Raw genomic sequence first — 144,179 nt, 5'->3', positions numbered from 1 at the left:
CAATTACAAAATAAACATAAATTAACTGTTCCCTCTTTTAGTTTTCATTTTTAATATTTCGAAACAATATATTTCAAACAGTCGAAATTATCGATTTTAATTTGCTGGTGATAAATGAAAACTCAAATGAGAACCGCCACTCTCAATTTATCACTATGGTCGGAGAGTTTTGTGTTATCGAGTTGATATTTATACCTATTCATTCGCACTTGCTCACTACCCACATTGAAGACACGGAAGACAATGAAAAAGGTAGACTACTTGGAACTACAAACTGAGCAAGCAAAACTTCAAGTGACGGCCATAAATTTCATTTTCATCTAATAATATTCGATTGAAATGGGTGAGCGGTGAGGCAAAAATGTCCTCTAGACCCGGTCTGAGTCGTAAATTTATTGTTGTGTCTTATAAAAATCGGCTGATTTTATGAAACTCAACACCAATAAAATCGTCCAAAATGTCCCAAATCTCATAATGACAAATGCGATATTACCGACGACGTGTGTACGTTTTTAAACGCTTCTGAATTCGCCATCGTCCTAAGCCAGACAATGAATCAGTTTATGAATGATACATTTTTTTTATTTATTTAAAATTTTGTTTAACTCAGAAACCATTGCATTTCATTTCATTTATTTTTCTCTCGTGATTTTTCATATTTCTTTACAAAAATCACTAATTTAAAGATGAAATTATATTTTTCATGTAGAAAACAGTTGTAACATATTTATAAGGCTAAAAATATCAATTACTCAATTACACACAATATATCTGATTGTTTTCTGGGTTAAAATGTAACTGGTCTTTTTGCCGCACCCATTTTGAGATATTCGTTTTCGAAGTTGGTGCACTCCGAGCCAGATTGTGAGGGTATGTAAAAATGCATTTTGTAACTGACGATTGTAGCTTTCGAACAGTATATAACATTCCGAGTGAAAATATTATCTTCCGCAATATTTTATGCACAAAACCAAAAGTGGCCATTTTCGACCACGGTCTTCCATTCTATTTCACTGGGGAATCCAGATGTATTTTATTTATTGTAAAACTAAATAGTAATAATATCTGAAGTAAACGATCAAGTGTAGAATTAGTTACAATCGATGTCTTCTTCAAATGGTTGAAGGAAAATGTCACAATTCATTAGATAACATGAAAAGTATCGAATAACCAATCAAAAACTAGTGTCTGGAACAAACTCGCTGTAACTCTTGACTTTATTGAAAGGTGGTTTGCTGGATGTGTGTAAAGGGCTGGGGTCCACTAGGAGATTGATAGTACCTTTAATCTTTCTCCGGACAGTACCAGCCTAGATGCCGTGTGGAGTCCAGAGGAAAAAAAATTACCCAAGAATGGATCCACTGGGTTCTTGCCTCGATGTCGTAAAAGGCGACAATTGCTGGAGTGTCTTTTTCCTTTCAGTTATCAGATATTTTCAACTTTTCACATCTGATTACTCTATTTTACATAATTAATAACTTATATCAACTTCCGGCTAGCTTCTCAGGAAAGTTACATTTGGTATTTTTTCTTCTTCATGTTACTGTCGTTCACGATTATAAATTGAGTGAAAAAAATCAACTATTGCGAAGATTCGCTAATATTACAATTTTAATAACAGAGATAACATAAAGACTTGTATATTTGATAACGGGTGGCAACTAAAATTTTGGAATTTCTTTCTCAAGCTGTCAAAAAAAAGGTAAACATACTTGTAGAATATCTGATTTATTGAAATTAAAGATACATTGTTCATTGTTGAAAAAAAAAATTAGTGAACTTTTGAAAACAGTCCGTAATCGGATGTTCGGCGAAGCTTCCATTTCATGTCGGAACAGGAGCGTTGTACGGCCTTCATGTCAACTTTGCGAATGCATCTCTTGATTCTACCAATCAACTGTTAGCAATTCGTGGCTCTCCAGTTATTTTTGTACACCAAGGAGCTCAAAACCCCGAAGAAATATTCGATTAGGCGACACTGAGGTAGATTTATCGGGTTGTGGTTTTTGGGTACAAATGGGATCGAATAGGTATTCAGGAACGATTGTGTTTTTTTTGGCGCAATGCGATGACGCTTTATCCGGCCAAAACACGTATTGTCTATCAGCATGATGTTTTTAAAAAAACGGGATCAAAACTTTCTACATTCGTTCTGGTACACATATTGATTGATTGCAAACCCAGATGGCTTGAACCATGGCTTAGAAATGCCTTTCTCGGAAATGACAATATACAGCATAACTTTAATCAACAAGCGGCGTTGGGAATTCAGCGTTGAAATCTGTGCGTCAGTACATCCCGGGGCTCGTGTCTTCTTTTGAGTCTTTTCAATGTTTTGCAGATGTACTTCTTTATTCCGAGTCTTTTCAATGTTTTGCAGATGTACTGGTGAGAACAGTTGAACTTTTTTGCGGCATCCCTTTGACTCTGTGAATCCTTGTTGTTGAAGGCACGAGAAAGAGAACGAAGTACTTTTGCGTCCATAATTTTTACTGGTCTTCCACTACCTTCCTTACGAGCAGTTGTTGGGGATCTTAGGATATGGTAAACAGTCGAAGCCGCAACATTTTCGCTTTTCAAATGTTGTACCGTATACTTTTTGCCGAGATTTCTGTGCAGTTCGTAGAACTGTACAATGCGCTCGTGAAATACTTCTTGTTTCGACGGCATTTTGAGCAAAACTGAACAAGCAAGAACAAAACAGAAAAAACCAACAGAAAGAGGAGAAAGAGAGCTAACACATACACACTCTTAGTTCTTTCTGAGCTCGTTTGTTGTTGAGCATACAAGCCTCGAAAAAATTCCAAAATTTTAGTTGCCACCCGTTAAGCTAATATTATCTCGTTAGCCGGCTGCCCAATTCAACAATTTAACAATTGTTCGCGGTAAATAATAAAGTGGAAATAATAAACAATCCAGACGCGCGTTTAATCTTTATCTATAATTTATAGAATTTGTCACTACAATGAATCAACTATTTTGTTTCCTTCAGTTTCCACGAATAAGAACTGTGGATCAAGGCTTCCTGGAATTTCAATATCGGATATTGTTGAAACGTTCACTCGGGAAGTCTGTGAGTTTAGTGGTGTATCCGAGCATTTTGAAACCGGATCAGACTAGGTCGCACGCGTATACTACCATTACTGGAATTTATACTAACAAATATCCTTCTCCCGTGACTTTTGTGGAGTACGCTGTAGTTTATACGGCCTCCAGTAACAACAAGTGTTGGTCTAACATCCTGACCAAAGAATTCTGGGATTACAAGAAGATGTACATTAAAGGATGATTTGCCAGTTCCAGGTCGGATCATTTAGAAATTCCCTGTACAATTTCAGTTAATCCCGAGCGTAGTAGCAACTAGGGGTGGTCGCTCAAGCTCAAGATGGTTTGCTGGATGTGTGTATGTCGGAGAGATTGTGTGTGTTTGTATTTGAGTGAGTAAATGAGTGTGTGTCTGATGGTAAGTCTATGTATGTGCATGTATTAGTATGTTAATAGCAAGTTACTGCAGGTGTATATTTCAACAATCTGTAACACCAAACTTCATTACTAAAAATTAACAAGAAAAAAACAATTATTATCCATAAAAATTTGTCGCATATTCTAGTAGATGCATTATTCGAGGATTAAATCCGTATTAAAATGCCCTAATTAACCCTAACATACCTACTTATTACTATGGGAATGTAACTGCCATAGAAGAGTTACCAGTTCATAGTAAGATTCAGCCCTTTCTAACTAACCAAACGAGTTATCTATGAAACCCAAAAATTGTAAATGATTCCAATTGCTTTCTTTTACTGGAGTATGATCGCTTCAATCAAACATAGATTGAATCAAACCAGACGTTCAATTTTTACTATATCAACAAACAAATGTTGAATTTACTTATACCTTGTTTTGAATGAATACATTTCGACGTACTTTCTGGATTTCCTTTTATATTCTATAATATTTTACTGATTAAAATTATCCAATTATTGGATATACAGAACAGAAAACGCTCTACTCGGGATTGAAAGTCCTCGTTTCTTTCTGTGCAATATATGCACAGAAAATCTAGTTTATTAGAAATACAGCAAAATAAAAAAATCCGAGTAGTTGCCTTCCACATTCAAACACAAAAATTGTCAGTTTCAAACCAAAACATGAAAGATTGGAATTGAAATTGGGCTGGTTCAAGCCAATGTTTTGAAACAATCCAATTTCGATGTTAGTCTACTAGTTATTCATTCAGTATCCGATTGTTTCACACAATCATCGGTAGAGTCCAACTAAAAAGTCCAGTTTCAATAAATTCACACTCAATAATTCTATCTAACTTTAAATCTTAGTTCAATAATTATATAAACAATAAAAAAAACTTTTTGGTGTAAGATTACTTATGAAGATGATATTCGTAATCATACTTCATTGTATCGAAATTCGTTTTCTCTTTACATTTATCATTCTTATTAAATTTCATTTGAACTTTTATACTTTTTCATTTTGTTGTAATTTTCTCCTATCCATTCCTTCTTTCATTGCATTAAGCTGTTATTATTAATTCTTATGGGCCAAATATGTTGGTACGAAATTTTCGACAAACCGTAAGCCGGAGAACGGCATTGCACAATCGTTTTCAAAAACGCAATTTCACACTCTTAATGATAACTCATAGGAACAGTTCGCTTTCACATCTCATCCAAGTCAGTCCATAAAACAAAACCGCTTACATCGGAACGAAAGAAACCAAGTACAGTATTGTGTAGTGAACGATAGAACGACCTTGAAAATGAATGAATCAAACGAACAAAAGCTACCGCCGGTACGAAAGAATACAATTATTGTTGACTTCAAGCAGTGCAAAATTCGACCTTCGATACGAGAACTTGAAGGTTTGCTTAAGGAGCAAATGCATCTTGACATTAAACGTGTGCATTTACTTCAAAGAAGAAGCGAGCAGCAACAAGGGCCCGGCAATTGTATTCGCGTCTTTTGCAGTGTCCGGATGCATGTTGGGGAGTTTAGTATTTCCTTTATAATACTTACTTCCAGGTATAAAAGAGATAAATGAAGAAAACGAACCGTTGATTCTGTGGAACTTTCGGAGCACAGGAAGAAACAACTAACCAGATTGAGGATTCAAAAACAAGTGGCGGTCCAGCCGTCTGTTTAATTATACTTCAGATAAACAGTGTTCCTAGTTTTCTAACTTTCTAACCTTTTTCGATCGTATATACGCAAAAGGGCGTATATTACAGCTCTTCCCCTTATCATTAAACTTGATTTCCTATCAAATCCTATATTATTTACTTCTGATACAATTCAAATTCGACAATCAGGTTATCCTGACTAAACTTAAATAAAACATATTCGATATTCTTATATCAGAACCGAAGATAATCAAATTATTTGTATATGAAATCCATGTCCACCTTTGCGGATCGTTTTCTTCTTGAGCGTCTAGGTTCCATTTCCGACAATTCCATCGGATCCAATATCGAAGGAAATTTTCTCTTTCTGCTTTTCCTTTTTAACTCATGCTCTGCAAAACCTTTGAAATCTCCTTCTTCATCGTTGCTCTTATTTAGTCCAACACGGTCCTCCCCGTTGGGTAGCATGTATTTAGATAATACATTTGGCCTTCTATGTAATACTTCAATAGCCCTCAGCTGAGCGCGGTGTGCCATAGTTGGCACGCTTCCAATCGTAACCTGAAATGTATTTTTAGAGAAACGTCTTAGAAAAGTTGCTTTCAACCAACGCATATGGTAATGAGGATTATGGTTTTTGTACCACACCTCATCACCTTCGATCAGGTTATCCAAAGGATCGGTAGTCTCCTTTCCCCTAAGAGGGGGAGTATCAATAGATGACTTTTCATCAGTAGGTGCTTTTGGTGTGGCCAATTGCCTTTTAAAATGGCATTTTGGATTAAGTAAATCTATAAGTGTTTTAGGTTTATACGATAAAACTTTTTCTGATGGAAATTTCTCATCATTCGTCAAGCAACTATTTCTATATGTAAACAAAAATAAATTAATTTGGTCCTCTAGACTCACTTCTTTTAATTCCGGCTCCATTAGGAACTTTTTTAAAACCTCTTTCGCAGTTCTAACAAATCTTTCTGCCTGTCCATTGCTCGAAGGATGGTATGGCGGACTTTTAAACACTTTAATACCTTGTCTTTCTAAAAAGTTTATGAAATTGTGAGAACTAAAAGGAGGACCCCCATCTGATACTATCACGTCTGGTAACCCAAATCTGGCAAATAGGGCTACCAGCTTTTTCAGAACTTTTCCTGTGTCAGTGCCGTTCCTCATATAATCTATTTCCAGCCATTTAGAAAAACTATCTACCATAAGTAAAAACGTCCGATGCTCAAAATGAAAAAAATCAATATGAATCCTGCTAAATGGTCTAGTGGTAGGAATCCATTTGGATTCCGTTTTCGGGTTTGGTGTTATTGCCATACTATTACATTCATGGCAAGTTCTAACGAAACGTTCTATATCTGCATTTATGCCATACCAGTAAACAGAGCGCCTCGCCAAATGTTTCATCTTTACCATACCGGCGTGGTTGGCATGTAGAAGTTTTAAAACTACGCTGAGCATTTTTTGTGGAATAACGACTCTGTTCTGGTATAATAAACAGTCATCAACGATTTCTAAATCATGTTGATTTGAATAAACATTAATAAGCTGCTTATCTATTCTTTTTGGCCAGCCAGTCCTCATATATGTAATTATTTTCTGTAGAAATTCATCATTTTTCGTCATTTGACTAATTTTGTTGTAATCAATAGGTAACTCTTTTGTGAAATTAATGCTTCTTACACACTCAATATCATACCCCTCTGGAATTCCTTGTTCCAACGGAAATCTAGAGCAGAAATCTGCATTTCCCATTTTGGCAGATGGTCTGTATTGTATATCGAAATTATATATAGAAAGTTCTAAAATATATCGTTGTAGCCTAGTAACAAGAAGAGAGTTTTTACCCTCTTTTCCAAAAATGCCAACTAAAGGTTTATGATCAGTGTATACTTGAAACTTCTGCCCATATAAATATTTATGAAATTTTTTTATTGTAGAGACCAGGGCTAGAGCCTCTAAATGCAGAATTGGATATTTTTTTTGAGCTGAATTAAGAGAAAATGAAGTAAAACATATTGGTTTTTCAACTCCCTCTATAATATGTGCAATAACGCCGCCTAGACCATATCCTGAAGCATCGGACACAATGACTATCGGTTTTTTTGGATCATAAAATTCTAAGAAATTCGTATCAACTAAGGAATTTTTACTTTCCTGAAATGCTTTATCGCAGTTCGCGTCCCATTCAAATTTAGTTCCGTTTTTCAGTAGATTGTATAGGTAATAAAGCTTTGAAGATAAGTTTGGGATAAATTTGTTGTAATAGTTTAAAAGTCCTAGAAAGGATTTCAATTCAGAGATGTTTTTCGGTACCTTTGCTTCAGTTATTGTAGAAATTTTACTTGGACATGGCAACAACCCATTTTCAGTTAAAATATGACCCAAATATGGCAACGTTGTAACAAAGAATTTGCATTTTTCCCAGTTAACTTTTATATTTGCTGTCGACAATCTGTCCAAAACCAGCTCTAGTTTATTTTTGCAATCTTGCAGGTCTTTACCTGAGATTAGAACATCATCCAAATAGCAGAACACATGTTCTATTCCTTGTAAAATGCTATCCATAACCTGCTGAAAAATGGATGCGCTGGATGAGGCCCCTTGTGGTAGCCTATTATAAGTATATAATCCTTTGATTGTATTTATGACCATAAATTTTCTAGATTTTTCTGATAAGGACAATTGAGTATAGGCTCCCTCTAGGTCTAAGGCGCAAAATACTCTGCACCCCGCCAAACCAGCGAACAGATCTTGAGCTACCGGTAAAGGGTAAGCATTAGATACCAACAGTTTATTGATAGATACTTTACAGTCTATCACTAATCTAATGTCATTATTCTTTTTCATAACAATAACGATCGGAGATGCCCATTCACTTGTTGTGATCGGTGTAATGACTTTTTCTTTCTCTAATTTTGTTAAATAATCTACTACTTTATCCCTCAATCGGTATGGGACACTATAAGCTTTCTTGAAAATCGGTTGTTTGCTCTTTAGCACCAGATCCGCTTCATATCCTACAATCGGTGACGAAAAATCTTTAATGAACACTTTAGAATATTTTTGCTTTAAATCCCTTATCAAATTCATATCATGAAACCCGTTTATATTATTGACTTGAGAAATAGTAAAATAATTTCTCCAATTATTAAAAAATATATCCAAACTGTCTCGTCCAAGTAGCGGAATAAAATTATTGTTACAGTCCAAAATTATCAAGGACACGTTTGCCTTTTTATCATTTATTTTGGCTGTAACCTTTACCTCTCCTAAGATTTTAAGTTTATCCCCATTCACAACTAATAATTGTTTATCTGATTTTTTCAATGGAATAGTGAAATTTGTTTCAAATTGGTGTTTCCCCATTACAGTAACTGAAGAGCCGCAATCAACTTCCATTTGGATAGCCTTATCTTCTAGGATCACATTTAATAGACATGGGTTATTAATTTTATTTATGGACGACACCAACATACAAAACATATCACCTTTATCATCATCGCTTTCGACGTCATCTGCTTTCATCCTGTTAAACATCTCGCTTAAGTTCCGATCCGTGCTTGTTCCAGGCTTGTCCGAGTCCACGAACTTTACTGTATCTCGGTGTAAATTCTTTAGTCTAAAGCACTTCTTTCTTATATGGCCCTTCTTACCGCAAAAATCACAAATAAATTGAGAGTAATCTTTTCTAAATTTATCCTGTTGGCCTTGCCATTCGGCTGGCTTTGATTCATATTTATTTCCAATGTAATTGTGATTGTATCGACTATAAGGCTTGAAACCAAGTCTACTCCTAACAGAACCCTTGGATGGACCTGCTTGATTGGCCCTAGCTGCATCCAAAGTATCTGCTAGTTTCCTAAATGCTGCCCCATAATGAGGTTTCACTGTGTTAATTAGATCAAAACTCTCAGTTTTTTTTCAATCCCTAAGGATTTGGCGTTACACTTGGCCATTTCCCACGTCATAATAATTTTCTCCGTGGCCTCAGCACTCAATTCTTCGTCTTCATTGAGAATTTTCTCTTGAAGACTGGTATCCCTTATTCCCGAAATAATACGATCTCGGATCGCTTGATCCTTAAATGTACCAAAAGAGCAAAATTCAGCCTGTAACTTAACAGACAGAACATAATCTTCGAGTGATTCGTCCGGTTGCTGGACTCGATTAGAAAATTTTAATCGTTGAACCAAACTAGATGGTTTCTTGTCAAATCTACTCTTAAGTTTCTTAACCATATCATCATACGATACGTCATTTAAATTTCCAACCGGATATTGCAGCTTCAGTTCTGCGTAAACGAGTGGACCCGCTAGGGTTATAAAATGAGCTTTTTTTAAATTTACATCTATATTGTTCGCTAAGAAACAAAACTCAAGCCTGTCAATCCAATCTCCAAAAGAAGCACCCTTTCGGTAAGGCTCTATTGAAGACGCCATAGATAATTGTGCCATATTTCTAATATATTTGAGACGAAAGGTAAAACAATTCCCAATAATTAGTACCCAATTATTTAATTGAATATAATAAATTGATAAGATAAAAAAAAATCAATTGAACGACTCACCCGACTATCAGATTCTTACTGCTTTTAGTTTATAGCATTTACTACAGCAGCCGTGGAGATTCCGCACCGTCTTTGCTATTTAATGCCCTCTGCATCAACTGGCTCTCTTTTCAATAGGTGACGTCAAACTCGCTGTTTCCACCTTCTAATTAAAATTGCTTCCTTGAAATTCTGTATCGCCTTATTCAAGCCTTTGCCTTCTAAAACCTTCGATGGTAAATTTCAGCCGCTTCCGACACAATTCCTATTTACGAAGTGTCTCACGATACTACTGCAAATCACCTGAATGTGTGAAATACAAATTATAATTAAAACTTTTGTTACTACATAAATGAAGAAAAAAAATCAGAAAACAATGGAACTATTTGTTCCCAGACAATACCAAAAAAAAATTCTTTATTATATCTTAATTCAAAGAGAACTGACGCTCTCGCACAAAATGGCGTATTTCACCACACTTGTTAGCATCAAACCGCAATTTTTCCAATTTTATCACCTTTCGGATATGGATACACGTTCCGCAATTTACTGGGAACGATGCTCAACCAAGAATGTACTTACGATCAACATCCGTCAAATATTTTCCTTTTATCCTCGTCGCCACTTTAGTATTTCCTTTATAATACTTACTTCCAGGTATAAAAGAGATAAATGAAGAAAACGAACCGTTGATTCTGTGGAACTTTCGGAGCACAGGAAGAAACAACTAACCAGATTGAGGATTCAAAAACAAGTGGCGGTCCAGCCGTCTGTTTAATTATACTTCAGATAAACAGTGTTCCTAGTTTTCTAACTTTCTAACCTTTTTCGATCGTATATACGCAAAAGGGCGTATATTACAGGGAGGATGTGAGCGATGCGGACAGGTCGATTCAAGTGGAGAAATTAGGTCGAAAGGTACTGGTATGGCAAGCAATATGTTCCTGTGGTTTGAAGTCAACCATTTTTTACACTACCGGAACTATAAATGCAGAAATCTATCGATCTGAGGGTCTCCAGAAAAGATTGCTGCCTTTATATAAGAAACATAGTACACTTCCACTGTTTTGGCCGGATTTAGCGTCGGCTCACTATGCCAAAACCACTCTCAATTGATTTGCGGAAAAGGGTATAAATTTCGTTGAGAAAAATATCAATCCACCAAAATTCTCTCAGCTTCGACCCACCGAACGATACTGGGCAATTGTGAAGAGGGTCTTCAAGAAGACTGTTAAGATAGCTGGGAACATGCAGGAGTTCGAAAAAAATGGGCTCAAGCGTCCAAAAAATGCGATGAAACATTTGTCCGGAACTTGATGAAGAGCGTTCGATCAAAAGTTCGAATATTCGTGAAGGAATAACATAATTTCATCCGGTTTTCATTATGCTCAAATTTAACCTCGTACAATAAAGGATCAATTTTTAGTTAGAATAAAATATCGTTTTTTATCATAACTTGAAAGAAAAATTTGTGGATAGCTTATTTTCGATACACTCTTTACTAGCCATGCAATGATTCTGTACGCTATAAATCGGCTGCGAAGTCGGATGATACAGAAAGGCCAAATTTCACAAAAGGAATGTAATGCCAAGACTTTGCTTTTTAAGTTGATTGTAATTTCAATGCCTGTGGCCTTTATTATCGTTCTCACTTCCACTACCACTTTCTCACTTCACTTGATTTCATCTATTACCAGTATTATGCACAGTGTAGTGATCACTGTAGTGAAAAAAATACTATTTTCCTACAAAATGTTAGTGACATGATGTTACGATGAAGTGACTTCCGTGAAAATGACCTACACTCACTTCATTTGATTTCCACCGAAACGTGATACCTATAATAAGGGCCACAGTTTCCACTAACTAATGATCCAATGAATTACATTATTTAAATAATGACAATTAGACGTTTACAAACCATAAAATAATACAAAGAATTTATTTTCGATTTTGGAAAAATACAATAAATTTTTCAAACCACAAAGCATAAATTATAAACATCATCAATTTAAATTAAATTGCAACTTGATTCCTGTCGACAAAAAAAAGTGGAACGACTAACGCATTCCAACCACTTCACATCACACAACACTGCTCATCATTCTTTTCACCTTCACCTCGCCCGGCTGCTGGTGATTTGCCTGTCGATAGACTCAAGCCCAGCCGGGCTCCACCTTCATCGTGAAAGTACTTATCCTTGTGTCCCGAATAGTTGAAACTCTTCATTTTCACCCGTTCGGCCTGTGCAACCTCTTCGCCTTCCTGGTTCAGTAGAACGGTGCTCATGCTGTCCCCGGTAGTCCACGATTGACCCTTCATGATCAGAGTGCCGGCTGAATTCGCTTTCTGCCCGGCCGATGCCGACATGATGGTGAGGGTAGCGTTGCCCTCGATCTTGGCCGATTTCGGAAATTTGTAAATTACTTCGGATGAATCTGCCTTGCGTTTGATCTGCCAACCTTCCAGCTGGTAGGCCTGCTTGGATTTGTTGTGAACTTTGACAAATTTTCCTTCCGGGTCGCACTCGGTTAGCTCGAGATCACCTTTCGCTGTTGAGGTGACCGAGTAGTCCAAGGAATCGTCCAGCACATTTCTCCGTCGTTTCAACGAAGGGGTACGAAACAATCGCGAGGAGGTGCTAAGGGCTGCCGCGGTGGCAGTGGTACTCGTTACGTTCGGTGTGATGTTCAGGCGAGTTTCCTCCGACGAGAGCAGTTTATCGTAGGCAGCAATTTCCATATCCAGCGAAATCTTGATGTCCATAAGATCCTGATATTCTTTCAAATGGATAGACATCTCATCGCGAAGACGATTAATTTCCCTTTCCATTTTTTGTCGTTCGTCTTCGTGTTGAGCACGTTCGGAAGTGAGACGATTTTCCAGGCTTTGAATGCGGGCATCGTACAGTTCGGAGATTTCATCACGGTTCATTCGTAGTTGGGAATCGTATTGGTCGCGAAGCTCCTGAAGTGTCTGCTGTAATTTCGTTTCGTACTGCTCCATGAGAAAGCCGTCAATTTCGCTGAGTTCGCTTTGTCTTCGCAGCTTACTTTCGCCTAGCTCTTGAAGGTGAACTTGCTCTTTGAACGTTAACTCCTCTCGTAAGCTTTGAACGTTATTTTCCAAATCAACGCGTAGCAATGTTTCATGTTCTAAATCTTTTCTCATATTTTCAAAAGATTTCCTAAATTTCGCGGCTTCCATCTCACTTTCTCTCAACTCTTCTTGAAGTTTTTTCCGTTCCGAACAGGCACTGTTGTAATTTGACGTTAGTTCAATTACCCGAGCTTCACTGATTCGGGCATCCTTTTCCACGTCGGCAAGTTCCTTAATTTTTTTGTTCAGTTTCATCCTTAGCTGGTCGGCTTCCTCCCAGTACCGTTTGGCATCAATTTCCACCTTTGCCTTATCGCGGGCCGTTTCATCCAGCAGCTTTCTCGCATCGGCCAGTTCGCCCTCGTAGATCGACTTGAGATTCGCAATCTCCCGATTGGCAGCATCCTGGTTGGCGGTTGTTTCCAGCGAAAGCCGTGAGTTTTCTTGTTCCAAAAAGCGAACACGTTCTATGTAGCACACCAGACGATCGTTCAGGTTCATCAGGCTGTGCTTTTCCTGCAACCGACTGCGCCGGGAGGGACTGAGTGCCGTTTCGGAAATTTCAGTCATACTGGACACAGTCGAGGCCGACGAAGAAACCGACTGAGCACCGGATGTGGATGTCGCCTTGGCGGCGGATTTCTTCGATCGTTGAGACATTCTCACTCGAGTAGATTAGCGCTTGTCAACCGGATTGATCGGAACCGGCGAATGATCACGTGTGAACCTATTGTTCCACACCGCGATGCGTCGCTGGAAGGAAGCCATTGTTATTTCGAGTGTGCTAGGATAGAAACTTCTCACGTACTCACCAGTAAAACTTTACAAAAGTATTTCTTTTTGTAATTTAAAAAATTTCCAACACAAATAATTTGAGATTTCCGTAGACTGACACAGTTTTTCTACGTTTTGTTCAACAGTAATTACTAGTTAACAAGAATAAGGCGCGCTTTCATCTTTCGCCAGCTGCGGCTATTGTGAGAATCAATAGATTTTATTAGTGTGAGTGAACGCTTTCGAGGTGAGAAGATCAATTCGGTCGAAAATGATTTCGCTATAAAATATATTCAATCAATATTTCTTATATTGATTTGATTTAATATCGATATAAAAATCAATACAAATATTGCCGAGAGTTGGTTATTTTTTCGGATGCACCACATACTTGTAAACTCGTAAGACAATGATTGCAATAGCCGTAAGGAAGATAGGGGACACAAACATGCAAGCATTAACTACTTCACAATCCGAATATTTTTCATATCGGAATGCAATAAACCTAATGTAATAAAAACTAATAGTTCATCCACTCATTAAGAGTAAAATTTTGTTAAAATTTGATCAAAATTAGCAAAATCACTCGGAGTCCCTCGGTCGACAATAAGTAATTATTTGAAATTCTTCCAGGATCGAAGTACAACTTGTGCCTTTCCATCAGCTGTGTAGATGAAATGGTCAAAACATCGTATCCAAAGAGGAACAATATCCTTAAAACTAAGGTCAATCAATTTTTCCTGTTTACAGGACTGATTGGTTGATGACCTATCAAATTCCATTAGGCCATAGCGATTATGGAAGCACTTAAAGTGATGATCAGAAGACTTTGGAATGAACCGATTCTCATAGATTTGGATTCAAATAAATGATCTTATGAGCCTATTGATTGTCGTTGAATTTCAACCGGGCCCGAACATGGCGTGAGGTGGTGAGAGTGAAATATATTTACTATAAAAGATCATGTGTTTATCTACCAAAAGTCAAATTTTGCATCCGCTTCCCAATCATTTAATTTGCATCGTTTACTTTCTTCTTTGTCTTTGAAATATTCTGTTTCATTATAGATTTCGCGAGATTTCGATTAGGCGTAAAGACGCTAAAGTGGATCAAAGTGAAAATTTTTCATTGTGTTGCTCTGAAAAATGGCTGAATGTTTTCGAATTTAAGAACTTAACAAGGCGCAAATGGTACAATCGTCTTTTTTTCTTTCGACTGCATTCAAATAAGGAGTGTATCGAATATAAGCTATCCACATACATTTGTGTTGTACGCATATATTTGAGATGGTTTTTTATGTTCAAATCACAGTATGCTGTGCGTTTGGCTGTCAGTTTTCGTTTGTTTACTTCGATAGTCCCACGACAAAAGGGCCTAACTGTAAATGAGAGCCTCTCTTTGTTTACTTTCTCTTTTGATTATTACGGAGCCATTATTGCAAATTCTCTAAAGTTTCCATTATAAATCGAAAGCTTGTAGTTGTACCTTGAATGTTTTGCGAAGAGTAAAACGTCAAATATGAAATCAGTTCGGTAAATCATGAAAGAAAAAGTAAACAAAGAGAAAGTGTCATTTGCAGTTAGGCCCTTTTGTCGTGGGACGGTCGACTTGTTTGTGCGGTAGAAATTCTACGTTTTCAAAATGTCGCGTATTGAATAGGAAGTGAAAATTAAGGTTCTGGACACATGGCTAAGTGAGAAGGGTATTACTATGCGAAAATTGGCGAAACGGTTTGGAATTCATCATGCCAGTGTTAAAGCCATCAATAATAAGTTTGGGGAACACTATTCTTTGGATGAGCTACCACTAAGAGGCAGACAACCCGGTTCTTCCAACCCGAAACTGGACTAGAAAGTGGTATCTCTAATCACAAAGAACAAATCAATGTCAATACGTGATTTGGCCAAAAAAGGAGGAACGAGTGTCGGAATGATCCAGCGTATCGAGAGGTGAAATCACCTGAAGGCCTAAAAGAAGCAGAAAATCTCGAAACAAAGTGTAGAACAGAAGAAACGAGCAGCAACAAGGGCCGGGAAATTGTATTCGTGTCTTTTACAGTGTCCCGATGCATGTGTTTTGATGGACGATGAGACCTATGTAAAAGAGGACTCAAAAACCCTTTCAGGTCCACAATATTTTACTGTCGTCGTTGGGAAGGATGTGAGGGATGCAGACAGGTCGATTCAAGTGGAGAAATTCGGTCGAAAGATACTGGTATGACCAGCAATATGTTCCTGTGGTTTGAAGTCAACCATTTTTTACACTACCGGAACTATAAATGCAGAAATCTATCGATCTGAGTGTCTCCAGAAGAGATTGCTGCTTTTATATTAGAAGCATAGTACATCTCCACTGTTTTGGCGGATTTAGCGTCGGCTCACTATGTCAAAACCATTTTCAATTGGCTTGCGGAAAAGGGTATAAATTTCGTTGAGAAAAATATCAATCCACCAAATTGCACTCACCTTCGACCAATCGAACGTTACTGGGCAATCGTGAAGAGGGTCTTCAAGAAGACTGGTAAGGCAGCTGGGAACATACAGGAGTTCCAAAAATTTGGGCTCAAGCGTCCAAAAAATGTGATGCAACACTTGTCCGAAACTTGATGAAGAGCGCTTGATGAAAAGTTCGAAAATTCGTGAAGAAATAATTTAAATTTCATCCGGTTTTCATTATGCTCAAGTTTAACCTCGCACAATAAAGGATCCATTTTAAGTTTGAATAAAATATCGTTTTTTATTATAATTTAAAAGAAAAATTTATGGATAGCTTATTTTCGGTACACTCCTTAGGGTAACAGAGGTATTTGCCCTATTCCCACTTTGGCGTGAACCATTTAAACAAAAGGAGAACTTTTATTCTAAAACAGTTCAACCTAAGATATGTGAATTGATTTCAATTGAGAATGGCTTACGATGCACATTTAATATATCCGGCAAAGTTCTTGCTGTAATTGTTTGTACCACTGAAGCGAACAAAGTAGTTTATTTTGTACAACAAATGTCTTGATGACTTGCCAAATGGGGTATTTCGATGCGAATTCCATTTTGAGTAAAAATCATCAACTTTGAATTTTTTTTTTCCGGAAAAAAATTTCTATACTGGCGTTAATTGCAGAATAGTTTTGATGTATGCCCCGTCAAAGTATTTAAATCTTTAGTCTCACTTCACTGCCCAAACCGTTCGATAAAATTATTTTAGTGTCCAGCTTTAACTATTGTAAACAATAGTACTTCTGTTCAATTAGGCTGATTTTTTTGTGCGTTTCGGATGCAGGGTAGTTTAATTGGCAAAATGATCCGTCTCTGCGGTAGAATTTTTGCAGTTTTCATTTCATAGTTGTATTGTCATTTGTTCAATCTGCTAGATAGATCCGTTAGATACTGATCAAATTTAAATATAGCTCGAGGCGGCTCTACGTTTTAACAAGACTAAAACAAATCGTTATTGTAAACAGTTTTTTGTGCGTGTGAAAATTTACAAATGAATCGTGTGATTTAGACTGAAAATCTAATAATTTTATTTTATTTTTTCAATAGTGGTGCGTCATCTAGTGTTGTTTACAGCAACGCGAATAGCAGAAAGAAGATACTGATGAGGTCGTTTCTTAGAGATATTGCATATTTTTCTTATCCTTACTAAAATCGGGCTAGACTACACTCATTCGATTATTCGGGGAACGTTTAATCAATGGAACTATTTTTTATACGGGGTAAACGCTAAGTTTAAGATGAGCGCGTAAAGTTTATGGATGTCATGAATACGAAAACAACTGACATGTTCCTTAACACTTCCGAATATCAATTAGTTGATGAATTGTATGAATTATGGAAGCATTTCGCAAAAACAAAGCCTTACTTGATCTCGATTACTGTGAATTTCACACAGCGAAAAGTGCACAAATCTAATCAAACTGTTCTAGAATTGCACTAAACTGAGTATATTTACCTTCGATTTGCGAGCAAGAAATCCTAATAGTTCTTTAGAAAACTTTAAGAGCCATTAGAACGGCTGATTTTGTGTGATGCTCTCCACCGTTGCCCTCTTTTCGTTGTTTTTCCACCAATGCAAACAACTGGCAGCTGTGACGTGATCGCTCTTGTCGGGAGCGAAACTAGCTTTGCAAACGACACACAATACATCGGATTGCAGTGGCGATAGAATCCAAATTGATCCAATTTGGTTTTTTCACTAATGGGCGGTCCTAACGGCTATAAAAATAGCCGCATATAGAATTTTAATTTCGATTATTTCATTTTGGATTTGCATTTCATTGAAAGAAACTATCAGGATGCTGTACGAGATTCATTCCTGCCTTTCAGAAGGACGAAATTGAGGAACTCACTACGATATTAAGCACTGTTCGCAACATTTTTTTCGAACGATTTGTTGTACAGCAGCAGATATTTTGTTCTCTTCCTCAGAACGCGTTCTGATTGGCTGGTGTTAATATGGGTCAAATGAGACAGGTTTTTCAATAGTATACTATTGAAATACTTCAATGCTGTTGCTATACACGTTTAAGTTGAGAAATTTCGATTCTATTGGTAGTTAGATTATATAAATCCTTTCACAGATCACTGAGCTATGAGCTTTAAAAATACGAGAAAGGCAAACGCGCTTTATAAATTATTCCCTGTGATACTCGTTTATACCAAACATTTCAGAAAAGTTTAATTTTGAATTATTTGAGATTATGTCACACAGCTGAAAATTTTATCATAAAATTGTGATCATATTTCCGATGGCATGTAGCAAAAATTATGTTGATTCGTTAAATACAACAAGAGATATTCGCGATAAAAAACTTATCACTCTCTCAGAGGGTAAATTTTGAAAAGGCACGCCCATAGTAAAGTAAGTCGTATTCACGATAAAAAAATGAATACAATGAACTAAATGTATGAATTGATAGCGAACCTCCCGGCAGCCGGCTGTCCGGAGTTTTACGAGTTTTGGAACAAAATTTCGTTTTTTAGTAGGAAACACATATATTCATACAAAACGCGGTAGAATTGCAATGTATTGTAAGTATTCAGCTACCCAAAGCAATAACCACTTGATAACAGCAACACACGGGCGGTCTCTTTCCTATATTTCTCCGGAATAAATAGATCACATTATCTACCGAGATCAATCCTGATCATTGCCTCACCTCACTAACACACGCATGTGGTAATGCAGAGAATTCATCGTTCACTAGTAGCAACAAGTGTTGAACTAACATTCCTTCTCTTCCCACAGTGACCTGCATTGCTCAGTCCATGTTCTAAGTCAGTTTAGGTTGCACGCTGAGCATGATCTACGACTTTATAAGCATTATGTATTTGAGAGGTCCAAGTGTACATCCATAATTAGGATGAGGGCGTTTCTTGCTCATAAAATATAATTTTCATTGTCGTCGCTGAAACATAATCTAATTTAGTTTTCCCGGAAAAAAATCAATAGAAATTATTTTTTGATAAACTACAACAGATTTCTACCGATTCCATCATATTTTGGCGCCTCTTGTATTTGGCCACCCGGAGCGGTCGTCTCACTCGTCTCACTCTCACTACTGCTCTGAGGTAACTGTACCAATATTCGCCCCAGTTAATACATGCATCCCATCACTTGGAACAATTAGTTGAAGTGGTCGATGATTATATGCTGGAATGAAAATTAGTTCTTTAAACTCGAATATTTGCGTAGTTACAACACAATTATTTCTCGCCTTAACACAAATTCTTCTGCGATGTTCTTTCTTAGGTTGGAAGCGATAGTATTTTCACGGATTACATCGAATGCTGTTGATTGATTGTGGACCGAGCAATGAATAAAACAGTGCGATACATAGACTAATACAGGGACTGACTTGTCTTAGAGCAAATCAGTATGCCAATGGCTTCCTATTGATCATTTTAGCGTTCAGCTAAATTACATTCATTCCAAATCGGATGCACCGGCACTCGGCAGTTATATTTTGACTGGCGTACGTTGCAATCCAAACAAGTGTGCAATGTGTGAATCGATTAATTAACCTTGAAACAATTTCATTGGCTAATTGGCTATCATTCGTGAACAGTCACCATTCAACAATTAAGACATACAAATAATCACTGAATTGTTCAAACATAATTCAAGCGCATTTGAACCCTCTCCTCTACCTAATCAGCGTGTGTTTTGATGAGCCAAACTAGAATCATTCCAAGTTAATCGGACTTTGTAACTCGGATAAAACGCTTCGTTCCACTATCGATCAAAAAAGAAACTGTATTCAGGTACTGTATTGAGAAAGAACAATTCATTGAATACTGACAACAAAATGAGAATCGTGAAATTGATTGCCATCTTGCTGGTTGCGTTGGTCGTCACCGCCTATGCTGAAGAAACCAAAACATTTCCTGGGTAGGTGAAATACAAGGCTCTTATTGAATCGTAATATTGATAGAGATTCAATTTTCAATTATCAGCGCAGAGATTATTGTTCCGGCTCTAATAGGTCAAGTTCTACCGATCATTATTGGTGGAATTATCGGCGGCGGTGGAGGACCCAAGCCCCCTGCACTGCCGCCCGTTTCGGTATCTCATACTACATCGCTGGCTACTTCTGTTGCCAATCGACCGATTGCTGTAAGGTAAGCTGCCTAATTTTAGTTCATTACATCAAAGCTACGTTTAGGGGCATTGTTGTTTGTTAAAAGTATCTTAGCATCAAACAAAATAAATTGCAATAATCTTAACTCTCAAGTTTCAACAGTCACAGTGGTTCGCTTTCAACCAACTTGAATACGAATGCAGGATCGCACGCAACGGCCGGAACGGGTTCTATGGTAGCAGCGTCGAGTGCCACCGGAACGAGTCCTCTACAGAGCCTCTCCAAACGTTGGCAAAAGCTGTTCAACAATCTGGGATAGTTCTAAGGTTTAGAATATTTCATGATTAACCAAAGATTAACGTGATTAACAACATCGAGCTCATATGTGAATTATACAAAGTGATAGATAAAATTTAGTAAAATGAAGTGTAGTGAAATGTTTTCTACTGATGAGGAATAGGAATAGGATTCTCCGAAAATCATTTCAAACTTCGTACGGATCTAGCATGCCCCCAACTGTACTATCAACTAACAGAATCAATTCAAGGAATTGTATGATTCAATTGCTTTCATCAATGGAAAGTCCTATTTTTCCTGTAAATCTAGACATCCTCCCTGTCTCATCACTTCCGTTCGGACTTGTAAGTGATCAATGATTCTTAAAGACTGTACTCGAAAAAATTGCAACAGGAAAAGTTAATTTTATGTCAGATATTTTTAATATTCTCAGTGAATAAATAAACACATATTATCTATGTCTTTGCATAGGTGATTTATTCAACCTCCCAACGGGTGCCTGCACCTTAAACTGAACACTACTCAATAAATTCTTTGCAACTCATGCGCCTTCTTTCCTACTTATTTTAATTCACTTTGTCTTCGTTTTTGAATCATAATTTTAACCGGCCAAAATTTTTTTATTGGCGAAGCTCAGATGTGTTGGCGGTTGAAGAAATCATTCGCCTTCTTTCCGTTCCCGAGGAAGCATTTCTTCACTTTTCTTCCACTGCCAGCTTGTCGCAGAGTTGTCTTTGTTTCCTTGGGCGAACACTTTGGTTGATTCCCAATATTTTCGCTATCCACGATCGCACTGTATACTTTTGTCGAAGCACTTCTTGCAATGAAGCCATTTCGATAACTACTTGACAGATGTACACAATTTTCACCCAAACAATATAAAGTTATATACAAAAGAAAGCGTGACATTTCATTCGAGTACAGTCTTTGTTCTTATCGCTAGATTGAACGATTTACTTCCTGACGTGTTAATCGAATTGTGATGCGTTGTATTATCACTGAAACATTGTTATATTTTCGAAGGAATGTGGGTTTGAAAAATGCATTGCTTGAATTCTCTTATCAAGGTTATCTAATTTACGTTAACAAAATAACGTTTGACCTTTTCCGGATGGTGATAAAAATGCTAAGACTGATAATTGCCTCCGATGAATTTCCCATGGAAGGTAATTATTTAAGCTTACTTGCAAAAAAGTTCTACGCCCTTGCAAACGGCCTTCCGACAATAAACCGGAACATTCGCCATGGTGGACGAAAACATGCATGTAGGCTTGATTTTGAGTTCTTTCTTCGTTTGATTTATTAATTACTTCTCAGTTTTTGCGACAAAATTGTTGGATTAGATCTTACGCTTCAGATTGGCCCAGAATATCCTGATGGGACACAGCTGGGAGACTTTGGGCGGGTTCGCCGATTTGAGTACCACATCGATATTCAGCCGCTTCATCTCCTCCAACGATCGCTTCGAATTGTGGGCCGACACCAGATCCTACCAATACACCGCGTCTTCGCCCTTATTGTATTTCTTGATGAACAACGCAACTTCCAACAGGCATTTAGTACTATAGATTTCCTTGTTAACGGCCAGTTCGGAGCGTAACAAGAGCGGCTTTGACTTCCCCTTCTAGCTGATTGTTAGCCACAATAGCACTTTCTTGGGGAACTTGGTGTGTAAAATGAACTTCACCTCGAAGTTCACTTTCTTCGTGGGGGGAGTAAAATACGAAATGCCCTGCCAGTCGTAGCCATCCAGGGTTGGATAAATCTCTTCGTCCATCAGTATCGCCACGTCGCGATTCGGTGGATAAATCGATTTGATCATCTTATTCAATCGCCATTGCCTGCAGCTCCGAAACCAGTGGACGCGACCTCTACTTCCTGACATGTATGTTCATGTTCGCCAGATACTTTGTCACTGTTTTTTGCACCCAGCTCCCGGCCAAGCACACGCAGCGATGTAGCCACTTTTTCTTCGGTCTTCCTCTTCGACTGAGCTTCTTGTCGCTGAAGATCGTCGGCCGTGCTCTGATTGTTGTCTAATAGTACCAATAATAGTTGTAGATGCCGGAACGGGTGTATCTAGCGTCCACAAAGTCCGATGTCCGTTTTCGACGCAGCGGGGTGCCGTTCTTTGAACGCGTACACCTCTGAACGGAGTTGCTCTACTGTTTTTGTGGTTAGAGTTCGACGGATAGAGCTGTCAAATTTTGTCTGCTGACTCATAGGTTACTATGATTGTTGCTATATGGGTAGTTTCGTCAGTGTAGGTGAAGGTAAACCCATGAAAAATCGGAAATTGTTGTCCATTTTTTCAAATGCAAGCGTTAGTTTTTGCGGTACTTGATTCCGATCGAATAGTTTAACTGACCTACACAGAATGTATAGGTTTTAGCAGGTCAAGTAATATTCTCTGCTATTCGTTTATTGAATTGAGATGTTAGATTCTTACAGTGAGCACTGGAACAAGGTTTTCACTTACAAATAACCTTCTTTTGGTATTAAACTTTCGTGAAAACATTAAAAAGAACTGATTAATCGGTTGAGCATAATCAAATATCAGTATTGAATAATGAGATACACACAAACTACCATTCACGAACTAAAGCTAAACGGGTGAATGGGCTCGTTAATTAAATCAGTTCGCAAGGAAAGAAAAAGCTTACGTTATTTGGAATTTACATTGCAGAAAAAAAAGTTCACGTCAGTTCGTAAAAAAAATTTGTGTAATAAATATTATCATATGAATATTTTCGGAACGGATGTGAAGAGTAGGTACATGATATTTTACTTCGTTCCAAAATCCAAGAGGGCGATTTCCGATTAATCACAATTTTTTGAAACCCATTTCAATTCGAGTATTTTCGGAACGAATTTTATGCATCTATAATAGAACGATGTTGGAGGTGATTTTGAAATCCAAGATGGTGATTTTCGGTTCATTGAAAATATCTACAATATTTATGTTCAATTTCGAAATGGTTTAATGAAGATTTCGACAAGTCGATCAGATTCTGAAACATTACTTTTGGCATTTTATTCATGGAACGATTCACGCCAAAAAAGCGGACTGAGATTGTAGCGATGTAGGGGGAAGTATTAGCGTTCCTGCTGTCTAAAATATAACCCCTCCCCCTCTCTCCCACTTACTTTTTTAAGCATTTTAGACTTTTTTAAACAAACGAATTTTCACTATCACTATCTTTTTGTAGGGTTTTGTCCTTTCATTCGTAGGATCTTTGATAAATTCGTTTTTTGTTAACAGCCACTCTATGGACATTATCTATATTTGTTTTGAAACATTATTTCATAGATTTTTAACGATTATCAAAACAAAATGTAGTTGTGAATTTACATCAATTTTCATGCACATATTACAGTTCTTCATTTTACAATGTACTTTGAAAGCAAAACTAAGCGTTACAATTTAATTTTACATCGATCATGGTTTTAAATCAGATTTTCGATTAAAGCAAAGTCTTGGCATTACATTCCTTTTGTGGAATTTGGCCTTTCTGTTTCAACAGACTTCGCAGCCAATTCTTAGTGTACGGAATCATTGCATGGCTAGTACTATGGATCCTACTGACACTAAGAACCCTTCCAGGTCGGGGCTCGAACATACGACAACTGGCTTGTAAGACCAGCGTCCTAGGCATTGAACCGCCAACCCGGTATTTTCGATTAAACTACTATATATTTCATAGTACTATTTATTTACAAGTCGTATAAATTTCCTTATTTCCTTCTGTGTGTGTAAAGCTTATGTAGTTACCAACATTCTTAGATTTTGATACGACCTCATATACAGATTTCGGTATCTACTCGTCAAAATCTTTTCGGAGATGCTCATAGTGTGTGTTTTCGTATTGGGAGTGAAACTCAGTTCGGACCGTTTTCCAAAGATGGCTCTGGCTGTTATAAATATTGAACAGTAACAGCTGATGTCGATAGTTTCAAATGGTTAGACTTCTGTCACTAATATTCAGTTCATATTGCTTCCAGCTTTGTTTAAAAAAACCTTGTTTCTTACTGTGTTAATTATGAGTAATTTGCGGAAAGTTTTAGTTTTTTGTTTTATTTGGAAGCAAAGTGCAGCTGAAGCCCATAAAATGCTTGTAGATGTTTATGGTGATAATGCTGCAACTAATAAATCATGTAGGGAATGGTTTCGACGTTTCAAGAATGGAGATTTCAGCGTTGAAGAAAGGCCTCGCTCTAGATATCCATTCATGATTCAAATACAAGGTTGGGAGACATTGAAAGGCGATTTTCCACTTGCGAGCAGCTGATTCAAATGTAACAAAGAAAGGATATTTTACATCGAATTTTCACTGTGGATGAAAAATGGATATTGTATGATAACCCCAAGAAGAAAAAATACTACGCTATGTCCGGTCAAACAAAACTATTGTGAAGGTTTTCCAAAATATATCGATTAACCAGAAGTCGCGATCTTGGATGTTGAAACATTTTGCGAAGAATTTTCACTTCTGTTTAAAATTTTACATTTCGATAGTTATATTTTATCGAGTAGTTAGATTTAGTTTGAACTACGGCTCAATTCAAAGTTTGATTGTTATTTGGGTTTATTTTGCTCTAACTGAGCTAACGTGTCGGAAGTGGTCTGCACGATTTCAAAGTGGCAATTTTGATTCGAAAGACGAAGAAGGCCAACAAAGTTTGCAGATAAAGAATTATAGGAATTGCTCGAACAAGACTCGTAGTGTCAGTAGAATCGTGGCCACCAAGATCATGCGATTTGACGCCTTTAGACTATTTTTTGTGGGGCTACGTCAAGTCTAAAGTCTACAGAAATAAGCCAGTAACTATTCCAGCTTTGGAAGACAACATTTCCGAAGAAATTCGGGCTATTCCGGCCGAAATGCTCGAAAAAGTTGCCCAAAATTGGACTTTCCGAATGGACCACCTAAGACGCAGCCGCGGTCAACATTTAAATGAAATTATCTTCAAAAAGTAAATGTCATGTACCAATCTAACGTTTAAAATAAAGAACCGATGAGATTTTGCAAATTTTATGCGTTTTATTGTTTAAAAAAGTTCTCAAGCTCTTAAAAAATCACCCTTTATAAACGAATTGAACGAACTATAAACTATAGAATATTAAACAGTAAGTATTACTTTTTTCGGACTTGATGAACAGAGCATACATTTGGGTATCCAAAACTGATCTCAAATGCGTCAAACGTCACAGGGAAATTGTGACATTCGCACTCCGGTAGCATCCAATCAACATAAAACGACTCGCTTGTGGGATTTTACTTCAGTATAAAACAGCCACCGTGATCTTCTCTCCGTTTCATTCTGATAGCGAAGACGATCGGAGTGCGATCGTTTTCTAGTTTATGTTCGTTCCCTCCGAGAGAGAGAAAGAAAGAGTGCTTCTGCGTCCGTGAACTTGACCGCACCAGAGTAAACATCAAAAAGTCAGTCAGCAGTTTGTTTTTGTGTTCGTTCGATCTTAGCAGCTTGTGATAGAGTGTTTCGGTGGTAAATAAGTATAATTGTTCAGTTAATTAAAATGATGGTCTTTAGTGAACCGATATTCAGAAAGTTTTGTATCATCAGATGATCTGAAGTGAGCTTCTCCGAAATGACACAAAACCGAAAAGCATGCACCTACCAGTGGAACAAGTTTCTTCACAAAAGACTGCGGAAAAACCCCCAACTGATTATTGGAATGATATGTTAATTAGGCAAAAAAATGACAGTCAAAGGTTTTGATACGAACTCAGGATGAAATAAACTGATTTGGAAAATTTGATTATCTGTAATGAGGATGAATATTTAGTTTGATGAAAACTGTTCATTGGATCATCTAAAAGAAGTTACGGTCTCACCTGATGCAATAACGAGCAGTGCCAGTAGTCGTGATGAGCCCAAGAAATACCGGTTTTGAGTTATGGTTATTTGATGCGTCGTTCGGAATACCGGAATGGCTATTGTTCGCACTGGAAACGTGATGTGGCATGGGAAACATTGAGATTTGTTATTCTTGTGGAAAGACTTGTTGAATGTGATTTTGTTTTGAAGGTTAATTGATGTCATGAGATTTACGTAGTGATAATTTGATCTGGGCGTTAATTGTAATGTAATGCATCGCATTCTTAGAAGAGTTCTGTGAAACACTGAGATTCAGAATAGACGTGTCTTTGTCAAATATTTCATCGCCATATATTCCATATATTCAGTGTTGGCTTGATCTGAAACGATATACAGTGATCACTACAACGATGTGGCCTCAAAATGTGCTGAAACGTTGGATTCTGTGACTCAAAGGTCTTGGATATTTTTCGTACTCACACCGGTTTAGATGAAGCAGTGTATTATTGTTTGATTTATTAATTTGCACAATTATGGAACGTTTCTGTAACTGGTAACCTAATGTGTTCAGTTGATGAGCTTCGGTAAATTCTGGTTTTATCTCTTTTTTGATTCACTCAATTTTTCGGCTCGATCTGTATGAGTACATGTTGTGATGGAAGTCGATGACTTAAAAGTTTACATCCTTTTCTACTTTCTAATCATGTGTAACAGTAAAAGTTCGCAGGTTTTTCGAACTGTTGATGTAATGTAATACGGCTGTAAGGACATTATTCAGAGATTATTTAAAATCAGTTACTAATAGTTTTCATTTGCGGAGATTGAACAGAATCTCAGATACGATTCCACCTGTAGTATAGCGTAAATTCATGCAAAATTCTTTTTCAGAGATGTCATCTAAAAAAACAGATTTAAAAAAACCTCTAAAATCCAAAGTACAGATTTTTGAAAGATCTCATTTGCGAGACACAACCTTTCCAAATCTGATGACTGTAATGGACAATTGTACTTTCGAATCAGTGAATATAGTAAAAGCTGCCCTTCTGGATTACTAGGCCGCTAGGTTGGATGCATTAAATACTATCGTTCAGGAAAGTTCTGTTCTACAAAAACAAGACCAGAGCTGAACTCATTCCAAATGATTCATCATATAATTGACAAAGCATTTCGCGAATCGTTCTAGTTCGAGTGATGTAGAAGCAATTAGTAACTGAGTCGCGAAACAAGCCAGAACTTTTCTACTTAACCAAGAGAACTGTGTTATCAAATCTAATTCATCGGCGTGATATTTTTGTTTCATTTTGAGGAAGCTAAGATGAAGATATAAGCTACGCTACCCGTGCCCATCTGTAAACATATTTCAGCCGGCAACCCGATTAAATAGCGCGAAGCACGTGCATGATACTTTGCTCGGGCCGGTTGAAGTTCATACTGTATCACTACCTGTTGCCAATCTCATATCGCAAAATTTCGCGTTGACTATGACTCATTCGTCTCCAATATATTCCCCATTCTTTGTTGAGGCAGATGATTTGAGAGTTTTGCATGGTTGCAAAATTCAATTTTTGATCGGATTACCGGAGACCCCTAGTATTATATGATTTTTGATTCAGCTAGATGGGATCGGAAAATGTCTGTGTGTATGTGAGTACCTTTTTAATCTCCCCGTTCAATTTTCTCGGAGATGGCAGAACCGATTTCACTTAGGCTTGCTTGAAAGCTTTGGTTGGCTCGTTGATCAAATTCAAGGATCAAATGGCTGTCACTTCCGGTTGCGGTGATAGTGGCGTAATCAACCGCACCTTTTGTCATTAGAATATCCTACTCTTCACTATACGGGCTGGGCTCATTCATTTTTTGTGAGATTGATTTAATTTAACAACCAATCGATTCGCAAACATTTACCTTACCTATGTATGTTAACGTGGTTTCAGTAATTCAATAGCATACCATTAAAAAAGAGCTTGAATCGATCTATGTTTTTACGAACCAATCACAGTATGCAGTAATGATGTCATCTTTTTGATTTCTCTCGCACAGCCGATGGTTTCGATCGTTGCTTCACACATCGCATTTCATTTAACTTCTCTAATCTAAAACTGGTCCTTTAAGTAACTTAAAAGCATATATAATAACTTCAAGTTAGTGAATGCTTTTTAGAAATTTTAGACTATAAGAATTTCTGGAAAGGTTAGAATCAATTATTATGAAGGAATCTATCAAATCGTAAACTTTCTGATTCGGAACAATCTATGCGCATTGACTAGATAAGTGTATCCACCAACATACATTTTTTTTAAAAACTGTTTCCGGTGCTTCCAGAATCGGAAACCGAAAACCAGGATAGCTGGAATCGATTTGTTTGGCCGTCAACTGATAATGACTATTGATTGGAGTTGTTTTGAGACCTGCTTAGAGTTTTTTTACATTTTTAAGTGATGGGGTAAAATTTTTAATACACTGTAGCTAATAATTCCGGAACCGGAAGTCGAATCCAGATGAAATTCAGAAGTTTTATATAGAACCATGAGACCATTCATTTGAATCTAAGTTTGCAAAAATCGGCCACGTCATATTTGAGAAACGTGAAGAAATAATTGAAATTGAAATACTTATACTGAAGACTGTCCTAGAAAGTATGGACGCACTTTGATTTCGCTGTAAATAATTCACAAGTGTTAGATATTCAAATTTTTTTCGATATATTGATAATATTGGACAACAACAACAGAATATGACTCTCAACATTTGCTACTTAGCCATTGTAGACTAGCTGGCGCACTTTCTTGCGAACGTTCCTCATTAAATTCCTTACAGACTTTTTGGCGACAAGTTTTGACACTTTTTTCCAATCTTTTTCGAACTGTTGAATGGTTTCGGCTGCCGAGACATGTTTTCTAAGATGTGCCTTCGGTAATGCCCAAAATTCCTTAATTGGTCGAAGTTGTGGGCAATTTGGTGGATTCATGTATTTTGGGACGAAAGTGACATTTTTGGTAGTATATCATTCTACCGTTGATTTCGAGTAGTGGCATGAGGCAAGATCTGGCCAGAAGACAACAGGAACCTTGTGGCTTCGAATCATGGGTAGAAGTCGTTTTTGTAAACATTCCTTGATGTATATTTCGCTGTTTATTGAAGCAGTGGTGATGAAGGGTTTCGAAATCTTACCGCAGCTACAAATTGCTTGCCAGACCATAGCTTTCTTTCCAAATTTTTCGACTTCAATCGATGTCTCGGACTAGTTTAACACTTGCCCTTCTCGCACCGTATAATATATTGGTTCCGGCAAGGATTTGTAATCGAGTTTCACGTAGGTTTCGTCATCCATGATTATGCAGTTCAAATTTCCAGCAAGAATCGTATTGTGCAGCTTTCGAACCCTCGGCCTGATCGATGCTTCTTGTTGCTGACTACGTTTTGGTTGTTTCTTCTTCTTAAAGGTTTGAAGATTCAAACGTTCTTTAGCACGAAGAACATTTGACTTCGAAGTGCCCACTTTTTTGGCCACATCCCGAACTGAAACCTCCTTCTCTTGCTCGAACGCCTTCAGTATACGTTTATCCAACTGAGGGTTAGCAGGACCTGTTTTTGACCCGTTTTCGGTTTATCCTCAAAGGTGTTATCCTCACCGAACTCCCTGATTGCATTTCGCACGGCTTTTTCACTTACTCCTTCCATTTTTGCTATCTTTCTCAGTGACAGTCCGCGTTCTATGTACCATTTGTACACAATTTTTCTACGTTGTTCTGCTGAAAGTCCACGCATTTCGAAACAAACTAATGAAAACGAATAAACAACTGCACAAGTGGTTAGAGAAGAGTAAAAACAACAGGACGCAGCCATAAACGTTGACAGATTCTGAACCATTGCGAAATGGCAGCGGTTTTTGGTTGCGTCCATACTTTCTGGAACAGTCTTTAATGACCCTGTACTGCCCTTCTACGCATAATTGTCCAATATATATAGCAAACTCTATACAATATGGGGCAATTATGCGTAGAGCGGCAGTGTAATTTCGGAACCGGAAGTCGGATAAAAATGAAATTCAGGATTTCTTATGGGAAGACTTTTTATTTGAATCTAATTATATTGAAATCGATTAAGTTATCTCCGAGAAAGGTTAGTACCCATATTTTCATTGTTTTACACATTGTATCCCACAATTCCGGAGCCGAGAGTCAGATCTGAAAAAAATTCAGGAATTTTGTTATGAGATCGTAGGATTTTTTTTTCGAATCTAAGTTTGTGAAAACCGGTTCAGACATCTCCGACAAAAGTGAGTGCAAACAAACGTTACATACACACATATATACAGACAGAAATTTTGCGTACTCGACGAACTGAATCGAATGGCATATGACACTCGGCCTTCCGGGCCTCGGTACAAAAGTCGGTTTTCACAGTCATTGCATATCCATTTTATATAAAAAAAGGGGAAAATAATGATTGGAAACGATGAACGATGAAAATGAAAAGTAGAAATTGCTAAATATTTAAACTATGTATTTATGAGTAAGGATGAAGGTGATGAAGGATTTAAGGATGAAGGTGAGATTCTTAATTTTCTTTCACTACCAGACATAAAACCTTCTCTTTATTTATGTCAAAAAGTTACGTGAATCCAAATGTCACAAAACCGCACTTTAATTTCTTTTAATCCGTGCATTGAAAATAGTTTACCTTTACAACACCTTTCAACCGTTTTCCCCAGGAGCAATTACAGAAACTAGCAACAAAAATGCTGGCATTATCAGAGTCGACTTTTTTCAGAAGTTTTCGGTGCCGGAACTACAGGATAAACAGGATTTCTGGAGTTTGTTAGATTAAGTCCGAACAAACTTTCCTATTTCTATTCAATGAACAGTTGTTTTTGCGAATTCCATTTGTAATATTTTTGCGGTTATGTGTAATATGAGAAAGGCATCATTACTCCACCAGGTGGATTAAAACACGTTTTTAATATAAATGCATATATTTTTTTTTTTTTATAAACAATTAATTTATTAAGGCACACTGCTTAAGCTCTAAGATGCCAAGGGCTTTTTCTAATTTTAATTAACAAATAACTTAAAACTAGGATAGTATATTAAGATAATGTAATGACTTTGGCAGATCCCGCCTTCAGCTAGCAATCGGCACCGGCCGGCGTACTGAATGTAACACGTTGGTAAGTATCTTGGTATTAGCCGCTTCTTTCTGTCCGTGTGGGTTCGCGGGGGACACCCCCAGGCTACGAATACCAGGCGGGTGGCCCATATTCATCTCATAGACTACAGCGGCCGTTCGTGGGCAATGATGATGATGTTACGGAGGAAAATGAAAAAAAAAAATATACAGAGAAGTAAATATTACGGAGAACAGAGTAAAAAGGGGATATGGGAACAAAATGACTAAGAACGACAAAGATCTAATTAGTTGACATCGAGATGGAGAAAAAACGTGGGAGGGGGAAGCAGAAAATTTAGTGACAGCAGAAAGATCTTGTTAGTTCCAATGAAGATGGTGGACAGACGAGGGATGGGGAGATTCGGGCGGATGTTAGTGTCGAACCTGTGGGTGAAGTTTCTTCTTCGCATCAGTCGAGGAACAGGGGTAACTAACGCAGATTACACTTGTATATTAATGTGTTTAAGGAATTTATATATGAGTAACATATATGATATATCCCGACTCGCCAACACATCTCGAACCGGAACATCAGGTGGTCTACCTCGGGCCCTGAGGGAGTCCTTTAAAACAGACCTGGCGTCACAATACCCCACACATGACCATACGACATGCTCGATGTCCTGATAACCGTTGCCACAGGTGCAGAGACCGCTCTCCATGACCCCAATACGCCGAAGATGTGCGTTGAATGTGTAGTGATTAGACATGAGCCGAGACATAACACGAATGAAATCGCGACTCACGTTCATCCTCCTGAACCAAGGTTTCGTCGATACCCTAGGGATAATGGAATGTAGCCATCGTCCCAGTTCGTCATTACTCCATGAAGTTTGCCAACTTTCAAGTGCTCTTCGACGAGAAATACTGAAAAATTCATTGAAGCAGATTGGTCTTTCATAAATATCACTTTCTAATGCGCCCACTTTAGCCAATGAGTCTGCCTTTTCATTTCCCGGAATGGAACAATGTGAAGGGACCCAGACTAACGATATTGAATAAGACCGTTCAGATAAAGTTCGCAAGTGTTCCCGTATTTTCCCCAGGAAATATGGGGGATACTTCCCTGGCTTCATTGCCCGGAGAGCTTCTATTGAGCTTAGACTGTCCGTGACAATGAAGTAATGGTCTTTGGGCAACGTTTCAATGATCTCGAGGGTGTACTGAATAGCAGCTAATTCTGCGACGTAAACTGAAGCCGGATCACTTAGTTTGTACGAAGCGGTGATGTTCTGATTGAAGATGCCGAAGCCTGTGGACTCGTTGATGTTTGATCCGTCAGTGTAAAACATCTTTTCACAGTTGACTGTTCTAAATTTATTATAAAAAATATTTGGGGCCACTTGAGGGCGCACGTGATCCGGAATTCCACGAATCTCTTCTCTCATGGATGTGTCGAAAAACACAGTAGAATCAGAAGTATCCAACAAATGAGCACGGTTGGAAACAAACGAAGAAGGATTAATATTCTGAGCCATGTAATCAAAATACAAGGACATAAAACGGGTCTGAGAATTGAGCTCGACAAGCCTTTCGAAGTTTTCAATCACCATCGGATTTAAGATATCGCATCGGATTAGCAATCGATATGAGAGATCCCAGAATCGATTTTTCAACGGTAAGACGCCCGCAAGCACTTCGAGACTCATCGTATGAGTCGACTGCATGCAACCTAAGGCAATACGCAAACAACGATACTGAACTCTTTCCAGTTTAATGAAATGGGTGTTCGCGGCGGATCGGAAGCAGAAGCATCCATATTCCATTACGGACAATATCGTTGTTTGGTACAGCCTGATCAGGTCTCCTGGGTGGGCACCCCACCATGATCCGGTTATTGTACGAAGAAAGTTAATTCTCTGTTGGCATTTTTGTTTCAGATACCTAATATGACATCCCCAGGTGCCTTTGGAGTCGAACCAGACCCCGAGATATTTGAATGTGAAGACCTGAGCTATGGTTTCACCCCTTAGTTGAAGCTGTAGTTGTGCTGGTTCTCGCTTCCTTGAAAATACAACCAGCTCAGTTTTCTCCGTAGAGAAGTCGATACCAAGTTGAAGAGCCCACGTGGACAAGTTGTGGAGTGTATCTTGTAATGGTCCTTGTAGATCGGCAGTTTTGGATCCTATAATGGACACAACGCTGTCGTCGGCAAGTTGTCTTAGCGTGCAAGATGTGTTGATATATTCATCGATATCTTTTACGTGAAAATTGTATAAAAGGGGGCTTAAGCATGAGCCTTGAGGAAGACCCATGTAGCTAAATCTTATTGTCGACAAATAACCATGTGCGAAATACATGTGTTTCTCGGACAATAGATTATATAAAAAGGTGTTCAAAACCGGCGAAAGACCATGCTGGTGCAGCTTCTTAGATAGGATATTTATAGAAACTGAATCAAAAGCCCCCTTGATGTCTAGAAATACTGATGCCATTTGTTCTTTACGAGCAAATGCCATTTGAATTTCTGTTGAGAGCAACGCAAGACAATCGTTCGTTCCTTTACCCCTGCGGAAACCAAATTGTGTATCTGAAAGAAAGCCATTAGTTTCGACCCAATTGTCTAGACGGAAGAGAATCATTTTTTCGAACAACTTCCGGATACAGGAAAGCATAGCAATCGGCCGATACGAATTGTGATCGGAGGCTGGTTTCCCAGGTTTTTGAATGGCGATAACTCTCACTTGTCTCCAGTCGTGTGGGACAATATTACCCTCGAGGAACTTGTTGAATAAATTCAGCAAGCGTCTTTTGGCGGTGTCAGGCAGATTCTTCAACAAGTTGAATTTGATTCTGTCTAACCCCGGGGCCTTATTGTTACATGACAAGAGCGCAAGTGAGAACTCTACCATCGAAAACGGTGTTTCGTTTGTATTTGATGTCGCGGCGCGAGAGATCTTCTGTTCCGGAACAGAGTCTGGACATACTTTTTTAGCGAAATCGAATATCCAACGGTTGGAATATTCGTCGCTTTCGTTCGTGGTGTTTTGGTTTCGCATTCGTCGGGCTGTGTTCCAAAGAGTGCTCATCGATGTTTCTTTTGTTAATCCGTCAACAAACCGTCACCAGTAACCTAGTTTCTTTGCTTTAACTAAGTTCTTCATTTGCTTATCTAGCGCTGCGTAATTTCTATAATTATCAGGTATTCCATATTTTCTGAACTTTTTGAATGCTAAAGATCTTTCCGCGTTCAGTGATGAGCACTCTTTGTCCCACCACGGATTGGGAGGAAGGATGTTAGTTTTCGCGCCGGGTACACGTTTCGTCTGAGCTTGAATCGCGGAGTCGAGAATCAAGCCAGCCAAAAGCGTGTACTCTTCCTCCGGAGGAAGTTCTTGTGTTGTTTCCAGTTTCTCAGACATCGCATTTGCGTAATATTTCCAATCAATATTTCGTGTGAGGTCATACGAAACATTGATTGTCTCCGATGGTCTTAATCCGTTGGCGATTGAAATTACGATAGGCAGATGATCGCTACCGTGAGGATCGGGGATTACCTTCCACTTGCAATCCAACCGTAGCGATGTCGAGCAAAGGGATAAATCCAGCGCACTTGGTCTTGCTGGTGGTGCAGGAATCCGTGTCATTTCTCCCGTATTCAATATTGTCATATTGAAGTTGTCGCAAATATCATGGATCATAGCTGATCTGTTATCGTCATGAAGACAACCCCATCCCGTACCGTGTGAGTTAAAGTCTCCTAAAACCAACGTTGGTGCGGGAAGGAGTTCTATGATATCACTGAGCCGCTGATGCCCAACCGAGGCTCTAGGGGGAATGTAGATGGAAGCAATACAAAGGTCCTTACCTTTGATTGTAACATGACATGCGACAACTTCAATACCTGGTATCGAGAGGAGGTTAATTCGATAAAAGGAATAGCACTTTTTGATTCCCAAAAGTACTCCTCCATAGGGGGTTTCTCGATCCAAACGAATAATATTAAAATTGTGGAAGTTGAGAGATATTTCAGAAGTTAACCAAGTTTTGCACAATGCAAATGCATCGCAATTCGTGGTATATAATAGATGTTTGAAGGAATCAATTTTTGGGATGATACTTCTGCAATTCCATTGTAAAACAGTGATCAAATCCTTGACCTCATTGGATAAATTAGCCATCGAAGGATACAATCGCTGAAAGAAGGGGCCATTTTACAGTCAACTGTTTCAAAAACGTCTCAGCTACGGGTACAAAGGTCATCAAAATACCTTTCGAGGGGTCAGAGATATAAAAAGTTTTAAAAATCCAGTCCACTATATCAGAGAATTTAATAAATCCAGCATTTGGTTGATTCTTTGACTGGTCTTTAGGGGCAATTGAGTTTTTGTTTGTCTTAGGAAGTGTTGGAAACTCCTTATCAGATCTCAGTTTTTCTAGATCAGGAGCTATTCTTTGCTTCGGTGTTTTACTAACACTACCATTAGCTGTTACTTTTGGAGGCCCCTCAAGGGCCACCTTCGAACCCTTACTAGGTAGCTTATGAGAGGAAATATTTCTCCTTTTCCTGTTGCTACGAGGGATGGCCGAAGATGTGCCTTCGAGAGGGTCGTCTGAATCGCACTCGTCTGTTGACAAGCAAGCATAGGGATTTGCAGATGGGCTTGGTGGTGTAGCACTCTTTAGCATTTCTGCAAATGTGCGCTTGGAGCGTTCCCTCAAAGAGTGCTTTAGCTTATCTCCACGCAATTTGTAGGTGGGACATGCTGAGAGATCATGCGGACCCTCACTGCAGTAGAGACATTTTTCAATGTCTTTTCCGCAAGAGCCATCCGCATGACGCTCTCCACACTTCGAACAACGGGGCCGATTCGCACAATGGGAGGCTGTGTGTCCTAATTGCTGGCAATTAGTACAGTTTATAACCCGCGGCACGAAGAGACGTACGGGTAGACGAACCCTGTCCAGAAGGACATAATTTGGCAAAGCCGAACCAGCGAAGGTCACACGATACGAGTTCGATTGAGGATAAGATTTTGACCCATCCTCGGCGATCGATACTGAATGCAAGCGTTTGCATTCCAGTATCTTCAGATTCTTGAGTAAGGGGTTTTTGAAACCGCCAACCCCGTGCTCAAGAATATCTGCGCAAGTCAAACCTGCATCTGTGACCACGCCGTCTATTTCGACTTCGCGGGCTGGTACATATACGCGATAATCCCGCGTAAAGAGCTCATTTCGAACGATCTCATTAGCCTGCTTTAAGCTGGTCAACGAGACCCTGAGTTTGTCGGAGCGCATTTTTACTATTTGTGTGATAGTCGGGTAATATGACGTCAGGTTCTTATTTAATGTCAATAAATTCAATGCTTTATCTTTAGATTTGGCCCGGAAGTACACCACATATGGACCGGTCGATAGCGAGGGTTCATCGGAATATTCCTTAATCCGGGGGGTTTCATTACTGTCAACAACAGACGGATTAGGATCTGTCTTCATTTCTTCGTCTGGAGGGGGAGGACTCATTGTGCTTACTGTAGCACGAGGTTAAATTTAGGCAAGTGGTAAATTATAAGAGGGATTCAACAATAAACTGTAATAAGTAATAAGAATAAAGAAAAAGGCAATACTTAGCTTGTTGTACAAATGCAAGGAACGGTCGCCAACACCTGCTCTTGGTCGATTGCCACTTCAATTGATGCCAAAAAACCTCTACGAGGAAAAGCACAAAGCACCAGCTAACGGTTCGGTGCGAAGGTGCAAAAAACCTCACCGAGGAAAAGGCACAAATAAACTGTTTATAGTTTGTATGGACTAACGGTATCACTTCACTTCAATGTTCGATCACAATCGACACAGGCAACAACGGCCGCTTGTTTATAATCCGTGCACTTGGCCTTGATCGGCGGAACAATAACCGGCTAACGGTACCGTTTCGATCGACCGCTCACAATAAGGCACTGTTCTATTATATAACGCGAAAAAAAACCTCTCAGAGGAAAAAGCACTATTGTCTATCACGCAATATCGTCCGACCACTTTATCACACACACAACTGGTTTTCAATGCTTTCGCAGTAAATCCAAATCACGTCTGTTCGCTCGGAAGGTTGAAACGGCAATGATAAATGCATATAGTAGGTATAGAATTCACTCACACTTTAGTCATACATCAATAGATTCAGTTCAACAAACTGAGCAAATGTCCGTCTGTATGTGTGTTGTCAACAAAGAGGTCGAAATCTCAGAGATGACTAAACCGATTTTGATCAAACTAGTCGCAAATGAAATGTCCCCCCGTCAACCTGAACGCTATTGAATGGTTGTTTACTTTTTGAGTTATACGAAATTCTATGCAAAAATTTTCAGTTTTTTGACAATATCTGTCACAATTTACCGTAAAAACAGAATATGTGTTCAGACTCAGATTCCGCATGTTAAAAGCTATCCAACAAGCCATAGATTGTTGAAATCCGTCTATTTTTAACGGTGATATCGATTTTATTGTAAGCGATTTTTCACCTATTTCCAATAGTAGGAGTTCTACGCGCTTGATGATAAAACGATGCTTTGGAACAAAGTGAAGCACGATTTTCAATACTGTTTTATGCAATTGTTTCTTAGCATCTAAAAGACTATACACAGCACCCTTTTTCATGACGTTTCGATTTCAGCACGGTTCGTTTTTGGCAACACAATCCTTCGAACATGACAGATATATTCGAAAGAAGGCAGTATTTTCAAGTTCAAAAGAATTTCATATTTATATTGATTTACACTGCTTGCAACAATGGTTGCTTGAAGAACACAACTTCTTACACCCTTATACCATTCGAGGAAGCAAATTTGTGTGTGATAAATAATTTCATTGGTTTTTCTTGGAGATGGCCTAACTGATTTCTACAAATTTAGATTCATATGAACAGTCCTATGCTCCCATATACGATTTCTGAATCTTATTTGGATCCGACTTCTGGTTCCGGACCTACAGCATGATATGTGTAATGAAATTAAAATTATGTTACTCATTCTACTAGTAGATGGCTGAACCGATTTCGTCCATCTAATATTCAAATAAAAGGTATTAAGGTTATATAAAAGCTTGTTTTTTAATCATTTTCGACTTCCGGTTCTGGAGATACTGGGTGATTAGTGCAAAAATTTTACATAAATTTATCGGGTTTATCGGGTTCATAGATTTTGAGAGTCGATGACCAAAAAAAAATTATTTCAGTTCACCGGTATTCGGTTTTTGATCCCAAAAGGTACCCAACAATTTTATGCTAGGTGGATTAAGTACGTTTAATAGAGTACAATAAGCGTAATTTTTGTTCCTGGCAATTTTCGATGCTGTGTAGTAATCAATTTCTAGTATACAAGGGATGCACTTTGTCCAAAGATTGTGATTTTCTCGCAATATCTAATTGTAGTAATTTTGAGTATTGGAGAACGCATAATTAGAAACAAGATACTGATAAAGATTATAAACTGAGAACTGCAATCGTCCACAGACAGAACGTGACGTCTAATATATTCAAGTTACCTTCCAATAGCAGTAGTCACAATTTATGTACTAATTAATGATAACCAAACAATTTTTTAACCGGTTGAAAGGTTACTGTTTTGATTCATTCGCCAGCGTTTCAAAGCGACAGCCGAAGAGAAGCAGTTTCGTGACTTTATGAGTTGGTTAGATTTTTCGAGCGCTCTTGGAATGACATCATGCCCGGTTGTTCCTTGTTTGGTCTACGCTCAGCTCTAGCTCGGGCAAAACAGATTTTAGTCGTGTCGCGGATTTCGGTCGCGTAAAAGCAACTGTCGGTGGAGCGATTTATATTTCACTTTTGCTACGTGTTGTGTGATTCACCGGGAAACCACAGTGAAACGGATTAATCTACAAAAAAAAATCATAAAAACAATCTCGTTTGAAGAACAGTAATGGATCGACACTTTCAAAGGTGTGTTGTTAATGCTTTAAATTATTTTACTAATCTAAATACTGTTAACCGGATTGAATGAGTTTTCTATGTTTTCAATAAAATTGCCGGTTACGATTCTGATGCGTAGAATATGAGAAGCAGTGTAGTACTTGAGCCAAGGTCATTCATTGACTGTTCGGTAGTTTTTCATTGAAGGGCATTTGACTGAGGACTGCTTAAATTTTTCGCTTTCGAATTGAAGACTGCACTTCTGTTCGAAAGTGCCCCATCGAAGTAATCTACAGCATGGATGTTTTCCAATAAACATGTGACAACAAACCATAACAACTACTCGAAAAGGCTGAACCAAAGTAATTATTTGAACGACCAGAGCGTGGTGCACAGTGGGTGGTTGTACCACCACATTTAAATTCAGTGTACTAGTCAATAACGGGTTAATTGGTTCGAAGCAGTTCTCGGATAATGCCTATCAAACTATTGCTTAGCTTGTGTATGGTTCATTTTTGATTAAAACCAGTGGTTTATTAGCGCTTGAAATATTATTTTCTCTGTTGTCTCAAATTTTCTAAAATTAGTGTCACTGAAATGAATACTTTGAACAGATGACATCGGAAGGAGATTGAGAAGCTTGAAAACATCCGATCGAGAAGCTTAAATTCATACGATAAAATATTTCATATCTTTGTTATCAACTTGAATTTTAGTCTTCGTTGGATAAATTACTGCAATCATATATCTCAGGATGATTCGCTTTTTTCAGAAATGATATCGAATCTATTCGAAATGCCCACCGGTGTTTCCCAGGGAAGTCGCTTGGGACAGCTAATATTTGTTTTATGCATCAACGATTTTTGCGTCTCGACTCTGCAGCACTTTCAGAAAATAGAATTTTGAAGAATGGTTGTTTGCTGTAATACAACTTGTACTTGCAATAGAATCCCAATGTTTTTTTTGCAAAAAAATGTTTATCTTTGCTATTGAATATTATTGACTGCTCTGAACTTCTAGCCAGTATTAGTGTATATGTTCCACATCCGGGTCGGCGGTTCAATGCATCGGGCACATACATGCCAGTTGTCAGTATACTCGAGCCCCGACCTGAAAGGATTTTTAGTGTCAATAGGATTGTAGCACCAGCCATGAAATCGTTCTGAACGCTATGAATCGGCTGCGAAGTCTCTTGAAACAGAAGGTCGAATTCCACTAAAGGAATGGAATACCAAGGCATTTTTTTTGAAGTTTTATTTAAGAGATGAATACTTTTTCAAATCTAAGAAAAGTCTTCTATACTTTTCGTGATAGTTTTTTTCCAATTTATTAGTAAATCCAATATTTAACTATAAATTGATAAGTACTCTATTGAAGACTATCAAGTAACAGCTGAACCAATTAGCAAGTTTTTACTGAATTTAAAGTTCTTGATGCAGTATAGTTAATTTAATGATAGAGTATATTCCAGTGACGACTTACAAGAAATATTTCGGAGAACTGCGCTATAAAAATGACAAAAAACGTTGAATAAAATTGGTTCAATGTATTGATTCCTTTGGAAGCTAATGCAGCGATACGAAAAAAGATCAGAAGTGAACCTTTGGAAAGAGCGATTATTCGGAAATAGAAACTGGATTGTAGAAAACTAAAAGTAAGTGGATGGGTAATGTCAGAGATATAACTGGATGACGTGCACTCTTAGAAAAAATGAAATTTACGTTTGACGTAAATTCAAGTATACCGTAATTTCTTCGGTGATGACACAATATTACATTAATAGACATATATTTTGCGTCTGCATCGATGTGAGTTTCAGCTAAAATAACTGTGAAGTTGGTGATATGACTTATCTTTAAATGCTTTGTATTGTGAATGTAAGTAAATCGCGACGCTCCTTTTATGTGCATCTATAAAGATGTAACATTTTTTAAGTGTGTGAATACGAACAAAACTAACACGTTACTTCACACTTCTAAATATCTAAAATCGTTCTCATAAACTGATAGATCGTGTGAATCGTGCAAGGTATAATTGTTTTACTTCCAGAATTGTAACGGCGCACCAAAACTAAAGTAGGAGGAATTCACATCACACTTGTTCTAACACATAAATTAATGAGACAGGGGTAAAGAAAATTTAAAAAATTTGTTCACCTGCTGAAGTACACAAATTAAAATAATTTTAATGGAAGAAAATATCAAAAAGCTCTTTAATAATTAATATACTGATACTTAAAAGCCAACTACGCGGACTTGAATGAATGAAACCTGGTAACGAGAGAATGCAATGTCGCCCATTGCACCAAATTCGGCGTTCGAGCGTGAGAAAGGCAAGCAAAAAACATGAGATTTTTTCCTTTGATCAACAAGTATCATTTTAGGAAAACTATAATTATGAGTTATTTGTGCTTATTTCACAATACTAGTAATTTTATCATAGATTGCTGATCATATTTTCAATAGCATGGAGCAAAAATTATGTTGTTGGGTTAGGTACAACTCGAGATATTACGATTAAGCTCTACCCATTTTTCTACAGGATAAATTTTAAAAAGGCACGCTATAGTGAAGTATTTTATTTATATCGTTTATTTATACCCGGCTTTATGAAGTGAAGTAAGTCGTATTCACGACAAAAAACTATTTTAGATGACCATGTTTCTTTCTGGAGAAACGGCCCTTGCTTTTCGAATATGCTTCGATATTTATTCTTCAAAAAATCGGTCAATGTCTAGCTATGGGAGTAACGGGGGCCCTTTTAGATTTTCGGATGTATTTTCTTGTCAATCGTTCTTAATGGACAAACAGTAAAAGAGAGTATGTTGCGAATTAGTTAAGGAGTGTATCGAAAATAAGCTATCCACATACATTTGTGTTGTACGCATGTATTTGTGATGGTTTTTTATGCTCAGATCACAGCATGCTGTGCGTTTGGCTGTCAGCTTTCGTTTGTTTACTTGTTTGTGCGGTTGAACGTCTGCGTTTTCAAAATGTCGCGTATTGAAAAGGAAGTGAAAATTAAGGTTCTGGACACACGGCTAAATGAGAAGGGTATTACTATGCGTAAATTGGCGAAGCGGTTTGGAATTCATCATGCCAGTGTTAAAACCATCATTAATAAGTTTGGGGAACACTATTCTTTGGATGAGCTACCAGGAAGAGGCATAAAACCCGGTTCTTCCAACCCGAAACTGGACCAGAAAGTGGTATCCCTAATCATGAAGAACAAATCAATGTCAATACGTGATTTGGCCAAAAAAACAGAAACGAGTGTCGGAATGATCCAGCGTATCAAGAGGCGAAATTACCTGAAGACCTACAAGAATCAGAAAATCTCGAAACAAAGTGTAGAACAGAAGAAGCGAGCAGCAACAAGGGCCCGGAAATTGTATTCGCGTCTTTTTCAGTGTCCGGATGCATGCGTTTTGATGGAAGATGAGATTTATGTAAAGGAGGACTCAAAAACCCTTTCAGGTCCACAATACTTTACTGTCGTTATTGGGGAGGGTGTGAGCGATGCGGACAGGTCGATTCAAGTGGAGAAATGCGGTCGAAAGGTACTGGTATGGCAAGCAATATGTTCCTGTTGTTTGAAGTCGACAATTTTTTACACTACCGGAACTATGAATGCAAAAATCAATCGATCTGAGTGTCTCCAGAAGAGATTGCTGCCTTTATATAAGATACATAGCACATCTCCACTGTTTTGGCCGGATTTAGCGTCGGCGCACTATGCCAAAACCACTCTCAATTGGTTTGCGGAAAAGGATATAAATTTCGTTGAGAAAAATATCAATCCACTAAAATGCTCTCAGCTTCGACCCATCGAACGTTACTGGGCAATCGTGAAGAGGATCTTCAAAAAGATTGGTAAGGCAGCTGGGAACATGCAGGAGTTCAAAAAAATTTTTGGTTCAAGCGTCCAAAAAATGCGATGAAATACTTGTCCGGAACTTGATGAAGAGCGTTTTTTTTAAAGAAAAATTTTGCGTTTATTTGAAAGAAAAATTTGTGGATAGCTTTTTTTCAGTACACTCCTTATGCCATATATATTTCTTCAGATTTTTATATGAATATATATTTCTTCAGATTCTATGACAATCCTTTAAAATATTTTTGAATGCAAAATCCAGAAAAAACATTGAATCTTGGTTTTAATAACTACTTTAAAATAAAAATATTCGAAAAAATGAGAGATGCTTAATTGATATGATAGTATTTTTTTTATTTCTCTAATTAAATGAAACCAGTCGCTTTATTTTCCTCTATAGGTAGCCCAACTGCTTCCTTTTAACGTATCGGAGAAAGTCAGATAAATTGACTCTCTCCCCATTTCTAGAATTGATTAAATCATTAAACCGAAACACATTTGAAAGCTTTAGCTGCAGCGAATCAACGAGATAAATGGTTGAGGAGCTGAAAAAATCTATTTTAATACACCTAGTGGGATGATGATGGCTTTCTCATATTACTCATGCTTTTTTAAATATCACTAAGGAGGACATAAAATAGAATAATCTTTTCAATTTGTAAACAGAGTTAAGTCAAATTTAGAAGAAAAAAATTCGTTTTTGGCATCTTCGCTCTAAACGACGGTTTGGAAGTTTCAGCCCTCATCACCTTTTAAGTATGGAACCGAAAGTCGGATCCGGAAAAAAATCACGGGTAGTTGTAAATAATATGACTATAGACGAATTTCGCACTTGCACTTTTTTGAAACTTGCTGTACATGAAAACTTTGTCACATAAAACCACTTTGCACTGATCTAAACTATTTTTTGAAAAGAACCAAACTTTTTTTTCCCTTAATAATAATAGAATATTTGTTGAAATGGCTATTTTTTTAGTTCAATTCATCAATTTAAGGTTCTGTCATTTCTTAGCTAAGGCACACTTTATTTCCATTCAACTATTTTTTTAGTTGAATTAGATAAATAAAACGTTGTTTTCAACCAATATAAATGGTTGAATTGGCTTCTGCAATTTGCAGCTATATGGCGGATTGTCACAAAAAAAAACGTTATCACCGTAATGACTACTAACCACTAGAGGGCACACTACTACCGAAAAAAATTTCGCGGTTGTCTTTTCTATATTGGCAGGTGTAAATACTATGTTGTATTGGAGGGATAAAAATACATAAACGAAACATAAGCTTCTTTTTTAATTTTTTTTTTATAAATCGCTGTTTTCTTTATTCGACTTCGCGAAATCGACTCACTCACTGAAAACTTTTAGCACTCGGAAATCAAAAACCGGACGGCGTAGCCCGAAAGGTTGGAAGATACAAAAAACATCATTTGACATATACAATTAGAGTGCAACATTCGAAACTCACTTCACTGCTCCGCGTAAAAACATTATTACGCACAATCGCTTCAAATGCGCACAAGTTCTGAATAAATACACTTTCCACTAAGAGTTTACTTCATTTTTCCATATCGGTTTAGAAATTTATATATGGATATATCGTACCACATGCGAAAAACATCTAAACAATTTGCAAGCAGTTTCAACAATACTGTCCTTTTCAGCTTTTTAATGGATTGATTTGCTTTGATACCTCTAGTGAGTTTTTGGTTACTAAACTTGTTAATAAAAACCAATTTCATTTTTGTTTCCTTTGTGCTGTCCTTCAGTAATGATGGTGATAGATAAATAGAAACAAATTTTCTGATTTTGATAACAAAATTAATTATCAATGAGTATTTTGTGTTGGATTGAAATATTGCTGGTTTGTGTCCAGGACATTCGCCAACTAAACTAATTCTCTAAAATTAAGAGTTTTTTCAGCAAAGTAAATTCTCAATTTTAATTAATTTTATAGTTATTTTGGAAATTTTGTTGTTGAAATCAACTAATTCAAAAACGGTAATACGAATTTAGCGCAGAGCTAATTTCGGTCGTTCCGTGTAACTTTTCTCGAAGATGGCTGAACCGATTTTCACTAACTAACTTATATTGTAGTGTATCAATGTAGTAGTATTATGCAGCAGAAATCTTCAAAACTCTTTTCTAAGCTTTTTTAAGTTGTAGCATTTCGGGGAATTTCTGCTGAAATGTATAGGAGAAAATAAATAATATGAGGAAGGCATCATGGCACCACTAGGTGGAGTAAAACTGTTTTTTTCAGAGTAATTTCATCGGAAACTAAACCAGCGAAGTCATAATTATCTCAAAATTGAATGAAATGCAGTTAGTGAGAAGATATTGTTTAATATAGCAACTAAGTATATTTTTATTAATCAAGAATTCCATTGAAAAAAGTTTATGTAATTTAACAAATATTGTATTATTACTTCTTCATTTTCTTGTTTAGTTCTGAGGAAAGAAATAATCACCACAACAATATGTATTGAATTTTACACAAGTATTTATTTATTTTTATATAAAACATTTGTCTTAAAGCTATCTTCATGCATGCTATTTTTTATTGTTTCTATAAAAGGTAAACATTTTTGGGCTTCTACTTCACGTTAGTATACAGTTCTTCGAGTACTTCGGACATTTTGTTGTACTGCTCAGTGGATATGTAGCAAAAATATAATTTCGTAATATTTTTATCAGTTTGTTCAACTGCCCAGTTATATAATTCTGGAGGGGTTGTTATGGCATTTCCATAGTCGCGAGCAAGACTGCCATTCATTTAAGAGTGCAACCAATAACATCACAGGAATCTTTTCCATTGGATGTAGCAAAAAATTCCTTTCTGCACTTAATTCATACTTTGACTGGAATCTACACAGGCTTGCAAAATTTTATTTATTTTTGTGTTGTGCTGCTTGCACCATTGGACATAAAATAAATTTAAGAAAAGTTTGTCAGATAAAAGTTGGTTTTTACAGTGATTGCATAACCTTTCTATATGAGAAAGGCAAAAAATTGAATTACAAAGTATGAAATCATAACAACTGGTATAAAGTTTTTCGTTTTTTTTTCGTCCAAATTTACAGGTAACCATGTTAAAGTTTCTACTTATATCTGCCCTGGTGGCCGGAGCTAGTGCTGGTACAGTTCGATTGTTCGTGTCTTACTTGCAGGCAAACGTCTAATGAATGCTTCTATTGTTCCAGGATACGCCAGCAGCCAATACGCCGGTGCCGGTACGTCATCTGGTCTCTACAATCAGATCAGTCCTAACTTTGGCAGCTATGCCTATGCTGACAAGTACCCCTATACCAATACAGGTTACAACGGGGGTTTCGCGTCGAACTACGTCGGATCGGGCGGAGCGGGTGCCGCAGCCGGGGGAGCTGCATTTACGCCCGGATTTGCACCCTACCAGCCGGTGCCGGCTTACCCAAACGCATTCGACTTCAACGGCTTCTTTCAGCAATTGCAGTCTAACTTTGCCAAGTAAAGCTTTTGCCTTTCCGAATATCTGCCACCATTTTTCTTTTGTTTTCGTTGTGGTTTAGCTTTGCCAGAGGGCGCTTGCTTGGTTTCCTTATACTATGAATAATTCTGCCTGATTTCTGTGAATAATAACACCTTTTGTGTGATTTTCTTTACTTCGCATTACGGTGGATTGAAATTCGAAACCTGTTTCGTTAACAGCTTACCGGACCCGGATAAAGGTGATGTCACGTACTCGTAATGAGAACGCGTCGTCTTCTGCAAACGAATTTGAAGATTGCATTTTCAATGTGGGCTCATCCGCGAAACAGAAGCCATTCGGTGCAGGGTTATCAAAGACTTAGTGATTGACGCTAGTCATAACATGGATCGGGCGCTGAAGTCGAGCATTATTTTTTCTTGTGCTATATATATATTTTGCTGATTGTTAATTAAATCAATCGAGAGTTCGTTCGTTCTAACCTAACTATACTAACCAGACAATAACGATCAGTTCAGCTACCCAGGCTTTCGCAACGGCTGGAGCCACGGCAGCGGCCTCGGCATCACAGTATGGACGGTACCATCCTCATCAACCGAATCCTCATTATCAGCAGCGACTACAGCAGAGCCCAGGATATTCCTACTCAGCCAATTATAACAATCATTATCAAAACTACAACGGTCACAATAGCAACTATGATCCGATGAAGTAATTTAACGAAGCCAAAACCAACAACAACAAAAAATGCATGTCATTAGTTGCATCGAATACTTTTTGGCTGATAGATGAATAGTCTGTTATTGTTTCTTCTAATATTGTAGTATTAAAAGTGATGTATTGATTTCACCATCCGGTCCAATTCCGACCGGATGATGGCTACTCATTTTTAAAATCTCTTTAACATTTAGAGGCAATAATAGCTAGGCAATAGTATCAAAAACCGAGCAATCTTTGTCATCCCGTTTTCATTAACGTTATTATTACTACTTAATTCCATGGAAGTGCCATATTTTCACGTTTACTGCTACTCATCAAGACATTAAATCTTCCGGAAATTCCATCACACAATGAAACATTCATGACATCCGCATCGAAAGTCAGCAAATGAATAAACCACATCCATTACCGGATCCATTGAAAATGTGTTCGATAACTGCAACCTCGTCATTCATTATCATCATCTCCATCTCCACTATCTTATTAGAACTAAGTTAGCTCCAGCGAAATCCGCTAGACTGAACCTTCGGGGCTAACGACAAATCGTTTTGTTTTTTTTTTTTGTTATTTGTTTCACGCTGAATTAACCTTCTACGATGTGGATCCGATGTGTGATTTATCGTCGCCGCCGGGATCATCAGTTTGTATCAGCAACAGATAGCGCATCAGAATGCTCTGTTCAACAATATCCGCCAGCAGCAGGCCGCATTCGCGTCACAGGCCGCTAGCGCCGGAGCTGGAGCTGGAACCGGAAGCGGCTACGGCAGTGCTGGTTTTGCGGGTGCATCCGCTTCCTACGGTCCATCGGGATTCCACCAGACGGCGCAAATCTATCCGGAAAATCCGGTGAGTAAACTCGTGCAGTTTGCTGGTGCTTCATTTAACGACTAAATATCTTCTTGTTTTAGAATTCGCCTAATATAAATACTCGCTTTGGAGGTGACACACCGCAGGACGGAAACGGTAAGTTGAAGTGGCAATATAAACTTTGCTATACGTTAGGCTGAACAGAATCATCATGTTTGAAAAGTTATGCTACTGAATCAGTGCAATCTAGCAATTTTCCGTATTTAAAGACTGTCCCAGAAAGTACAAGTGTTAGATATTCAAATTATATTCGATATACTGATAATATTAGACTACAACAACAGAATATGACTCTCAACATTTGCTACTTAACCATTGTAGACTAGCTGGTGCACCTTCTTGCTAAAGTTCCTCATTAATATCCGTCCAGACTTTTTGGTGACAAGTTTTGACACTTTTTTCCAACCTTTTTCGAACTGTTGAATGGTTTCGGCTGCCGAGACATGTTTCCTAAGATGTGCCTTCGTTAATGCCCAAAATTCCTCAAATGGTCGAAGTTGTGGGCAATTTTGTGGATTCATGTCTTTTGGGATGAAAGTGCCATTTTTGGTAGTATACCATTCTACTGTTGATTTTGAGTAGTGGCAAGAAGCAAGATCTTGCCAGAAGATAACAGGATCCTTGTGACTTCGAATCATGGGTAGAAGTCGTTTTTGTAAACATTCCTTGATGTATATTTTTCTGTTCATTGAAACAGTGGTGATGAAGGGTTTCGAAATCTTACCGCAGCTACAAATTGCTTGCCAGACCATAGCTTTCTTACCAAATTTTTCGACTTCAATCTATGTCTCGGACTGGTTTAACACTTGCCCTTCTCGCACCGTATAATATTGTGGTCCCGGCAAGGATTTGTAATTTCACGTAGGTTTCGTCGTCCATGATTATGCAGTTCAAATTTCCAGCAAGAATCGTATTGTGCAGCTTGGTTGTTTCTGCTTCTTATAGGTTCGAAAATTCAAACGTTCTTTAGCACGAAGAACATTTGACTTCGAAGTGCCCACTTTTTTGCCACATCCCGAACTGAAACCTCCTTTTTTTGCTCGAACGCCTTCAGTATACGTTTATCCAACTGAGGGTTAGCAGGACCTTTTTTCGACCCATTTTCGGTTTATCCTCAAAGGTTTTATCCTCACCGAACTTCCTGATTGCATTTCGCACGGCATTTTTAACTTACTCCTACATTTTTGCTATCTTTCTCAGTGACAGTCCGCGTTCTGTGCACCATTTTTACACAATTTTTCGACATTGTTCTGCTGAAAGTCCACGCATTTTGAAACAAACTAATGAAAACGAATAAACAGCTGCACAAGTGGTTGGAGAAGAGTGTAAAGGAATCGAAGAAAATTATTCTTCAAAATAATTTTCTTCGATTCCTAAAAACAATAACCGAAATCGGTTTGTTTGACCGTCTGCTGATAAAAAACTGTGACTTGGAGAAGGTTTAAGGTCGATTTAGAAAACTTTTTACGGTTTTTCGTCCTTTTCAGTGATGGTATACAATTTTTGACACACTTTACCCTATTCAGGAATTACGTATGGGGCCACGGGACCTTTCATTTGAACCTAAGTTTATGAAAATCGGTCGCGCCATCTATGAGAAATGCATGATACACTCTTAGAAAAAATGAAATTTACGCTTGAGGTAAATTCAAGCCTACATTAATTTCTTCGGTGATGACACAATATTACATTTATTAACATGTAAAAATAAATTTTGCGTCTGCATCCATGTAAGATTCAGCTAAATGCACTGTGAAGTCAATGATATTACTTTTCTTTACATGCTTTGAATTGTGAATGTTAGTGACTCTCCTTTCATGTGCATCTATACTTGTGTAGATACTTCAAAAACTTAGTATCTTCAAACTTTTGTAAACAATGAGAAAAACTCATTACGCTTGCTTGCCTTTTTCGCACTGGGACAACGGATTTGAAGCAGTCTAAGGTGAAGCGAGTACCTTTAAACAAAAATTCAGAATCCCGAAACAAAATTTATGATATAAATTCTAGATCTGGATTTTGAAACAAAATGTTAGATCTGAACCAGAGTTCTGAAACTGACTCACACCTCCGAATACCGATAATCGTTCATATTAGTTGATTGATTGTGTGAATTGTACAACTTTTAGAAATTTTAAGGAAGCATTTATACTGAAGTATGACTGGAACTGTATTCGGAACATGGGACTAACTCCGAATTCAGTTTCTAAATTCAGGCTTAAAATTCAGATCAAGAATTCAGCTCATTAATTTAGTTTTGAAATGCTGGAACTGAACTCATTTTCACCATTCGGGATCCAAATTTAATTCTAGAATTGAATTCAGGAACTTGAGTTCTGGAACAAGATATTGGAACTGGATTCAGTACTTCAAGTCAGATTCGGAATGCAAGTTCCGTATTCAATTCTAGAATTAAATTTGGATCCCGAATGGTGAAAATGAGTTCAGTTCCAGCATTTCAAAACTAAATTAATGAGCTGAATTCTTGATCTGAATTTTAAGCCTGAATTTAGAAACTGAATTCGGAGTTAGTCCCATGTTCCGAATACAGTTCCAGTCATACTTCAGTTCAAATGCTTCCTTAAAAATTCTAAAAGTGAAGCAGTAAAAGTTGTACAATTCACACAATCAATCAACTAATATGAACGATTATCGGTATTCGGAGGTGTGAAAGAAGCATGTTTGTTTTGTTCGTATTCACTTCCTCCAGTAATGTCTCTGACATTACCAACACGCCTTTTTTTTCTTGGTAGTTAGGAATGAAAGACTGTGCACAGCAGTTTTTTTTCATGACATTTTGTCTCGTTTCGATTTAAGCACGGATCGTTTTTTGGCAACATAATATGACATATGTATTAAAAAGATGGTAGTATTTTCGAATTCAAAACTGCTATTTATATTGATTTAAGCTGCTTACAGCAATAATTGCTGGAAGAACATCACTTCTTACACCCACCATTCGAATCAATTTGTCGAGATCAACAAAAGTGTGTGTGACAAATAATTTCACTCGATTTTTTTGGAGATGTCTCAACCGATTTCTACAAACTTATGTCGTTTTCGCTTGATGCCAAACCTAACTCAGTTTCCACCCTAACTGCTGTCAAATCGTTTGGTTGAAGCTATTTTCAACGTGGTTCAACTGAAAATCAAGTCAGTTTCAAACCTAGGTTTTATATCAGGTTTTCGCAAACTCACGTTACTAAGTGCGAACCAAACACAGTTTCGTGAAAAGTGTTTGTTTGATGAAACTACACTGGGTTAGTTTCAGAATCGTCAAACAAAAACGACATTAGCATCATATGAAAAGTCCTGTGCCAAGGTTCCTGAAATTCATTTGGATCCAACTTCTGGTTTTGGAGCTATGGAATGATATGTGTAACGAAATAAAAATAATATCACTCATTTTCTCGGGAATGGCAGAACACATCTAAGATCCAAATGAAAGGTATGAGGATCCTACGCAAACTTCTTTTTCTTTTGTAATCAGATCCAACTTCTGGTTCTGGAAAAACACGGTGATTAGTGTAAAAATGTCAATACCACAAATATTAATCGGGTTGGCAGATTTTGATAGTCATGACCAAATGAACTTTTTCTCAGTTTTACCGGTATTCGGTTTAAAATCCCGGAAGTTATCCAAAAAGTTTATTGGAAACGCACTACGCTGGTTTTCAAAAAATTCTAATCATATGATTACAATCCCTTAGGTGAATTTAACTAACTTCGGCTACACCGGAATCCGTATTCTGGTTTCGAAAATATCGAGAATAAAGGAACTCAATCGTTTCCCCAAAAAAAGGCCAGAATGATTCAGTAAACAAAAATTCAAGTTAAAAGCCTAATGGTTCCATACAAAATTTTGAATTTCATCCGATTCTGTAATTACAGGCATAGAAGATAGCGATACCATAAAATCTTCAAGGTTGGGCTCAAAATTATTCCCATTTAAATTATGTTCAGTATCTAACGGGGAAAGCAGATAGGTAAATTGATATGTGAATGCAATTATGCAATGAAAGCCGCGAAAATGTTACCGCAGAGACGGGACTTGAACCCGTCGTTTATCCATTAAACTACCCTGCATATGAAAAAAAAAAACATGAAGAGAAATTCCAGTTGACTAGACGAAACCAAGCATGCTTCGCTGTACTTGGTCACTACGACAATCGCTTTACAGTCCTATACCTACGGAAACAAATTGAACAGCAACATATGCATCGATCATGAGTCTATTTTTTCCTACCACTTTGCCCCCGACACTGATTCAAGATTTTGTTCTTGTCTATTTCGCTACCTATAGGGGTCCACACCAGCCTTATACATCTAACGTTAGATACTGATCATATTTAAAACTAGCTCAAGACAAGACTAAAACACAAATCGTATTGTACTTTATTCGTCATATTATTTCTGCGTAAATGATGACCAAGAACTATTAAGGTTGTGAACCATTTCGCGGTTTAATTTTTAACTTTTGATTAAAATCTGACACTCGAGCGATTAATTTGATGTTGTCAAAAATAACCCTGCTTGAGAGCATGGTTATTTTTGACAGATCGATAGTTATTTTCCGACACTGAAAGTTTTTGCTATGAAAATTTTGAAATGGGCCGCAGTTTTAGTTAAATTTAACTACTCGACACAAAATAACCACAAAGTGTCAGATTTTATCCAAAAAGTAAAATTACCCGTGAAATTTTTCACAGCCTAAGTGGATAATCGAAATCACTTCTCATGGAATGCTCAATCGATTGGCACACGTTTAGATTCAAATGGATAATTTATTGGTTTTATTCAATTTCTGTTTTCGATCCGACTTGCAGTTCTGAAATTACCGGGTATTTAGTGATAGAAATCTCAAATGGTTACTTAATGTGTCGGTCATTAAAATAATGTCATGAAACCTAAAAACACCGAACCCGAGAATAAATTTTCCGTCGAACTCGAACCCGACCCGAGCCAGAAAATAAATTGGCTTCTGCAAACAAAAGTTTTTTTTTTGACTTAGCCGCAATTTTGTGGAGAGAGTTAATAAAAGCTATGCATTTTTCAGGATTCGTCGGTGTTTCCAGTTTCTCGTCTTCATCCAACATCAATGGACAAACGCATCGCGAAGCGGCAACTACGGTGAACGACAATGGAAAAGTGACCTCGTATCACGTACGCTCCTAAGTGGATGACAGATAGGAGAAAATCTTTCACTCGAAGGAAGAAATACACTAATGATACATGATCTGAAGCGTGTTACAATAGCAGATGTTGCGCTGATTACGTTGAGTGAAATAATAGCAATTAAGGAAAGTTAGTGCTAGCAGTGAAGGAAAGTCCGTACTTACAGATCGAGTAAATTACATCATCACAAAAGAATATGTGGAATCGGGTATAATTTAAACAATAATCGAAATTTTTATGACTCAATAAAATATTTATATCACTGAATATTCGTTTGAAGATTACTCAATTTTCCCAAATGTGCAGCTTTCAACTTTCAGATGGTCGAGTGTGTATTTCGGTTGAACACAGAAGTCAGTTGAATCGAGTTCCTATGTTCTATTTTATTTACAGATAACATCGTGTTCTGAAGTTACTGGTCTATAGGGTGATTCTGCCTCATTTTAATGATTACATTAAATTTATTTAAAAATCGTAAAGAAGCTCTCTTCCGATGTTGTCCCTTAAAATTATTCCAACAAATGGAACGAACACAGTACGTACATTGTACGTTCGAGTGTGCACATACATTGTGTACGTACACCGGCCACATGCTAGGTACGGATGAACCAGTGTTAGAGGAAAGAGAACAAAGCAAATATAAAAAAAAAATCGGTAGTAATCAGACTTCGAGAAGGATCAGTTTAAAAGGAGCGATACCATACTGAGAATGTCAATGTTGACGTTTAATTACATTTATTTGGCAAAGAAAGAATTCCGACGTTAGTATTTCGGATTAGTTTATTATAACCCGCATGTAAAAGTACCATTTGATCAACGTAATTAACTATTCCATATATAATCCAAACCATATTGTGGTATTTGTTTACGCGAGTAGTTAAGAACCGGTGCTGTGTTCTAAGTTTTTCGGATTTTGTACCAGAGCGTACCAAAGATAGATACTTGTGGCACAACATTCCATCAATCGTTCATCCCGAAACCTGCAGAGAAATTATATTCAACGATTTAGAAGATCGGAGTTTCGGTTTTGTACACCAAAATCATTATAGTCTTTTCAGAAAAGTCACTCGGACAACCTGCCCCTACGGCCAACTAGCCCGGTCTCCTCTACTGGAATTTACTCGAAACATGAATTAAGCCTTCGAACCTTACCCGAGGTTCTTAATTCTTAATTTATTTGATTCTAAAATTATATTTTTCTCATTCTCACTTGAAAATTCATTAGCAGATATTGTCTATATACTTGCATGTCGATTTATTTTTGGACATTGTGATAATCTGGAATCACTGTTCATCAGTAGGTGTACATCGAGGCCGTACACATTGTACCACCGAACATGTGCACGCGTTCGTATACAAATGTATGCGTTTCGGTTTGAACATAACTTGAGAGTTCGGTAAGAGAACAGAACTTCCGCGAGCATGGTGTTCAGTGTTTATTTGGAAAAAAAAAATTCAATACAAATAATAAAAGAAATTTACAATCAAATGTACATTCTCATTTTGAATTTCAGCACCGAAAAATATTTCATCTACATTACTTAAACTTCTGTCCCAGTATCACAATATATTAAAATTTCACACGATCCAATATATTTATATCATAATATATTTTAATTTTACAACTGATTCGTCGAAAAGTTATAGGATTGTAAAATTCTATGTCGATTCAAACTAAGATCACAATGATAAGTTATTTTCGATGCTCGAATATGTCAGTCTGTTTATCTAACTATGTAGGCTATGTTGCCCACATGAACACTGGTTATACGAAATCGATGGCATTAACCAGATGCGTACCCAGAAATTTTTTTCGGGAAGTGTTTCAGAACATGTCGATCAATTTCGATACGTATGGAAATATGTATATAATTACTTGAAACATTTTAGTCTATGAAGTTGTTGAAAAACATTCATTGTATAATTTCCATAATTATTTAAAGCATCTATAATACTTTTTTCAGTTTTGGAGTTTGAACCTCTAAAACAGCCCCCTGAATACGCACCTGGCGTTAGCACAATGCTAGGTTTTTCGTGAGAGACGTACTTGGCTCGTTGATGATTGGTGGGCAGAGTCAAGTACTGGGGATAGCCGTAATAGAGATAGTCGGGTATTTGTCATATTCGTTTGCAATAATAGGAAAATTAATAATTGACTCCAGATGAAATGACATGCTTTCACAGGATAACATTATTGCTTGTCTGGGATGAATGATAATTTCGCACGGCTTAGTAATCTCGATTCTGGCCCGGCTTTTAGCGACTCGATCATTCGAGTACAAGATTCTTTTTGGGAGAAAATAGTAGCATTAGCATTGTAAGAAAAACAAGGCTATTTAGGTTGTGAACCATTTCGCGGTTAATTTTACCCGTTGGTTAAAATCTGACACTTGAGTGGTTATTTTGTGTCGAGTAGTTAAATTTAACTAAAACTGCGGCCCATTTCAAAGTTTGACGGATAGAAAATTATTTGGTTTTATTTTGCACTGGAAATTATTTTGACTATAAAATTGACATTAGAAATTTCTTTGCAAGTTTTTTTTTTCAGTGTCAGAAAATAACCATCGATCTGTCAAAAATAACCATACTATCGAGCAGGGTTTTTTTGACAACATCAAAATAACCCCTCGAGTGTCAGATTTCAACTAAAAGTTAAAATTAACCACGAAATGGGTAACAGCCTTAGTACAAATATTTGTAGATTACTAGACAATCTATCTATCTACAGTGTAAAATTATTTTTCATGCAAACGCTTTACTAGGTGAGCGATTATGGGTTGAAGGGGTTCAAATTGTTTAAAGCTTTTAAACGACAACATAATTTGCAACCTGTCTTTCTATAGTAAGCGAAAGCAATGTGCGTTCATTCAATTACCTTCAATTGTGATTTTATTTGGAAGAGATTCGCCATATTAACAAATATTTTGTTGAAAACGTAATTTTTATTGTTTTGCAAATGTGAGCTTTTCCGTGTTTTTATATTGTCCGGACCATATGCGGTTCATGGACACAGCGAACGAGATACGAAAGCGAAGTGATGTTCATATGATTAACACTATTCAAATGATTGAATTACAAGGAAACCATTTTATATGTTAATCATAATTTAATGACATGTTAAAGGAAGAGTCAACATAGGTATCATATATCTTGATATTTGTTTTTTCATCTGTTAATGAACGGTATTTGGAAATTCCACACTCTGAAATTTAAGTATACCTCGATTTTAATTTTTATTTTTGCAAATAGATTCTTTTGTAATTTGTACAAAAAAATTTACTAGGAAATTTGTTGAAATTTGGCTAAAGGCATGCCCTTCATGGCGGGTGCCTTGGGTCACAACTAGAGCGATTCCAGAAATGCTTAGCAGATCATCAGACTAGACAACATGTAGAATCAAAGAGGTGTGCCAGTTGACTAGCTACTGTTTACAACCAACGTACGTACCGGCGAATTGCTTACCTAAATTCTACCTGTGTCACATATAAATAGCTATCCATCGTAGAACAGATATCAGTTTATAACAAATCTCTTTCGAAACAGTTACAATACTACAATATGGTTTTCCCAAAGTGTTGTAAACCTTTTCCTGGTTTTGTGTGTTCCGGAAAATTTTTCCAATTAACAGAAACCATAATTTGAAAATTAAAAGCTCAAAAGTGCAAGGTTAAACTGAATACCACGTTAAGTATTTGTGATCGCTGCCGTAGGTGGGCTTAAAAGAAAAGTCATACGTCGAAAACAGAAGGGCAGTCAACAACGGAACCACAACCATCCACATCGCAATACGATTTAATGGAAGTACCTTCAGCAGCTTCAATCAATTCAGCATTTTCTGAAGCATCAGTCGTGGTGGAGTATTCAAGAGCACACAACATTGAACTCTTCAACAAGGGCATCGCAGAAATCAACGTGTCTCCGATATCAACGAAGAAAACCCTGAATGTTAATTATCCTCGAGAAAAATATTTGGATATTTCAAGAGGTACAAAAAAGCCAATATTCGGGTTCCTGGCGGATGAACAAGATCCAGAATTACTCAAAACGAAAGCAGCAGAGTTGGATGAAGAGATATTAGAATGATAGAGCAGTTTGCTAAGCACTAGGAATGAAAAAGTGCGTTTGTTGTTAGTCTTGCCGAGCTCGTGGTCAAAGGAGAAAATAGCCACCCAATTCAAGGCGAACAGATACAATGTGTCGAAGGCAAGAGAATCAACGGACGAAAAAAAAGCCAAGAAACAAACGGGACGCAGCAGGAACGAAACGATAGAAAACGAGGTGCTTCAATATTTCAACAGCGATGACGTCAGCAAAGTAATGCCGGGATCAAGAGATTGCGTCACAGTCAAAATGAATGGTAAGTGTGAACGCAAACAAAAACGATTGCTTTATTCGTCGTTGAAAGAAATTTATTTTAGTTATAAGGAGGAATTTCCAGATCGAAATATTGTATTTAGTACATTTGCAACATTAAGACCAAAACATTGCAAGTTGCTTGGAAGTTCTGGTTCACATAACATATGTTTTTGCACAATCCATGAGAATGTTTCATCAATGATTCATGCTGTTGAAAAATATTTCAAGTATGATGATAAGAATTATAAAAACGATCCTGCTACCTCCGTGAATGCAAAAGTTGTCCAGCGACACAAGATCTGGAGAGAAGCGCTTTAGACAATTTTGAGGAACGTGATTTGACTGAGATAAGATTTCAACAATGGGTTTCTACTGACTGACAGATGTGATCTAGAGAAATTTGTCAAACCAGTAGAAGAATTTGCTGCATATTTTTGCGAAAAATTAGAAAAACTTGTGACTCATGATTTTATTAAAAATCATCAATCTGGTTTTCTTAAAAAGGCAAAATCTAATTTAAAGACAGGAGAAATTGTAATTATTTGTGATTTTTCAGAAAATTTTTCATTTGTGTTTCAGGATGCTGTTCAAAGCCACTATTGGAGCAATGATCAAGCAACTATTCATCGGTTTGAAATTTATTACAGAGAATCAGAAGAGCTTAAACATTTATATTTTATTGTGATTTCAGAAGTGCTTAAACATGATTCCATCGCGGTTCAAGTGTTTATTTCACACTTAATGTAATTTTTGAAAGGCAAAATTCAAATTAAAAAAGTAATATTTATGTCTGACGGAGCTGCCTCGCAGTACAAAAACGGAAAAAAATTTGCAAGTCTCTGTAAATTTAAATCAATGTATAACATTGATGCTGAGTAGCATTTTTTTGCAACTTCTCATGGTAAAGTACCATGTGATGCACTCGGGGGTAATTTAAAGCGAATGGCACGACGTGAAAGCTTGGCTAAACTACATGAACACCCAATCACAACTGCAAAACAATTATATGAATGGGCAGAGCCGAGACGTCGAGATGTATTCACGACCATGTCTTCTTGGTACGTGGCACAAGAAGAATATGAACGGGGTGTGACCGAGTGGAGTAGTGTTTATAAGGATACCAAAATGATTGCAGGCACACAGAAATACCATTCTTTCGTTCCGATTTCAGAAACCACAATCGTCACAAGACTGTATTCGAATGACGATGCACGTAGTACTCATACAATTTTCAAACACTTATAACCTTAAATATAATTAAGAATTATTCATGTACATGTAATAATTGTAGATATAGCAAGAAAATAAACAGTTGATGGAAATATAAGTAATGGTGTTATAATTAAATTTCCAAGTACCTCAAGAACAGCTACTTTTAGAAGAAAGGATATCATGAACAAATTTATTGCCTTTATCCAATTTTCTACTGTTTAAATGATTATCTTTCAACGAGAACTTGAAATTTCGAATATATCTGTAAATTGTTTTAGCTGTAACTTCTTCAAAAGGCACGGATGGGATAGCCATTAATCTGTAGGTTTTAATAACAGCTTTAAAATAAAAATTGTCAAATAAATTAAAACCCTGATTTTTTTAATTTAACTTTTTCGGATTATTTTATTATTATAGAGAAAAAATCAGAAAATTTTATTAGTGTATATTTTTTAGAGTGCCTAATCGATTCCCTACAACGCCATTTTTGTACAATTAACGGTTTCCGAGTTACAACGATTTGAAAAAGGCAATTTGTGTGAAATGCAAAAATACATACGCCCTTTTAAAAAATCAGTCGTAAGTCGGATTGACCTCTCCATCGGCTCAAACCTTATGGTTTGCCATACTGAAGTCATGTGAAAAGTTTCATTCAAATCGGAGAAGGTCGATTCTGATTTTGTCACTTTTTTCGTCTACTCATTCCTGAAATGGTTCACTATTATCAACCATCATAGTTGAACTTATAATTGTTTCAATTGAAAAAAAACTCTGAATAATACTGTTCCTTTAAAAAACAATTGTAATGTACTAGTACTAGTAGTGTACTTCTAGTTTTACTAGAAGTAATATCGTAAATAATGATGTATGTATAATGATGCATGATATGCAGATTAAAAAGGAAAACAATTGTTTGAAGCGAAATTGGTTTGTACACTTGGCCCAATACATTCAGTGAAAGTTTTTTTTACTGAATTTCTTGTTTTTTTTAGAAACGGCCCATTTCAGGGCCGTTGCTAATGTTTTCTCTTTTTTTCTCTGATCAAGTGCTCCTAGCTGCCAACTGTACTGTGGTCCATGGCAGCCGATTGTGCATTCTAAGATCTTTATTAATATAACATTTTTTTTCCAAAATTGAATTGTAGTGAAATCTATAAAATCATATTCTCTGATAATCAATTTCATTATTCTCTGCAAAAGCGAAGAAAAAAACTTACATTGGCCACTACACGGTGAAAACCAAGTGAAATGAATGTAGGTACTTATTACGGAAGTTGTTTCAGAGACAAAAGTAATTACTTAAAGCATGCTTCATTTAGAATTGGAACAAACTTTTGCTCATATTGTGGCGCTCCTGGTGGACGGATTTGGAAGCTCTTGGCGCCCACGTGTCGGGAATTTTGTCAGCTTCACGTATGATTTTTGACATTCCGAAAATCGACTGTACTTTGTAAACAATCAACATGGAAGCCGAAAGAAGGAAAAAAAATTGTGCACAGTTATTTGGAAAATCCATTGTGGTCTGCATCTAAGCTAGCTAAACAGCTGAAATTGCCCAGAAATACCGTATGGCGCGTTATCAAACGGTATAAGAAAACATTGACGACGATTCGGAAGCCTCAAGCCGATCGTCGGAGTCGAACTGACGACCGGAAATTGCGTGGTAAGATTTTGAAGACGATTAAGAGGAATCCTCATCTGTCGGACCGTGATTTGGCCAGAAAATTCGGTGCTGCCCACTCCGGGAAGGAATCAAGTCGTATCGAGCTAGCAAACAGCCAAATCGGACCATGAAACAGAATAGTGTGGTCAAAATTCGTGCTCGGAAACTATATGACCAGGTGCTGACCAAGTTCAACGGGTGTCTTCTGATGGACGATGAAACCTGTGTCAAGGCTGACTTCGGTCAAATCCCAGGTCAAAAATTTTACTTGGCAACGGCTCGGGGGGATGTTCCAGCCAAATTTAAATTTGTTTTTGCCGACAAATTTGCAAGAAAATTTATGATTTGGCCGGGCATTTGCAGCTGCGGCAAAAAAACGAAAGTTTTCGTTACAAATAAGACAATGACATCGGAACTATACCAAAAAGAGTGTCTCCAAAAACGAATTTTGCCGTTCATTCGATCCCACGACCATCCTGTAATGTTTTGGCCAGATTTCGCAAGCTGTCATTACAGCAAAGCCGTTTAAAAATGGTATGCAGAGAAAGTGGTCCAGTTTGTTCCGAAAAACCTTAACCAACTCAACTGCCCCCAGTTCCGCCCTATTGAGAAATACTGGGCAATCATGAAGAGGAGACTCAAGGCAAAGGGAAACGTTGTCAAAGACATCAATCAGATGACGACCTGGTGGAATAAGATAGCTAAAACGATGGACGAAGAAGGTGTGCGCCGCCTACTGAGCCGTGTTATAGGAAAAATTCGAGAATTCCTTCAAAACCGTGACGAATAATTTTATCCGTATTTTTTCTTAAAAGTATGAAGAAAACGCTACATTTGTATAAAAAAAGATCTTGAATACAATAATAAATAACTGAAATACAGGCAATTGTCTTTGTTCCAATTCTATTTGAAGCAAGCTTTAGATGTACTTGATGTCATTATGAACATCACGCCACCAACATTTTGTTGAAAAAAATAGTTTTTCCCATCACAGTGATCGTGATACTGGTAATATGTAAAAACAAGTGAAGTGACATGTAAGTGAAGTGAATGTGAAAGTGAAAGTGAGAGCGGTAATAAGGGCCATTATGTCAATAAAAAAATCCTAAAACCTAAAAATGGTTTGGTTGGTCGTTAAACGGCATAGAACCTTAGCATGGCCAATCTATATAAGATTTGTACGTCAAACTTTGTCAATACCACAATACCAATGATTTCACCGAAATGTTACATTCCGGCTTCCACAAACCGAAACCTTTCATATCTGCTGTTGTTTATAATCTGCTCATCATCAGATGAGTTCTTGGCTAGCTCAGCGTACGTTGGTCTACATTTCCGTAGTGCAGGGTCATGCGATAGGCGCTTGCATAAAATCGCTTTGACCGCTGTTATCAAGTCAGACGGTTGTCCGAGACCTACTCCGTGATCGACTTCCTAATACTTGTTCCGATGTGGTGCTATTGTGCCCGGTCAAGGTAACCAGTCCCTGGTGAGTGGCGCGTTGCGTCCATCGACTTTTCTAGTGATCGCATTGTTTTTGTGTTTTAGATTATTTTTCACCACCATGCTTTTTGGTATACAATAGGTACTTCCTGTCTCGGAAATCCTCACAAGCGTCATCCAGTGTTCTTAGAAGTGCTTATTGGAATTTGATATTTTTTTTATGAGCTACTTGCTAAGAACTACGCGAGCCAATATTTTCGTACATGTTTGTGTCTACGTTATATTATCACCTCACCGCTGCGATGAGCTTTCATGGAATTTGTGTCCCGAGTGGTAATCGATTTTCGTATTTTGATTTCGAGTTTCGAGAAAAATATAAGATGAAATAAATGATTGACAATTGATACTTGATCAGTTTTAATGAGAATGAACTATGCCTAGGAAAAATTTACGTTACGTTTTCAGATAAAAAAATAATGTTACTGAAGATTGCTTATATACCTAAATCTTGGTGTGCTTTTTATCGGCGTTTTCAACAGACACTTTAAACTTTTCTACTGGAACTGTTATTATTGAGTTTTTAATTAAAATTTGTGACTGTGCCCGAGAGAAGGTTATTGTATTACATTTCTTAATGTTTAGTGACATGTCATTTCTGTTACACATGACCAAGATCTTCTAAATATTTATGTAGCACAACAATCTACAAGACTTGTGGTTATGTGATTATATTCTGAGATCATCAACATTCCTTCTTTAAATGACGACAATTCACTGCATAGAGTAGCACAGCCGATCCGTGGAGAACGGAAAATATCCTTTAAATTGACAGGTCATAATAATAGATGGTCATACAAACTTACTTTGGCTATACTGGTTTCGGTTTCAGGTTCCGGAAGTAGTCGTCTCACATCGAATTCTCAAAGATAAGATTTGAGATTGAGATTGAGGTTTGCTAACAGATAATAGTTCGAGAAAGTCAAATCAGATGAACAAGATGGATGGCCAAGTAATGCTCATGTGCTTCACGTAAGGCCATTTCACAGCGATTTTGGTCTTCAGTCGCTTCAGTATACTATGACGATCCCAGAAAACCGCGCCGACTTCAGTCTATTGTCGGATAATCATCATTTCATCTGGTGTATAATGATGAATCCTGTCAAACATGTACTCGAAGTGCGCTTGCGTTCGTCTTTTTAGGCCAAAATAAGTATGTGCGGGAGCCAGCGGTAGGATATCTTTCTCATCTGCAGGATCTTGCTTAACTAAGGCAAGCTCGCGCACTTTTTCATTTCGGTCATCCAGCACAGTTTTATGTATTGTTATTATTGTCGTTTATTTTGCTCAGATTTTATATCGTTTTTGACACTGTTCTGTGTGACCGCTTCGTAGGGTCTGTCACTGCGTCTTTTGAGTTTTGTCCATCACGTAACTCTCAAAACCTAAACAGCCCATAATTTTTTTATAGTTTCTGTTTCTGATTTCGGAAGGGATCAGGGCCCCTCGAGCCCCCCCCCCCTCCCCCCCTCTCTCGGGATACGTGTCTGATACAAAGCAATTTAGGGTGGAAGTGGGGTGCGGATTTGCTTAATACATCGTCAGTCCTGTAGTTTTCTCTGAACCGATTATTGGTAGAGATATATCACATCTTCTTCGTAATTCGAATTTAATTCAAAAAGACATGTGGCAAATATTTTCCTTCACTGAAATATGATACTCACCGGTTAGCTCATTGCAAACTTAGAAGTTTGAAAATAGCAACCTGGCTTTCAAGCATTTAATAAGCCGGAAAAATTTCGGTAGATTCATAATTTTCTTACTGGTAATTGAATGAATTTTTCTAAAATGCCATCGGAAGTCGATCTGCACAGCGAATATACACACTGAGATCTTTTTTATGCGGATTTAACATTCCTCTGTAGAAAGGTAATCGAATTGCTGGAGTAACCGACTTTTGATCGGAGCTCCGGGAACCCTAACTGTTCTATATCATTCCGAGATCAGATGTGTGTGTGCACATTTTTAAAGATTTTTCTCTTCGCACAATTTTCTCGGAGATGGCTTAACCGATTTTAACAAGCTTAGCTCTTTTCGAAAGGTACTTTTGGGTTGTGAATCAAGTTCCAAAATTAAGTGGCTGACACTGCCGGTTCTGGAGATATGATCGTACGAGTGACGTAACCGACAAACCGCACTGTTTTATATGTGTCCACTTTTCTCAAAGATGGCTTAGAGGATTTCAAAAAGCCTAAGCTCGTTTGAAGGATATTATTGGATCAAGTTCGAAAATCAATAAATTCCGGTTTCGGAGATATGATTGTAGAAATGACGTAGCCGGCAAACTACACTTTTGTTCTAAGCTTAGCCTCATTTGAAAGCTACTATTAGATTATTGATCAAGTTAGATGATAAGACGACTAACTCTTTCGATACCGTAGATATGACGATATAAGTGACGCAACCGACAAGTATAACTATTTACTATACGCATAATTTTATCAGATTTGACCAACAGTATCTCCGGAACCGGACATTTAAATGTATTACTTTCAATACATTTGGTTTGTGGAATGCGGCCGAATATTTGACGTAAGCGTTGAAGCATACTTTGGTTATTTACCCGAATCAATCTCAATAAATTTTTATTAAATATGAGCCCAAATTCGTGTTGGAATTTATCTCAATAAACGAAAAAAGTTTTAATGAGACTGTGTAAATGACAAAATAGAAAGGCATTATAATAGCACTAGGTGGATTAAACTGTATTTTTTAATACGGATTTCCAAAGTTATGCTGATTTTTATATGGGCTGTTCGGTGGGCTGATGTCCTTTTCCACGAATTGTACATTATTTTTGACAACCACTGTAGAACGGAGTTGGCGTAGTGGGCTGAAGCCAAATCCGGCCAGAAAAGAGGAGGAGCTTTATGCTTTCTGTACAGTGGCAGCATTCTCTTCTTCAAACATTCTTCCTCGTACACCTTGGCGTTAATTGTGCCCTTCGTGAAGAAAATCGACAACCGCAAACCACAGGTACAAATTGCTTGCCAGACCAACACCTTCTGCCCAAACTTTTCCATCGCCACCGTGGTGTCAGCGTCCTCCAGGTCCTGGTACACCGATTTCGTATAATATTGCGGTCCGGGCAGCGCTCGAGAGTCTTGCTTGGCGTAGGTTTCGTCGTCGATCAGGATGCACCCGTCTTTATTCTGTAGAATCCGTTTAAACAGTTTTCGCGCTCTTGTTTTGGCTTGAACTTGCTGTACCAGGGACCCGTTTTCCTACCAGATACCAAGAGATTGTTTGTACATTAACTAACAGATCGGCTGAAAAGTTCGTATCGTTTCTATGAGAGGGTGCCACTAGAATTAAATCCATATTATTTTCAGTTAGTACCAACCTTCAAAAGATACGTTTATAAATTTGACAGCTGTCTGATTATAAGTTTGTGAGATATTGCATTTTGAGTGAAGCTACTTTTGTTATTGTGAAAAAAATGGAAAAAAGGAATTTCGTGTGTTGATGAAACATTACTTTTTGATGAAAAAAAGTGCCGCCGATACCAAAAAATGGCTTGATGAGTGTTATCCAGACTCTGCTCCGGGCGAAGCAACAATTCGTAAGTGGTTTGCAAAATTTCGTACTGGTCATATGAGCACCGAAGACGATGAACGCAGTGGACGTCCAAAAGAGGCTGTTACCGATGCAAACGTAAAAAAAATCCACAAAATGATTTTCGATGACCGTAAAGTGAAGTTGATCGAGATAGCTGACATCCTAAAGATATCAAAGGAACGTGTTGGACATATTATTCACGAATATTTGGATATGAGAAAGCTTTGTGCAAAATGGGTGCCGCGTGAGCTCACAATCGATCAAAAACAACAACGAAAAACCATGTTGAAATTGAACGAATTGGGCTTCGAATTGCTCCCTCATCCCCCGTATTCTCCAGATTTGGCCCCCAGTGACTTTTTCCTGTTCTCAGACCTCAAGAGAATGCTCGCTGGTAAAAAATTTAGAAGCAATGAAGAGGTAATCGCTGAAACTGAGGCCTATTTTGAGGCAAAGGACAAATCGTACTACAAAAATGGTATCGAAAAGTTGGAAGATCGCTATAATCGCTGTATCGCCACTGATGGCAATTATGTTGAATAATAAAAACGAATTTTGACAAAAAAATGTGTGTTTCTATTAAACGATACGAACTTTTCAGCCGAACTGTTAGTATAACCTTCAGAATGAAACACGAGAAAGAGAAGTCAGGTAGGTACTTCCGGCACCGGAACTCGAGAACTGGTAAAATCGATGTCGATTCGGCCATCAACTATCATGGCGTACAAACTCTACTAGTTTTTTTTCAAATTTTGAAGATTGTGTACGATTCAAAATTGCGTTGCAATCAAATTAACAACAGCAATACTATCTACTACGATCTTGAAATTCTTGCCACTCTCTTGTTTAACAAAAAATGGGAGTTGAAAATTTATTTCAAAAAACCCCTCCTTCTAGTCTAAATGCCGATCCTTTTCAAATTATATAAATTTCGTCATTGACCCTCTCCCCCCCTGTTAAGGACACTTGCTACACTCTTTCCCCCCTGAAAATGTCCTAATGATAATCTCTGATGAGCAAGAAGTATCTGCGCCAAATTTGATAGCAATCCGTTCAGTAGTTCCGGAGTTGTGCTGTTACAAACATTACATCCCCTTTTTTGAGAGACGTACTTCATCCACCCCACACGAATACCTTTATAAGCATATCTAAGTTGCGTAAAAAGTATTGATAGTCTTCAAAAAGTATCGATTCTCGTCAAATTAAATAAATTTTTTCATGACCCCTGTTGAGGATACTTGCTACGCTCCCTCCCCATAAAAATACTCTTAAAACTATCTCAGAAGAGCAAAAAGCATCAATGCCAAGTGTGTTAGCAACCCGTTCAGTTGTTTCGGAGTTATGCCGTTACATTTCCCTTTTTAAAGGCACTTGCTACATCCACCCCCATATATATCATATCTAAGGTATGGAAAATGTTTGCATGATCTTAAAAATTTTTCGATTCTTTTCAAATTTTATAAATTTTTTCATAGCCTGTTAATTATACTTGCTACGCTTTCTCCCCTTTAAAAATACCTTTATGACTATTTCTTATGAGAAAGAAATAAATGTGAAAAATTTTATAGCAATTCGTGTAATAGTTCCGGAGTTATGCCATTCATTTCTAAGTTGTGCCAAAAATGTGTACGGTCTTCAAAAAGTACCGACTCTCGTCAAATTAGATAATTTTTTCCATGACCACTTTTGTTATGGCGCCCACTTCCCCATGGAAATATTATTATAACCATATCTGAAGAGCAAGAAGCACATGTGCCAGGTTTGATAGGAATCCGTTAAGTAGTTACGAAGTTATGCAATTATACCCCCCTTTTTAAAGGCACTTGCTACATCCACCCCCCATATAATCATGTCTAATATTTGAAAAATGTTTCTACGGTCTTAAAAAAGTATCGATTCTCGTCAAATTAGACAAATTTTTTCATGACCCCCCTGTTATGAACACTTACTACGCTCCCTCTCGTGTCAAAATGTCCTTATGAACGCTTTTCAGAAGAGCAAGAAGTATCTGTGCCAAGTTTGGTGGCAATCCGTTCAGTAGTTTCGAACGTATGCCGTTTTAATCATTATATATATATAGATTTTTTAAGTGATTGTCTTACCTTTCTAAATGAGAAGGGCAAAAATAAATATTTACAGTTTGTTTCTTTGATAAAAAGAAAGCTTACACAATTCTTTTCACTATGAGAAGTTGCAACATAATAAATAAATAGTTTTTTTCAACTTATAGAGTTTCTATAATAAATATCCCACTTCATCCCACTTACCCATATCAAATATGCGCACACACAAGCTATTATTGCTAGTGCTTCAAGTAGATTAGTTTGAATCTTCGGTGTATTTTCAAAATAAAAATAAATGTTCCTTGTTTTACAACGAATACAATTCAGGAATACGTACAGTTTCAGAGCGTTCAACAAACCAGTAATGCCCGAAAGGTCATCAGCGGCGGGTCAAAATCTAGAAAAAAAACAGTGGCGATTATTTTACACGAGCTAGCGCCCCTTATTCACTTGGGGAAGTTCTTATAAAGTGAACAGTTTCTGTCCGATCGGACTACAAAGTGGACGTCAGTTGTCTCCAAACGTAAATATATAAACTGTACTGTTTAGTGAATTGAATGACGAAAGCGTTGCCATATTCAAAGGCACTAAAATGTTAAAATTAGGATTTTTAATAGTGTTATTTGTGGGATCGTGTCTAGCAGGTAAAGTTTATGTTAATATCGGTGATAAGTTGTGCTCAGTGGTTTTACTCCGTCTGCTTGGCTGGCCTGAAAAGTTAAAAAGTTGCACAACTCAAATGAATTGCGTTTCGGAGTTTTTGCGGTTTCTTGATGTTCAATTTAAACATTTGTTTGCAACAAAAAACTATTTCTGTGAACTATTGTTTGTTTGGCTTCGTAACGCAGAACGTGACACACTGAGAAAAACATATTCTATATGTATGCATTTCACTAGTTTTCAACGGTTGGACGATTGAACTTGATAATATCAAGTGTCACAATAGGCTAAACTATATGGAATCTTCTCGGAAGAATTCGGGCAAGGTTGAAAAGTTAGTTCACTAACAAAACCACATTAGAGTGCATAAATACAACTCATTTAGCGCATAAATGCATCTGCTAAGCTGTAAGAAAGTATTTCGCATTTGCTCAGCTATCAACATCAGTTTCTAGAAAAAGAAGCGGAAAGCACACGCAATCTTATTGCCGAGTTCAAGAGTTCAGAATTAATAATTCCGAGTCTCAGAACTCGGATTATCAGTATATAACACAATACTACTTTCGGAACTTTACCAGTGTTGTATTCAATAACTTAAAGTGATTACTTAGAAGATAAGGATAAATAATAAACCTAGCACTGTCCGTTGTAGCAAGGATAGGATCTGGGACGGAGGATGTCATTGCTTCGTTGACAGACACTGCACGGTGCTGGCGATCCACAGACGTTGCAGGTCATTGGTTGAGAAGTTGGTGGTGACGGTGGCGGAGGCGGTGTGGGGAAACATCGGTTGCAGGGAGCTGGAGCCCCACAGCTGTTACACGATGGAACTTGGGGTAGCTTCAGAAGACTTCTGGCAGCATCTTCGATATTTTTGCCAAACTGAATATTGTTCGCCAGACACTGTTTGATGGTTTCGGATAACCGAGCTGGTTCGTTACAATACTGCCGCCGAATATTGGCTTCGCAGTAGCGTACGGCATCGCAAAGGAGTTCCGATTTACCGAGTTGGGTGTACAGGCGATCCAGCAGTAAGCCACTCTGGGGATCATAGAATCCAGCTCGAACGAATGCTGTGAATAGAAGATCGGGAAGTTGTGCCACTTGAAGCAGATTTCCCCTGCAGATATCGTCCAATACGCAGGGAGGTAGATTCTCGATGGCGATGCTTTCGATCATAAGTTGAGTTATCGTCAGTTCTCGGTAGGGTATGAACTGTTTCTCCTCGATCAGGTTACCAAAATGGCGATAGTAGCACAGGAATGTATGATATGCACGACCGAAATCATCGTCTTGCGGACGGCTTGATACAGTTTTCTGCAGACAGTGTTGAGTGCGGTTATCGTAGTAGCTGTCGGATTCCGCCGGTCGGAAGAAATTCCTAATAACGTAGTCCTTGACGCCATTTTCGTCTTCCCAAGCGTTCAAGTCGATCAGTATGCAATGAAGCAGTTTACGAACGCTTGGTTCATCCGGGTAACCATTCCTGGTGTAGCGTTCGATAGTTTCATTGGTGAGCCGTAGATAAGAGGCACAGTTCTGCTGTGCATCCGAAAGTGACTTCCAGTTGGGTGAAATCCAATGTTCTGCCCAGGACAGTGCTGGCAGTACCGCAGCTAGTATTAGAACGAATGAAGCGAATTGCATTCTTAGGGTACTGCACGGGTAGTTCGTTTGATAGTAGGATCAAAAGATATAGAACTAAACTGATGACTGAACACGCAACGTCCCACTTATATAGTGAAAGTAGTGAGAATCCACTGCTTCCAAGAGTATTGACCTTTCGAGCACGAATGCCGTCAGGTCAGGTAACTTCAGCTGTTTGTTCATGTAACCCCCCACGGTGAAAACAAAGCGTGCTGCGTAACTACCACAACATTTTAGGTTTTGTCACCTTTAAGTGGGAGTTTTATGTTTAAGAAAAAAAAATGTAAACATGGATGCAGTTCTAGTGCATCCAATTGCGCAAGTACTGCATTGGAATGGTGATAATATCTCTTTATGTAGAGATCGTATGAATACGTAGAACGGAATGAATACAAATGGAGTACTTTTTTTTTGCATAAGTTTTATTACAAAATGTTCCCCGGAAATTTTTTTTTATAATTGCGATTTGAAAATGGTAAAATTTTAAAAATTCAACAAAAAACTATCTTAATTGGCAAAAGTTTTCCATTTTTTGTCGTTGAGATGTCTGAGATTGTATAATAAAGAAGCACGATTAAGTTTCATTTTTTTAAGTGGGGAACCCACAGCGGAAACATTACGAATGCTGCAGAAGTGTTACAGTAAGCAAGTCCTACCAAATACAGCAAAAAATTCGTTAGTACACAAATGTTCAAAAAAGGCAGACAATGCGTTGAAGACGAAGAGCGTCCCGGTGGGCAATCGACAGTCATGTTCTTTTCGACTTTCATGATGTGATATTATTTTGGTGTTATGCGTCATTTGCGTGAAGTTATATGCCCTTCCCTACAGGGCTAACTGCACCTAGTCGTGGCACCCATAAAGTTGGGCGTCGTATGTATTAGTGACGACACTTGTTCTGATTGAAAATCGATTTTATAAAATCCAATTTGCGTATATGAGAGAATCCAATTAACTCTTTGCTTTATTCTATACGCAGACACTGAAAATGATTAGAAACTAACTGGTTGGACTGTAATTGCGGATTATAACACTATCATTTATGGCCCTTAGAACTGTCGATTTGTATATGCACTCTAAAAAATTTTGAATTTTACAGGTGACTTAATCCCTCATACGATGTTATTCATAAAGACCTAATTTGTCAAAAGACGGAAAATTTTATTTGTAGTGACTTAATGTTAGATGAGCTTGAATTTTACTGGTTTCGACTGTAACTTGCGTTCTGCTAGCAGGTTCGACTGTACAAATTTAAATGCACCATTTACCAGCCAAGCAGATGCATGCTTCTGTGGCTCAGTCGATTAACAGACGTACATGCGATCCAATGATTCTTGGTTCAAGTCGTGGTAGTTGCTATAAGTATTATTTTGTTTTATTTCAATGAATTTCATATCATGGAGTTTTAGACACAATATTAAATGTTCTTCCACGTAAATTTGCGTGAACTGCAAAGCTCCATTTATGTGCATCTAATAAGATGTAAAATCACAGAGTTGTTGCGAAGTGTGTGTACACACTTAAAAAACACTGTGATTTTACATCTTATTAGATGTACATAAACGGAGCGTCGCAGCTCACGCGAATTTTTGTGGGAGAACATTTAATATTGTGTCTAAAACTACATACATGAAATTCATTGAAATAAAAAAAAGAATACTGAGAGCAACCGTCGCGACTTGAACCGAGAATCATTGGATTGCAAGTACGTCTGTTAATCGACCGAGCCACAGAAGCATGCATCTGCTTGGCTGGTAAAAGGTGCATTTAAATTCATACAGTTGCACCTGCTAGCAGAACGCAAGTTACAGTCGAAACCAGTAAAGTTCAAGCTCATCTAACATTAAGTCATTACAAATGAGATTTTCCGTCATTTGACAAATTAGGTCTTTATGAATTACATCGTATGAGGGCTTAAGTCACCTGTAAAATTCAAAATTTTTTGGTGTGTAGGTACGATTATTCAACTGACGATGAATTCTGGGAGCTTCACTTGAAAATGGCAGCAAAGGTCAACTGAATTTGTATCGTATGCTGAAGATCAGTGGCCATAAATTTCATTTTCATCTGATATCATTCGATTGAAAGTGAAATTTTACCGCACTGCTCGGAATACATCTACTTGTAGTGCCAATTGATTTCAAGCTGAACATGTCTTAGTTAAAAGCCTTCTTTTTACTTAATTTTGTTTCTAACTTTTTCACAAATGGGCAATCCCTACGTCCACAAAATAGCAACATATAGAATGTTGATGCAAAAAACTATCAAAATGCTGCACGGGATTTATTGTTGACTTTTAGAAGAACCAAATTGTGGAATTCTCTACGATATTGAATACTGTTCGGAACCTTTTTCCCGAATGAATTTCGTCCAGTGGAAAGCGCACAAAGCCCATACCTTCGATTAGCAAAGAAGCAATCTTAATAGTTCTTTAGATAACATTAAGGTCTGAGGACAGAGAGCCATTTGTTGAGTTTTAAATCGACCACGTGGCTCGCTCAATACCCTTTGCGCATCGTATTTCTCTTGTACTCTCTCGTATATGAACAAACTGTAGCGGGTTGCCAGCATACATTTTATTATTTTGATGAGAAGTTTTATCACATTAATCTATCGTATGGGTTGGACATTACATGGATTCCAATGAACAATAAAAAAATATTCAACTTTCACAAAGATTGAATGTCTGTGTGTTTGGCAGCCTTGTCGAGCCTATTTTATTTCTTTCTCTTTTTTCAGAATGCTATCAGGAAACCAAAGCGAAAAAAATGGTGGATGCATTGAAACTGACTTTGTTTCACAGAAAAATACAAGACTTTATTTTTCATCGCGATAACATATATGTTTTTATGTACTAATCGCATCTAAACTTAATTATATAGACTTTGTCACGGTAGATTTATGATACAAGCCTTCAAAACCGAGATATTCGATGAACAAGTAGTGGTATGCATTTCCGAGCGTTTCAATTTTCAGCAGTTCTTCAGTCAAAAAAAATACAACACGACCGCTAAACTTAACGAATCATGCTGCAAATTTTACAGAATATTCTCAATTAAATTTCGAACACATTGTCAGGTGGGTTTTTCTATATTCTGCACCGTTTCCAAGCAAATTTAATTTGAAGCGGGTAAATAGCAAAAAACCTACCACTTTACGTTACTATCCTCAGCCATTAAGAGCCATTAGAACGGCTGATTTTGTCTAATGTTCCCTATCGTTGTCCACTTTTCGTTGCCTTTTTCTCCAATGCAAACGGCCACCAGTGAAACTCATATTGCTAATGTCCTACAGGATATACGCTCACATAAGAACTACACAGAAAAAAACGATGAAATTCACACGACATGTAAATCAATAGTATGATGAAATAGACATAAGTTGAATCGAAAATTTGATTTAAAACCGTGATAGATGTAAAAATAAATTGGATTCCATAGATTTTCCGATGAACTAGACTGTATATTTAAAAAAACGCTCAGAACTGTGAAGTAACTTTCCATTCAATTACCTGCTCCAAATATGTGCATGAAAATTGATGTAATTTCACAAAATATTCGTATCTGTGTAGTTGTTGTTTTTCTGCCGCTTGACGAACGGAACCTCATATTCGCCATTGACTGAAGCGTCAGTTGAATAATGCCGGGTGCAGTTCCACTTTCTTGAAGCAGATGGCGGTCTGTGCACTCGATGTGTTTCTGTTCCTGGATTATCAGAGACTGAAGCTAGCAAACGTGAAACAAACGGTTGATTTTGATGTTTCGTGTTTGGACCTATTTTGTTCACTATTTCAACAATGTTTTCGTAATAGACGTGGTATTAAAAACAATATTACACCTTCTTCCATTCGTTTCGAGAAAGAATTAGAAAAAATACTCAAACAGGGAAAAAGTTATAAAGAAATCAAATCTGGAGGAATTTCGTTACATTTTCGTGTTGTGAAATTTTGAAAATGCACCCAGGTGAACCTAGTAAAGAAAGACGTCAAAAGAAACAAACTGAACAAAGAGTCTGATCAGTAACTAAACATTTCCTCACTTGGTGGCGACAGTGTGCTATATAAATTTTGAATTTCTTGTAACTCCTCATTATGAAGACTAATTAAGATGGTTTATTCGAGGAAGTAGTTCTTATATTATTTATCATGCTAGTTAGCAAGCGAAGTGTTTGGGTTTCGTAACTTGAAATGAGATTGTTTTAGAAGAGTAGTGTATTCGAATAATTTTAAACAGTAGAAAAAATGAAAACTGTTTTTCCTAGAAGGTAATAGCAAGCTACTAGAGCATGAAAATAAATTTTGCTATCGATATCTGGAATTTGAAGAGTTTTGATAGAGTTCGAATTTTGTATTAAAACTCTCTATTATATAAATATTTTTTAACGAGTTTGATGAATTATGCCGGAAATTGATGTTTGAAGTAAACTCATATTCCAAGATGGCGTGTTCCGGTTTATCAACATTTTCATTAAGTTTGTTTCAAGTCAAAATTTGTTGATGTTTATTTAATTTAACAATTATGACCATAGATTGGCATCCGATAATCAGTATAAAAATATTGAATTCAATCTACACTACATCTATAATCTACGTGCTATTCGATATTTGGTTTAGCTGGAACCGAGTCGTCGAAGAATAATTTTTTCGAACAATTTTCTGATGCAGGACAACATGACAATGGTTGTGATTGGAAGCTGGTTTCCCCGGTTTTTAAATTACGGTAAATTTCACTTGCCTCCAGTCAGGTGGGACAATATTTTGCTCAAGAAACTTGTTGAACAAATCTAACACACGTCTTTTTGCGAGGTCGAGCTGATTCCTCACCAATTTGATTTTTTTTTCTGTCTAACCCAGGAACGTTGTTGTTACACGACAAGAGTGCTATAGTGAATTCCATCATTGAAAAAAGGCTATCAATGAAACCATTATTTGGAGGAGATTCCCGAATAATGATCTGTGTAGGAACATAATCTGGGCAAACCTTCCTAGCAAAGTCAAATATCTATCGGTTCGAGTATTCCTCACTCTTATTTCCTACGTTACGATTCCTCATTCGAGTGGCGGTGTTCCAAAGAATGCTCATTGAGGTTTCTCTAGACAAACCTTCGACAGAATGTTTCCAATAGCTACATTATTACGCTTAAAATATACTCTTGTACTTCGATTCTAAAACTAAGAATTTTTCAAAATTCTGTAATGTTTTGTGTTCATCCTCCTCGTTTTAAAAACGTATTGCAAAGATGTTGTTTCGCATGTTCTCTCTGGTAGAGAGAATGTACTTCTTTAAACGAAACAAATTTGCTTCGCACATAACAGTTCGACTGAAAAGTTCTTATCATTTAATAGAAACACACATTTTTTTTGCCAGAATTCATTTTTATTATTCAACATAATTGCCGTCAGAGGCGATACAGCGATTATAGCGATCTTCCAACTTTTCGATACCATTTTTGTAGTACGATTTGTCCTTTGCCTCAAAATAGGCCTCAGTTCCAGCGATTACCTCTTCATTGCTTCTAAATTTTTTACCAGCAAGCATTCTCGTGAGGTTGAGAACAGGAAAAAGTCACTGGGGGCCAAATCTGGAGAATACGGTGGATGAGGGAGCAATTCGAAGCCCAATTCGTTCAATTTCAGCATGGTTTTCATCGACTTGTGACACGGTGCATTGTCTTGATGAAACAAAACTTTTTTCTTCTTCAAATGAGGCCGTTGTTTTGAAATTTCGTCCTTCAAACGCTCTAATAACGCTATATAATAGTCACTGTTGATGGTTTTTCCCTTTTCAAGGTAGTCGATGAAAATTATACCATGCGAATCCCAAAATACAGACGCCATAACCTTACCGGCCGATTGTTGAGTCTTGCCACACTTTGGGTTCGGTTCATCGCGTGCAGTCCACTTATCTGACTGTCGATTGGACTCCGGAGTGAAGTGATGGAGCCATGTTTCGTCCATTGTTATATATCGACGAAAAAAATCGGTTTTATTTCGATATAACAGCTCCAAACACTGCTCAGAATCATCAATTCGTTGTTGTTTTTGATCGATTGTGAGCTCACGCGGCACCCATTTTGCACAAAGCTGTCTCGTATCCAAATATTCGTGAATAATATGTCCAACACTTTTTTTTTATATCTTTAGGGTGTCAGCTATCTCGATCAACATCACTTTACGGTCATTGAAAATCATTTTGTGGATTTTTTTCACGTTTTCATCGGTAACAGCCTCTTTTGGACGTCCACTGCGTTCATCGTCTTCGGTGCTCATATGACCAGTACGAAATTTTGCAAACCACTTACGAATTGTTGCTTCGCCCGGTGCAGAGTCTGTATAACACTCATCAAGCCATTTTTTGGTATCGGCGGCACTTTTTTTCATCAAAAAGTAGTGTTTCATGAACACACGAAATTCCTATTTTTCCATTTTTTTTCACAATAACAAAAGTAGCTTCACTCAAAATGCAATATCTCACAAATTAATAATCATACAGCTGTCAAATTTATACACGTATTTTTTGAAGGTTGGTACTAACTGAAAATGGTATAGATTTAATTCTAGTGGCGCCCTCTCATAGAAACGACACGAACTTTTCAGCCGATCTGTTATACCGGCAAAAAATTGCGTGTAAGCACAGTCTTAACTATACACAATTTCTTTATACTGAACCGATTTTTTACTTATTCTTCTTATTGATTTAATATTATTGTCCGGAAAAATGTACAGAAGCTTTCAGCCGACACAGTATTTGTATTTCTTTGTTGAATCACAATGAATCAAGATTAGGTACAAACAGACAATCAGATGCCCAAAAAGATGATTGAATGTTTCATAATCCAAGATGGCGATTTTCGATTATCTAGTAAGAAGATACTTACTTGATGGAAATTTCAGTAAATCATTATAATATTAATCCAGAGCTTTGAAGACAAAATGTACAGAATCCAAAACGAGTCGAGCTTTGGCTTATAAAAATAAATAAATAACTATTTCAATACTTATTTATTCTGTCGGAAAATTAATGTCAAACTTATTATTCAAACAGTACTTATGAAACAACTCAAACAATTTTTTTATATTCAATTTTGATTTGCAGACGTTGCTGGATGGAATGACGTTCAGGCAGACTTCAAACATGGCGATAAATATGGATCGTAAGCGTTCGAACTAATTTCATTCCTTATTGCATTTTATATCAATAGCAATTGAAGCATGATCACTAATCGACTATTTTTTCTGCGTTTTGCCGCCAACATTTGCATGACACATTTTTCATTAACACAAACGCGCTGTTGCTGCTGGATTGGTCTTCCACTTTTCCAGTGTAAACAATATTAAGGGATTGTGAGTACCGCTGACCGTATGATGAATATTGATTGATTTTGCATGTCAAAATATGAACTGACTCATTTCAATGAATTTTAGACATTACACCCAACACGAGGCTTCGGTGAATGCAGCCCGCAAGGGAGCCGCAGAACGATTGGCTCGAATCAGTAGCGATTCTGTGGCGGGCAATCCATGCGGGTCTACGATTTGTTACAGCAATTCAGGGTAAGCGACAATTTTGTGGAACTGTGCTTACAATGTGTCTTGATGTGATTTTGTTTTTCTTTCTATAGATTCTCTGATAACAGTGATGCTGAAACTGTTGGTCAAGGAATTGTTGGATTCACCGGTGGATCAAGCAGTGCCAGTAGTTCGAAGTATCAGGCAAGTTCCCATCGTGAAGCCGTTAAGAGTGCCGTTCCAGTTTACCCAGCAGTCGAAGGATCCAAATCAAGCTATGTCAGTGCTTCACAGCGTCACAGTGCCTCTAGTGTCAGTTCTGGTCAACCACTGAATTACATCGTCGGTTCCGATGGCGTTAAAACCAGATCAAATTTTGCGGCTTCTAGCGGATCAACCGTGGTCCAACCAATCATTGCATCTGCATATCCCATTGGCCAAGAAACGTCTCAGAGTAGTTTTTCAGCCGCAAATCGTGACAGTACCTCTGGAGTCTACGCAGTTCCGGTCGACACCAGCAATGCGTACAGAACTAGATCCAGTTATACTGCTGCATCCGAACGAGAAAGTTCTTCGGTAGCCCAACCAGTGCTTCCGGTGTATGCGTCTGGAGATCATGCTTCTAAATATGTCACTTCTGGTAGACAGGAAAACCGTCATCGATACTCTCCATCCAGCACCTACGTCGTCTATGGAAACCCTATTCCCGTGCGTGTGTACACTCCGGTGAATTCAAATTTCGAAAGCTCATCCCGTTTAGGAAACTCCGAAAGCTCGGTTGTCACCCCCGTAAAGGTATATCCAGTTCGTACTGCCGATCAGTATTCATCAGCTGAAGATCTACAATCGGTCCAATCCGCTAACATTCAACCGATACCAGTCTACGCAAGCTCGTCTGATCATTCTTCCCAGGCAGCATCCAACTATCGGTCATCATCCAGCTACCGTCCTGTCTACCAACCAGTCTATAACAATCGTGTTTCAGCTTCGGACCGAACCGAAGAATCTCACAGTGAAACGTCGGATAGTGCGGTTCCCGTAGTAGCGGCCGTTCCAGTTGTGAGTTCCGCTTCCGAACGGCAGGAAGAACGATATGGAGATTACACTCGCAAGGGTAGTACACATTATGTGCCGGTTGCCGTAGGCTCAGGATTAACTTCATCCCAATTATCAGCACACGATCATCGACGCACTCAGACCGGATCCTCATATGTTCCCATTGTTCCAACTGGAGGATCAACATCTTCTTCTTCATCGCAATATTCCGCACAAGAGCGTCGGGAACAGAAAGGTCACTCATATGTACCGATAGTTCCAATTGGATCAACGTCTTCTTCCTCTTCGAAGTACTCAGCGCAGGATGAACACCATCAGAGAGCAGCTGGTTATCCGTACGTACCAGTTTCGGGTACCTCGTCTTCCTTGTCTTCTCAGTATTCCGCGCAAGACCGTCGTCAGCAGCAAACAGCAGGAGGTTCATACTATCCAATCGGAGCAGTTAATCAAGGTTCGCGCTACTCGGCTTCTGAATCGGCCAATAGCTACAACCAACAACGACTTCAGGGGGGAAGTTTTGTTCCATACCCGATTACCAACGATGACCTAGGTCAACGATTTGGAGCGGGAGGACTAAGCTTCGGAACTAACAACGACCTCGGCGAACTGATGACCGAATCGGAACGTTTGGCCAAGCTGCAGGCAAAGAATGCCTACCAGGGTGCGGTGGCTGGAAGCTCTGCCATCGACACGGAAAACCGCTTCGGAGATGACAGTATTAGCGGTAGCGATTCCGGCTTAGGAGGATTCAAACGAACGAAATCGTGGTCAAGCAGCTCCAAGTGGGCTTCCGGACAGAAGGTAGATTGCGATAATATCTGCTAGAAATTGTCAAATCATTGAATCGTCGTTTTCGTTTAATCTCTCTTTCAGTACGATGATGCCGGTAAGGTTAAATCCTACAGTTCGCTTTCAACGGCAGAAAGTGAACAGCATAACATCGATGGAAAGAAGACCGGATACAAGGCTGCCACAACGACGCTGGAGGATGACGGCAAAGTTAGCACGTATAGCTTACACACGCCGTAAATGTAGGAATGTAGGATTAATGTTATTGTTAAGTATTTTTGACTGAAATAAATTTTTGAAATTCAAAACATAAAATTTTATCAATTCTTTGACAATGTTAGATGGAAAACGGATCAGGGTCATTTCGCCGAACGCCATTTCGCCGAAAGCCGTTTCGCCGAAAGTCATTTCGCCGCTTCCGACGGCGGGTCGGCGGCAAACTTCTGAAAAAATTTGAAATTACCTACATACTTGTTTTTTTTCGCAGAATCTCGGCAAAATAATTGTAGAGATTTGCACCGCCGAGTACCCGGTAATAATCTCGGCAAAAAATAAATTTGAGGAGTCTCGGAAATCTCAAATTCGACAAACGTCCGTTATTACTGAAGTTGTCAGCATAAAGTTTATTGTCTATTCAGCAAAAATGTAGAACGTAAATGACAGTTATCTAGTCGAATTTCGGCAAACGCATTTGCTGATTTCGGGATAATTGTTAATCAGCACAAGATTTTACCAAATCTCGGCAAAAAGATGCACTTTGCCGAAAAATCAGTAAACTACTAAACGAATCTCGAAAAACATAATATTGATTACTGAGCAATTTGCAAAATTGTGTGTTGCGATCTGTCTCGGCATTTTAATTTACCGAGCTCGAGAATTGGTTTTAAGTGTGTAGAAATAATTTAATTTTCAGCGCTCCGATGCACAAGTATTAGATTGCGCTATATAGAATGAACAAAACTAAATATTTCACTAATAAAAAATTAGTTTTCCGAAAAAATAAAGAGTTTTACGACAATGTGTCGTACCTTTTGTTCACCTTTTTTTTTTTTTTAAACAAAGGTTTCTATTTCGCTGGAATGCGCATAGACGGTATGCAATTTTTGCCTTTCTCTATAGAAAGATATTAGAATTGCTGGAAAAACCGACTCAATTTTCTCAGAGATGGCTGAACCGATTTTAATGAACTAAGGCTCGTTTGAAAGCCGAAATTTGAGCTAAATCGGACATAGGTAAGAGAACTACCCGGCGGTTAAGGTTTGAAAATGTTCGATCTTGAAAAATTACCATAGGATGGAGTATATGAGATTTCCGAAACTGAACATTTTTTTTATGTCAGATTTAGTGTCATCCCAAGAAAATTTTTTTTGAAAATATCGAGTTTGTGGGACTTGAGATTTTTTCGGAGTCCCAGAAAATCGATTTTTCGAAAAAAAATTTTTTCAATGTGACACTAAATATCGACGTTTCATGCAATTGTAAAACTTTTGGCATCAAAAAATTTTTTCGATTTCGGAAATTTCATGGCCGACTTCCGGCTCCGGAACCATAGGGTTTAGTGTTTAAAATTTCGAACCGTCATTTAGTGCAACGTTCGTTTATACCCAAAGAAAGTTTCTGAATTAATTCAAGTTCGAAAATAGAATTTCTTTACATATTCTTCTAGTGATATTTTTGAAAGTATCAGAAAGGCATCGTTTGCGAATTCGTTTGCAATCGGTGAAAGTCGACGGCATAAGATTTGGGAGAGTACCTTGTAGGCGGCGTTCAGCAGAGTTATTGCGCGGTAATTGCAGCAATCCAGCTTATCGCCCTTTTTGTAGATGGGACACACGATTCCTTCCATCCATTCCTCCGGTAAAATCTCGTCCTCTCAGATCTTGGTAACGACCCAGTGCAGTGCTTTTACTAGTGCATTACCACCGTGTTTTAGTAGCTCGCTTTGTAGTTGGTCAACGCCAGCGACCTTATTATTTTTCAACCGGCTTACCACCTCCTCCACTTCTTGGAGGTCTGGGACCGGCAGTCTATCGTCCTCCGCATGCGTTCCCAAGTTCGTTACCGCGCCGCCACTTTCGTACTCCGCCACATCGCCATTGAGGTGCTCGTCGAAATACCGCCGTCACCTCTCGATCACCTCACAGTCGTTCGTGAGAAGATCCCCGTTGGTGTCCTTGCACATATCGGCCTGTGGCATATGGCCTCTGCGCCAACGGTTCACCTTCTCGTAGAACTTCCTTGTGTCATTAGCACGGAACAGCTGTTCCATCGCTTCGTGATCTCGGTCTTCCTGTTGGCGCTTTTTTCTACGGGATACCGAGTTTAGTCGGTTCCGCGCCTGTCTGTATCGCTCCTCGTTTGCTCTCGTCCGGTGTTGCAGCTTGCTCGCCCAAGCTGCATTCTTCTCGGCCACTAACTGTTCACATTCGTCGTCGAACCAGTCGTTCCTTACGTTCAGAGTCGCCGTACTTAGCGTTGCTGATGCAGTGCTACCTATGGCAGAACGGATGTCTCTCCAGCCATCTTCAAGAGTAGCTGCACCAAGCTGCTTTTCCGTTGGTTCCGTTGCCAACTGCTGCGCGTAATCTTGGGCTACTCCAGCATCCCGGAGCCGCGCGATGTTAAACCGCGATGTTCGGTTTCGACGTTGGGTAGCCACCGTCGAAAGTTTTGAGCGCATGCATACAGCAACCAAGTAGTGGTCCGAATCTATATTCGCACTGCGGTAGGTGCGAACATTGTTGATGTCCGAGAAAAATTATCCGTCGATCGAAACGTGGTCGATTTGATTTTCGGTCTGTTGGTCAGGTGATCTCCAGGTAGCTTTGTGGATATCCTTGCGGGGAAAGAAGGTGCTTCTGACTACCATTCCTCGGGAGGGCGCAAAGTTGACACACCGTTGGCCGTTGTTATTTGATGCGGCATGCAGGCTGATCGGCGTGGGCAGCCGTCATAGGCTTGTTCCAGCTGCACGTAGAACGCTTCTTTCTCGTCATCGGGTCTCCCTTCATGTTGGCAATGCACGTTAATGAAACTGTAATTGAAAAAACGGCCTTTAATTCTCAACTTACACATCCTAGCGTTGATCGGCTGCCACCCAATCACTCGCTGACGCATCTTGCCCAGCATTATAAAGCCAGTTCCCAGCTCGTTCGTTGTGCCACAGCTTTGGGAGAAGGTAGCGACTTGCAGTTCCATGTTCCAAGTTTCGTCGCGTGGGTCTATGCCGATTGTTCCGGGTCGTATTCTCTCCTGTATTATTCGTAATAGATGTTTTACGGGCGGCTTATTAGGCCTACGCCAACCCCCTGTCTCGCCGGAGGATCATCGTGCTTGCTCTGTTTAACGTCCCAAATAGCACTAGGACGATCCCGTTGGTGGGGTTGCCACCTTGGATTTAGCTGGACGGGATGCAGCATTTCATACTCCGCCGCTGGATACCAGAACAGACGCTGTTTGAAGCCGCTTCTAACATGGAGTACAGACGCTCCGACATCCTCTAAAGAGGACTCCACTTCTCTGTCAGCATACGACCAAGGTCCCACCGGGGTTGGTTACCCCATCTTTCCTATAGTTGCTCGTACCCCAGCCGGCACCGCGGGGAGGTAGGGATAGGAGTTACTAGACAAGAGGCTAAGAGCCACACTGGGGCCTGAATTACGCATTGTCCAGTCGTTTACCAACCTGGATGGATTAAAATAGGTTTTTTAAGCTATCGCTAAAGAAATCGACGGTGATGAAGCGTTTTGGAAATCATAATTTGTCACAAGTCAAAAATCAAAGCAACATAATTGTAGTTAATGCTTTTCTAGACCCCTGCAGTTTCAATTGATTTAAAGTAAAAACTACGATTTTTCACACACAAAAAAAATGCATTTTGTACCTGTAAATCCTCCTCAAAGTTACAAAATCCGAAGAGGAAAACGTTGGAGTTGGGTATTTTATATGTTGAAAGTGTGTGCAAAATTGGTGAAGTATTTTTTTTAATGACGATGGACAAGGACTTTTGAGGCATGTTTTCGAAAAAAACTCGTTTCAAGTCGGATATCTCAAAAATCGAAGAAATCAATTTATTTTTCTAGGGGGCTGGTAGGGTCTAAAGGCTTCGAAAAATAATATTTTTTTTTGTTTTTTGTTATAATAAACCATTTCAAAAATGTTTTGTCAAATTTTACCTTTTCGTAGTGTGAGATAAGAAGAATAAAGGCCCATAATTTTCAGAATTTTATTTTCGTTAGGCTTGAAAATTCTACAAAATATTCTTGAAATATTTCACTATAAGAAAATACATATAAATATAAATGATTTTTTAAAAGTGTTAGACCCTATCCGCCTCTAATATATTGCATGGTACAAAAAAGTATTTGTTTAAAAAAACTATTTATTAAAAAATATCAGTATCAGTGATCGTAATGGATTTCTGACTTATATAATCGCAGTTTCCATGAATTGGTTACTTAGTATTGGACACTTTTCTGAATGAACTTACTTGTCACCTGCTGAGTTTCGTTGGTTACTGGTGTATTACGAGGTTGCATTCCATATTAACGAAATACTAAATCGGTTTCTTAATTTGTATGATTCAGGTATGTATTCAGGAAATTATAAAAAATTTTCGCTCTCTGTATTGAGATATGTATTTAAAACTCATAATGCTTGGCAGTGTTTGAAGGAATGTTAAATATTTATATTTCTTTGGTATAATGTTATAAATACATTGGAATATAGTAACGCACTTTTTCATTTCACACATGACACAGTGTTAGCTCTAAGATGCCAACAACGGTAAGGTCGTTTTCATGTTCGATTTAATGCATGTTAATATTTTCGTTACAAACTGTACAGCATCGTGTTTTGGATCGATCAGTGAAAGAACCGAATTACTAAGTTTGATTATTATTTTTTTTATTTGACGATTTCAGTGCTCTATCAACAAAATTAAATTTTGATTAATTTTAGGTCTAATACTGTAACACTTGTTAATAATGATTTTGATAACAGAAGTACTAGTAACGACGAATCATGTGCGTATGGTTGGCTCATTCCAGTATAGTATTTATATTATTACTTCTTGTTCTGGCCATTGTCAGTTGCATTTACATTAGCAGATTTTCATACAAAATTTTATTTCCAAATTTCTGTCTCATTAAATGCACTGCACTAATCAACAATTTTTTATTTTTATTTTTTAGCAACTAAAGCAATGTTTACGTTGCAGAATTAAACACTTTAACTTACATAAGAGTTTTCAGCATATGTGTTAATACTTTCATGTGGCACTTATGTGATTACTTAATAAATGATTTGCGATTAAATCCTATTCCATACTTAACTAACGTGTTTCAGAAACTCTTTGGATTTAACAATAAATAACGAAGTGTGTTTTTATTCGCTGTCACAGCCGTCGGGCTCAAAGCAATTTGATCGAACGGGCCTTCGAAAAATGTCAGTATTCGTGTCGCTCCGTTACAAGAAACGCCTGGTACACCGCAGCTGGTGCACGAGTCTATCGGTGCCGGAGAATGTCGGCAGGTAGTTGGAAGTCCACGGGAAGCACAGATTGGGGTTTTCAACAGTTTCCGGGCAGATTCTCCAACCAAACTAATCGTTGGAACCAGATGCGTGAGGCACTGTTTGAATGTTTGGTAGAGGCGGTTCGGTTCACTGCAGTGCTGTCTCCAAACGGTATCCACGCATTGTCGGGTTTCCAGGCTCAAAAATTCTCGCTTTCCGAACTGGGTATACAAGCGGCCCAGTCTAACGCCGTGTTCGGGACTGTAGACTCCGGCACGAACAAAAATGGTGTACAGGATATCGGGAAATTCCGGCACATTTAGAGCATTGTCATTACAGAGCTCTTCCAACGACGCTCGAGGTATGTTTTCAATAGCTAGGGCTTCGTCGACGATTTGATGTACCGAGTTCTCCCGAAGTGGGATGAACTGTCCCTCGTGGAATATGTTTCCGAAGTGTCGATAGTAGCAATGAAAGGAGTTGTACGCCCGGTTCAGGTTATCGCACTTTGTCAAAACGGACACCGTTTTCTGTAAGCAAAGCTGGGTACGGTTCTCGAAGCAACAGTCCGATTCGGCCGGTCGAAAGAAATTCCTCATCACCTCATCCTTGATACCGGTTTCGTCCTCCCAGGCGTTCAAATTGATCAGCATGCAATGAACCAGCTTCGGAACACTCGCTTCCGGAGGGTAACCGCCGCGTGCGATTTGCTCAATGGCGTCATCCGGTATTCGTAGGTACGAGGCACATTCCTGCCGAGCGCTAGTAATCGATTTCAGATTCGGTGACCTCCAATGCTCTGCCAGAGTCATTGCGGAAATGGTAACGGTCAATAGTACGATGATCCACATGATGTGTTCGGATCCTCGGTTGAATTATTCGATTTGTCGAAATTAGTTTAAACAATCGACTGGCGTTTGCCCCTGCAATAATACAGACCTTTATAGTTGGAACATAAGCAGCTAGCAAAGTTCAACCGATAGCGGCTCGGCAGTTTGACTGGATCGTCACGGAAAGGCATTTTTGTTTAAGTTTGATCGTTGGTTAATTGCAAAAAAGCGGCGAATTATGCAAGTTTAGTTGGGTTTGCTCTAGATAAGTTACATGACGTAACGGATTGAAACTTGCTTGGAACGGTCTCGTGACGCACATTCTTCTGTATGTTTTGTAAAACAATTGCCGCTTATCATTGTATCACTACATGGTTATTTCGATGTATGAAAGAACTTTCCTTGCGTAGTCAGTTGAAAGTGTATTGCAGGAATGTCGAGTATTGGACAAGTTTTTTCTCTGTCTAAGCAGTTGAGAATAATGAGTATAATCAGATATGTCATCTAATTGGAAGAGAACACTTTACTTGCTACGAAATGAATTCTATAGCAGAAGACCCCAGTGGAATCTATCTCAAAATCAATTGTTGGCTGGAAAAATATGTGGCGAATTAATCGATATATAATCGGTATATAAACAGACAGTAAATATAGGACACACAAAATCATAGCATGACTTCTAAATGGAAATTTATTTTCACATTTCGCGAAAATTGTGGCTCATAATCCGGCGGAGATAATTACTATGTATTGTCCAAAACTTTACCAAAAGTGCTGGACTTGGTTATGAACTTATAAAATTATTGACACTAGTGAACGGGTAGAATTCCAATTGTACAAAGATGGATATAGCTATAGTTGTATTTCTAGGTAATGTGCGCGTTATTTATGTGTTTTCTGGTGTCATGTCATTTTTGATTTTATGACATAAATTTTGTAATGAATATTTTATCTCCTTTGTAAATAAATTTCTTCAGTATTAGCCCCTTCTAACGACCATTTGTTTCCATCGATGACTCGCGCATTGGATGAGCAGCACAAATTTACGAAATGATGCGTTTTGTATAACGATGCACCCGAAACACCCCGATCAACAAAGGAGAATGGGATGATCTAAACATTATATCTGATGTAGACATTTAAATCTCAATAAGTTGTAGTCAATTTTTTTTTCATGATATGTTTATTAAGGCACACTACATTAGTTCTACGATGCCACCAGCATTTCTTATAACTATTTGAATTTTGTGGAAGAGAAGGAGGGAAACAGAGAAAAGTAAATGTTGTAGCAAACGGAATTGAAACAGGGGTAAGGAAGTGAAATTACTTAGGTTGGTGAAAAGACCTTGAAGACGGCTGGAGGAACATAAGGTCCGCCGTGAGTAGCCCTGCTGCAACCGTTCTAGGTACGAGGTTATCTAATCGAGGAAATGACTGGTTTGACGGCGAATGTCAGCAGTTGGTCGAAGAGAAGAATACAGCAAGGGCGAGGATGCTGCAACACCGCACTAGAGCGAACGAGGAACGATACAGACAGGCACGGAACAGACAGAACACGGTTTTCCTGAAGAAAAAGCGACACCAAGAAGACCAAGATCGCGAAGCGATGAAACAGCTGTACCGCGCAAATGACACACGGAAGTTCTATGAGAAGGTGAACCACTCACGTAGAGGCTACACGCCACAGGCCGAAATGTGCAGAGATACCAGTGGTAACCTTCTCACGAACGAACGTGAGGTGATCGACAGGTGGAAGCAGTACTATGACGAGCATTTGAATGGCGAAGCACAAGATACAGAGAACGGTACAGAAATCAATCTGGGTGCACGCTCAGTCGACGACAGATTCCCAACCCCTGATCTGTCGGAGATAAGTGAGGAGATCGGCAAGCTAAGGAACAATGACCAGTTGTCAGGCGAGCTGCCCAAACATGGAGGAGAGACACTGGCTAGAGCGCTGCACTGGATGATTTCTAGGATTTGGGAGGAGGAGATTCCACCCCAGGAATGGATGGATGGAGTGGTATGTCCCGTCTACAAAAAGGGTAATAAGCTAGACTGTTGCAATTACCGCGCAATTGCACGAATTGCACGATCTTCCGAAAGTCCGCACAACTTTTTGGCTTCGCTGACGATATTGATATTGTGATACGTAACCTTGAGAAGATGACGGAAACCTACATCGGACTGAAAGCTAAAGTTAGACGTATCGGACTGGCCATAAATGCATCAAAAACAAAATAAATGAGAGGAAGAGGCTCTAGAGAAAAAACACTACGCCTCCCACCACGAATATTGATAGGCGGTGACGATATCGAGGTGGTTGACGAGTTCGTGTATTAGGGCTGGTGACCGCCGTTAATGACCCCAGCAGAGAAATTTGGACGAACTATGTTGGCAGAGGACCAACGCACCCTCAGTGTTTTCGAAAGAAAGGTACTGAGGACCATCTATGGCGGAGTGCAGATGGAAGACGGAACGTGGAGACGGCTTATGAATCACGAATTGCAACAGCTGCTAGGAGAACCACCCATCGTACGGACAGCTAAAATCGGACGTCTACGATGGGCTTGTCATATCATAAGGATGTCGGACGACAGCCCAGTGAAAATGATTCTTGGATCAAATCCGACTGGGACAAGAAGGAGAGGAGCGCAGCGAGCAAGGTGGATCGATCAAGTGGAGGGTGATCTCAGAAGCATCCGTGCCTTGAGTGGCTGGCGACGAGCAGCCATGAACCGAGTTATGTGGAGACGTATGCTTGATACAGCAAAGGACACCCCAGGCCTATAGCTGTTAGGTTAGGTGTGTGTGTGGTGAAAAGATCTAATTAGTTGACATCGAGAAGGTGAAGGAACGGGATACATATGTTTTAGTCAATTGTTGAGTATCTCTTAAAAGAGTACAAACATTTTTACTGATCATCTATAAGTGGGAGAGTGTTTAGCAAGTATCCTTAACAAGGGATGCCATGACTGCGTAGAAATGGTGACAATCGCTTCTTTAGACATTTTTCACGGTACATTTCGTTTTTTACCGTTCCGGAAGTGATGAAGCTATGACTTGATCGACCACAGCTGCACATTGCTTACCGAACCAAATATATGTCAAGAAACTTGACATTTTTCTTCATCCTAACATGCTCCTCGACACCATTTCATTCCATAAAAGGTCATTCCGGTAAACTGCTTCAAGTCTTCCATTACATCAGTTTCATCGTCGCAGGAAAGCTTCGTCAAATATTCGGGAAACAACTTGCGAGCTTGGGTTTCAACCCTCACATTCTCATTCAGGGGTTCGGTACCTCATGTGTCCCTCACAATCTTTTTATTATTACTGTTCGGTACAGTTCTCATCTTGAATGACTTTATACCATACCTGTGCTTGAAAGTTTGCACAATAATTGGAAACATTTTTTTCCTAGCCACAGAATGTACCGAATCTGAATCGAATCGAATTTTTTCCTAGCCACAGAATGTACCGAATGAGCAAATCTCTCTCTCTCTCTCTCTCTCTCTCTCTCTCTCTCTCTCTCTCTCTCTCTCTCTCTCTCTCTCTCTCTCTCTCTCTCTCTCTCTCTCTCTCTCTCTCTCTCTCTGTGTGTGTGTGTGTGTGTGTGTGTGTGTGTGTGTGTGTGTGTGTGTGTGTGTGTGTGTGTGTGTGTGTGTGTGTGTGTGTGTGTGTGTGTGTGTGTGTGTGTGGGTGTGTGTGTGTGAGTGTGTGTGCGTGGGTGTGTGTGTGTTTATGTGTGTGTGTGTGTGGGTGTGTGTGTGGGTGTGTGTGTGAGTGTGGATGAGGGTGTGTGTGTGGGTGTGTGTGTGTGGGTGTGTGTGTGGGTGTGGGTGAGGGTGTGTTACAAAAAATATGCACTAACTTCTCTCTGAGATGGCTGAACCGAACTAAGATTCAAATGAAAGGTCTCATGGTTCCGTAGCCTGCTATTGAATTTCATTCCGATCCGACTTCCGGTTCCGGAGTTACATGGTAATATGTAAAAATTAAAGAAAAAGTGCGCACTCCATTTTCTCTGCAACGGCTCAACCGATTTTCACAAACTAAGATTCAAATGGAAGGTCTCATAGTTTCCTAAAAATTTCTAGAACATTTTATCCGGATCCAACATCCGGTTCCGGAAATAAAGAGTGATAAGTGGAAAATTACCAATTTCATTAGTATTTTTTCACGAACGATGGTCAGAAACAGGTTCAAAAACCCCATAAAACTCTCTGATAAATTCTTCTAGTTTGCAGAGCTTGTTAGTTTGTGGGTATAAAAGCTTAATTCGGCCCTACTGGCCCCCCCTTTTCCTGTTCCGAAAGCACCGAAAGCGGTGAAAAAAAAACTCCAAAAATAGGGTTTTCATCGATTTCTCTGCGATGCTTAAACCGATTTTCACAAATCTTGATTTGAATTAAAGCTCATATTGTCTATAAAGCTACTGTGAAATTTCATTCGGATCCGACCTCCGGTTCCGCAGTTACAGTGCGATGAGTGTCAACGTTTTCAAATTGCCATATAGAATGACACCGATACGTGGTGATACGGTGGAAGAAGAAAACACGACATGAACGATGCGTGCTTTGTTCTTTTTCGTTCACGCTATAAAGAAAACGAATCGGTTACGGTTAGTGGTTGATATTGGTAGAAGACGGTGCTGCGGTTGATAAAAATTTTAGCTATTTTCTGATAAGTGCAACCGAGAGAATAAAAGAATGTAAAGCTGGGGTAAAATAAATGATGTGAAAAAATAGAACAATGTCAATGAATTGAAGTTTATTTGAAAAAAATATGCAATTTTCACAGCCGGTAGTGTAGTAAGGAGTCTATCGAAAAGTAGTTAGCAACATTGATTATTGAATAAAAAGGGAAAAAAACATATTGTGACATCAGTTTTCGATGTTATTGTAGAAAAATTACATTTTTATGCATTTCACTGATTATATTGAAGAAAATCCTAGTTTCTGTGAAACGCTCGCACTTTGGACTTGACATTCTTCATTAAATTCTGCACAGTTACTTTTGTGACTTTCCTGGTGGGAGCTGTCCAGTTTTTTTAACTCCTGCATGTTTTGGGACACTGTACCTTCCTTCCGAAAGTACCGCTTGACAATTGCCCAATACCTTTCAATTGGCCGAAGATCCGGGCAGTTCGGTGGGTTGATGTCCTTTTCCACGAATTGTACATTATTTTTTGACAACTACTGTAGAACGGAGTTGGTGTATTGGGCTGAAGCCAAATCCGGCCAGAAGAGAGGAGGAGCCTTATGCTTTCTGTACAGTGACAGCATTCTCTTCTTCAAACATCCTTCCTCCTACACCTTGGCGTTAATTGTGCCCTTCGTGAAGAAAATCGACGACCGCAAACCACAGGTACAAATTGCTTGCCAGACCAACACCTTCTGCCCAAACTTTTCCATCGCCACCGTGGTGTCAGCGTCGTCCAGGTCCTGGTACACCGATTTCGTATGATATTGCGGTCCGGGCGTCGTCGATCAGGATGCATTCGTCTTTATTCTGTAGAATCCGGTTGTACAGTTTTCGCGCTCTTGTTTTGGCCTGAACTTGATGTACCAGGGACTTTTTCGGCACCTTCTGTTTCTTGTACGTTTTCAGGGAGTTCCGAACTTTGATCCGTTGAATCATCCCGATGCTGGTGTTGAACTGCTTGGCCAAATCCCGCGTCGACGCCGATGGGTTTTTCCTGATGTACTCAACCACTTTTAAGTCCCGACCGGGCTGGCTGGGACCCGTTTTCCTACCGGATCCTTCATGGAAAGGGTCTTACCGAACTTCTCGATAATATTTTTGACACTAGTGTGGTGCACTTTTATCCGTTTTGCAATTTCGTTGTACGTGACACCACTTTCTGAGCACCAAGTGTGCAGAATTTTCTTTCGCGTTTCCGGATCAATTCGACTCATCATTGAAACGATAAACCGCAGCTGTTATTGACATGTAAACAAACATGTCACCGCAAAACACGCTGCAAAAAATTAAGCCATTTCAGTGTAATAACTGTTTGAATGTTGCTAACTACTTATCGATACACTCCTTAATACCGTGGTACCAAAACCTAAATGACTACCATATGTTTGCGACCATAAAATCGAAAATTCGTTTTCGCCTGAGACGTCAGGATAGACATTGCACTTTGGTGCAGAAAAGTATGTTGCAAATAGCAACGACTTCCCGTCTGCTTAGTGGATTATGTTAATCTGCTAATGCAATGATGAGCTGAATGCGAAACGTTAAACAATCAAAACAATCATGTGCACTTTAGCACAAACCGGTACCCACGAGATACCAAACCCTAAATGGTTATCGTTATCATAATTTTGCGATAGAACTTTGGGTACAAATTTAATAAAAGAAATTATCAAGGATGGTAAAAACTACAAATGGTTCCATCTGCCTGAACGATGGTTTATCGGCGATCGCGTAATTTAGATAAAAAAAGTGTTATTTCAAACAAAACACGTATAAAAGTCGCTTGAATTAAATTCGTGTAAATTAGGGTTCTTAAGTATAATGTGTATGTCTATCAAAAAAGACACGAATTTTACCCACCTTACATTAAAATATTATATGCCGGGTTTGGCTATACTATTTCTGAGGACATAAGTACCTACTCTATACTTAAAGTAAGTACATCAAATTCATACTACTAAAAAGTAAAAATCACATTCTAAGCTCCGCAGTCCAGGTTCAAATAATCCAAAATGAACGTTGTCGAAACCGCCGATCAAACAACTGGCAGTGTGCATCTACGCTTGATGATAAGGATGGAGGCAAAACAAAAAACCACTTGCCGGAATTACAATCTCGTATAAAATATAGGTCATTATGAGGCTGCATTCAGTGATAGACGAGTTATAGTTTGAAAAACAAGATTCACGTGGTTTATTAGCTTTGATTTGAACGATGCATTTGGTAACATTATTAGAATTTCAATGCTTGATCGCAGCGGGGTTTGCGAGTTAGAAAAAGAAAATTACTTGAAAAAAAGTTTCTTTGTTATAATATTCGTATATTTCTGTTTCAGTCCCATTCACTGATTGGAAACTCGGTGGACAAACAAATTTCGGAGGTGGAATTCTTTTGAAGTAAGATGTTTCTGAAATATGTTTTTCACTGTTGACCACTTTGTATTTATATAAAAAACTATTATTGAAGTAAATTACAGGATATCGGCGAGAAGGTGTACGACCGGAAGCGTGAGTTTCTGAACGGGATCAATGAAAAAGTGTCCAACCTACTGTGGATACCACCGTTGAAAACAACGACGGAAGCACCGACAGCGACTCCGGTGGATCTTTATCCTGCTTTATACCCTTATCCTCCAGTGCAGGAAAATGATCAGTTGATCTTTACGTCCGACGATAAAGATGATTACACACCGAATCTGGTAATTGTGAGTATTTTACTTTGTCTATTATTGCCGTACATTTTGACTTTAGTTTGATTCATTTTTTCTTTCAGTATGCTCGGAGCAGCTTCCTATCCCCGGACGATCTGATTGAGGTATCAACACCAACTGCGCGGGAAACGAGGGTCAACGTGATTAACAACTTCAGTCTGATTAGAAAATCCTTATCATAATAAATCCATTATTAGCGTAGTTTGCGAGATTGGCTATGATGCTTCCGAATCCTCTGTTTGTTTGTGCTGTACAACTAAATCGCCGTTCATATCCACAACCGTCGCTGGTGCATGATTGCAGCTGGCCATCGAGGACTGGTACGCATCCATAGCATCCATTGAATTGGTGTTCGATCCGCCGAAATCCATTTGAGGACCTAGAAACCGAATACTCGATGTAATATTTTGTAATGATTAAACTCATGCTGTACTACCTGCTCGCGAGCCAACCGCAAACGTGAGCACCAATATGCAAACTAGTGTGCAATTCATAGTTGAAAAAATATTTCCCTCGAAACAATGTCAACCGATGTTTCTTCACGCTGAAAGTTGGACCAAAACTGTGTGCTGTTTGCTACGAAATTTATTCTAAGGTATAGTTGAATCGGAACCGAAGCTGTCATTCTGTCTCGGTGGACGTCTAGTTCTTATCAATAAACGAAAAAAATGATCTGACACTCAGAATCTGTGCAGGAGTCTGTTGAAACTAAAGCGGTGAGTTTTCATAGTCACGTGGAACAATTTTAAATGTGTGATTGTTTGGGAGGCAGAATACATTCATTGATTGACGATTGATTTCGTAAAACATTCATGCAACATATATGTTAATTCTTGTGTTGCGTTGGGTTCTGACACTAATCTTGAAAGAGTGGTGGTTCGGAAAATGATACTTCGGAACTGACTCATATTGATTATTTACATAGCACGACCTCACCGGGTATGACAAAAACGAGATGTTGAAAGTTCACCTACTTAACGGATGGACGAAGATTTTCTCCGGTTCGACTGGTTCATGTTGCTAGTAACGTGTACTCTTTTGTTTTTCATAAATACGTTTATTTCACAGGCAATATAAATAAGTTTTTCTTCGCCGTGGCATCCACAATACATAGTATTTTAAACCTAATAAATTTCGAATATCATATTATTATGTTGGTATTCATTAGTTAATCTAAACACTGTTTTTATCAAGCGATTTGCTATTATAAATTGTTTATACATTATTGTTGAATATACCAAACCCAGTAGCCTCTTCAATTTGTGATCCGTTCGTGTAAAACATTTTCTCAGAGTCAATATGCCTGAACTTACTTGTAAATATTTTAGGGATTTCCATTGAGCGTAGGTGTTCCGGGATTCCACGCACTTCGCGCTACATGGATGTGTCGAAAAATTAAGTTGAGTCAGGGATATTTAGGAGGCTGTCACGGATAGGAATATATCTTGAAGAGTCGATTTCCTGTGACATATGGTTAAAATATACTGTCATGAATCTTGTTTGAGATTGAAGCTCAACTAGCCTTTCGAAGTTATTAATAACCAGGGGATTCAGTACCTCACATCTTATTAGCAGTCGCGATGAAAGCTCCCAAAAACGATCTTTCAATGGAAGAACTCCCGCCAGAACTTCAAGATTCATTGTGTCGAATGCATGCATATCGAATTTTATTAGATATTCCGGATGAGCACCCCACCAATATCCTGTTATTGTTCGAAGAAAATTTACTCTTTGTTGGCATTTTGTTATCAGATACCAAATGTGTCCTCCCCACGTGCATTTGGAATCAAACCACACCCCGAGGTATTTGAAAGTCAAAACCTGTTGGATCATTCTAAAGCTGAAACTGCACGGGATCATGCTTTCCTGGAAAGACGACCTGTTCTGTTTTCTCCGCAGAGAATTCGATACCCAGATGAACAGCCCAAACGGACAAGTTATCTAAGGTATCTTGCAATGGTTTTTGCAGATCAATAGCTTTGGATCCAGTAACTGAAACCACGCCATCATCTGCCAATTGTCTTAGTGTACATGGGGTTACTAAACAGCTGTCAATGTCATTCACGTAAAAGTTATAGAGGAGCGGACTAAGGCATGAGCCTTGCGGAAGACCCATGTAGCTAATTCTGAATGTTGCCAAATCGCCATGTGAAAAATACATGCACTTCTTTGACAAAAGGTTATACAAATAATTATTTATAATCGCTGGAAGTCCATGTTGATGGGGCTTGTCAGAAAAAACATCAATGGAAACTGAATCAAATGCTCCTTTAATGTCTAAAAATACAGATGCCATTTGTTGTTTTTGAGCGAAGGCAATTTGGATGTCAGACGAAAGCAATGCAACGCAATCATTCGTCCCTCTATTTCTACGGAAACCAAATTGAGTATCTGACAACAAGCTGTTCGTCTCGACCCAAGTGTCGACACGTCGTAGAATATTTTTTTCGAACAATTTTCTGATGCAGGACAACATTGCAATGGGTCTATATGAGTTGTGATTGGAAGCTGGTTTCCCCGGCTTTTGAATGGCGATAACTTTCATTTGCCTCCAGTCAGGTGGGACAATATTTTGCTCAAGAAACTTGTTGAACAGCTCCAACATACGTCTTTTTGAGAGGTCGGGCAGATTCTTCACCAAGTTGAATTTAATTCTGTCCAACCCAGGAGCGTTATTGTTACAAGACATGAGTGCTATGGAAAATTCCATCATTGAAAAGGGGCTATCAATGGAACCATTATTTGGAGAAGACTCCCTAATAATGCTATGCGTAGGAACAGAATCTGGACAAACTTTCCTGGCAAAATCAAATATCCATCGATTCGAGTATTCCTCACTCCCATTTCCTACGTTACGATTCCTCATTCGTCTGGCCGTATTCCAAAGAGTGCTCATTGTGGTTTCTCTTGACAAACCTTCGACAAAATGTCTGCAATAGCTACATTTCTTGGCCCGAAGTATGCTCTTATACTTGGTTTCTAAAGTCAAGAATTTTTCAAAATTCTGAGGAGTTCCTCCTCCTCGTTTTAAAAACGTCTTGAAAGCATTTTGTTTCGCGTGTTTAGCATCTGAGCACTCTTTTTCCCACCAAGGGTTTGGACGCCTTCTGTTAGACGATGGACCAAGAAACCGTTTGGTTTGGGCTTGTTCTGCAGCTTCCAGAATCGAACAAACGAGGAAGTAATATTCTTCAAGTAGAGGGAGCTGTTCCATTGAAGTTAAGACACTTGAAATATTGCTTTGGTATTTAATCCAGTCAATATTTTTTGTCAAATCATATGGAATATTAACTGAATTATCAATGCATTTGTTACTGCTTATTGAGATGATAATTGGTAAATGATCGCTACCGTGTAAATCAGGAAATACTTTCCAGGTACAATCTAGTCGAATTGAAGTCGAACAAAGAGATAAATCTAATGCTGTCGCCGACGCAAACCTTAAATCCAAAACAAAAATCAGCTGTTATTGCCGTAACACTCGTTCATTCATGATTAAAGAAACTTTGACCGCAATAATTCATACAACTAGTACTTACTGCACACCGCGAGGAAGAATCAAATTACATCAACTGCACTCGGCGTTGAGTCCGGTCGGTCACATCGTAAAACAGACAAATTATGCTAAGTCAACATTCTCGATGCCGATGCCATTGTCGCCCCGCGATATATTGATATATATTCAATAACATAAGCGGCGCAACGTAGGAACATAAGGAATCATTCAAATATTCAATGTACTTATATATATTTGTAAATAATTGGCTTTAAGAAATTTAGATATAAAAACCCAAAAATTATCAATAAAGACACAGTCAAAATCCAAACCACATTCAGCAAACATTCGTTTCCGAAACACCGGAGCTCTTCGTTGGTTTCCACCTTGCATCCCTTGGACGAAGGGCCCCATTCCAAAGTCTATAGCGTGTAGTATTTGTTACGCAGGTGCTACAAACTATAGAATTCAATCTAGACTTAGAGGTGGCTTGTACTGCAGGACATCTCTAACTAGAACCTTGGTCGAACGTCGTAAGATCGCCCAACCGGTGGACGATAAATGCACTTGGACGTGCAGAAGGTCTTGGGTTCCGTGTCATGCTACCCATATTTAATACTGTCATGCTAAAATTGTCGCAAATTTTATATATTAAAGATGATCTGTTATCATTGTAAACGGAACCCCACATATTTTCGTGCGAATTGAAATCTCCCAGAATGGATCGTGGAGCAAGGAGGGCTTCGGCCAGTTCAATAAGCTGTCGTTGTCCAACTTGAGCTCTTGGAGGAATATATACCGAAGCAATGCAAATGTCCTTTCCTTTAATGTTTATTTGACCAGCAAGAAGTCGAAGGAATGTTTAATCTATAAAAGGAATAACATTTCTTAATTCCTAAAAGCACTCCACCATACGGAGAGTCTCTATCGAGACATATAATGTTAAGATCATTAAAATGCAAGGCTATGTTTGATGTAAGCCATGTTTCGCACAAAGTAAATACATCACATTTTTGACCATGCAATAGAACTTTAAATGAATCAAGTTTTGGCATGATGCTTCGACAATTCCACCGCAAGACAGTGATTGAATCATTTGCGGCGGATGATAAATTATCCATCAAATGATACACAACATGAGAGAACTGGCCATTGAGCTGATAACTGTTTCAAAAAAGTTCTAGCTATTGGAAGGAATGCCAGTTTTTGCTTTTAAGTTTGGCTTTTTAGATTTAACACGGGGATCTTTTTTTGAAGGTGTAATTTTAGGTGCCTTTTTTGGAAAATTGTGGTTTGGTAATCTCCTCTTAACAGACCCTTGAGGAGTGACAAACGAGGTACCTTCACTATTTCCGTTAGAGTCAAATTCCTCTGGTCCCGCAAGATTTGAGAAACCGTTTCCAAAGGTGGGACATAAATTATCGTTTTAAGCATTTCTGTATATGTGCGCTTAAACCGTGCTTTTAAAGAAAGCTTCATTTTATCTTTACGCAACTTAAATACAGCGCATACTGAAAGATCATCATGAGGACTCTTCCCACAATAAACACATTTTTCAATATCTTTATCGCAAAGATTATCCTTATGAGGCCCTTCACATTTTATACATTTAGATTTATTACTACAATAAGTAGCTGTATGTCCGAATTTTTTACAGTTCGTGTAATTCATAACATGCGGTACGAAAAGCCGAACAGGATGATGAATTTTATCGATATTGACATGGCTAGGCAACGCAGATCCGGCAAATGTTACGTGAAACGAATCTGAGGGACGATAAGACTTTTTTCCATCGACAATAGATGCTGAGTACAATTGCTTGCACTCGAGTATCTTAACTCCCTCAAGCATGGAGTTTTTAAAACGACCTACTCCATTTTTAAGTAAATCATCGGCTGTCAGACTTGCTTCAGTCACAACACCGTCAATTTCCACCTCCTTCGATGGAATGTAAACTCTATATTCAACAGCAAATAATTTACAGGTTAAAATATTGTTTGCCTGTTTCAAATCGTCAACAACAACTCGAATTTTATCTCTATTAACTTTAGAGATTTCTTTGTAATTTGCATCAGATTAAATTCCTTTTTTTTCTAAAATAGACAGTGGTACCCTCTGGATAATGTTTAGCCCTTGAAGAATTTAAGATCTTACTAAATTAAATCTACCTTGTTGCTGTTGTCTCTGTTCCTCTATCGTAAAAAACGACGTGAAGCTCATCCAACAATTACCAATTGGCAGTCTTCTGTCGTTTTCTGCTATCTCAATTGCTCTGTCATCGTTGTGGGCACCACTGAACTTGATGTGCTGCCTGTACCTGACCCCTGCAGTGCTACACTCACGATATATGACGTCTCTTTCGATCCTATCAGCGTACAAATTCTGGTACCTGGTAGATTAGCACTGGGTTGCTTTAGCACATCTGTGCCTTTGCATCCCTTCGTCATCGTACCTTAATGCGATGGCACCTCTGTGATTCGTCACTTCTATGCGCTCGCACCTCTGTGTTTCTACACCTCTGTGCGTATGATCGGGAAGGCCTTCGTTGCTAGCTTTCCAGTCGGGAAACGCCCCGAATATTGCCTTGGCTATTAGAACCAGCAGTTTCAACCTCCAACCGTTAACTCACGTGCAGTATAATCGAAACACAACCTCTTCGCTTGAATGGTTTTTACTGAATGTTCTATATTATGCTTATGTTGATGATTATAAGGAACAATATACATGAGAAATAAGTAATGAAAATAAATTAGAATTATTAACCAATAGAAATAAGAAATAGAGATTAGAATCATTAAAAGTTGGAATTTTTTGATAGAAAAGATGATTACAATATTCTATGAATCGAATGCCATCAAAACTTTTAGCATTTAGAGTTCCGGACAGGATTTGTCGCAGATTTCCCCAACCTCGAACAAAACTCGTTCATTAGTATAGAATCTGTTGCTTATGTAAGTTATCCTGAAAATGTCGGTTGATTGTTAATAACTATTTCCCTGATTTTTATTCAAGAATGAAAAAAATCACACATGTGCTCGAAAGGTATCTTCATGATAGACCGAAACGTTTATCAAAAAGTCTAGGCAGAAAAAGTACAGAAATCCCACAAGCGAAACTCGGCCAACCAGCCCCGGCCTCCCCTGTTCTGTTTCTTGTTACGATTAGTATCTTGTTACGATTAGGCTTCTACGTACAGCTCGATTTTTTGTATTTTGTACGAACGTCTTGCTCACAACTTTTCGGTCACGTCTCGAACTGAGGTGCTCAGTTTCCGTTTGAAGGCCCCAACCAAGAATCGATCGTTCTCGTTGATCTGACGGCTCTTTCGTTTCTGATCAACCGTTCGAATCGTTTCATGCTGGCAGATACCGTGGAATTTACAATTCTCTACTTTTTTTTTCGTCGACATTTAAAAAACTTTTACATACCTGATGAAACGTATTCACAGAGTATAAGTAATCCACATTAACCAGTGTTCCGCTCACGCCTGGAGAAAGTAATAGAGAACAACGGTGGCCACATCGAATAATGTGATATGGAAAGGTTGAATAAACGTATCCATAAACTAAATTTATGTTGCTCTTCATTTAACCATGAGAAAAAAAATCATATAAAGTAATGTATATTTTTTCGCATTTTTTCTGGGTCATACTGTGTATGATATTGCACACATCTGAATATTTTGCCTATAGACGCTCCTACATAAAATACTAATAATAAGAAGAAAGAAATTATTTATACCCATACAGTTACTCTCAGCCATAAATCGTATTTTGCCTTATACGTCGTATTATTTAAGGATTGTATGAAAAATGCTAATCTATTAATAATACAAGGAATTTTATCAAAACAAATAGACTAAAAGTCTGCATAAATTAAAGGTAATTTAAAACCACGGTCAGGGGTTTGAGTACACTTCAGCAATATAACGACAAGCCGAAATATTTGACCTATTTGAATGGTTTTTAATATTTTTGCGTTTCAAATGAGTGATTGCACACAAACCAATTGGCACCCTCTCATTCTGCCACTAACGCAGAAGGCGATAGCACCCAGTCGACACCGTTCTGTAGACTCGCGGGTAGGCATGAGATTAGAACTTGTGAACACTTTGTTATCTCCTCTTTTGACAACCAACAATGATTTTGATAACAGTTTGAACAATCCTATAGGGCTATCCCTCGCAGTTGTTTTTATTTATTTCCGTCTACAATGCTGCTAGTTATCAGAATAATTTATTCAGGTACACTGTCATACTGGGTGTGTACTTAGGCTATACAGATGGATTTAGGTCTAGAAAAAGAATATTATTCGGGTTTGGGTCGGATACGGGTAAAAATATTTATTTTTAATCGAGAAGTAATCGGATTCGGGATTAAAAATGTGCATACTGAAACATCTTTACTTGAGAAGATACCGCATGGCACCAAATGATTCCTACATGATTTGTCGGAGCCTTTCGTTTTACGATTTATGTCTGTTTGTATCATACTAAATAAACACATTGAATAAAAAAAACCGATCGGTAAAAATATATTATATTGAAGTTTGAAATATGTACAGCATATAAAAACAAACATAAAATAAATTAATCAACTTAAAAAAAAACACCGACAAGGTTCTATCCCGGTTTTACTTAAGTTTACGTTTCGTCTTAGACTCATCAGTGCGTAGCAGTTTATGTAGAATTGCTACCTCCGACCTGACGGTTCAACATAAACCGTTAGGCAGACGTAAAGTTAATGCTATTTGAAAAACACTTCTTTGATATTACACCTAACTGCCCATACTCGCATATCAGTCCCATATCGATTTTCGCCAATATTGAGTTAGCATGAGGAATGCAATCTATCCTCAATATACTCTCAGAAATTGCAATAAAAGTTGAGGATTTGTTCAGTAAAATGAGAAAAAAATATCAACTCATGACTGTCCCATATGCAAAGTACCCGCATATCAGTCCCATTAAGTGCAAATTTCAATAATTTCGTTTGTTGCAATATTGGAATAGCAGAGGTGTATTATCGATATTTCATGTAATAATATCATGATTTAGGTTTAGGTAGCACAATCAATCAAAAAAATCTAAAATAAAATTTTAAACGTCTTTTTCTCGACATGCTGATTTTCCATATGGGACTGATATGCAAGTATGGGCAGCTAAGTGTAATATCAAAACTGACGTCTCGGTCGAAACGAGTTTCGGCTTGCGAGTCGTACAGATTTCGTTTCGTCCGAGACGTCAGTTTTGATATTACACTTCGGTTTAACTTTACATCTGCCTAGCGGTTTATGTTGAATCGTCAGGTCGGAGCTAGCAGTTCAACATAAACTGCTAAGCACTGATGAGTCTAAGTCGAAACGTAAACTTAAGTAAAAATGGTTATGTGAACTTAGCATAATTTAGAGTTTAAAAAGTCTTTGCCCCCTAAAACTTATCAATCCCGGTGCTGCTTGTAGGGAACTTCCACCTTGTCCTGTACTTTCCTTTTCGGTGTTGGCAACACTGGGTTCGATGGAGCGCGGTCCCACTGTTGGTACGTACCGCAGTAGCATGATTTCGGTTCCTCGTGACGAGCTACATGATAGGGGATGTAAGTTTTCACGTAGATCGGATTACCTGTGGGAAAAATTTAATTGAAGTGAAATTGCTGAAATTTGCTGATTTTTGAGTAAATTTGATAATGTTTTTGGTTGGCAACTAGATTCGATAGTTCTATGAAGGGGCTCGATTAGAACTGTACAATGACAAGTTGAATTCAAAATATAAATCAGTTGAAGGATGTGGAAGTTGTTATGTGGAAGAGAAGAGTAAAATTAGTATAAAATTTTTGATTTGACAGCATTTGTTTTTAGTTGTTTTTTTTGTATTGAGCATCGTTATCTTCTTTGTCTAAAATAACCTTATCAGTATTTATATAAAACATATACTTGTGAAATAATTTGTGAAAAGGGAAGATTACAATTATTAAAACCCGTTTCTACGTCTATAATAACTTGTTTGAGATTTAATTTAGAAGAAATGGCATTACTCTAAACATTAATACACCTTGCTTTGAAGTATGTAGTATTAGTGTAATTACAATTACATTAACAATGTCAAAATAGAGTTGTTAATGTGCAGTGATATAATGCATATGGTTACTTGGATATTTTTAAATATTTCTTCGCCAAAATTTCAAATAACATTCTTCGAAAGTCATACTTTGGTGTGCCATTAATGTAGATAAAAAAAATTTGACTGTGTCATCACAAAACTTTCGCAAAAACGTATCGTTTTTCGTATGAATTAACCTTACCCGTTCATCTCATTTAAAAACAAATCAGAATACATAAATCATGGGTTGAACCAACTGTAAACATGTGTCATCTAGGACGTCGCTGTAACTCGAAAACTAATCATTTAGGGGTTGGCCAAATTTTGTTCTAGGGCACATAACCGTTTTTATTATTTTTACGTTCCGTCTTTGACTCATCAGTGCAGAGCAGTTTAAATTGAACTGCTTAGTGCTAAACTCGGCAGTGCTAATCGAAAACTATTAATTATACAAAAATTGCCATTTGGAATTTTGCAATGGCTTCATACATAATTTTACGTCTCCTACTCTTCACATGCGTTTCGAAAATGTTCATATGATTGGGTATTCATTACACAGAACTTAGTTTTCTAAACAAATTTTAAAAAAAACTTGAACTTGTTTTTTGTCATACGATTTCTTTTCTGGTATCTTTTTGGCAACACTGTTTTTGACAGATCACGCGTGTCTTGTGTCATTGTTAAACTTGTTCAGTTTAGTCTATAATTTAATCACGAATCGTCGTTTGCTCTGTTATTTAATCATGAATGGGAGGTGGCAAAGTTGGAGGAAGATCCACTTTTCAATCGGAAAATTATGTTTAGTGACGAAGCTCATTTATGGTTGAAAGGATACGTCAACAAGCGAAATTTCCGCATCTGGAGTAAAAACCAGCTAGAAGCATTGCAAGAACTATGATGCATCCTAAAAAAGTCACTGTATGGTGTGGATTACGCGCCGGAGGCATTATTAGTGACATACCGGGAGTGTGCCAAACTTGTTCCTTGCGCATAGGCCATTTGCAAGAAATCACCTTCAAACATTAAAATATATTGATTTGTCTATCGATTTCAATAAAGATTTGATCAATTTTCTCAAAGTTTTTTTTTAAATCAATACTTCTTAAAAATCACTTTATAGAAAGGCTTTGCAACCAAGGCCAGGTGGGCCCAGTTTACTTTCACATCTCATCCAAGTCAGTCTATACAAAAAAAACCGCTTGCGTTCGGGACGAAAATAACCAAGTACAGTATTGTGTAGTGAGCAATAGAACGACCTCGAAAATGAGTGAACCAAACGAACAAAAGCTACCGCCGGTACGAAAGAATACAATTATTGTTGACTTCAGGCAGTGCAAAATTCGACCTTCGATACGAGAACTTGAAGGTTTGCTTAAGGAGTAAATGCATCTTGACATTAAACATGTTCATTTACTTCAATGCAATACGACAAATAATGTTGTTTACATCCAGTTTTATAAAGAGTTGGATGCAATTCAATTAGCAAAAGACAATAATAATGTGCATTGTGTGGAGCACGAGAGCATTAATTACAACATTCCAGTATATATGGAAGATAGTGCTATAGAAGTGCGTGTGCATGATCTTCCCTCAAGCGTCATCGATCCTTATATTCGCAAAGCTATGTCCCAATACGGAGAGATTCTCTCTATCGAAGAAGAAAAGTGGAAGAACTTTTTCCCCGTTATTCTAAATGGCGTACGTTTGTTACGCATGCGCTTGAGGGGGCCTATACCTTTTTATATGACATTCGGTCAGGATACAAGAATCCCGTGCAAATCACTTGTTACCTATGACAATCAGATAGCCACATGTCAATATTGCCAAAAAGCTGTTTACTACGGTAAGCCATGTGATAAACTGGACAATAAGACAACTACACCAAAGGACAACGGTACTTCCTTCACACCAACCCCAAGCAACCCTAGTACTCCTGTGACAGTCACCAGTGATATAAAATTCAAACAGTGAAGTATCCCCTTCAACGCATTTGCTCCTTAAGCAAACCTTCAAGTTCTTGTATCGAAGGTCGAATTTTGCACTGTCTGAAGTCAACAACAATTGTATTCTTTCGTGTCGGCGGTAGCTTTTGTTCGTTTCAATACTGTACTTGGTTTCTTCTGTCCCGAACGTAAGCGGTTTTGTTTTATCGACTGACTTGGATGAGATGAGAAAGCGAACTGAACCATCCAACGTAACCCCTACAGAACAAAGTACACCAGCTGCAGTTAACAGCTTACCATCCAACCAACCAGCAACTGCAAACAATGTACAACAAGGCGCATCTACAGCAACTAAAAACGAAATCAACAGCAATACCACGGCAATGGATGACGAGACGAACCACGAACAAACTGCCCCTCAATCCTCGCAGGAGGGAAATGGAAGCTCCTCTCTCCCTAGAAAAAGGGTGACAACGAGATCCAATACAAAAACATTTTTGACTAAAAACTCAGCTCAATCGGTCACGTAAAGCTTGTACGCAAATAAGCCTGAATAAAAATATCTTTTATAAAAAAAAGGCGAATTGAGCGAATATCTGTCTTTGCGTATGTATATGTGTACGTGTGTGACAATTAGTGTCACTCAATTGATTCCATAGAAAGCTCCTGAATTTCATTTGGATATGACTTCCGGTTCCGAAGTTACAGGGTAATATGCACAAAAAATGAAAATGTCACTCACTCTTCTCGAAGATAGTTAAGTTTTACCATCTTAGATTTAACTGAAAGGTTTTTACATTCCCTTAGAATATCCTGATTTCTATTCAGATACAACTTCCGGTTTCAGAAATAGTATGCTTATAGTAAAATTGTCAATTCCAAGAGTATTTTTTCATACGTAACCATGTGATCAGTTGAGAATTCTTCAAATTGACTGATAAATATCTATTATTTGGAGATCATGAATGTCCATGGCTAAATGAAACTCACATAAGATTTTCCTTAAACCATGTTCAAATTAACAGGACATAAAGTCCAATGAAAATATCTAAGTTCGACTAACATTCCAAATTTCAAACAGTCATAGAAAATCTTTAAAAATCTTTAATGTTGGGCTCAAAACTGTTCCAATTTTTAGGTCGTGTTTGTTTCCGGCCATACAAACTGTTTTTGGTTGTGCTAGACCCGTCATTTATTTCAGACAGATGTTTATTAGTGGTCAAATCTTTAAAATGAAGCTCACTTCATTTTCACATACATGATTGAATTGATTTTCACTGTCTTAAATTCAAATATAGTGTACTACAAGGAATGAGAAGCATCGAGCCAAACAAAGAAGCATTCAGCGAAAATTTCTTACCTTGGAGAAACCATATCAGGTTTGGAAATAGATAATAGTCATTGGGGGCCAGATCTGGAGAATACGAGGGATGGTGGACCAATCCGTACCACAAATCATTTAATATCACCGTTGCTTTTATGCATGAAAGTGCTGGTGCGTCTTTTTCCATAGCTTGATGAAAACTAGAACTCTTCTAACACGATCAGCTGTTATTCAAACACTAGTGGATAGATTGTCATGAAATTTGGTATTGGGCGGCGTGAGGCGTGTTATCAACAAAAAATATACACGGATCGAAACTATTCACGTCTTTTCTGTGAACGACCCGGGACTTTTCATTCCATATAGTATTAATGTAGTAGTGTTATGCGAAAAAAGAATTCAAAACTGGTTCCCAAACTTTTTTAGTTAGTAGTATTTTGATGAATCCTACTGTAATATATAGGAGATAGTCAATAATATGAGAAAGGCATCATTACACTACTAATTGGATAAATTCAGGTTTTAGGAACTGCTTCGATTTCGCTCGTAAATGTTCGGGTGAACAAAAACGTCTTACACGATCAATGATTCGGTTTCGGTTTCAGGAATCAGAACTAATTGGCTCTAGTGGCACGTTCCCCTAGTTTTTTGGTGATTTGTGACTTGTGCCAGGTTCAGCGTTCAAGTGAACTTCGCAGCCTTTTTTGTTTGGTATGGAGTGGATATAACGTCAAAATGACCATCATAACTGCTGGTGAATGAATATTAAAGTTTGCTTTGGTTGAAAAGGACTCAATCCCCGTTCCAGGAAATTATACGAAGTAAACGTTGTGACAATCTGACAACAGACATCACAATAATTATTTCAGTTTAAATACAAATTCGGTCGAATATGTTCAGCTTGATTCAACTTCTGTCAAATTTGTCCGATTTGGTGACATTTTAGATTTTGTATGATTTCTTAGTTGAAAGTAGTAGAACGTATTCAGTGTATTTTTCGAAACACAATCAATTATTCAATATTCAGTTCTGAAAAAAATACGCGATTTTTTTCAACAAACCTCTATAATCGTAGTCAATTCTCCGAAGAAACGGTCGTTCCGTGGTCCATATTCCCATTACCGGTTGGAATCGATTCCAGCTGTCGAATCGGCCGCCAGATCTACGCTCATCGGATCCGTGAACAAAACTAGGTCTGCCATGCTGTGAAACTCCCGATCGATTCCTGTCACCGTCGATGTCATTGGAAATTGTAGGCTTTACCGGTTTCCGCTTCGTTGGTACCCCGTTCATCCCTTTGAACACTGGCACACTGGCATTGTCGTCGTCCTCTCCGCCCTTGTTCCCACTCCAAACTTCCGTTCCATTTCGGTTTGTTGCGTTCACTTTCACATTAACATTGTTCGTATCATTCACGGCTTCCTCGGAAACTTCAATCGTAATATCGGTACGCACTCCAATCGTCTGACGTTCCACCGATTCGGATCCTGAACTTCCGGAGCTACCCGAACTGTTTTCATCATTTTCCGGATTTGCAACACGCTTCAACTTGGACGTATCAACCGTGACTTGAATTTTCGGATAATTTTTGAACACGCTCACAAACCCATTTTCGTCATTTAGATCACTAACTTCCGTAAAATCTACCTTCGAGGAAGGATTCACGGCATAACAGCTCACCGCTAGTCCGACAATCAAACCCGTAATACCCGTAAAACTCATCATTTTGGAAAAATACAATGCTACCACACTGTTGAATGATCGGAACAGAAGAACAATCAATCTCCTGTCGCAGCAAGTGACGTACGACGACTGCCGTGAGCTCTGGATCCCAAATCAAATAAATCGAATCGCATGTCTCAACGATCCCCCCCGGATCAGTGCAGTGGTGTGCCTTCTGTACACACACCGTTTCAAAACCTACGACAGATCTTAACTGAGAAGGCAGACAAACGGCTAATGGCTAACGAGGGAATGAATTTAACTAGCGGCCAGCGTCACACGAAGGTACGCAGGTATAAGCCAGTTCAGCTAATCGCGATATTCTTGGTTAGAACATGACACGAAAAGTGGGAACAGGAGTTGAAGGAGGTAATTTGAAAAAAAAAATATAATGAAATGTTGTTTGGATTAGTTTGTTTTTGAATATATTCATTCCATTTCCCAAGAACAGATCTCATCGAAACGGCGCAAAAGAAGATTATTTTATTTTGAAATCTTGACCAATATAATTTAAGAAAAAATCATCGGATTTTTTCAAATAAAACTAAAACTCCCAGTGCAACGGTTACCTGAGACAGGGCTACCACGTTTGGCATAAAGTCGTTTGGCATAATACCGTTTGGCATAACGCCGTTTGGCATAATGGTTATTTGGCATAATGGTTATTTGGCATAATGGTCATTTGGCATAATGGTCATTTGGCATAACAGTCATTTGGCATAACAGATGAACATGCTGCTTAATAGAAATTGTTCTAATTTAGTGCAATTTTGAAAGGTCTAATGCGGCTACGCCGCATCGTTTTTAATGACCTGGTGTCCGACCTCGCTGCCGCTCGTTCGGACTTAACTGAGGCATAGCTCCTAGCTTTGGGTAATCCGGGCAAACGCCCGCTACTAGACAGAGGTGATTTCTGCGGGGGCGCTGCCCCCCCGCAGTGGCCGGCGCTTCCGACGGCGGGTCGCCGGCGCACTCGCGGCCTTCGGCCGTCTCGACCTGAATCATCTATGACGAACAGAATATTGTGCTGGCACTAAGTGAGTTGCTTATATAAAAAGGTTTCACATATTTCGTTCGAGTGTTCCTTGCACAACATCAATCGATCGAAACACATACGAAAATTTTCATTAGATTAAAATATTGCAAATCCCATTATTATTATGCCAAATGGCATTATGCCAAATGACCATTATGCCAAAAGACCATTATGCCAAATAACTGTTATGCCAAATAACCATTATGCCAAACAGCGTTATGCCAAACGGTATTATGCCAAATGACCTTATGCCAAACGGGCCGCCCCCACCTGAGACATGTGCAAGATGCGCGAAGATTCTGCCCCGCCGATATCCGATAGCGACGATCACATCGTCGTTGTCGCAGACGGAAGGAAGTTGCGTGATTTTCAAGACCCATCCACAATGCAGAGCTGAGGAGAACGGAGGAAAAAAATAAATAAATCAACGTTTGATCATCATCAAAGCGAACTAACCTCGCCCTCTACACATTGCCAAGGCTTGACAGTTCAAAGGCACAGACATCCATCCTCCCACCCAGCGCAGAGCCCCTCAGAGTCAACTCAGCGACGGCCGACTGGTGGCTGCGGTTGCAAATTTATAGTCAATTGTCAACTTGGGATGATACTGTTTTCCATTGCATCGCGCTTTTTCACTTCGCGTGATTGATCAGTCAGCTTTGGGTGATTTACTTATCTTGAAAGCTGATTCCATTGTTACGTGAGAAACCGTGGCCATGCACATGAACTGCAGCAGTGCAAGTGTGCGAAAAGTTCACGACAAAATCGGATCGCTACCGACCGATTGTTGGACTCGTTTCACCGCAGAATCGAAGTCTGAGCCGGTCAGACTGATTTACCGACTGAGTTAGATCAGCTCCGGCTGTTCTTGGTATTGACCTTGGAAGCACTTTGCAAAGGTCTCATGAAGAGAAGGAAGGAAAATTTGAAACAATTTGAAATGGAGATATTATTTCGAACATCAACTCAACGATGCTGACCAAAACCGGATGAAGTGATTATTTGGTGAGCATTAGAAGCGCTTCTAATTCTACGCTTGGATTTATGATTGCGAATGAAACGAAAATGAACAATGGCGTTTTTATTCTCGGTGTTAAATGCTATCTGATTATGTGATCATTGAAACTTGAACAGTGGTAAACGGAACTACATTTAACTGCGTTGTTGTTTTGGTGCGGCTAGAGATCGTTTTCGGAAATCTAATGAAAATTTTCTCAATGAGTAAAATAATTTTCGGTCCTACAAAAAATCTGCCGGACCGCAGCATGAATGACGACTTTCAAAGATTCTTATTGTTTCAACAAGGAAATGTTAAATAATGGAACAGTACATAAAAGAGCGAAAAAGTTTTCCTCGGAGATAGGACTCGAGTTTTCTGAACTGTTCTTCAAATTTTACTTAAAATAAAATACGGCATTCAGAATTGTGATCGTGAACCATATTGCATCCAGACTTATTCATCTTGAACACGCATTTTTTTAAACTTACTAAAATTATTGGATTACTAAGTCGTCTTTTCCTAGAAATTCACAGAATGCTAATTATTTTTGTCGTGAATTCGACTCACTTTACTATGGGACGCCTTTTCAAAATTAGCAAATGGGCAGAACTTAATCGTGAATTTCTCGACTTGTATTAACGGTAGCAACATAATTCTTTCACTATTTCTTAAAAAAATTGAACAGTGTGAGACAACCACAAACAACTCACAAATTAAGTTTTCTCAAACTTTGAAAACAACGCGGAAAACTCTTTACTTTCGCTTGGATTTTTCGCGCAAGAGCGACGATTTTGAGGTTGTCAGGTACATATCTTCAACTGAACATTATAAAATCGAAAATCGATCATTTCTTCTTGTGCGTTGGATGGAAGCAGACGTCGAGGCGAGCAGACGCATTAAACCCGAGGCATTGTAAAGTGCACCTTCTGCGTGGTTGAAAATCTCAAACGCTCAGGTCGTAGTTCTCATTTGCCTTTCGGTCGTCAAGGCGAGAAGACGCACTAGACCAGTTTGGCATCATTTGGCACTACTAGAGGATGTGTTGCGGTTCGTTCGCAAAGCCAGTTTCAATTCAAACAAGAGCGATTGCGTCATACAGAGCTGTTGGTCGTTTGCATTCAAGAGAAAGAAGACGAAAAGTGAGCAACCTTGGGAAACATAAGCAAAATCAACCCTTCTAATGGCTTCAAATGTTTTCTAAAGAACTATTAGAATTACTTATTTGTTAAAATATGCAAATCGGAAGTGAATATAATCGGTTTAGTGTAGGTCTACAGTCTAATAAATTTTAATTAGAAAAATTTAGACATTTTTTCTCGGCTATTTTTTGTGTTGAAAAATTAATTCGCTGTTGCTGGCAATTTTATATTCTCGTAAAAATACGCCGATGATATTTGCGAGGGATTTTAATAAAGATGTGATGTGATGTGAAGTGAAGCCACCATCAGTTCAACGATTTGCCAGTGGATGCTTGTAGACTTACATTAGCCCCGATATGACTCATCCATTCACCTTCTTACTATAGCTGTTACCGAAAAGCGAACAAAAAGGGTTGGGCGGATATGTAAGTAGAGTCACTTACTCGTATTCCGCGGGAATAAAAGATGATCTTCCAACCATAATATCCAGTGCATGGATAAAGCATATCGCTATACATGCTTGAACCCGCCTGATGGTTTGTTTGAGAAGGGCGCGTCAGACTCATTTCAAACCTTCAGAAGGAAACAAGTTTCCTTCAAGTGACTTGGGCTGGCTATCCACAATCCCTCGTCCAGTCATCAATTCGTCCGATGCCCTGATGCTCCCTCCCCTTTACGCCCCCGTGCAAAATGTTTTATATTGATAAATACTATGAAACATAGTTTAATTGAATTATATAACATAAAATGATATAATAGATTACAAAATAATACAATATAACATAACATAATATAATATATTTTAATTTAATATAATATAATACAATGTCATACAATACAATATAATATATTATAAAACAATATATAAAATAACAGTTAATGTAGAGTGTCAGTTATGCTTTTCTATCTTCGCAATACTGCAGGAAGTAGAATATTTCTCTTCTAATAACAATAATAATATTCACATCTATAAAAATAAAATATGTTATTATTTTTGATGATAAATTAATAATAATAACAATAAATATAATAAGGAAAATAATAATAAAAACAATATAATATAGTACAATGAATTATATAATAAATAATAGAATGAATAAAATGATATGTTGCGTTATGCTATGATATTATATTACTTCAATTTATATGTCATTTCTCATCCTCTCATTCTGCCATCAACGAGGGATTTTAATAAAGATGCTTCAAAACATGATAATAGCTACTACGCTATGCACATGTATTGATCTCGTATTTACTAGAAATATCAATGTAGCAAGCCGTAGATATATTTCAAACCTTTTATATCACAGGCCTATTGTATAATTGATCAACACAACGAATTAATGTTTCCCCTATTGGAAGATTGTAATCGGTTGTGAATCTTATACCTGAGCCAATCATATCAGTATCTCATCCATTTTAACAGGTCAGCTTGGAAATTGATGACGGAAGTCAGCGGTATTTATCGGAATTCGAATTTAACTCGTCACTCCCCAACAAGAAACCCCTTAATAAAAGGTTCTTTTTAGAACCATCATTATTTATTATAAATAACTATGAAAATCACTTCATAATATTTAATTGTGTGGCAGAATGTTTGATGTAACTTATCCTTACTTCAATGTAGGTGCATCGTTTCAAATTCTAGTAGTCAAAAAACGAAATGCTTGTACAATTCACACAATCGATCAACTGACTGATATTCGGAAGCGTACCAGTTTTATTCGTATTCACGACATCCAGTTATGTCTCTGACATTACCCACCCAGTTTATATTTTTTTGTTAAATATCCTTCAACATTTTTTACTCTCAATTAATTATTCACTGCTAATATTAACAATTTCATCAAAATTGGTTAGCAAGTTGCAACTAGCAATGAAACTGAGATGTAATAAGAATGTTGTTATGCCGTCGCTCTTTTAACACTGTTGTAAATCTGTTACAAATTTGTACCCAGAGTCTTGTCGAATGGTTTCTTTTATGCCTATAATTTTAACAGTTGGTTTAATTTGTGGGTATAAGTCATGGAAGAATTTTCGTTAGCATTCCCTTCATGAACTTTCATATTTTCTCCAAGCATCAAAATTAAAAGATTGATTATATATACGCTACCGAATGGCATAAAGTCTACTACATTTTCTGTTTTAGTACAAGCGCTTGGAAACATGACAACCATAACGGGACCCACTATTTAAATTTCATCTGGTGAAAAAAGCGATAAAATGGCGGAAAAACTTCGAGAGTTGCCTTATCAAGAACAAAATTCACATTCTACTACTTCTCTTTACAAAAAAGACAATGATTTACAGAGATTTCACCAGATTATTTTTATATTCAGTAAAGATTTTATGACGATTCGTGATGGAAAACTTTAAAACAAGTCAACTTAGTTTTGATCAAGGCATTTTGATTTTAAAAGGTAAATTGAAAAAAAAAAGTGTTTCTCATCTACTTCTTCTCTTAATTGAAGCATGCGGTCAATATTTGAATAAATACACACATATATTATATTATGAAAAGCTTCCGTTCCGATGTGGAATCAGAATTCACGATTCGAGAGTTATAAATCTTTACTAACCAGCTAAGGGCATGTTCAGAAGTGTTCTAGTTCTCGATGCATAATTTATGTCAGTTTTAAAATTTATATCTAGACATTATAACAGAATAAACTGGCGGCCCCAGCAGCGTTTCATTTGTGTTTCAAATATAGAAAAAAAACAGAACGGCAGCGTATACCAGTTTTAAATTTGACGGTAGAACTGTTTAGGTTTCAATTATATTATACACCACCCATATGAATCTTGCAGCTGCTGAATTTGCTCTAATGATTCAGATAAAAACTATGCGCATCTCCTACGCATTGTGAAATATCTTGTAAACTAATCTATAATAGTTAGTTATGTACACTTTGAACAAAGTAAGAATGAAGTGATTTGAGATTCTAGAAAGTTAACTGATTAACTTTCTCTAAATTGAAGATTTTTGTTTCCCAAATAAAGTTTCTACCGGGCGGGGGATGCATCCGAGGTGGTAACCCTAGTTGTGTACGACTTTGCACGCTTATGGATTTTCCGTTAGAGCTTGTATACAATGATAATTTATGTGTACAAAATCTTTCGCAACAGTTATTTTTAACGAAATTTTACTTGTATGCTTAACACAGCTTTTAAAAAAAAGGTCGAACTAGAACTAGCGAACTAGAGTTGGTCACATTGAAAACTGTATGTCTGAGGGAGTAAGGATACTCGAGTATTGACCTAATTTAGAAGGGGAAACTGGGCTGACATTAGGCATCTCGATTCAGTCAAAATTGCATCGAATCGACCGTATCTTATATTATGGTTCACGATCCGAACTTGAGCTTTATTCGAGGTTTGATAGATCATTTACCGCTGTTAATTTTTTCCAAAGCAAAGTCTTGGCATAACATTCCTTTTGTGGAATTTGACCTTCTATTTCAACAGACTTTGCAGCCATTTCAGAGCGTATAGAACCATTGCATGGATTGTGTTACGATCCTACTGATACTAAGATTCCTTCTAGGTTGGGGTTCGAACATACGACAACTGACTTGAAAGACTTAACTTGAAAGTGCCCTATGCATTGAACTTTTCCTATTCCTTTCGGGTCTCGTAATATCTATGCAACATTTCAGCTCGATCAGTAAAACTATAATTTCACACCCGAGGTTTAAAGTTTGTATGGAATTTAGTACTTTTTACAAAATATCAGCTGGAGATCAATCTATAAACTTTAAAAATCAGTGCATATATTATATTCGTAGGAAATTAAACGAAGAACAAACCTGTTTTAATCCACTTTCTTTGGGTATAAACTAACATAACCATTTTAATTTGTAATCAGTTATGCCACGTTAAAAAAATTCTCTTTATTTTGCATCGTCGCACTAAATGACGGTTTAAAATTTTAAGCATACTTTACCCTATAGTTCCGGAAACGGAAGTAGAACCCAGATGAAATTCAAAAGCAACCTATGAGACTATTGGACCTTTCATTTCAGCCTAAGTTTGCGAAATCGATCATATCATTATTGAGAAAATTAAGTGAGTTTCGTTTTAAGGCTTTTGACCACTATTTCCGGTACTTTCGAAACCAGGAACCAGGAACTGGGAACCGGTAAAGCTGAATTCGCCTAGTAAGTAGTTAATATAGCCCAAAAATTGAAGATCTAGAAAAATTTTAACTTTTTTGTATCGTCGCTCTGAATAACGGTGTGCAATTTTAAACACACTTTATCCTATGAAAGCATGATGAAATTCCAATAGCAACTTTTTTTTGTTTAGATTATAGAGCTTTCAACCTCAAGGTCATTCACCCCTTCGGGCCAGCAAAACTTGTTGACTTGTTGAAGGCATCGAATTACCCATCACGCTGAACCCGTCCCCTATGAGACCTTTTATTTGAGCCTGTGTTTATGAAAATCGGTGAAGCCATCTCTGAGAGAAATGAGTGGCATTATTTGACACATACACTTCCGCTAGGTGACAATAGCAGTTCAACATAATCTGCTAATGCTCAGATGAGCCGAAGGCGAAATGCAAAAAATGAAATTAGTCATGTGCACTTTAGCACAAACCGGTCCTCTAGAGGTACTAAAGCCTCTGAATGATCAATGAAACAGCCAAAATGGAAACAAAATGCCTCTGCGCAGAATGAAAATCTTATCATTGCCAGTTTCATTCTTTTGATTAAAACAGTGAGCTTGATACTGCCAACTGAACATAACAACGATCTCTATCATCTTTCATCTACGGCAGCAACGAAACAATAAAGATATTCAACTGAAACAATTCAATCCTCCCCCCGTCCATTATTTCAATTCGCTACAGTGTATACAAATAACAACGATATTTCCGCAAACGATTTCCTTTTCAAATGTCCACCACCGACAACATCGTTCCAATCGATGACGCCATTCGTCGTACGTTTCCAGAACAAACACCCGGTCCTATTGTGTCTAGAAGAAAATTTTCCCGAAAAGATAGCTCCTTGATGCTGACACTGACAGAGTTCTCAGTGCTGTAGCAGCATTCGTAAGAAAATCGTCGTCGATAAATAATACGATTCTATAGCGTACCTCTCGCATAACACGATAAGGCTATGCAAACATCAATTCTCCATCTGGCGCTTCCCTGTTGGAAATGCATCATTACGGACAGGGGAGGGAATTCGGTACCAGCCAGCATCGAGAAACGGACATAGCCAGCAATCAGGAGCTCCTCCAATCGACTGCCAAATGGTCCGCGAGGTTTGCGTTTTCGCCTTGAATGTGTGAGGCGGAATAACGACTGCTTCAATAGAGGAAAATCAAATACTGACGACAGTGGTGCTTTGCTCACTGCCAGTTCCCGATGGGTGGTGAACGGTTCAGGTGGTGGGAGTGCTGAAAATAGCTGCTGATAACGCGATTGTGTCAACAGCCAGAGCCGGAGAATGAAAACGGGAAGCATCCCCTCTACAAAAATTTATGATGCAGATAGAGGAAACCTATCATCGGGTAAAATGCGGCGGTGAGGCGATGCAATCAAAAATTTTCGAAATTGGATGTGGAAGGTTTACACAAGAGGGTGTTTAATTTCAGTTCCGCTATTATATTCTGATCCTGGGCTTTCCACAGCGAAGCGGTAGAACTTACGACGAAACAGATTATGATGACTCAATTTGTAGCTTCTGATGTCTCTTCAGGCAGCGGGTTCGGACTAACGGGGCCACCCACTATTTTCCCGGAGTCAATCCGAAACCCTCACGGGAAGTGTTTTATTACAACGGGGATCTCGGAATTAGATTCACCGAATTTCATTATCCGCACTGAACTGTCTGAATGACTGACAGGGCTATCGCGTTTTGATATCTTTTTATGATATCAATTCCAAATGGGGTGTAGATTCGAGTGGTTTCTTTGAGCTGTTGGCTTTAGCAGCGCCATTGGTTTGTTCTAGGATTAAGCTTGTAAATAGTCAGCCATAAGGGAAATTAATTACATGATGAGTCAACAATTGATACCTTCAGTACCTTTGATAGGGGTAAAATAACTGGTCAGGTGTCATTCGTAAACTATGACTCAAGAGAGAAGCGGAGACAGTTTTTCGTTCTAGAAAGTCATCATAATTTCTCTTCCAAGAATGAGTATTTTGCTGTTCATTCTTTCAATATTCGAAATAAATCATACACCGAATGTTTCAAAACGTATGCAGTAGAAGTCGGAAGTTTTATTCGTATTTATCCAGTTATGTCTCTTATATTACTCACCCACCTTTTTATCTAGTCAAGCAGCGCACAATACGCTGCAAAGTAGCCCAACAGACGACAACCATTAAAAGGTAAACCTTTTGTCAAGCAGCTTTCGCCATCCAAGTAGCCTTCTTCATTTGTTCACCCTCAACCGCAGAATCAATAGCTTTTGCTTTGGTGACGACGGTCATTTCCGGATGTAATCAACAAACTGTGCAAATTTATGGTTCAGGCACGAACAATTATCAACTTAAGAACGAAGAAGCTCAACTGTCCGGAGAGCATGTTCCTAAATCTCTCCCTTCTTATTTTTTGCCTTATTTTGCTGCCTAGGGTAGTTGACATGGTGATGATAAATCAAAATTAATTGAGGGGAATATCCAAATGGCTATCCGTCTAGATCCGACCGATATGTGTTGTTATCGTAGTGCATGAAGTCCGATGGATTCTCTGGAATAACAAATATTGAAAGAAGAGAAAAGAGCAATAAGTAGAACGAAAACTAAGCTGTTTTTCATGTTTGGAACGTAAGGCAGTGAATTTAAAGAAAAAATGGCTCTACCTACGTTTACTGCATTCACAGTGACAGACGTCAAAGCCACTAATTAGGGACTTCAGTTAGCCAATTGAGTGAACCTTGTATAAAGAATTTACAGAAATTTGTAATAGGTCACATATTCCGATTTGAATGAAACTTTCTACACAACATCAACAGGACAAACCATTCATTTTTACGGATGGAGAGACCAATCCGACTAAAAACTGACTTCCTTAAAGAGTGAATGAATTTTTAATGCAATTTTATCACACCGCTGTAGCTTAGATTACTTGTTATTGCCCAAAAATTGTGTGGAAAAAGAAGTATTGCAGATAAAATGATCCACGAAAGTCGTAGGAATTAATCATACCTTCAAAAAATAATGATAATAAATATATTCCATAAGTTTGTCTTATGATATAAAGGGGAAGTTGTTCAATATTTTACTTCAGATAATCATAAGATAGTCTAATGAAATTCACAAAAATGTCTGAATTATTTTCATAGGTTAGGCATTATGATAGTTATTATAAAATATAGTAAAATTTGTTTAGGAATTTAATTCAGAACTTGTTTTTAAACATTTCGTATACCAACTGTTACCTATTTACGATTTTAACGACTCGTGGTTCCCATAGCTAGGAAATACAAGTAAAATGTTCGCCTTACTCAATATAAAGCTAGTTATTATTATGTCGTTTATTTAACCCCGGCTATAACTTAATTGCTTGGAGCATTAACAGTTGATTTCTAGGCTGTAATATGAAAAAGAGTGAGAAGTCTAAGACGAAACGTAAAGATAATAAAAATGGTTTCGTGCCCTAGCACAAACAAGGTTAATCCCTAAATGATCATCTGAATCGGCCAGTAATAGCTGCAACTTGTTTTCGTTTGGCACATCAGGAAGGACTCGGCACTTCAGTGCTAATCATAAGTGTTTTGCAAATAGCAATAACTTTACGTCTGCCTAGCGGTTTATGTAGAACTGCAGGTGGCATAACAGTTCAACATAAACTGTTATGCACTGAAGAGTCTAAGACGAAACGTAAGGATAATAAAATTAGTTATGTGCCCCAGCACAAACATGGTTAATCCCTAAATGAGTGAAAATAAGTGATTTCATAATGTGTTTGGATTCGAAATTATTCCTTGCTCGTTCGCATTTTTTTTATGACGAAATCATAGATCAAAATTATAACATTTCCATTTTGATGAAATAAATAAAGCGAATAATTATATAATGCATAGATATAAATTAAAAAAATCACAAGACTGTTTATGAACATGTCTACCTCTTAATGGAATTGATTTCTGTTTGGTACATAAGCTTTAATTTTATGAAACTTTTACTTAATACGGTTTATAAGTTTTAATTGGTTTGGCGTGAAGTCGCCATAACTAAGTTCAGTTTTGACAATGACTGAGAGGAACCATTTACTGAAGAAACCAAATGAATGAGAAACTTATTGAAAAGATGATCTTTTCGGAAAAGATACGCTCAAAGACAGGATTCGTACCTGCGTACTTATGATTTTTTTTCAGGGTGGAAAATCGATTGACCACATTAATAAAATTACACTGAAAATATAGTCGAATCTGTTTTCAATAATTAAAAAATCAACCGAGAGAATTAAATTGAAAAAAAACAAACTATTTTCTAACATAAATTTGAAATTCATAAAGGTGATAATTTAACTAGTGTGAATTTTAAAATGAAAACGTAATTGCTCACATATTTTTTTAGGAATTTGTCTATCTTTGAGTTCCTGATGGAAATCAGTCATTGGAACAATTGAATATGATTCTACAGATTAAATGAGATAAGTTTACTGATAATTGCTACCTTCCTCTTAGAAGTAGTCGTTTATGAGATATTTATAGATATAAATTAAACTTGGATTTCAAGTTGAGGTTCAAAATAAAATTAGGTTTAAAAAGACGTTTTTGCCTTTCTCTATAGAAAGGTATTAGCATTGCTGAAAAAAACCGCTTTTTACGGAGCCTCGGAGACCCATAGTGTTATATACCATTCGACTCAGTTCGACGAGATCGGAAAATGTGTGTGTGTGTGTGTGTGTGTGTGTGTGTGTGTGTGTGTGTGTGTGTGTGTGTGTGTGTGTGTGTGTGTGTGTGTGTGTGTGTGTGTGTGAGAGAGAGAGAGAGAGAGAGAGAGAGAGAGAGAGAGAGAGTAACAAGCTTAGGTCCGCTTGAAAGCTATTGTTAGGGCATTGTTCAAGTTCGAAGACCAAATGGCTGTGACTTTTGGTTCCCGAGACATAATGGTATAAGTGACGTAACCGACAAAGCACGTTGTTTTTTACCGCTCTAATGTATACAAGGGTGCCAATAATTATATGCCACCTCGAAAAAAAGTCCTCATACAAAATTTGAGCTAAATCGGACATGGGTAAGGGGTATTGCCCAGCGGTTAAAGTTTGAAAAATTTCGACCTTAAAAAACTACCAGTACATGAAATTTCCGAAATCGAATTTTTTTTTTGATGCCAAAAATCTTAAAATTGCATGAAACGTCGAGATTTAGTGTTATCTCAAAAAAAAAAATTATTTTAAATCGACTTTCTGGGACTTATAAAAACTTTGATATTTTTTCTATGTCCCAGAAAGTCGATTTAAAAAAAAGGCGGGTAGGTATTGTCAGAGACATAACTGGATGTAGTGAATACGAAAACAACTGACATGTTCCTTAACACTTCCGAATATCAATTAGTTGATCAATTGTATGAATTATGGAAGCATTCCCCTTTTTCACATTTTTCGCAAAAAAAGAAGTCTTCACTCTCGATTACTGTGAATTTCACACAGCGAAAAGTGCACAAATCTAACCAAACTGTTCTTGATTTGCACTAAACTGAGGATAATTACCTTCGATTTGCGAACAACTAATCCTAATAGTTCTTTAGAAAACTTTTAGAGCCATTAGAATGGCTGATTTTGTTTAATGCTCTCCGCCGTTGTTTTTTCACCAATGCTAATGACTGGCAACTGTGACGTAATCGCTTTTGTCGAAAGCTAAACTAACTGTGCAGACGACACAAAACACATCTGCTCGCAGTGGCGATAGAATCCAAACTGATCCAATTTTTGTTGAGAGGTTTGTTTTTACCTGATTTCGTTTGTAGCTTTTTCGCTAATGGGCGGTCTTAACGGTTATAAAAATAGCCGCAAACAGAATTTAATGTCGATTTTTTCATTTCGGATTTGCATAATTTATTGAAAGAAACTATCAATATGCTGTAGAGATTCGTTTCTAGCATTCAGAAGGACCAAATTGAGGAACTCACTACGATATTCAACACTTTTCGGATCATTTTTCTCGAACGATTTGTTGTACAGCAGCAGATATTTTGTTCTCTTCCTCAGAACGCGTTCTGATTGGCTGGTGTTGACATTGGTCAAATGAGTCAAGTTTTTCAATAGTGTACTATTGAAATACTTCAATGCTTTTGCTATACACGTTTAAGTTGAAAAATTTCGATTCTATTGGTAGTTAGATTATATAAATCCCTTCACAGATCACTGAACTATGAGCTTCAAAAATACGAGAAAAGCAAACGCGCCTTATGAATTATCCTCTTTGATACTCGTTTATACCAAACGTTTCAGAAAAGTTTAATTTTGAATTATTTGAGATTATGTCACAAAACTGAAAATTTTATCATAAAATTGTGATCATATTTCCGATGGCATGTATCAGAAATTATGTTGATTCGTTAGATACAACAAGAGATATTCACGATCAAAAACTTATCACTCTCTCAGGGGGTAAATTTTGAAAAGGCACCCCATAGTAAAGTAAGTCGTATTCACGACAAAAAGATTTTACGAGATGACACTAAATCTCGACGTTTCATGCAATTCTAAGGCTTCCACGGGCCCTGAAGAAGACTAGATATGAGAACATTCAGAGGAAGATCGATCAAAATCAACAGATTATTGAAAATTCTCAAGCAGGTTATCAAGAGAGTCTTTGAAACAATTTCTAGACCTTTATTGTTGTAGACATCACGTCGTTTTGGAATCGGGGAATAGCACATGAATGGTTTGAAAACTATTTATGTTGTAGAACTCAAAAGACTGTTTTTAACGATGTAGTGTCTAGTTCCCTCGATAATTCACTTGGTGTGCCTCAGGGAAGTGTGTTAGGTCCTATTATATTTATTATTTATAGTAATGATATGAAGCGAGTCTTATAAATTTGTTTGCTGATGATACTGTTCGGTTCATTACGGCTAAAGATTTCAATGAAGCTGTTGCACATTTAAACGATGATCTAAGTTTGCTGGTCCGATGGTTAAAATTGAAACTAAATGTCGCGAAAACTAAATATATGGTTATTTCTTCTGTTAGCACCGACCATGACACCAATGTGAAAATTGATGGTGAAACTATTGATCGCGTTAGAGAAATGAAGTATCTTGGAGTCATAATTGATGAAAAGTTAACATTCAAATATCATATTAATAACGTCATCAAGAAGATTGCCAAAAAGTACGGTAGGTAATGTATCGTTTGAGAAATGACCTAACGATCCATAGTAAGATTCTACTGTATAAAACAGTCATTTCACTTTTGCCCATCCATTCTGTTTCTTGCTCATAACACATAAATCTTGAGATTACTGCGACTGCAAAATAAAATCATGCGATTAATTCTAAAATGTAGTAGATATACCTCCTCAGACTTTCTACTGAACGCATTACAATGGTTTCAGTGAAACAGAGAATTTACTATTTAACCATGGTATTTATTTTCAAGATCTTAAATGGCATGCTGCATCGATATTTGTGAGATCGAATTTAAAGAGGAACTGATTTGCATAGGTACAATACTAGAAACGCATCTGATGCTAGAACACCAAGCTTTCTGTTAGCCAGATCGCAAAACTCATTATTGTACAAGTGGATAAGTAGGCAGTTCGTGCTCGCATCTCAGCCAATACAGTCGAAAATCGTTTGCGGTCGAAGCAAAAGAAACAAAGACAATACAGTGCAGTGAACAATAAAGTATACGGAATGGTCAAATACGATTTAACAAAGGCTGAAACTTGGCCAACAAGACCAAATTCAATTTGTATAGATTTCAAGCGTTGCAAAGTTAGACCAGCAGCAAATGAAATTGAAATCTTACTTAAAGAACGAATGCATCTAGATGCTAATAATGTAACTTAGATTCAATTCAACAAGGCGTCTAACTGTGTGTACATTATGTTTAAACGTGAAAGCGATGCAATTGCATTCGCTTCGGTTAACAACGAGGTGCACAGCGTTGAGTGTGACAACATTAAATACAAAATTCCTGTGCACATGGTGAACAATGCCATACAAGTACGCGTGCATGACCTTCCCCCGCAGACCAGCGATTAGTGCGTTCGGGAAATCATGTCGCAGTACGGTGAAGTTCTTTCCATCGAAAGAGAAGTATGGCGGAATTTTTTCCCGGCATCCGGAATGGCGTGCGAGTGGTACGTATGCAACTACGTAAGGCAATTCCATCATACATCATTTGTGGTGAAGGTGGGACACATCCGTGTAAAACGCTGATTACCTATGAAAATCTGGTTACATGTCAGTTTTGTGAACAACCTGCACACTACGGTAAACCTTGCACTGAAACTGCGAAAAGAACATCTTCAACCAAAGGCAAGGTCAACCGTTCAACAAGGAAAACTAGTGAGCGTAGTACTCCTGTTTCACCATCAAACCAACCAACAACTGCAACCAATGTACAACAAGGCGCTCCTACAACAACTAGCAACGAGCTCAAGACGGCGAACAACAGGAAAAACGAAAAGAAAACGGAAATCAACAACAAAACCACCGATGCGGCAATGGAGGACGAGACGAGCCACGAACAAAGTGCCCCTCAACCCTCGCAGGAGGGAAATGGAAGCTCTTCTCCTCCTAGAAAAAGATTGACAACGAGATCCACTTCAAAAAATTGTTTATTTAAAAAATCGACTAATTCGGCTACGTAAAGCTTGTAAGCATATAGGCCTGAATAAAAATATCTTTTAAATAAAGAAAAGTGGATAAGTTCTTTCAATTCGATGCCAAGAGAAATCAAACGCGCAACGACATTGGTGGAGTTCAAAAAGTTATGAATTTCACACATAAAGTCGGCTTTGTAAGCAAACATTTAGTTAGTTAGTTCAATTTTTTTTTATTTTTTATTGTTTAACGTATTACGAAGATTGTATTTTCTTTTTGTTTATGTATATTATTGTGAGACGTATTAAGTTACTGTGTTCGGTATGATGGTGACGGAGTTTTAGTTTGTTGAGAGTTAAAAATAATTATCAGTTACAAACGTTTGAGCCTCTCGCGCGAAGCAGGTAGTGACTATTTGGAAAGCGAACAGGACTGACCGAAGAGCCTTTTGAGAAGCAACGCTTAATTTTCGGGACGAGCACCACCAACACACGACACAACAATCAAATTAAACATTCAAGAGCGACGGTAAATATATGAATGGTGAGAAGAAGAATGCCGGGCAATGGGGGGTAATTCCGAAATCGCATGCTTACCACAAGCGTGACAATAAAGTCAGTCTCATTACTTAATTGTCACACCTCGCATCAGTCTGAATCGGCTGAGAAGTGTGTTGAAACAGAAGGTTAAATTCCACTACAGGAATGTAATACTAAGGCTTTGCTTTGCTTCGTATCAGTCTAAATCAAAGTTTGGTTCGAATTCCCCGAAGCCTTGGTATTACATTCCTTTTGGGAAGTTTGACCTTCCGTCTTAACAGCAGACTTTGCAGTCGATTCTTAGCGTACAGAACCATTACATAGCTGGCACTAAGAATCCATCCAGGTCGGGTCTCGAACCAACGACAACTGGCTTTTCAGACCACTGCCCTATGCATTGAGCCGCCAACCCGGGAACTTACCCACTTTTCCTTCCCGGCGCAAAAAGGTTATAATCAAAAAACATTAAACTCACCTCTGCTTGTCCTGATGGTTCGAGGACGAATGGTAAAATTAATTAAAGAAATGGCTTCATGTTCAAATTGCGATGGAAATCGTAAATCCAATTATTTGAAATGTCCTGTCAGGGAAAAAATTTCAAACGCTCGTTCGCTTAGACAACAAGTCAAATCAACGACTTTAAATTTACAGAACATACCTGAAAATCAAAAAACCGTTGCAAATGCCACGCCTAATTCTTCTAAGGCAGTTATTTCTTCGAATTTAAAACAAAAAACAGCCACGCCTTCCAATTCGTCTTCTAACGAAAACAATGTATTGACAGGTAGATCGTCCTCGTCATCATCTTCTTCTAATGACAGTTACGCTTTGGAACCAGGTAGAAAACTGCCACATAATTCTTCTAATGTAAATAATCAAAACACAGAAACGCCTTCCAGTTCATCTTCTAACGAACACAATTTATTAGTAGGTAGATTGGCCAAATCATCTTCTTCTAATGGCAGCTCTAATGGCAGTCAACCTACCAATATTCTTTCAATGCCATTCGCTTCTTTAAATGAAGTCGATTAAGGCGATGTAACTGAAAATAAAATAATCTACCTACAAGATCAACTTTTTCAAATGATCATCCGAATGAATTCGACTTCATCACTTTTTGAAGCATTTCAAATCGGATGGCAATTTGCAAATAATATTATAAAGAATTTAAAATTTAACAGTAATGTTAAATAATTATTTGAATATTTTAAATCGAAATGCTCGATCTTTAAAATCGAGTGGAGATGAATTTTATTATTTTCTCAAAGTTCACAAAATTCATATTGCTATTGTGACATTTCTTAAACCGAATGTCAAATTGAAAAGCAATCCACATTATGTGGTTCATCGATTCGACAGGTTTACTGGAATGGGTGGTGGAGTTGCCATTTTTGTCCAACGGCAAATTAAACATAGAATTTTACCTTCTTTCAATACTGAAGTTATTGAAAGCTTGGGAATCGAAGTTGAAACCATTCATGGAATTTATTTCATCGCTGGAGCATATTTGCCATTCCAATGCACCGGCGAACAATTAAATTTCTTTAAAGGCGATTTGCAAAAACTTACAAGATATCGATCGAAATTTTTCGTAATAGGGGACTTAAATGCTAAGCATGGCCAGTGGAATTGTAGGCAAAATAACAGTAATGGTAAAATACTTCATAATCAACTCTCAGCTGGTTATTTCACAGTTCTTCATCCCAGTAATCCGACTTGTTTCTCTTCCGTGAAAAACCCGTCTACAATAGATCTGGTTCTAACAGATCAAAGTCACATTTGTAGTGAACCGATTACACATGCGGACTTTGACTCAGATCATCTTCCTGTAACATTCAGACTTTCCAATGTAGCTATAATTAATCCAATTAGTTCTATATTCAACTATCATAGAGAGAATTGGTTTGAATACAGATCTCACATTGAAAATCATGTGGATCATGAAACTGTTTTAGAAAATTCTGCGGACATCGACACAGCAATTGATAATTTAAATCATTACATTATCGAAGCTAGAAATCTTTCAGTTCCCAAAGCTCTAAATTAAATTCTCTTATCATCGATGACAATCTTCAACTGCTCATTCGGTTGAAGAATGTCGACGACAATATCAACGTTCTCGTGATCCTGCTATGAAAAACATAGTTAAGGATTTACAAAAAGAAATTAAACATAGATTTACTCTTTTGCGAAATGAAAATTTCGCTAATGAAGTTGAACAAATTAAACCATATTCTAAACCTTTCTGGAAACTTTCTAAGGTTCTTAAGAAACCTCAGAAACCAATTCCTGCTCTCAAGGAAGAAAATCAAATATTTCTTAAAAATGGCGAAAAAGCTCAAAAACTTGCTCAGCAGTTCGAGAGTGTCCACAATTTTAATTTGAACGTTGTGAGTCCTATTGAAAATGAAGTCTCACTGAAATATGATCATATTTCAACTCAAGTGTTATTACAAGATGACATTATTGATACGAATTTTGATAAAATTAAGTCAATTAGGGTAACGGCTCCCTATTTCATCTGAGCTCCTATTTCCATCTCATCCCTTCACCTCATTACTTTGAACATGAATAATATTTTAAAACCTACCTGAACCAAACTGTGAAATGTTTAAAATGATTAAAAAAGCTATTGTCACACTTTCCTATTGGAAGAAATGGTTTTAAGTTCTTCGGTTATCGTTTTTTTCATTTCAAATAAACTCACTTTTCAATTTAGGACACATTTTCGTCTCAAGATTTACAGTTCGTCATGTTTCTGATTATCTACTAATCGATTCTTCTCAAAACATGATCACTTTTTCGCACAATTACACTACCATTGAATGCTGGATGACTTCATAATTAGTAATGTTCACTTGCTACTTGTTTAATTAACGAATTAATACTTCAAAAACTACCCGACAAACAATAAAAGTCTTCAAAAATATGAGATGAAAGTTTTTCACTTAGTTCACATGATTGCGCTTTGTTTTCATCTCATTTGGTTTCGCAAAGTTGCCAAGTTATCTCATAATGTTACAAAACAAAAATTGTTTTTCTTCTTCAAAATCTCATCAAAAAGTATGTTTTTTGGTATCCGTGACATTAGTTTAATTATATTATTGATATTAATATTTCAATAAAACTGTTTTGGCTTCGAATATTACCAGGAAGAGCATGTTAAATACTAATGAAATAACCATTGTGGCAAATCTAGTAGCACTGGTTTCATTCCGCTATACGTCAACATAACGCTGTGAAGTGTGTGTGTTTCATGGGCTGTGCACAGAGATGCCAGATATTTTCATAGAAAATATGTATTACGTTGCATAGAAACTCTATATCTGGTCTATCTGTTTTCACTAATAAAATGATGCTAAATCTGTTTTCACTAATAAAATCTGATAACATAATTTTATTAGTTAAAACAGATAGACCAGATATAGACTTTCAATGCTACGTAATACATATTCTATGAAAATATCTGGCTTCAAATAGTTCAAATTGATTCCAAATTTTAATATAAATGTTTGTCAGTGTTCATAATCAATGATCTACATAAAAGATTTCCACTTTAACATGTGATTTGTCCGTTGATTAATAAACTTTTAAAGAACAACTGCAATCAAAAACTAATAGATACTCAGAGAGAAAAGTCTAATTTTTTACTTCTTTCTTTATATGAACCTGTACAAATCTGTATTAAATTTAGGAAATCTTTACAAAATCGGTACTTTGATTTAAACCAGTATGCGAACGCAAAAATCTATACAATACATATAAATCTGTATAAATGGCATCTCTGGCTCTACACTTTGTTTTAAGAAGGGCTGATGAATAAATAGTAACAATCACAGTTTTGTTTTTATTTAAAGTTCACCAAATTAACTTTTCAATAAAATTTTAAATTTAAAGCGAGGGGTAAAGCGAGGGGAAACGACTGAAAAATTTTTAAACGTTGAAATGATTTCAAACTGGTTTTAAAAATATCGTATATTGCCTCATAGTTGGCATTAGGCCGTTTTTAAGAAGAATTCTGACATTTTGAACCTGAGAGTGTAATAGTGGAATATTTCGTTTTGATTGCTGTCGCCATTGCTAATTTATAGGATGAATAAAGGATCAACGATAGGATGGATAAAAATCCATTGAGATGAAATTAGGAGCAGAGTAGTGAACATTTCATAAGTGTTTTTTGTTGTTTTATGAACATTATTTTAATTTCCAAGGAACGTGAATCAAATATCAATGTGGAGCAAGGCGAATGAATCAGTAATATGAAATAGTTATAGTGATTTTAGTGGCTAAATCGAGGTTTGAAGGCGACGTCCTTACAAATGAGATGAAATAGGGAGCCCTTACCCTATTAGGAAACTTAAAAACATGAAGGCTCCTGGAATGAATGATGGAATTTTCAATATTCTCATTAAAAATCTTCCCGATGTTGCCTTGAGACTCTTGGTTAAATTTTTCAACAAGTGTTTTTCATTAGCTTACTTCCCAAAAAGATGGAAAAACGCTAAAGTAATTCCTATTCTCAAACCTGATAAAAACCCAGCAGAAACATCAAGTTATCGACCAATTGGCTTACTTTCTTCTATCAGTAAACTTTTTGAAAAAATTATCTTGTTGAGAATGATGTCTCATATAAATGAGAAATCAATTTTTTTACCAGAGCAGTTTGGATTTCGTCATGAACATTCAACTACTCATCAACTTGTAAGAGTAACGAACATGATAAAAGCAAATAAATCTTCTGGGTTATCCACTGGAGTTGCTCTTCTAGACAAAGGTTTAATAGGAAAAATGTCTGATTTCCAGTTTCCTGTTAATTTGATCAAAATGATGCAAAATTATTTAACTGATCGTACTCTTCAGGTTAGCTATCAAAATTGTAAATCTGAATTGCTACCCGTACGAGCCGGTGTTCCGCAGGGTTCGAGCTCCAATCTTGTATAATATTTTCACTTCTAATCTTCCAAATCTACCCGTTGGTTGTCAGAAATCGCTATTCTGTGACGACACAAGCCTGTTAGCCACAGGTAGAAATCTAAGAGTGATCCGCAGTCGCCTACAAAGATGTTTAAATATTTTTAGTGATTATCTGTCAAAATGGAAAATTAAACCAAATGCAGCAAAAACGCAATTAATTATCTTTTCTGATAAGCCAAGAGCTTCTTTTCTTAAACCAAACAATAATAACATTCTCAAATTGAATAGCTTGGAATTGACATGGTCTGATCAAGCTAAATACTTAGGTTTAATATATGACAAAAACTCACTTTCAAGGATCACATTGAAAGAATCCAGGCAAAGTGTAATAAATATATTAAATGTTTATATCCTCTTATAAACAGAAATTGTAAGCTCTGTCTAAAAAACAAATAGTTAATTTATAAACAAATTTTCAGATCAGCCATGCTCTATGCAGTACCAATTTGGTCAAGTTGTTGTTCCACCAGGAAGAAAACGCTTCAAAGGATTCAGAATAAAATTCTGAAAATGATTTTGAAGCCTCCTCCCTGGTTTAGTACAAATGAGTTACACAGACTCACAAATATATAACCATTAGATGTAATGTCACATAATATTATAAGCAAATTCCGACAAAAATCGATGCAATCTTCAATTGAATCGATTTGCTCTCTGTATTAGTTAGTAAGTTAGTATATAAGTTCCTTTTCCCCATTACACAATACAAGTAGGTTTAGAATTTTCCCTAAACAAAAATCTCAGAATTGCGGAAGCAAATGATGTCTTCATGGTAACAATCAAATCATGTATATAATAGGGCTGAAAAGTCACCACTTGTGGCTGAACACCCAATTCAAATCTTAATAATTTAATTCTAAATAATAATAATAATAATACTAAAACCAATGTCTTATTTTTAAAAAAAATTAAAGAAATGTTAGATATTCCTAAGTGTGAAGAAAACGTGTCGGTTTCATTTCCACTCCCGTCAACTAGGTCTGTCTCTGACATTACCCACTCGCCTTTTTCTTTAAATTGTATTTTGTATTTTGTTATCGTTTCGTCTTAAACTCATCAGTGCACAGCAGTTTAAATTGAACTGCTTAATTCAAAACTCGGTAGATCAATTTTAACCGCTAAGCAGACGTAAAGTTTCTGCTATTTGCAGAACACTTCTTGTTTAGCACCAAAGTGCCATGTCTAAACTGACGTGCCGAACGAAAAAGGGGGCTTCGACTTTAACTGGCCGATTCAGGTTTGGTCATTCAGGTGTTAGCCTAATTTTGTGCTTAGGGTACATAACCACCGATTTGAATTTTGTTTATGTTTCGTCTTAGACTCATCAGTGCCTGGCAGTTCAAATTGATGTTTTTTAAGCCCGCTTAGTTGTACGGTTTTCAGTGAGATTTCGGTCGAAATTAAAGAAAATTAGCAAACCAATTAAATTTTATATGGCATTATTGACTATGCGAGAAATCGAGCACAAGATGAGGTATCTCTAATGATTTTCCAAGATCGGACTATCAATAATAGATATGAAAGTATATAGCAGACGAAACACGACGCCTAACAAGTATTCAAACATTGAGAACGGGTATAGCGTGATGGGTAAGTATGCCTACCACCTGGATTCGAATCCCCACCCCGCACGTAGGGTCAGGAAGTTTTTCTGGCTCGAAAAGGCGAATGACCTTAAGATGAAAATCTTCATAATCGAAACAAAAATATTCAAACAAACTAACTTCGGAAGGTTTGCACTTTACGGATACGACGAAGTCGTGAAAACAAATCAGTCATTTTTTTCCCAATTCCATACAGTGATCAGAACACCCAAAAAATACGTGTAAAAATTTTGCACCTAATAGCAACACTTCGATATTCGTGATGACAACATAAATTCTTTGAAGTGAAATCATTTCCACCGAACCTGTGCTGTGTTGGGCAAAGCTAGGGCTCTTCTGGTACTTTATTCTCCCGTACAAATCCTCGTCCTGACAATCACAAGATAAAACTAAAAAATCCGAAATCATTTGAAGCTGTTCGTTTCCCGTGCCATGACAATTCTACTGAACTTACTGAAAGGGTTAAACCATTGTCCTCCACTATACGCACTTCTCATCCAAATTGCGGACACATAAATTACCTCCCCAATATGGCTTCTGTAAATTTGAATAGCAGCAGAAAAGCACTCTACGGCACTAGCGTACTTTACTCCTGTGATACATTTTTCAAGGGGTCGATTGTGACCTGCTGTAACAATGGAAGGACATATTTCATGTTGCCACAATGATGTAACTAGAAAAAAGTAGGAGGCTCTGTTGGGAAAATATTCATGGAAATCCAACGGAACCACTGGAATTTATGAGTAGTTTTATGCCGAAATCGCGTTTGATCTAGTCGACTGTATAAATTCTACCCGATTGCCAGCGTGCTGCACTGTTCCATGGTTCTTGGTACAAACATTTTGGATTTTACATTGTATTTAGAATGATTTCTATTTACTTTTTTATATACGAACAGATGTTGGAATACACCGCCAGGAATCGAGACGCAATTATTCTGCTATTGATTCCATAATTAAGTATGGCGTAATCTTATTGCGATTTATTCCATGAATTTCACGTCCGACTGATAAGCTTCCAGTGTTCTCCTATAATAATGAAGTACTCAAATCCCCTGCAAAGTAGCTCTATTGTTCCCCATTTGCTTTATTATTTGCAACGGTCGCCGTACGGAACCCTCACCAGTAAATGTAACTCCGTAAGGATTCACCCAATTTATTTCGTTTTGCAAACACCCAAATCTCTCTCGCTCGCAATTTCAAGTACCTTTCGCATCGCCCAGAACCGGCAGTTGTCTGTGCAGGGAGTGCGCCAATAATTAAGATATAACAATGAAAAGCCATTTGGAGTTTCGGACCATTTATTCACCCCGCTCGGAATGTCCTCTAATTTGTGTTCGCTGCCTTGGTAAAGAGGAAATCTTTCCCGTCTTTGGAGGCCGTGTTTTCACCGAGGTCAAGGGTTTAACAAACTCGAGAGCCATTTAAGAGATGCATTCGTATTATCACCAACGGTCTGTATTCTCGAGGGACACTATCCTAACGAATGCGTTCACATGTTGGGACGAATAGCAGCTTGCTTTCGGTCGAATACCAATCTTCCCGGGTTGTGTTAGTTTTTCGAGAGGGTTTAAACCTCTATGCTGAGTAAACATTGTAAATTGAGTCATTCATTTTTCATTTTCAATTATCAAACTGAAATTTGTCTTTTCTCACTATTTATATTCTAGTTAGAATTAGTTGAGTTAGAGAAACTCAAAACATTTCTAGACTGAGACGAATGGAACAGTTTCCAGCTGCATGCGCATTTTGATTCTTTCTTTATCCTTCTCACTTTTAACAGTAGTATTTCCTTATTTCAACTTGATTTTTTTCTTTGGGGCGTTCCCGGAAATTTACAAATAAAAAGGTTGTAAAAACGGGATAAAAACTACTCCGATTTAGATGAAGCTTCCAGTATGACAATTGCATTGTCTCATTTGCAGTTAGGCCCTTTTGTCCTGCGACTATCGATTTGTTTGGGAGCATGGGGCGACCAATTAGACTAATGGCTAATTTGTACAAGGAGCGAATATATTTTTGCATGAAAATTTCATCAAATCGTTGTAAATTGAAAACAGCTATTGTTAAAATGGGTGTTGAGAGAAAAGCCACAAGGACTCAAAAATTGACCGAAAAATATAAGCATGAAAACTATGCATCCGACTTTTTTCATTTTTTGATAGTTGTTTTCAAGAGTTTAAGCTTTGTTTCGATTTTGTTTTCAAAATATCTCGGAAACAACTGCTCCAATTGTCTTGATGTCAAAGAATAATTGATTCGAAGTTTCATAAGAATTACAAAAATAATAAATTTGGCGATAGAGAAACCAGATTAACTTAAAAAAGGATATTCATTTTCTCGATTTTGTTTCTCATGTATCTCGAAAATGGCTGTATTTTTTGGAAGGTGCTCTCTACTAACTTTTTCATTGAGCGTAGCTTGAAAAATAACATTTGATTGCTAGGACACATTAATTCCTATAAAATCATCGTTTTTCGAAAATCAACAAAAAGTTTGTCTTCAAGAAACTTGTATATAGATCACCTCTTCAATTGTCTTTAATATTCATTAGTTTCCCGGTCGCTTAACGTTTATCGTGGTATGATATGCAACAAAAAATCTTACGATGGAATAATTACAAATTTTGAAAAAATGATGTTGTTTTTAATTTTTTGAAAAATAAGAAGAATTTTTTCAGGTGTATATATTGTTTTTAAGTTTAATTGATTGCCTACAACTTATTCTTAGTCGAATTTTTCGTAGAACACAAACAAATTTGTTGACACAAATTGATTGCCTACAACTTATTCTTAGTCAAATTTTTCGTAGAACACAAACACATACAGTTTTTTTATAGACGGCCAGGATGTAGACCATGTATATCCACTTACTAACATGGTCTGTCTACTAGATGAATTCAACAGTGACATTTTTTCTCATTTTTTAGTGCACCCTGTAATTCCGAAACCGGAAGTCGGATCGGGATAAACTTCAATAGCAATCTATGGGACTATTAGACCTTTCATTTGAATCTGAGTTTGTGAAAATCGGTTCAGTCATCTCTGAGAAAATCGAATGACATTATTGTATGTATGTATGTATGAATGTGTGAAGCCACCATCAATCCCAGGCATTACCAATGTATGCGGGTAGATATACAGTAGATCCGAATTTGATTATCAGATATCTTTCATGTAACTGCTCTTAGAAGGCCAAAATGGGTTTAAGGACCCGGCGCCTTCCAGCAAGAACATCTAGCCATATAATAAAGAATTTCGCTATACCAGCTTAAACCCGCCTAATGGTTTGTTTGTTAGAAGGGTGCGTTTTACTCATTTCAGACCTTCAGGGAGAAACACAAAGCTCTCCCAACGTGACTCAGGTTGGCAATCCACTCCATCATCCAGTCATTCACTTGTAAGATACCCTGATGCACTCCCTGCCCCTCCCCGTTGTCGATATAATTGAGCATAATACAATATAATATAATATAATATAATATAATATAATATAATATAATATAATATAATATAATATAATATAATATAATAAAATATAATATAATTCAATATAACATGATATAGTATAATATAACTACAGAATAAATATATTATATTATAATATAATATAATCTTCTATATATAAAAATGCAGAGATCTTTCTTTGAAATTGTATCACGTAAAAACGGATGGAGGGATTTACATAATTCTTTTTTTGTTTGATCAGTTTTTACCCCCACCGGGTTCGTTCATCAAAAAAATTAGGAAAACTTGCCGGAAAAGTGGGAAAAATCCATAAAGTTGTTTTGTATGGACAATGGAATTTTCCACTGAAAAAGTCGCCAATGCTTGCTAGATCTACGATTGCTGTTTGGCGCGCAACGAGTTGCATACGTGCTTGGCCGTCGAAGGAAAGAATACTAGATCGTTGAAAAAAATTTTCGGTGCGTAACGAGATATTTTGTGTGGAGATTTCACATGCATATTTGATCCAGCCACGTGCTTAATTGGGTATCAAAATTATTGCTTACTAATGTCGTTTTCGCTTGAGAAAACTGAAACTGACCCAGGGTAGTTTCATCAAACAAACGCTTTTCGCGAAACTGTTATGGGTTCGCACTTAGCAACGGAGGTTTGAGAAAATCTGATATAAAAACCTGGTTCGAAACGGACTCGATTTTCAGTTCAGCAACGTTGAAACTAGGTTCAAAACTAGCTTCAAACAAACGGTTTGACAGCAGTGAGGGTAGAAACTGGGTTAGGTTTGGCATCAAGCGAAAAGGACATAAATGACTGGCGGAATGCACTGTTCTAGAAATATCGCTGTAGGCAGAAGAAAAAGTTCTGATGTCGCTCACTAGTTGATGGATTGCGTGTAATGGAATCAGATGAATAATATTTTTCATTATGAATCAATGAAAAGATTGTGCTGTAGAAGTGCTATGGTCAAACTAAGATATTTTCCTTGCATTTTGCATTTGAATGATTTAGATTACTCGAAGCTCGCATAATAAGTGGCAATTGGATATCAACATTCAAGATGGATTGAGACTATTTCATATTCTGAGAAGCAGTGTTGGTGATTGCCGATATTTTGGCAAAGAGCGGTTCGGTATTTCTCTACATTGTATACAACTTCGGCAATCTGGTAGATGATGCTACAAGAACTCGCTACCCCTTGATGCATGAACCGTGAAAGAATTTTTCTACATTTCTTCGCTTCACCTCATATTCTGAGTAGTTCACGGTCCTTACCAAAATAGATACAGTTTTTCAATGATCGGCGCTGTGTGGAATTTACCAAGAGGGAACGAGTCATCGAGAGAAATTCGCTCTCGCACTGGTGTCCATTCTATGTTAACATAAATTAGCCATGCCGGTTTTTCATTGCTGAGATGATACCCGTTTCCTTTTGATGGCACTGATAGAATCGTGTGAAGAGTTGCAAGAGAGCGTTCTCTGATACTATAAAAGACATATTTACTGAGAAGAATGTTCAAATTGGTAAGATCAATATCAACTTAAAATGTAAGCGTCGTCTCTCCAAGTCACCAAAAGTTCCTTAAGACCTAAAAATATTCACTTTATCAGAGCTTTGACGTGTGGCACTTTTTGGCAACTTGAACGTATAGAACAAGTTCTGAGAAAACTTTCTCGATGTTTAAAAGCTGTACAAAGAACTGTTTCAAAGTTTGTTCTGTTGCGTCGAGTGAACATTAAAGTATCGGTAATTCCTCAAAAACGGACTGTTCAGTATGCTTTGTATGCAGCTCGAGCCAAATCTTTTTTACGAGCTTTTGGTTATTTGGGCTAAATACAAATTGTAAATATATCCTGAGATGACCGTCTGCTCATTTACTCGATTTTTACTTAACTTCACATTTTCATATTAAGTTTTGGTGATGTTTCTTTTTCTGGCCTAAAGCGAATGTATGTCGAATTCCGTTTATTGGAGAGAAACGTTAATAATATAATATAATATAATATAATATAATATAATATAATATAACATAATATAATATAATATAATACAATATAATATAATATAATATAATATAATATAATGTAATATAATATAATATAATATAATATAATATAATATAATATAATATAATATAATAAAATAAAATAACATAATGTAATATAATACAATATAACACAATACATCAGTTCGTGCTCGCATCTCATCCGACATAGTCGAAAATTTCTTACGGTCGCGACGACAGAAACAAAGACAATACAGTGCAGTGAACAATAGAGTGTATGAAATGGGCAAATACGATTTATCAAAGCCTGAAACTTGGCTTACGAGGCCAAATTCAATTTGTGTTGATTTCAAGCGCTGCAAAGTTAGACCAGCAGCTACCGAAATTAAAATCTTGCTTAAAGAACGAATGTATCTAAACATAAGTGATGAAAGTGAGATTCAAACTGTGTGTACATTATGTTCAAACGTGAAAGAGATGCAATTGCATTTGCTTCGGTTAATAACGGTGTGCACAGTGTTGATCATGACAATGTTAAATATGAAATCCTATGTACATGGTGGACAATGCCAAAGAAGTACGCGTGCATGACCTTCCCCCGCAGACCAGCGATGGGTTCGTTCGGGAAAGTATGTCGCAGTACGGTGAAGTTCTTTCCATCGAAAGGGAAGTATGGCGGAATTTTTTTCCGGGTATCCGGAATGGCGTGCGAGTGGTACATATGCAACTACGTAAAGCAATTCCATGTTACAACATTTGTGATCAAGACGAGATACATCCGTGTAAAACGTTGATTACGTATGAAATTCAACTGGTTACATGTCAGTTTTGTGAACAACCTGCACACTACGGCAAACCTTGTACTGAAACTGCGAAAACAAACAAAACAAACAAAAACAAGGACAACCGCTCAACAACGGAAACTAGTGAATGCAGTGCTCCTGTTTCAAAAACACCTTCACCATCTAACCAACTATCAACTGCAATCAGTGTACAAAGCGCATCTACAGCAACTACCAATGAACGCAAGACTGCAATCAACAATGAAAACAAGGAAACGGAAACCACTCACAACTCCAACGATGTAGCAATGGATGATATGAGCCACGGACAAAATGACCTCCAATCTTCGCTAGAAGGAAATGGAAGCTCATCTCCCCCTAGAAGAAGGGTGACAACGAGATCCAACAATAAAAAAATAATATTGTGTAACAAAAACATGGGCAAATCGGCCTGCATAAAAATTGTTATAAAAAATAACAAAATTCATATTTTATGATATAATGCAATGCAGTATAATACCATACAATATAATATAACATAACAAAATGTAATATAAAACGATAATATATGAAGTAATATGCTATGATACAATATATAGCAGTTTATGTCGCAGTGTAAGTTATGCTCTTCTTTCGTCGTAGTACTGCAGGAAATATAATATTTCTTTTTTAATATCAGGTGTACAACTTTGCTTCCGCCGTTTTCCGATAGGTGGCTGTGCCGGCTGAGGCTGGTCATAATACATAGATGATAATGCCTTTAAAGTGAGTGTGTACAGTGACTAACGAATTGTCATCGCCGTTTCAGTGACAGTTGTTCTTCTTTTCGTATTATTCACGCTCGAAAATGTCTGTTTATGTGCCCAATTCTCGCCATTTGCGGGAAGTTTTACTTTTCTGTTACAATTCGAAAAAAAAAAATGCAAATGGTGCCGTACGAGTTGACAACACGACAATGCTCGGCCTCACATCGCAAAAGTGGTCAAAAAGTACCTGGAAACGCTGAAATGGGAAGTCCGAAAATTGCCGGAAACATGGGAGAAAGTTATCGCTAGCGACGGACAATACTGTGAATAATACATCTGTAAGCACTTTTTCGCAATAAAGCTTTTAATTTTGGAATAAAACGACGGAAGCAAAGTTGTACACCTGATAATAATAATAATAATAATAATAATAATAATAACAATAATAATAATAATAGTAATAATAATAATAATAATAATAATATTAATAATAATAATAATAATAATAATAATAATAATAATAATAATAATAATAATAATAATAATAATAATAATAATAATAATAATAATAATAATAATAATAATAATAAAAATAATAATAATAATAATAATAATAATAATAATAATAATAATAATAATTATAATAATAATAATAATAATAATAATAATAATGATTACAACAATATATAATACAATGTAATGTAATTCAATTCAATATATAACAAATAATGCAACAAACAACAGAACCACATGTTGCAATATACTATGATAAATATTGCACTTTAGGATGGGCTTCAACCTACAAGCCATTTCGCGCCCTCTCATTCTGCTACTAACGCAGAAGGCGATAGCAAACAGCCGACGTTGACCAAATTCTATTGACCAAATGTCATCATAGACGCTAGGGGAGGCATGAGATAGGAACTTGTGAAGACCTAGTTATCTCACCATTTGACGACCTAAGAAAATCAAATGACATTATATGTCATACATACATACATACATACATTCACACATACCCTCAGACATTCGTCGAGCTGAGTCGAATGGTGTACTCCGAGCCTCGGTCCAAAATCGGTTTGCATAGTGATTGTATAGCCTTTCTATATGAGAAAAGCAAAAAGACTGCATAAATTAACGTCAACTTAAAACCACATTAAGATGTTTAAATTCACATTTCAGCAACAGGGCGTTAAACCGAAATAGTTGATCCATTTGAAGAATATTACACACAGATCAATTCGCACCCTCTCATTCTGCTGCTAACGCAGAACGCGTTAGCAACCAGTTGACGCCATTCTCTTGACTAAATGTCATCATAGACACACGGAGTGGTATGAGATAGGAAATTGTAATCCTTTCATTTCTGATGAGAAATAGAAATGAACGAGAAGAATATAGAAATTAATCAGAATTCAGAATCCAATAGTCGGATCATTTATGGAATCGTAGAATTTGAATGCTTGGTGCCTAAACTATTGAGTATATTTCTAATGGCATCACTCATTATAACTTATCACTCTCCTAGAGGGCTAATTTTAAAAACACGCTCCATAGTAAAGTGAAACGTATTCACATATAAACTGGGAAATATTTTGTTATTTTCGGGCAACTATAAAAAAAGTTATACAAGTTTGAAAGCGACGCAATAACCATCGATTCGTATCGATTATCGTCTCAAAGCAATTAGAAGATAAACAAATAGATATTGCTGTTCATTTGGGAGTCCTCAATATATGAAGAGAGCAAACGACTTTCGATTGAATATTTATAAAATATCATGTCTATTGTTCAGGACTACAATCTTTACTATTGAGAATTCAATTCAGCAATGTATAAAAGCTTGCTTTCGTTAGCCTCCAGGCAGAACTGATAAAAATTCGATTTTCGAAAAACAGAACATCGGAAAAGGACAAATGATAACGAGATTGTCTCACTTCACAACTGCTAACCAGGGAAGAGTTGTTTCCAATCGAATGGTGATGACTGAGGTGGTGAAGCAAAAGACAACAACAACAACCCAAAAAAAAAAAGAAAATGGGTGTATATTTCGATTCCATTAGGACCGATAGCGGAATAATAATGCGTGAGTGTTATCAAATATCGTTCAATAGACTGGTTGCGGAACCGAATCAGAAAATGGGTGGGTGGGGAATGAGTTAAAACATAAACAGTACTCTTGATTCGATTTCCCATCATTTCAGTATGCACTCCAGCCACTCTCGTCGGGGTCCAGGGGGGACGGATTCTATTTGTTTCTGATCACGACAACAGCCCAGGTACGGTCGTGCTCCGAACGGTGAACACGGTGGAAATAGCACTGCAATACCGGTTGAAGTGTCCTCCGTGCAGCAGCAATCCGTTATGCAGATGCAATAAAAATCTCATTTTCCTACACAACGAATCTTTCACCGCTTCACAAGAGCCCCACTCGATGCGGAGAAGAGAAGCAATAAGACGGCGACGGAAAATGCTATGCAAACAAACCGTCAAACCAACAGGATGCCATCAATATGTGCATTCGAAATGGAAAACAGTTTTCTTGATGCACCTCACCGTGCGGGTGCGGTTCGAGAACAACTACTTCAACTTCAGTGACATCCCATTTTATTGACATTTTATTGACTGCGAAGTATTTGATTTGAGTGCGGCACTTGCCTACCAATGCTAGGCAAGGTATAAGGGAACGGAGATTTTGATTTGTTCATTGATTTGCGATGGATTGATATTTGCTGCGATTCCTATTTGTTCAATGTGTGCGAAAAACCGACAGCAGATTTTCCATTGAGGAAGCCTGCGGACACCAGCGAAAGCAGAAGTAAATAGCACAAGAAATGTGATGGACTAGACAATTACTTCATGAATGTTTGATGGAACTCTGGTGAGCGTTGTGTTGCAAAAATGCTTGAAAGTTTTCACAACCTCAAGGTCGAACGAGCAGGAGTTGATAGTTTTAGTTCAGCTGTATGTCAACTGCGATCAACGCTTCGAGCGAAGGGTTCATTTTCACAGTACGATACAGCAAATACCCACAGGATAACAGTTGTCCGAATAATTGTGTAACAGTCGATCATCTACTTGCCGTTCGCCTCGAAGGATAATCTCCTTTTTTCAATTACTATCATTTTCCCCATTTCGTCAGATGGTGAGGCGCGGGGCTCTCTTTCCATACGAGTGAAACGAGTAGCCACAGCAGGATTGGTTCCTACGGTAAATACCACGAATGTCCGGACAGTTTTATCCCATTTAGACTAGAGTGGATTTTTTCCCATCCGTTGGTCGAATCGTGTTACCTCGTCCTAGTCGTACTACCGTGCCGGTGTAAATGTCGACAGAGCAACAGAAAAGTGCTTCCAACATCACAGATGCAATTATAGGAAAAAAAATACTTTGATACCGTTTTATGTACGAAACTCAAACTCTACTGAAAATAAACGATTTTCTTTTCCGAATCGACTATAATTGCACACTACACGGTAGACGAGTGTATTTACAAAACGTAGCCGCTGGATTTTCGGGAATTATTTTCGATTGACACTAGCGAAATGAGACGATTTCCCAGTAACAACAATCTGAGTGGAAATAAATTGATCGGTAATGAACTTTTTGTTCGGAACGGAAAATCAACATCCGATGAGACATGGGAGGAAAATCCTTTTGACGTGCCAATTAATGGAATTTGATTTACAATTATTAATCCGTTTCAGCGCGTCAATGTAATGAATCTTGATATCGAATTTCCGGAATGACATAATTTCGATCAGAATTGCAGAGTGGTACCGCGGTATTGCCTCCTACACAACCCCTGCTGATGTTTTAAAAGTGTGGTATATTTAAAGTTAATCCGCAAACGCCAAAAGCAATTCACACTTCCGCTTTTGAATCTGGATTTGGACGTGAATAATACTTTCTTCAGTGTGGGACAACGTTTATGAACTCCACTTATCGTGATTATCTTGTCCTGTAATAATGGGTAACATCATAAGTTTTACACCATGCGTTCAGAAATGCTTCTACTTCTACTTCCTATTTGCTTATACGGGCAGAATTTCGATTCTGCAAATGAGCCAAAATGGGACATGAGAGTGTATGTTCATGTAACGACTTTTAGGGTGCGAATATTTAAGGGTCATCCCTAACTTCGTAAAACGCAAAAAACGCCTGGCGGTTAAAGTTTGAAAAATTTCCATATGAAAATCGAAGTCAAACTTTTTTATACCAAATGTCTTTGAATTTCATGAAAAGTCGAAATCTGGTGTCATCTGGAGAAAAAAAAACTATCATACATTTTACTCTCAGCTATTATTCCTAAACTGTACTTTTTGAACTAGACATTATTCCTTTTTAATTTGCTTATTATGTACGAAGATATCTGATTTTTCACAGAAGAGACAATTCCAATGGCCTGTTCTGAAATGTATTGACGATCTTGGTTATGCAATAGTAATTTTATAAATAGTAATAATAATAATAAAAGGACGTAAGTTTATATGTTTGTAACGCCATAACTCTGGAACTACTGAACGGATTACCATAAAACTTGGCACAGGTACTTCTTGCGTTTCAGAGAATGGTTATAGGAGTATTTTTATAGGGAGCGTGGCCAGTGTATTTCACAGAGGAAGGTCAGGAAAAAATTCATTTTACGTGACGAAGATCGATACGTTTTGAAGACCGTAGAAACATATTGCATACTTTAGATATGACTATATGGGGGCTTGATGTAGCAAGTGCCCTTAACATGGGGGAATTTATGTTTGTAACGACGGCATAACTCCGGAACTACCGAACGGATTGCCACCAAACTTGGCACAGATACTTATTGCTCTTCAGAGATTTTAATTGGGAAGGAAGCTTAGTAAGTGTCTTTAACAGGAAGCGGGGTTATGAAAAAAATTGTCTAATTTGACAAGAATCGATACTTTTTAAAGACCATAGAAACATTTTGCATATATTAGATATGATAATAAGGACGGTTAATGTAGTAAAGGTCTCTAAAAAAGTGGGTATAACTCCGAAACTGTCATCAAACTTAGCACAGGTAGTTCTTACTATTCCGAGATGGTCAAAAAGCTATTTTTATAGAGTAAGAAGCGTAGCAAGTGGCGTTAACAAGAAGGGTCATGGCAAAATTGATCTAATTTGACTAGAGTCGATACTTTTTGAAAACAATAGATACTTTTTGCACAACTTAGATATGATTATGGGAGCGGGTCATATCGCCGAAAGCCATTTCGCCGAATGCCATTTCGCCGAATAGGTAATTTCGCCGAAAGGGTCATCTCGCCGAAAGGATCATTTTGCCGAAAGGGTAATTTCGCCGTAAGGGTCATATCTCCTGCATGTTATGTCTCCTGTATAACTGATGTGGCGCAGCCACATAACCGAGCCGACGTCAGCTGAGTGGGCCGCCGATCAGCCGTCGGAAGCGGCGGCCTGTTGCATACAAACCTCCAACCGACTCGTTTGCCCGGTCTACTCAAAGCTAGGTTTCTTTGCTTTAGGTAGGTCCGAACGAGCGGTAGCGAGGTCGGACAGCACAAGAACCAAAACGATGAGGCGTAGCCGCATTAGTATTTTTTTCATTTTCACTTAATAAACGGAAAATACCACCTACATTTGCCTGGTAGATACACCTATGCAATTGCTTTGATGCTTACTAGCTAATAGTCAACAAGTTTTCTTGGGAACTACTTTCTGAGGTTCATGAATCAATCTTTATTCAAGAGTACAACAATCAATCATTATTCAAGAAGTACAATGGTAAGTTAACGGTTCTAATTACGATTTCAAGACGATTTCAGGACTCGGCGAAATGACCCTTTCGGTGAAATGACATTCGGCGAAATGGCATTAGGCGAAGTGACCCATTCGGTGAAATGTCATTCGGAGAAATAACCCTTTCGGCGAAATGACTTTAGGCGAAACGGCTTTCGGCGAATTGACCCTGATCCCTACTTCAGCACTATGTATTTATTACTCAAAGTTGAAAACTTATCTCTCTCAGAGCGTAAATTTTGAAAAGCACCCCATGGTAAAGTAAGTTCCGGACAAATTTACTGAGCAGCGCTTCCATGACGACTGACAACTTCCACTGGCAGGCTTTCGCTGAGGTTTTTCCCGGCTACTACTGTTCTTCGGCGCTCGCTTCATTCCAAAAGGCCTCGTTGAGCTGAGTCGAATGGTATATAATACTACGAAGTTCCGATCAAGTGCCGTTTTCGAGGTGCTTAAACTTTTGAGCACTAGCGCTTTACGAAATTAGGGGTGATCCTAAAATATTGGCACCCTTATATAAAAGAGCGGTAAAAAAACAATGTGTTTTGTCGGTTACGTCACTTATACCATCATATCTCCGGAAACAGAAGTCAAAGTCATTTGATCTAA

General features: G+C 37.7%; 7 protein-coding genes across 15 annotated transcripts; 4 read left to right on the top strand and 3 right to left on the bottom strand.

The window, feature by feature from the left end:
* Positions 1–11,602: 11,602 nt before the first annotated feature.
* On the bottom strand, positions 11,603–13,756 carry LOC131429973 (lamin Dm0-like). The gene is made up of 2 exons (XM_058594532.1): positions 13,602–13,756; positions 11,603–13,542 (listed from the first exon to the last, which is right to left on the bottom strand). Exon 2 carries the CDS (start codon positions 13,447–13,449, stop codon positions 11,770–11,772), a length of 1,680 nt encoding a protein of 559 aa, XP_058450515.1. The 5' UTR covers positions 13,450–13,542; positions 13,602–13,756; the 3' UTR covers positions 11,603–11,769.
* A 5,767-nt stretch (positions 13,757–19,523) lies between these two features.
* LOC131426897 (uncharacterized) lies at positions 19,524–20,886 on the top strand. Of its 2 annotated transcripts, none has more exons than XM_058589656.1 (3): positions 19,524–19,950; positions 20,016–20,180; positions 20,303–20,886. In XM_058589656.1, the coding sequence occupies exons 1-3, from the start codon at positions 19,868–19,870 to the stop codon at positions 20,457–20,459; spliced, it is 405 nt and encodes a 134-aa protein (XP_058445639.1). In that variant the 5' UTR covers positions 19,524–19,867; the 3' UTR covers positions 20,460–20,886. The 2 variants fall into 2 exon arrangements, with proteins under 2 accessions (XP_058445639.1, XP_058445638.1); XM_058589655.1 differs by having other exon boundaries at positions 19,527–19,950; positions 20,294–20,884.
* A 4,853-nt stretch (positions 20,887–25,739) lies between these two features.
* LOC131429971 (fibroin heavy chain) lies at positions 25,740–53,681 on the top strand. Of its 7 annotated transcripts, none has more exons than XM_058594530.1 (8): positions 25,740–25,945; positions 46,270–46,324; positions 46,390–46,419; positions 46,504–46,672; positions 47,166–47,363; positions 48,014–48,218; positions 48,281–48,335; positions 53,296–53,681. In XM_058594530.1, the coding sequence occupies exons 2-8, from the start codon at positions 46,276–46,278 to the stop codon at positions 53,412–53,414; spliced, it is 825 nt and encodes a 274-aa protein (XP_058450513.1). In that variant the 5' UTR covers positions 25,740–25,945; positions 46,270–46,275; the 3' UTR covers positions 53,415–53,681. The 7 variants fall into 7 exon arrangements, with proteins under 7 accessions (XP_058450513.1, XP_058450510.1, XP_058450509.1 ...); XM_058594526.1 differs by lacking the exon at positions 25,740–25,945 and adding an exon at positions 26,063–26,488; XM_058594531.1 differs by lacking the exon at positions 25,740–25,945 and adding an exon at positions 38,407–39,344.
* Positions 53,682–68,232: 14,551 nt separating this feature from the next.
* LOC131429970 (mucin-21) lies at positions 68,233–79,734 on the top strand. Of its 2 annotated transcripts, XM_058594523.1 has the most exons (6): positions 68,233–68,410; positions 77,168–77,225; positions 77,395–77,415; positions 77,497–77,625; positions 77,694–79,437; positions 79,510–79,734. In XM_058594523.1, the coding sequence occupies exons 1-6, from the start codon at positions 68,359–68,361 to the stop codon at positions 79,663–79,665; spliced, it is 2,160 nt and encodes a 719-aa protein (XP_058450506.1). In that variant the 5' UTR covers positions 68,233–68,358; the 3' UTR covers positions 79,666–79,734. The 2 variants fall into 2 exon arrangements, with proteins under 2 accessions (XP_058450506.1, XP_058450507.1); XM_058594524.1 differs by lacking the exon at positions 77,395–77,415 and having other exon boundaries at positions 68,234–68,410.
* A 5,033-nt stretch (positions 79,735–84,767) lies between these two features.
* Positions 84,768–85,790, bottom strand: LOC131429218 (uncharacterized). The gene has a single exon (XM_058593268.1). The coding sequence runs from the start codon at positions 85,788–85,790 to the stop codon at positions 84,768–84,770; it is 1,023 nt and encodes a 340-aa protein (XP_058449251.1).
* Positions 85,791–92,331: 6,541 nt separating this feature from the next.
* Positions 92,332–93,907, top strand: LOC131429968 (uncharacterized). The gene is made up of 4 exons (XM_058594520.1): positions 92,332–92,745; positions 92,812–92,872; positions 92,943–93,180; positions 93,249–93,907. Exons 1-4 carry the CDS (start codon positions 92,691–92,693, stop codon positions 93,366–93,368), a joined length of 474 nt encoding a protein of 157 aa, XP_058450503.1. The 5' UTR covers positions 92,332–92,690; the 3' UTR covers positions 93,369–93,907.
* Positions 93,908–101,210: 7,303 nt separating this feature from the next.
* Positions 101,211–107,937, bottom strand: LOC131426891 (uncharacterized). Its single transcript, XM_058589642.1, has 2 exons — positions 107,108–107,937; positions 101,211–102,302 (listed from the first exon to the last, which is right to left on the bottom strand). The coding sequence occupies exons 1-2, from the start codon at positions 107,769–107,771 to the stop codon at positions 102,121–102,123; spliced, it is 846 nt and encodes a 281-aa protein (XP_058445625.1). The 5' UTR covers positions 107,772–107,937; the 3' UTR covers positions 101,211–102,120.
* Positions 107,938–144,179: the final 36,242 nt, after the last annotated feature.

Source organism: Malaya genurostris, chromosome 2, assembly GCF_030247185.1.
Source record: "Malaya genurostris strain Urasoe2022 chromosome 2, Malgen_1.1, whole genome shotgun sequence".
Classification (NCBI taxonomy): domain Eukaryota; kingdom Metazoa; phylum Arthropoda; class Insecta; order Diptera; family Culicidae; genus Malaya; species Malaya genurostris.
Note: the sequence above shows the minus strand (reverse complement) of the source record. Positions and strands in the feature narration are given on the sequence as shown.

Excerpts from the sequence above, each read along its gene's own strand:
- LOC131429968 (XM_058594520.1), top strand. The coding sequence starts at position 92,691 with ATGCATTTGGTAACATTATTAGAATTTCAATGCTTGATCGCAGCGGGG. Across the intron at positions 92,873-92,942 it reads GGAGGTGGAATTCTTTTGAA|TAAATTACAGGATATCGGCG; the intron begins GTAAGATGTTTC and ends CTATTATTGAAG. Across the intron at positions 93,181-93,248 it reads ACACACCGAATCTGGTAATT|TATGCTCGGAGCAGCTTCCT; the intron begins GTGAGTATTTTA and ends TTTTTCTTTCAG.
- LOC131429973 (XM_058594532.1), bottom strand. The coding sequence starts at position 13,449 with ATGTCTCAACGATCGAAGAAATCCGCCGCCAAGGCGACATCCACATCC.
- LOC131426891 (XM_058589642.1), bottom strand. The coding sequence starts at position 107,771 with ATGATGAGTTTTACGGGTATTACGGGTTTGATTGTCGGACTAGCGGTG. Across the intron at positions 102,303-107,107 it reads AATTGACTACGATTATAGAG|GTAATCCGATCTACGTGAAA; the intron begins GTTTGTTGAAAA and ends TTTTTCCCACAG.
- LOC131429971 (XM_058594525.1), top strand. The coding sequence starts at position 26,369 with ATGCGTCGTTCGGAATACCGGAATGGCTATTGTTCGCACTGGAAACGT. Across the intron at positions 26,489-46,269 it reads AATGTGATTTTGTTTTGAAG|GTAACCATGTTAAAGTTTCT; the intron begins GTTAATTGATGT and ends CCAAATTTACAG. Across the intron at positions 48,336-53,295 it reads CACACCGCAGGACGGAAACG|GATTCGTCGGTGTTTCCAGT; the intron begins GTAAGTTGAAGT and ends TGCATTTTTCAG.
- LOC131429218 (XM_058593268.1), bottom strand. The coding sequence starts at position 85,790 with ATGTGGATCATCGTACTATTGACCGTTACCATTTCCGCAATGACTCTG.
- LOC131426897 (XM_058589655.1), top strand. The coding sequence starts at position 19,868 with ATGAGAATCGTGAAATTGATTGCCATCTTGCTGGTTGCGTTGGTCGTC. Across the intron at positions 19,951-20,015 it reads GAAACCAAAACATTTCCTGG|CGCAGAGATTATTGTTCCGG; the intron begins GTAGGTGAAATA and ends TTCAATTATCAG. Across the intron at positions 20,181-20,293 it reads AATCGACCGATTGCTGTAAG|TTTCAACAGTCACAGTGGTT; the intron begins GTAAGCTGCCTA and ends TTAACTCTCAAG.
- LOC131429970 (XM_058594523.1), top strand. The coding sequence starts at position 68,359 with ATGTTAAAATTAGGATTTTTAATAGTGTTATTTGTGGGATCGTGTCTA. Across the intron at positions 77,226-77,394 it reads CATGGCGATAAATATGGATC|TGTAAACAATATTAAGGGAT; the intron begins GTAAGCGTTCGA and ends CCACTTTTCCAG. Across the intron at positions 79,438-79,509 it reads AGTGGGCTTCCGGACAGAAG|TACGATGATGCCGGTAAGGT; the intron begins GTAGATTGCGAT and ends TCTCTCTTTCAG.